The sequence below is a fragment of the Gorilla gorilla genome, chromosome 11 (genome assembly GCF_029281585.2).
Source record: "Gorilla gorilla gorilla isolate KB3781 chromosome 11, NHGRI_mGorGor1-v2.1_pri, whole genome shotgun sequence".
Taxonomy (NCBI): domain Eukaryota; kingdom Metazoa; phylum Chordata; class Mammalia; order Primates; family Hominidae; genus Gorilla; species Gorilla gorilla.
Window position 1 is genome coordinate 6,361,513 of NC_073235.2, and position 144,179 is coordinate 6,505,691.

Sequence of the window (144,179 nt, forward strand, 5' to 3'; positions counted from 1 at the left end):
CTACACCGATATCTGTATGAACATGCAAATATCTACACAGCTATCTGTATATCAATGGAAATATCTACACAGCTGTCTCTATAAACATGGAAATAACTACACTGCTATCTGTATAAACATGGAAAAATCTACACCGCCACCTGTATGAACATGGAAATATCTACACAGCCATCCGTACAAACATGGAAATATCTACACCGCCATCTGTATGAACATGGAAATATCTTCACCGCCATCTGTATGAACATGGAAATATCTACACCGCTAAATGTATGAACATGGAAATATCTTCACTGCCATCGGTATTAACATGGATATATGTACACCGGCATCTGGATGAACATGGAAATATCTACACCGCTATCTGCATGAACATGGAAATATCTACACAGCTATCTGAATATACATGGAAATATCTACACCGATTTCTCTATAAATATGGAAATAACTACAGCGCTATCTCTATAAACTTCGAAATATCTACACCGCCATCTGTATGAACATGGAAATTCTACACCGCCATCTGTACGAACATGGACATGTCTACACCGCCATCTCTATAAACGTGGAAATAACTACACCGCTATCTGTATGAACTTGGAAATATCTACACTGCTCTCTGTATAAAATTGAAAGTATCTACACCACTATCTCTATAAACATGGAAATATCTACACTGCTATCTGTATAAACATGGAAATATCTACAATGCTCTCTGTATAAACAAGGAAATATCTTCACAGCTATCTGTATAAACATGGAAATATTTACAACGCTGTCTCTATAAACTTGGAAATAACTACACCACTATCTCTGTAAACATGAAAATATCTAGACCTCCATCTCTATAAACATGGAAATATCTACACCGCCATCTGTGTAAACATGAAAATATCTACACCGCCATCCCTATAAACATGGAAATATCTACACCGTCGTCTGTATGAACATGGAAATATCTACACCACCATCTCTATAAACGTGGAAATATCTACACCGCTATCTGTATGAACTTGGAAATATCTACACTGCTCTCTGTATAAAATTGAAATTATCTACACCACTATCTCTATAAACATGGAAATATCTTCACTGCTATCTGTATAAACATGGAAATATCTACACCGCTATCTGTATAAACATGGAAATATCTTCACTGCTATCTGTATAAACATGGAAATATCTACAACGCTGTCTCTATAAACTTGGAAATAACTACACCACTATCTCTGTAAACATGGAAATATCTAGAACGCCATCTCTATATACATGGAAATATCTACACCACCATCTGTATAAACATGGAAATATCTACACCGCTGTTTGTATGAACATGGAAATATCTACACCGTTATCTGTATGAACATGGAAATATCTACACCGCTATCTGTATGAACATGGAAATATCTACACCGCTATCTGTACGAACATGGAAATATCTACACCGCTATCTGTATGAACATGCAAATATCTACACAGCTATATGTATATCAATGGAAATATCCACACAGCTATCTCTATTAACATGGAAATAACTACACTGCTATCTGTATAAACATGGAAATAACTACACCGCCACCTGTATGAACATGGAAATATCTACACAGCCATCCGTACAAACATGGAAATATCTACACCGCCATCTGTATGAACATGGGAATATCTTCACCGCCATCTGTATGAACATGGAAATATCTACACCGCTAAATGTATGAACATGGAAATATCTACACCGCCTTCTGTATGAACATGGAAATATCTACACCGCTAACTGTATGAACATGGAAATAACTACACCGCTATTGGTATGAACATGGAAATATCCACACCGACATCTGTACGAACATGGAAATAACTATACCGCCATTTGTATGAACATGTAAATATCTACACCGCCATTTGTATGAACCTGGAAATATCTACACCACTATCTGTATGAACTTGGAAATATCTACACTGCACTTTGTATAAAATTGAAATTATCTACACCACTATCTATATAAACATGGATATATCTACACCGCTATATGTATGAACATGGAAAAATCTACACCGCTATCTGTATGAACATGGAAATATCTACACCGCCATCTGTATGAACATACAAATACCTACACCGCCATCTGTATGAACATGGAAATATCTACAGAGCTAACTGTATGAACATGGAATTATCTGCACCGCTATATGTATGAACATGGAAATAACTACACCGCCATCTGTATGAACATGGAAATATCTACACCGCCATCTGTATGAACATGTAAATATCTACACCGCCATCTGTATGAACATGGAAATATCTACACTGCTATCTGTATAAACATGGATATATCTACGCCGCTATCTGTATAAACATGGAAATATCTTCACCGCTATCTGTACGAACATGGAAATATCTACACCGCTATCTGTATGAACATGGAAATATATACACCGCTATCTGTATGAACATGGAAATATCTACACCGCTATCTGTATGAACATGGAAATATCTACACCGCCATCTGTATGAACATGTAAATATCTACACCGCCATCTGTATGAACATGGAAATATCTACACAGCTAACTGTATGAACATGGAATTATCTACACCGCTATCTGTATGAACATGGAAATACCTACACCGCTATCTGTATGAACATGGAAATATCTACACCGCCACCTGTATGAACATGGAAATATCTACACTGCCATCCGTACGAACATGGAAATATCTACACCGCCATCTGTATGAACATGTAAATATCTACACCGCCTTCTGTATGAACATGGAAATATCTACACCGCTAACTGTATGAACATGGAAATAACTACACCGCTATTGGTATGAACATGGAAATATCCACACTGACATCTGTACGAACATGGAAATAACTATACCGCCATTTGTATGAACATGTAAATATCTACACCGCCATTTGTATGAACCTGGAAATATCTACACCACTATCTGTATGAACTTGGAAATATCTACACTGCACTTTGTATAAAATTGAAATTATCTACACCACTATCTATATAAACATGGATATATCTACACCGCTATCTGTATGAACATGGAAAAATCTACACCGCTATCTGTATGAACATGGAAATATCTACACCGCCATCTGTATGAACATACAAATACCTACACCGCCATCTGTATGAACATGGAAATATCTACAGAGCTAACTGTATGAACATGGAATTATCTGCACCGCTATCTGTATGAACATGGAAATATCTACACCGCTATCTGTGAACATGGAAATATCTACACCGCTATCTGTATGAACATAGAAATAACTACACCGCTATCTGTACGAACATGGAAATATCTACACCGCCATCTGTGTGAACATGTAAATATCTACACCGCCATCTGTATGAACATGGAAATATCTACACCGCTATCTGAATGAACATGGAAATAACTAAACCGCTATCTGGAAGAACATGGAAATATCTACACCGCCATTTGTATGAACCTTGAAATATCGACACCACTATCTGTATGAACTTGGAAATATCTACACTGCTCTCTGTATAAAATTGAAATTATCTACACCACTATCTCTATAAACATGGAAATATCTACACTGCTATCTGTATAAACATGGATATATCTACGCCGCTATCTGTATAAACATGGAAATATCTTCACCGCTATCTGTACGAACATGGAAATATCTACACCGCCATCTGTGTGAACATGTAAATATCTACACCGCCATCTGTATGAACATGGAAATATCTACACCGCTATCTGAATGAACATGGAAATAACTAAACCGCTATCTGGAAGAACATGGAAATATCTACACCGCCATTTGTATGAACCTGGAAATATCGACACCACTATCTGTATGAACTTGGAAATATCTACACTGCTCTCTGTATAAAATTGAAATTATCTACACCACTATCTCTATAAACATGGAAATATCTACACTGCTATCTGTATAAACATGGATATATCTACGCCGCTATGTGTATAAACATGGAAATATCTTCACCGCTATCTGTACGAACATGGAAATATCTACACCGCTATCTGTATGAACATGGAAATATATACACCGCTATCTGTATGAACATGGAAATATCTACACCGCTATCTGTATGAACATGGAAATATCTACACCGCCATCTGTATGAACATGTAAATATCTACACCGCCATCTGTATGAACATGGAAATATCTACACAGCTAACTGTATGAACATGGAATTATCTACACCGCTATCTGTATGAACATGGAAATACCTACACCGCTATCTGTATGAACATGGAAATATCTACACCGCCACCTGTATGAACATGGAAATATCTACACTGCCATCCGTACGAACATGGAAATATCTACACCGCCATCTGTATGAACATGTAAATATCTACACCGCCTTCTGTATGAACATGGAAATATCTACACCGCTAACTGTATGAACATGGAAATATCTACACCGCTATTGGTATGAACATGGAAATATCCACACCGACATCTGTACGAACATGGAAATAACTATACCGCCATTTGTATGAACATGTAAATATCTACACCGCCATTTGTATGAACCTGGAAATATCTACACCACTATCTGTATGAACTTGGAAATATCTACACTGCACTTTGTATAAAATTGAAATTATCTACACCACTATCTATATAAACATGGATATATCTACACCGCTATCTGTATGAACATGGAAAAATCTACACCGCTATCTGTATGAACATGGAAATATCTACACCGCCATCTGTATGAACATACAAATACCTACACCGCCATCTGTATGAACATGGAAATATCTACAGAGCTAACTGTATGAACATGGAATTATCTGCACCGCTATCTGTATGAACATGGAAATATCTACAACACTATCTGTATGAACATGGAAATATCTACACCGCCATCTGTATGAACATGTAAATATCTACACCGCCATCTGTATGAACATGGAAATATCTACACCGCCATCTGTGTAAACATGAAAATATCTACACCGCCATCCCTATAAACATGGAAATATCTACACCGTCGTCTGTATGAACATGGAAATATCTACACCACCATCTCTATAAACGTGGAAATATCTACACCGCTATCTGTATGAACTTGGAAATATCTACACTGCTCTCTGTATAAAATTGAAATTATCTACACCACTATCTCTATAAACATGGAAATATCTTCACTGCTATCTGTATAAAAATGGAAATATCTACACCGCTATCTGTATAAACATGGAAATATCTTCACTGCTATCTGTATAAACATGGAAATATCTACAACGCTGTCTCTATAAACTTGGAAATAACTACACCACTATCTCTGTAAACATGGAAATATCTAGAACGCCATCTCTATATACATGGAAATATCTACACCACCATCTGTATAAACATGGAAATATCTACACCGCTGTTTGTATGAACATGGAAATATCTACACCGTTATCTGTATGAACATGGAAATATCTACACCGCTATCTGTATGAACATGGAAATATCTACACCGCTATCTGTACGAACATGGAAATATCTACACCGCTATCTGTATGAACATGCAAATATCTACACAGCTATATGTATATCAATGGAAATATCCACACAGCTATCTCTATTAACATGGAAATAACTACACTGCTATCTGTATAAACATGGAAATAACTACACCGCCACCTGTATGAACATGGAAATATCTACACAGCCATCCGTACAAACATGGAAATACCTACACCGCCATCTGTATGAACATGGAAATATCTTCACCGCCATTTGTATGAACATGGAAATATCTATACCGCCATCTGTATGAACATGGAAATATCTACACCGCCATCTGTGTAAACATGAAAATATCTACACCGCCATCCCTATAAACATGGAAATATCTACACCGTCGTCTGTATGAACATGGAAATATCTACACCACCATCTCTATAAACGTGGAAATATCTACACCGCTATCTGTATGAACTTGGAAATATCTACACTGCTCTCTGTATAAAATTGAAATTATCTACACCACTATCTCTATAAACATGGAAATACCTTCACTGCTATCTGTATAAACACGGAAATATCTACACCGCTATCTGTATAAACATGGAAATATCTTCACTGCTATCTGTATAAACATGGAAATATCTACAACGCTGTCTCTATAAACTTGGAAATAACTACACCACTATCTCTGTAAACATGGAAATATCTAGAACGCCATCTCTATATACATGGAAATATCTACACCACCATCTGTATAAATATGGAAATATCTACACCGCTGTTTGTATGAACATGGAAATATCTACACCGTTATCTGTATGAACATGGAAATATCTACACCGCTATCTGTATGAACATGGAAATATCTACACCGCTATCTGTATGAACATGCAAATATCTCCACAGCTATATGTATATCAATGGAAATATCCACACAGCTATCTCTATTAACATGGAAATAACTACACTGCTATCTGTATAAACATGGAAATAACTACACCGCCACCTGTATGAACATGGAAATATCTACACAGCCATCCGTACAAACATGGAAATATCTACACCGCCATCTGTATGAACATGGAAATATCTTCACCGCCATCTGTATGAACATGGAAATATCTACACCGCTAAATGTATGAACATGGAAATATCTACACCGCCATCTGTATGAACATGTAAATATCTACACCGCCATCTGTATGAACATGGAAATATCTACTCAGCTAACTGTATGAACATGGAATTATCTACACCACTATCTGTATGAACATGGAAATATCTACACCGCTATCTGTATGAACATGGAAATACCTGCACCGCGATCTGTATGAACATGGAAATATCTACACCGCCATCTGTATGAACATGGAAATATCTACACCGCTAACTGTATGAACATGGAATTATCTACACCGCTATCTGTATGAACATGGAAATATCTACACCGCTATCTGTATGAACATGGAAATATGTACACCGCTATCTGTATGAACATGGAAATATCGACACCGCTATCTGTATGAACATGGAAATATCTACACCGCTAACTGTATGAACATGGAAATGTATACAACGCTATTGGTATGAACATGGAAATATCTACTCCGCTATCTGTATCAACATGGAAATATCTACACCGCTATCTGTATGGACATGGAAATCTCTACACCGCTATCTGTATGAACATGGAAAGAACTACACCGCCATCTGTATGAACATGTAAATATCTACACCGCCATCTGTATGAACATGGAAATATCTACACCGCTAAGTGTATGAACATGGAAATATCTACACCGCTATCTGTGAACATGGAAATATCTACACCGCTATCTGTATGAACATGGAAATAACTACACCGCTATCTGTACGAACATGGAAATATCTACACCGCCATCTGTGTGAACATGTAAATATCTACACCGCCATCTGTATGAACATGGAAATATCTACACCGCTATCTGAATGAACATGGAAATAACTAAACCGCTATCTGGAAGAACATGGAAATATCTACACCGCCATTTGTATGAACCTGGAAATATCGACACCACTATCTGTATGAACTTGGAAATATCTACACTGCTCTCTGTATAAAATTGAAATTATCTACACCACTATCTCTATAAACATGGAAATATCTACACTGCTATCTGTATAAACATGGATATATCTACGCCGCTATCTGTATAAACATGGAAATATCTTCACCGCTATCTGTACGAACATGGAAATATCTACACCGCTATCTGTATGAACATGGAAATATATACACCGCTATCTGTATGAACATGGAAATATCTACACCGCTATCTGTATGAACATGGAAATATCTACACCGCCATCTGTATGATCATGTAAATATCTACACCGCCATCTGTATGAACATGGAAATATCTACACAGCTAACTGTATGAACATGGAATTATCTACACCGCTATCTGTATGAACATGGAAATACCTACACCGCTATCTGTATGAACATGGAAATATCTACACCGCCACCTGTATGAACATGGAAATATCTACACTGCCATCCGTACGAACATGGAAATATCTACACCGCCATCTGTATGAACATGTAAATATCTACACCGCCTTCTGTATGAACATGGAAATATCTACACCGCTAACTGTATGAACATGGAAATAACTACACCGCTATTGGTATGAACATGGAAATATCCACACCGACATCTGTACGAACATGGAAATAACTATACCGCCATTTGTATGAACATGTAAATATCTACACCGCCATTTGTATGAACCTGGAAATATCTACACCACTATCTGTATGAACTTGGAAATATCTACACTGCACTTTGTATAAAATTGAAATTATCTACACCACTATCTATATAAACATGGATATATCTACACCGCTATCTGTATGAACATGGAAAAATCTACACCGCTATCTGTATGAACATGGAAATATCTACACCGCCATCTGTATGAACATACAAATACCTACACCGCCATCTGTATGAACATGGAAATATCTACAGAGCTAACTGTATGAACATGGAATTATCTGCACCGCTATCTGTATGAACATGGAAATATCTACACCGCTATCTGTATGAACATGGAAATATCTACACCGCCATCTGTATGAACATGTAAATATCTACACCGCCATCTGTATGAGCATGGAAATATCTACACCGCCATCTGTGTAAACATGAAAATATCTACACCGCCATCCCTATAAACATGGAAATATCTACACCGTCGTCTGTATGAACATGGAAATATCTACACCACCATCTCTATAAACGTGGAAATATCTACACCGCTATCTGTATGAACTTGGAAATATCTACACTGCTCTCTGTATAAAATTGAAATTATCTACACCACTATCTCTATAAACATGGAAATATCTTCACTGCTATCTGTATAAACATGGAAATATCTACACCGCTATCTGTATAAACATGGAAATATCTTCACTGCTATCTGTATAAACATGGAAATATCTACAACGCTGTCTCTATAAACTTGGAAATAACTACACCACTATCTCTGTAAACATGGAAATATCTAGAACGCCATCTCTATATACATGGAAATATCTACACCACCATCTGTATAAACATGGAAATATCTACACCGCTGTTTGTATGAACATGGAAATATCTACACCGTTATCTGTATGAACATGGAAATATCTACACCGCTATCTGTATGAACATGGAAATATCTACACCGCTATCTGTACGAACATGGAAATATCTACACCGCTATCTGTATGAACATGCAAATATCTACACAGCTATATGTATATCAATGGAAATATCCACACAGCTATCTCTATTAACATGGAAATAACTACACTGCTATCTGTATAAACATGGAAATAACTACACCGCCACCTGTATGAACATGGAAATATCTACACAGCCATCCGTACAAACATGGAAATATCTACACCGCCATCTGTATGAACATGGAAATATCTTCACCGCCATCTGTATGAACATGGAAATATCTACACCGCTAAATGTATGAACATGGAAATATCTACACCGCCATCTGTATGAACATGTAAATATCTACACCGCCATCTGTATGAACATGGAAATATCTACTCAGCTAACTGTATGAACATGGAATTATCTACACCACTATCTGTATGAACATGGAAATATCTACACCGCTATCTGTATGAACATGGAAATACCTGCACCGCGATCTGTATGAACATGGAAATATCTACACCGCCATCTGTATGAACATGGAAATATCTACACCGCTAACTGTATGAACATGGAATTATCTACACCGCTATCTGTATGAACATGGAAATATGTACACCGCTATCTGTATGAACATGGAAATATCGACACCGCTTTCTGTATGAACATGGAAATATCTACACCGCTAACTGTATGAACATGGAAATGTATACAACGCTATTGGTATGAACATGGAAATATCTACACCGCTATCTGTATCAACATGGAAATATCTACACCGCTATCTGTATGAACATGGAAATCTCTACACCGCTATCTGTATGAACATGGAAATAACTACACCGCCATCTGTATGAACATGTAAATATCTACACCGCCATCTGTATGAACATGGAAATATCTACACCGCTAAGTGTATGAACATGGAAATATCTACACCGCTATCTGTGAACATGGAAATATCTACACCGCTATCTGTATGAACATGGAAATAACTACACCGCTATCTGTACGAACATGGAAATATCTACACCGCCATCTGTGTGAACATGTAAATATCTACACCGCCATCTGTATGAACATGGAAATATCTACACCGCTATCTGAATGAACATGGAAATAACTAAACCGCTATCTGGAAGAACATGGAAATATCTACACCGCCATTTGTATGAACCTGGAAATATCGACACCACTATCTGTATGAACTTGGAAATATCTACACTGCTCTCTGTATAAAATTGAAATTATCTACACCACTATCTCTATAAACATGGAAATATCTACACTGCTATCTGTATAAACATGGATATATCTACGCCGCTATCTGTATAAACATGGAAATATCTTCACCGCTATCTGTACGAACATGGAAATATCTACACCGCTATCTGTATGAACATGGAAATATATACACCGCTATCTGTATGAACATGGAAATATCTACACCGCTATCTGTATGAACATGGAAATATCTACACCGCCATCTGTATGAACATGTAAATATCTACACCGCCATCTGTATGAACATGGAAATATCTACACAGCTAACTGTATGAACATGGAATTATCTACACCGCTATCTGTATGAACATGGAAATACCTACACCGCTATCTGTATGAACATGGAAATATCTACACCGCCACCTGTATGAACATGGAAATATCTACACTGCCATCCGTACGAACATGGAAATATCTACACCGCCATCTGTATGAACATGTAAATATCTACACCGCCTTCTGTATGAACATGGAAATATCTACACCGCTAACTGTATGAACATGGAAATAACTACACCGCTATTGGTATGAACATGGAAATATCCACACCGACATCTGTACGAACATGGAAATAACTATACCGCCATTTGTATGAACATGTAAATATCTACACCGCCATTTGTATGAACCTGGAAATATCTACACCACTATCTGTATGAACTTGGAAATATCTACACTGCACTTTGTATAAAATTGAAATTATCTACACCACTATCTATATAAACATGGATATATCTACACCGCTATCTGTATGAACATGGAAAAATCTACACCGCTATCTGTATGAACATGGAAATATCTACACCGCCATCTGTATGAACATACAAATACCTACACCGCCATCTGTATGAACATGGAAATATCTACAGAGCTAACTGTATGAACATGGAATTATCTGCACCGCTATCTGTATGAACATGGAAATATCTACACCGCTATCTGTATGAACATGGAAATATCTACACCGCCATCTGTATGAACATGTAAATATCTACACCGCCATCTGTATGAGCATGGAAATATCTACACCGCCATCTGTGTAAACATGAAAATATCTACACCGCCATCCCTATAAACATGGAAATATCTACACCGTCGTCTGTATGAACATGGAAATATCTACACCACCATCTCTATAAACGTGGAAATATCTACACCGCTATCTGTATGAACTTGGAAATATCTACACTGCTCTCTGTATAAAATTGAAATTATCTACACCACTATCTCTATAAACATGGAAATATCTTCACTGCTATCTGTATAAACATGGAAATATCTACACCGCTATCTGTATAAACATGGAAATATCTTCACTGCTATCTGTATAAACATGGAAATATCTACAACGCTGTCTCTATAAACTTGGAAATAACTACACCACTATCTCTGTAAACATGGAAATATCTAGAACGCCATCTCTATATACATGGAAATATCTACACCACCATCTGTATAAACATGGAAATATCTACACCGCTGTTTGTATGAACATGGAAATATCTACACCGTTATCTGTATGAACATGGAAATATCTACACCGCTATCTGTATGAACATGGAAATATCTACACCGCTATCTGTACGAACATGGAAATATCTACACCGCTATCTGTATGAACATGCAAATATCTACACAGCTATATGTATATCAATGGAAATATCCACACAGCTATCTCTATTAACATGGAAATAACTACACTGCTATCTGTATAAACATGGAAATAACTTCACCGCCACCTGTATGAACATGGAAATATCTACACAGCCATCCGTACAAACATGGAAATATCTACACCGCCATCTGTATGAACATGGAAATATCTTCAACGCCATCTGTATGAACATGGAAATATCTACACCGCTAAATGTATGAACATGGAAATATCTACACCGCCATCTGTATGAACATGTAAATATCTACACCGCCATCTGTATGAACATGGAAATATCTACTCAGCTAACTGTATGAACATGGAATTATCTACACCACTATCTGTATGAACATGGAAATATCTACACCGCTATCTGTATGAACATGGAAATACCTGCACCGCGATCTGTATGAACATGGAAATATCTACACCGCCATCTGTATGAACATGGAAATATCTACACCGCTAACTGTATGAACATGGAATTATCTATACCGCTATCTGTATGAACATGGAAATATCTACACCGCTATCTGTATGAACATGGAAATATGTACACCGCTATCTGTATGAACATGGAATTATCGACACCGCTATCTGTATGAACATGGAAATATCTACACCGCTAACTGTATGAACATGGAAATGTATACAACGCTATTGGTATGAACATGGAAATATCTACACCGCTATCTGTATCAACATGGAAATATCTACACCGCTATCTGTATGAACATGGAAATCTCTACACCGCTATCTGTATGAACATGGAAATAACTACACCGCCATCTGTATGAACATGTAAATATCTACACCGCCATCTGTATGAACATGGAAATATCTACACCGCTAAGTGTATGAACATGGAAATATCTACACCGCTATCTGTGAACATGGAAATATCTACACCGCTATCTGTATGAACATGGAAATAACTACACCGCTATCTGTACGAACATGGAAATATCTACACCGCCATCTGTGTGAACATGTAAATATCTACACCGCCATCTGTATGAACATGGAAATATCTACACCGCTATCTGAATGAACATGGAAATAACTAAACCGCTATCTGGAAGAACATGGAAATATCTACACCGCCATTTGTATGAACCTGGAAATATCGACACCACCATCTGTATGAACTTGGAAATATCTACACTGCTCTCTGTATAAAATTGAAATTATCTACACCACTATCTCTATAAACATGGAAATATCTACACTGCTATCTGTATAAACATGGATATATCTACGCCGCTATCTGTATAAACATGGAAATATCTTCACCGCTATCTGTACGAACATGGAAATATCTACACCGCTATCTGTATGAACATGGAAATATATACACCGCTATCTGTATGAACATGGAAATATCTACACTGCTATCTGTATGAACATGGAAATATCTACACCGCCATCTGTATTAAGATGGAAATATCTACACCGCTATCTGTTTAAACATGGAAATATCTGCCCAAATATCTGTATAAACATGGAAATATCCGCACCGCTATCTGTATAAACATGGAAATATCTACACCGCTATCTGCATAAACATGGAAATATACACAGCGCTATCTTTGTAAACATGGAAATATCTCCACCGCCATCTCTGTAAACGTGAAAATATCTACACCGCCATATCTAAAAACATGGAAATATCTACACCGCCATCTGTATGAACACGGAAATATCTACACCGCCATCTCTATAAACGTGGAAATATCTACACCGCTATCTGTATGAACTTGGAAATATCTACGCTGCTATCTGTATAAAATTGAAATTATCTACACCACTATCTCTATAAACATGGAAATATCTGCACTGCCATCTCTATAAACGTGGAAATATCTACACCGCTATCTGTACGAACATGGAAATATCTACACCGCTATCTGTATGAACATGCAAACATCTACACAGCTATCTGTATGTCAACGGAAATATCTACACTGCTATCTGTATAAACATGGAAATAACTACACTGCTATCTGTATAAACATGGAAATATCTACACCGCCACCTGTATGAACATGGAAATATCTACACTGCCATCCGTGCGAACATTTAAATATCTACACCGCTATCTGTATGAACATGGAAATATCTACACCGCTATCTGTATGAACATGAAAATATCTACACTGCTATCTGTATGAGGATGGAAATATCTACACCGCTATCTGTATGCACATGCAAATATCTACACAGCTATCTGTATATCAATGGAAATATCTACACTGCTATCTCTATAAACATGGAAATAACTACACTGCTATCTGTACAAACAATGAAATATCTACACCGCCATCTCTATGAACATGGAAATATCTACAACGCCATCTCTATGAATATGGAAATATCTACACCGCCATCTGTATGAACACGGAAATATCTTCACCGCCATCTGTATGAACATGGATATATCTACACCGGCATCTGGATGAAGATGGAAATATCTGCACCGCTATCTGTATGAACATGGAAATATCTACACAGCTATCTGCATATACATGGAAATATCTACAGAGATTTCTCTATAAATATGGAAATAACTACCGCGCTATCTCCATAAACTTCGAAATATCTACACCACCATCTGTATGAACAAGGAAATATCTACACGGCCATCTGGATGAAGATGGAAATATCTGCACCGCTATCTGTATGAACATGGAAATATCTACACAGCTATCTGCATATACATGGAAATATCTAAAGAGATTTCTCTATAAATATGGAAATAACTACCGCGCTATCTACATAAACTTCGAAATATCTACACCACCATCTGTATGAACATGGATATATCTACACCGGCATCTGGATGAAGATGGAAATATCTGCACCGCTATCTGTATGAACATGGAAATATCTACACAGCTATCTGCATATACATGGAAATATCTACAGAGATTTCTCTATAAATATGGAAATAACTACCGCGCTATCTCCATAAACTTCGAAATATCTACACCACCATCTGTATGAACAAGGAAATATCTACACGGCCATCTGTACGAACATGGACATATCTACACCGCCATCTGTATTAAAATGGAAATATCTACACCGCTATCTGTATAAACATGGAAATATCTACACTGCTATCTGCATAAACATGGAAATATCCACACAGCTATCTGTGTAAACATGGAAATGTCTGCACCGCTATCTGTGTAAACATGGAAATATCTCCACCGCCATCTGTGTAAACGTGAAAATATCTACACCGCCATCTCTAAAAACATGGAAATATCTACACCGCCACCTGTATGAACATGGAAATATCTACACTGCCATCCATACGAACATGGAAATATCTACACTGCCATCTGTATGAACATGTAAATATCTACACCGCCATCTGTATCAACATGGAAATATCTACACCGCCATCTGTATGAACATGGAAATATCTACACCGCTATCTGTATGAACATGGAAATATCTACACAGATATCTGAATATCAATGGAAATATCTACACTGCTATCTCTATAAACATGGAAATAACTACACTGCTATGTGTATACACATGGAAATATCTACACTGCCATCTCTATGAACACGGAAATATCTACACCGCCATTTGTATGAACATGGAAATATCTACACCGCCATCTCTATGAACATGGAAATATCTACACCGCCATTTGTATGAACATGGAAATATCTACACCGCCATCTGTATGAACATGGAAATATCTTCACCGCAATCTGTATGAACATGGATATATCTACACCGGCATCTGGATGAAGATGGAAATATCTACACCGCTATCTGCATGAACATGGAAATATCTACACACCTATCTGCATATACATGGAAATATCTACACAGATTTCTCTATAAATATGGAAATAACTACAGCGCTATCTCTATAACCTTCGAAATATCTACACCGCCATCTGTATGAACATGCAAATATCTACACAGCTATCTGTATATCAATGGAAATAGCTACACTGCTAAATCTATAAACATGGAAATAACTACACTGCTATCTGTATAAACCTGGAAATATCTACACCGCCACCTGTATGAACATGGAAATATGTACACTGCCATCTGTGCGAACATGAAATATCTACACCGCCATCTGTAAGAACATGTAAATATCTACACCGCCATTTGTATGAACATGGAAATATCTACACCGCTAACTGTATGAACATGAATATATCTACACCGCTATCTGTATGAGTATGGAAATATCTACACTGCTATCTGTATGAGCATGGAAATATCTACACCGCTATCTGTATGAACATGCAAATATCTACAGAGCTATCTGTATATCAATGGAAATAGCTACACTGCTAAATCTATAAACATGGAAATAACTACACTGCTATCTGTATAAACATGGAAATATCTACACCACCACCTGTATGAACATGGAAATATCTACACTGCCATCTGTGCGAATATGAAATATCAACACAGCCATCTGAATGAACATGTAAATATCTACACCGCCAATTGTATGAACATGGAAATATCTACACCGCTCTCTGCATGAACATGGAAATATCTACACAGCTATCTGAATATACATGGAAATATCTACACAGATTTCTCCATAAATATGGAAATAACTACAGCGCTATCTCTATAAACTTCGAAATATCTACACCACCATCTGTATGAACATGGAAATATCTACAACGCCATCTGTACAAACATGGACATATCTACACCGCCATCTGTATTAAGATGGAAATATCTACACCGCTATCTGTATAAACATGGAAATATCCGCACCACTATCTGAATAAACATGGAAATATCCACACCGCTATATGTATAAACATGGAAATATCTAAACTGCTATCTGAATAAACATGGAAATATCCACACCGCTATCTGTGTAAACATGGAAATGTCTACACCGCTATCTGTGTAAACATGGAAATATCTACACCGCCATCGGTGTAAACATGAAAATATCTACACCGCCATCCCTATAAACATGGAAATATCTACACCGTCCTCTGTATGAACATGGAAATATCTACACCGCCATCTCTATAAACGTGGAAATATCTACACCGCTATCTGTATGAACTTGGAAATATCTACACTGCTCTCTGTATAAAATTGAAATTATCTAAACCACTATCTCCATAAACATCGAAATATCTACACTGCTATCTGTATAAACATGGAAATATCTACACCGCTATCTGTATAAACATGGAAATATCTTCACCGCTATCTGTATAAACAAGGAAATATCTACAACGCTGTCTCTATAAACTTGGAAATAACTACACCACTATCTATGTAAACATGGAAATATCTGGACTGCCATCTCTATAAACATGGAAATATCTACACCACCATCTGTATAAACATGGAAATATCTAAACCGCCATCTGCATAAACATGGAAATATCTACACCGCCATCTCTATGAACATGGAAATACCTACACCGCCATCTGTACGAACATGGAAATATCTATACCGCCATCTGTATGAACATGTAAATATCTACACCGCCATCTGTATGAACATGGAAATATCTACACCGCTAACTGTATGAACATGGAAATATCTACACCGCTATCTGTACGAACATGGAAATATCTATACCGCCGTCTGTATGTACATGGAAATATCTAAACCGTTATCTGTAAGAACATGGAAATATCTACACCGCTATCTGTATGAACATGGAAATATCTACACCGCTATCTGTACGAAGATGGAAATATCTACACCGCTATCTGTGTGACCATGCAAATATCTACACAGCTATCTGTATATCAATGGAAATGTATACACTGCTATCTCTATAAACATGGAAATAAATACACTGCTATCTGTATAAACATGGAAATATCTACACCGCCACCTGTATGAACATGGAAATATTTACACTGCCATCCATACGAACATGGAAATATCTACACCGCCATCTGTATGAACATGTAAATATCTACACCACCATCTGTATGAACATGGAAATATCTACACCGCTAACTGTAGGAACATGGAAATGACTACACCGCTATTGGTATGAACATGGAAATATCTACACCTCTATCTGTTTGAACATGGAAATATCTACACTGCTATCTGTATGAACATGGAAATCTCTACACCGCCATCTGTATGAACATGGAAATATCTACACCGCCATCTGTATGAACATGTAAATATGTACACCGCCATCTGTATGAACATGGAAATATCTACACCGCTATCTGTATGCACATGGAAATATCTACACCGCTATCTGTATGAACATGGAAATATCAACACCGCTATCTGTATGAACATGGAAATATCTACACCGCTATCTGTACGAACATTCAAATATCTACACAGCTATCTGTATATCAATGGAAATATCCACACTGGTATCTCTATAAACTTGGAAATAACTACACTGCTATCTGTATAAAAATGGAAATATCTACACCGCCATCTCTATGAACATGGAAATATCTACACCGCCATTTGTATGAACCTGGAAATATCTACACTGCCATCTCTATGAACATGGAAATATCTACACCGCCATTTGTATGAACATGGAAATACCTAAACCGCCATCTGTATGAACATGGAAATATCTTCACCGCCATCTGTATGAACATGGATATATGTACACCGGCATCTGGATGAACATGGAAATATCTACACCGCTATCTGCATGAACATGGAAATATCTACACAGCTATCTGAATATACATGGAAATATCTACACCGATTTCTCAATAAATATGGAAATAACTACAGCGCTACCTCTATGAACTTGGAAATATCTACACCGCCATCTGTATGAACTTGGAAATATCTACACCACCATCTGTACGAACATGGACATATCTACACCGCCATCTGTATTAAGATGGAAATATCTACACCGCTATCTGTAGAAACATGGAAATATCTGCCCAACTATCTGTATAAACATGGAAATATCCGCACCGCTATCTGAATAAACATGGAAATATCCACACCGCTATATGTATAAACATGGAAATATCTACACTGCTATCTGCATAAACCTGGAAATATCCACACCGCTATCTGTGTAAACATGGAAATGTTTACACCGCTATCCGTGTAAACATGGAAATATCTACACCGCCATCTGCGTAAACATGAAAATATCTACACCGCCATCCCTATAAACATGGAAATATCTACATCGTCCTCTGTATGAACATGGAAATATCTGCACCGCCATCTCTATAAACGTGGAAATATCTACACCGCTATCTGTATGAACTTGGAAATATCTACACTGCTCTCTGTATAAAATTGAAATTATCTACACCACTATCTCTATAAACATGGAAATATCTACACTGCTATCTGTATAAACATGGAAATATCTACACCGCTATCTGTATAAACATGGAAATATTTTCAACGCTATCTGTATAAACATGGAAATATCTACAACGCTGTCTCTGTAAACTTGGAAATAACTACACCACTATCTCTGTAAACATGGAAATATCAAGACCGCCATCTCTATAAACATGGAAATATCTACACAACCATCTGTATAAACATGGAAATAGCTATACCGCTATCTGCATAAACATGGAAATATCTACACCGCCATCTCTATGAACATGGAAATATCTACACCGCCATCTGTACGAACATGGAAATATCTATACCGCCATTTGTATGAACATGTAAATATCTACACCGCCATCTGTATGAACATGGAAATATCTACACCGCTAACTGTATGAACATGGAAATATCTACACCGCTATCTGTATGAACACGGAAATATCTACACCGTTATCTGTATGAACATGGAAATATCTACACCGCTATCTGTACGAACATGGAAATATCTACACCGCTATCTGTACGAACATGGAAATATCTAAACCGATATCTGTATGAACATGCAAATATCTACACAGCTATCTGTATATCAATGGAAATATCTTCACAGCTATCTCTATAAACATGGAAATAACTACACTGCTATATGTATAAACATGGAAATATCTACACCGCCACCTGTATGAACATGGAAATATCTACACTGCCATCCGTACGAACATGGAAATATCTACACCGCCATCTGTATGAACATGTAAATATCTACACCGCCTTCTGTATGAACATGGAAATATCTACACCGCTAACTGTATGAACATGGAAATATCTACACCGCTATTGGTATGAACATGGAAATATCCACACCGCCATCTGTAAGAACATGGAAATAACTATACCGCCATTTGTATGAACATGTAAATATCTACACCGCTATTTGTATGAACCTGGAAATATCTACACCACTATCTGTACGAACTTGGAAATATCTACACTGCACTTTGTATAAAATTGAAATTATCTACACCACTATCTCTATAAACATGGAAATATCTTCACTGCTACCTGCATAAACATGGAAATGTCTACACCGCTATCTGTAAAAACATGGAAATATCTTCACTGCTATCTGTATAAACATGGAAATATCTACAACACTGTCTCTATAAACTTGAAAATAACTACACCACTATCTCTGTAAACATGGAAATATCTAGACCGCCATCTCTATATACATGGAAATATCCACACCACCATCTGTATAAACATGGAAATATCTATACCGCTATCTGTATGAACATGGAAATATCTACACCGCTATCTGTACGAACATGGAAATATCTATACCGCCATCTGTATGGACATGGAAATATCTACACCGCCATCTGTATGAACATGGAAATATCTACACCGCTAACTGTATGAACATGGAAATATCTACACCGCTATCTGTACGAACATGGAAATATCTATACCGCCATCTGTATGGACATGGAAATATCTACAGCGCCATCTGTATGAACATGGAAATATCTACACCGCGAACTGTATGAACATGGAAATATCTACACCGCTATCTGTACGAACATGGACATATCTACACTGCTATCTGTATGAACATGCAAATATCTACACAGCTATCTGTATATCAATGGAAATATCCACACAGCTATCTCTATTAACATGGAAATAAATACACTGCTACCAGTATAAACATGGAAATATCTACACCGCCTCCTGTATGAACATGGAAATATCTACACTGCCATCCGTACAAACATGGAAATATCTACACTGCCATCTGTATAAACATGGAAATAACTTCACCGCCATCTGTATGAACATGGAAATATCTACACCGCTAAATGAATGAACATGGAAATGTCTACACCGCTATTGGTATGAACATGGAAATATCTACACCGCTATCTGTATGAACATGGATATATCTACACCGCTATCTGTATGAACATGGAAATATCTACACCGCTATCTGTATGAAGATGGAAATATCTACACCGCCATCTGTATGAACATACAAATACCTACACCGCCATCTGTATGAACATGGAAATATCTACAGAGCTAACTGTATGAACATGGAATTATCTACACCGCTATCTGTATGACCATGGAAATATCTACACCGCCATCTGTATGAACATGGAAATATGTACACCGCCATCTGTATGAACATGTAAATATCTACACCGCTATCTCTATGAACATGCAAATATCTACACAGCTATCTGTATATCAATGGAAATATCAACACTGCTATCTCTATAAACATGGAAATAACTACACTGCTATCTCTATAAAAATGGAAATATCTACACCGCCATCTCTATGAACATGGAAATATCTACACCACCATTTGTATGAACATGGAAATATCTACACCACCATCTCTATGAACATGGAAATATCTACACTGCCATTTGTATGAACATGGAAATATCTACACCACCATCTGTATGAACATGGAAATATCTTCACCGCCATCTGTATGAACATGGATATATGTACACCGGCATCTGGATGAACATGGAAATATCTACACCGCTATCTGCATGAACATGGAAATATCTACACAGCTATCTGAATATACATGGAAATATCTACACAGATTTCTCTATAATTATGGAAATAACTACAACGCTATCTCTATAAACTTCGAAATATCTACACCGCCATCTGTATGAACATGGAAATATCTACACAGCCATCTGTACAAACATGGACATATCTACACCGCCATCTGTATTAAGATGGAAATATCTACACCACTATCTGTATAAACATGGAAATATCTGCCCAACTATCTGTATAAACATGGAAATATCCGCACCGCTATCTGAATAAACATGGAAATATCCGCACCGCTATCTGTATAAACATGGAAATATCTACACTGCTATCTGCATAAACATGGAAATATCCACACCGCTATCTGTGTAAACATGGAAATGTCTACACCGCTATCCGTGTAAACATGGAAATATCTACACCGCCATCTGTGTAAACATGAAAATATCTACACCGCCATCCCTATAAACATGGAAATATCTACACCGTCTTCTGTATGAACATGGAAATATCTACACCACCATCTCTATGAACGTGGAAATATCTACACCACCATCTGTATGAACATGGAAATATCTTCACCGCCATCTGTATGAACATGGATATATGTACACCGGCATCTGGATGAACATGGAAATATCTGCACCGCTCTCTGCATGAACATGGAAATATCTACACAGCTATCTGAAAATACCTGGAAATATCTACACAGATTTCTCAATAAATATGGAAATAACTAAGGCGCTATCTCTATAAACTTCGAAATATCTACACCACCATCTGCATGAACATGGAAATATCTACACCGCCATCTGTACAAACATGGACATATCTACACCGCCATCTGTATTAAGATGGAAATATCTACACCGCTATCTGTATAAACATGGAAATATCCGCACCGCTATCTGAATAAACATGGAAATATCCACACCGCTATATGTATAAACATGGAAATATCTACACTGCTATCTGCATAAACATGGAAATATCCACACCGCTATCTGTGTAAACATGGAAATGTCTACACCGCTATCTGTGTAAACATGGAAATATCTACACCGCCATCGGTGAAAACATGAAAATATCTACACCGCCATCCCTATAAACATGGAAATATCTACACCGTCCTCTGTATGAACATGGAAATATCTACACCGCCATCTCTATAAACGTGGAAATATCTACACCGCTATCTGTATGAACTTGGAAATATCTACACTGCTCTCTGTATAAAATTGAAATTATCTACACCACTATCTCCATAAACATCGAAATATCTACACTGCTATCTGTATAAACATGGAAATATCTACACCGCTATCTGTATAAACATGGAAATATCTTCACGGCTATCTGTATAAACAAGGAAATATCTACAACGCTGTCTCTATAAACTTGGAAATAACTACACCACGATCTCTGTAAACATGGAAATATCTGGACTGCCATCTCTATAAACATGGAAATATCTACACCACCATCTGTATAAACATGGAAATATCTAAACCGCCATCTGCATAAACATGGAAATATCTACACCGCCATCTCTATGATCAGGGAAATACCTACACCGCCATCTGTACGAACATGGAAATATCTATACCGCCATCTGTATGAACATGTAAATATCTACACCGCCATCTGTATGAACATGGAAATATCTACACCGCTAACTGTATGAACATGGAAATATCTACACCGCTATCTGTACGAACATGGAAATATCTATACCGCCGTCTGTATGGACATGGAAATATCTACACCGTTATCTGTAAGAACATGGAAATATCTACACCGCTATCTGTATGAACATGGAAATATCTACACCGCTATCTGTACGAACATGGAAATATCTACACCGCTATCTGTGTGACCATGCAAATATCTACACAGCTATCTGTATATCAATGGAAATGTATACACTGCTATCTCTATAAACATGGAAATAACTACACTGCTATCTGTATAAACATGGAAATATCTACACCGCCACCTGTATGAACATGGAAATATTTACACTGCCATCCGTACGAACATGGAAATATCTACACCGCTATCTGTATGAACATGGAAATATCTACACCGCCATCTGTATGAACATGGAAATATCTACACCGCTAACTGTAGGAACATGGAAATGACTACACCGCTATTGGTATGAACATGGAAATATCTACACCGCTATCTGTATGAACATGGAAATATCTACACCGTTATCTGTATGAACATGGAAATCTCTACACCGCCATCTGTATGAAGATGGAAATATCTACACCGCTATCTGTATGAACATGGAAATATCTACACCGCTATGAGTATGAACATGGAAATATCTACACCGCTATCTGTATGAACATGGAAATATCAACACCGCTATCTGTATTAACATGGAAATATCTACACCGCTATCTGTACGAACATTCAAATATCTACACAGCTATCTGTATATCAATGGAAATATCCACACTGGTATCTCAATAAACATGGAAATAACTACACTGCTATCTGTATAAACATGGAAATATCTACACCGCCATCTCTATGAACATGGAAATATCTACACCGCCATTTGTATGATCCTGGAAATATCTACACCGCCATCTCTATGAACATGGAAATATCTACACCGCCATTTGTATGAACATGGAAATACCTAAACCGCCATCTGTATGAACATGGAAATATCTTCACCGCCATCTGTATGAACATGGATATATGTACACTGGCATCTGGATGAACATGGAAATATCTACACCACTATCTGCATGAACATGGAAATATCTACACAGCTATCTGAATATACATGGAAATATCTACACCGATTTCTCAATAAATATGGAAATAACTACAGCGCTACCTTTATAAACTTCGAAATATCTACACCGCCATCTGTATGAACTTGGAAATATCTACACCGCCATCTGTACGAACATGGACATATCTACACCGCCATCTGTATTAAGATGGAAATATCTACACCGCTATCTGTATAAACATGGAAATATCTGCCCAACTATCTGTATAAACATGGAAATATCCGCACCGCTATCTGAAAAAACATGGAAATGTCTACACTGCTATCCGTGTAAACATGGAAATATCTACACCGCCATCTGCGTAAACATGAAAATATCTAAACCGCCATCCCTATAAACATGGAAATATCTACACCGTCCTCTGTATGAACATGGAAATATCTACACCGCCATCTCTATAAACATGGAAATATCTACACCGCTATCTGTATGAACTTGGAAATATCCACACTGCTCTCTGTATAAAATTGAAATTATCTACACCACTATCTCCATAAACATCGAAATATCTACACTGCTATCTGTATAAACATGGAAATATCTACACCGCTATCTGTATAAACATGGAAATATCTTCACCGCTATCTGTATAAACAAGGAAATATCTACAACGCTGTCTCTATAAACTTGGAAATAACTACACCACTATCTCTGTAAACATGGAAATATCTGGACTGCCATCTCTATAAACATGGAAATATCTACACCACCATCTGTATAAACATGGAAATATCTAAACCGCCATCTGCATAAACATGGAAATATCTACACCGCCATCTCTATGATCATGGAAATACCTACGCCGCCATCTGTACGAACATGGAAATATCTATACCGCCATCTGTATGAACGTGTAAATATCTACACCGCCATCTGTATGAACATGGAAATATCTACACCGCTAACTGTATGAACATGGAAATAACTACACCGCTATCTGTACGAACATGGAAATATCTATACCGCCGTCTGTATGGACATGGAAATATCTACACCGCTATCTGTAAGAACATGGAAATAACTACACCGCTATCTGTATGAACATGGAAATATCTACACCGCTATCTGTACGAACATGGAAATATCTACACCGCTATCGGTGTGACCATGCAAATATCTACACAGCTATATGTATATCAATGGAAATGTATACACTGCTATCTCTATAAACATGGAAATAACTACACTGCCTTCTGTATAAACATGGAAATATCTACACCGCCACCTGTATGAACATGGAAATATTTACACTGCCATCCGTACGAACATGGAAATATCTACACCGCCATCTGTATGAACATGTAAATATCTACACCGCCATCTGTATGAACATGGAAATATCTACACCGCTAACTGTAGGAACATGGAAATGACTACACCGCTATTGGTATGAACATGGAAATATCTACACCGCTATCTGTATGAACATGGAAATATCTACACCGCCATCTGTATGAACATGGAAATCTCTACACCGCTATCTGTATGAACATGGAAATGTCTACACCGCTATTGGTATGAACATGGAAATATCTACACCGCTATCTGTATGAACATGGAAATATCTACACCGCTATCTGTATGAACATGGAAATATCTACACCGCTATCTGTATGAACATGGAAATCTCTACACCGCCATCTGTATGAACATGGAAATATCTACACCGCTATCTGTATGAACATGGAAATATCTACACCACTATCTGTATGAACATGGAAATATCTACACCGCTATCTGTATGAACATGGAAATATCAACACCGCTATCTGTATTAACATGGAAATATCTACACCGCTATCTGTACGAACATTCAAATATCTACACAGCTGTCTGTATATCAATGGAAATATCCACACTGTTATCTCTATAAACATGGAAATAACTACACTGCTATCTGTATAAACATGGAAATATCTACACCGCCATCTCTATGAACATGGAAATATCTACACCGCCATTTGTATGATCCTGGAAATACCTACACCGCCATCTCTATGAACATGGAAATATCTACACCGCCATTTGTATGAACATGGAAATACCTAAACCGCCATCTGTATGAACATGGAAATATCTTCACCGCCATCTGTATGAACATGGATATATGTACACTGGCATCTGGATGAACATGGAAATATCTACACCACTATCTGCATGAACATGGAAATATCTACACAGCTATCTGAATATACATGGAAATATCTACACCGATTTCTCAATAAATATGGAAATAACTACAGGGCTACCTCTATAAACTTCGAAATATCTACACCACCATCTGTATGAACTTGAAAATATCTACACCGCCATCTGTACGAACATGGACATATCTACACCGCCATCTGTATTAAGATGGAAATATCTACACCGCTATCTGTATAAACATGGAAATATCTGCCCAACTATCTGTATAAACATGGAAATATCCGCACCGCTATCTGAAAAAACATGGAAATGTCTACACTGCTATCCGTGTAAACATGGAAATATCTACACCGCCATCTGCGTAAACATGAAAATATCTAAACCGCCATCCCTATAAACATGGAAATATCTACACCGTCCTCTGTATGAACATGGAAATATCTACACCGCCATCTCTATAAATGTGGAAATATCTACACCGCTATCTGTATGAACTTGGAAATATCCACACTGCTCTCTGTATAAAATTGAAATTATCTACACCACTATCTCCATAAACATCGAAATATCTACACAGCTATCTGTATAAACATGGAAATATCTACACCGCTATCTGTATAAACATGGAAATATCTTCACCGCTATCTGTATAAACAAGGAAATATCTACAACGCTGTCTCTATAAACTTGGAAATAACTACACCACTATCTCTGTAAACATGGAAATATCTGGACTGCCATCTCTATAAACATGGAAATATCTACACCACCATCTGTATAAAAATGGAAATATCTAAACCGCCATCTGCATAAACATGGAAATATCTACACCGCCATCTCTATGATCATGGAAATACCTACACCGCCATCTGTACGAACATGGAAATATCTATACAACCATCTGTATGAACATGTAAATATCTACACCGCCATCTGTATGAACATGGAAATATCTACACCGCCATCTGTATGAACATGGAAATATCTACACCGCCATCTGTACGAACATGGAAATATCTACACTGCCATCTGTATGAACATACAAATACCTATAACCCATCTGTATGAACATGGAAATATCTACAGAGCTAACTGTATGAACATGGAATTATCTACACCGCTATCTGTATGAACATGGAAATATCTACACCGCTATCTGTATTAACATGGAAATATCTACACCGCCATCTGTATGAACATGTAAATATCTACACCGCCATCTGTATGAACATGGAAATATCTTCACCGCCATCTGTATGAACATGGATATATGTACACCGGCATCTGGATGAACATGGAAATATCTACACCGCTATCTGCATAAACATGGAAATATCTACAACGCTGTCTCTATAAACTTGGAAATAACTACACCACTATCTCTGTAAACATGGAAATATCTAGACCGCCATCTCTATATACATGGAAATATCTACACCACCATCTGTATAAACATGGAAATATCTATACCGCTATCTGTATGAACATGGAAATATCTACACCGCCATCTGTACGAACATGGAAATATCTATACCGCCATCTGTATGAATATGTAAATATCTACACCGCCATCTGTATGAACATGGAAGTATCTACACCGCTGTCTGTATGATCATGGAAATATCTACAGCGTTATCTGTATGAACATGGAAATATCTACACCGCTATCTGTAGGAACATGGAAATATCTACACCGCTATCTGTACGAACATGGAAATATCTACACCGCTATCTGTATGAACATGCAAATATCTACACAGCTATCTGTATATCAATGGAAATATCTACACAGCTATCTCTATTAACATGGAAATAACTACACTGCTATCTGTATAAACATGGAAATAACTACACCGCCACCTGTATGAACATGGAAATATCTACACTGCCATCCGTACAAACATGGAAATATCTACACCGCCATCTGTATGAACATGGAAATATCTTCACTGCCATCTGTATGAACATGGAAATATCTACACCGCTAAATGTATGAACATGGAAATGTCTACACCGCTATTGGTATGAACATGGAAATATCTACGCCTCTATCTGTATGAACTTGGAAATATCTACACCGCTATCTGTATGAACATGGAAATATCTACACCGCTATCTGTATGAACATGGAAATATCTACACCGCCATCTGTATGAACATGTAAATATCTACACCGCCATCTGTATGAACATGGAAATATCTACACAGCTAACTGTATGAACATGGAAATATCTACACCGCTATCTGTATGAACATGGAAATATCTACACCGCTATCTGTATGAACATGGAAATATCTACAACGCTAACTGTATGAACATGGAAATATCTACACCGCTATCTGTATGAACATGAAAATATCTACACCGCTATCTCTATGAACATGCAAATATCTACACAGCTATCCGTATATCAATGGAAATATCTACACTGCTATCTCTATAAACACGGTAATAACTACACTGCTATCTCTATAAATATGGAAATATCTACACCGCCATCTCTATGAACATGGAAATATCTACACCGCCATTTGTATGAACATGGAAATATCTACACCGCCATCTCTATGAACATGGAAATATCTACACCGCCATTTGTATGGACATGGAAATATCTACACCACCATCTGTATGAACATGGAAATATCTTCACCGCAAGCTGTATGAACATGGATATATGTACACCGGCATCTGGATGAACATGGAAATATCTACTCAGCTATCTGAATATACATGGAAATATCTACACAGATTTCTCAATAAATATGGAAATAACTACAGCGCTATCTATATAAACTTCAAAATATCTACACCACCATCTGTATGAACACGGAAATATCTACAAAGCCATCTTTACAAACATGGACATATCTACACCGCCATCTGTATTAAGATGGAAATATCTACACTGCTATCTGTAGAAACATGGAAATATCTGCCCAACTATCTGTATAAACATGGAAATATCCGCACCGCTATCTGAATAAACATGGAAATATCCACACCGCTATATGTATAAACATGGAAATATCTACACTGCTATCTGCATAAACATGGAAATATCCACACCGCTATCTGTGTAAACATGGAAATGTCTACACCGCTATCTGTGTAAACATGGAAATATCTACACCGCCATCGGTGTAAACATGAAAATATCTACACCGCCATCCCTATAGACATGGAAATATCTACACCGTCCTCTGTATGAACATGGAAATATCTACTCCGCCATCTCTATAAACGTGGAAATATCTACACCGCTATCTGTATGAACTTGGAAATATCTACACTGCTCTCTGTATAAAATTGAAATTATCTACACCACTATCTCTATAAACATCGAAATATCTACACTGTTATCTGTATAAACATGGAAATATCTACACCGCTATCTGTATAAACATGGAAATATCTTCACCGCTATCTGTATAAACAAGGAAATATCTAAAACACTGTCTATATAAACTTGGAAATAACTACACCACTATCTCTGTAAACATGAAAATTTCTGGACTGCCATCTCTATAAACATGGAAATATCTACACCACCATCTGTATAAACATGGAAATATCTAAACCGCTATCTGCATAAACATGGAAATATCTACACCGCCATCTCTATGAACATGGAAATACCTACACCGCCATCTGTACGAACATGGAAATATCTATACCTCCATCTGTATGAACATGTAAATATCTACACCGCCATCTGTATGAACATGGAAATATCTACACCGCTAACTGTATGAACATGGAAATATCTACACCGCTATCTGTACGAACATGGAAATATCTATACCGCCGTCTGTATGGACATGGAAATATCTACACCGTTATCTGTAAGAACATGGAAATATCTACACCGCTATCTGTATGAACATGGAAATATCTACACCGCTATCTGTACGAACATGGAAATATCTACACCGCTATCTGTGTGACCATGCAAATATCTACACAGCTATCTGTATATCAATGGAAATATCCACACTGGTATCTCTATAAACATGGAAATAACTACACTGCTATCTGTATAAACATGGAAATATCTACACCGCCATCTCTATGAACATGGAAATATCTACACCGCCATTTGTATGAACCTGGAAGTATCTACACCGCCATCTCTATTAACATGGAAATATCTACACCGCCATTTGTATGAACATGGAAATACCTAAACCGCCATCTGTATGAACATGGAAATATCTTCACCGCCATCTGTATGAACATGGATATATGTACACCGGCATCTGGATGAACATGGAAATATCTACACCGCTATCTGCATGAACATGGAAATATCTACACAGCTATCTGAATATACATGGAAATATCTACACCAATTTCTCAATAAATATGGAAATAACTACAGCGCTATCTCTATAAACTTCGAAATATCTACACCGCCATCTGTATGAACTTGGAAATATCTACACCGCCGTCTGTACGAACATGGACATATCTACACCGCCATCTGTATTAAGATGGAAATATCTACACCGCTATCTGTATAAACATGGAAATATCTGCCCAACTATCTGTATAAACCTGGAAATATGCGCACCGCTATCTGAATAAACATGGAAATATCCGCACCGCTATCTGTATAAACATGGAAATATCTACACTCCTATCTGCATAAACATGGAAATATCCACACCGTAATCTCTGTAAACATGGAAATGTCTACACCGCTATCCATGTAAACATGGATATATCTACAGCGCCATCTGTGTAAACATGAAAATATCTACACCGCCATCTGTATGTACATGGAAATATCTGCACCGTCCTCTGTATGAACATGGAAATATCTACACCGCCATCGCTATAAACATGGAAATATCTACACCGCTATCTGTATGAACTTGGAAATATCTACACTGCTCTCTGTATAAAATTGAAATTATCTACACCACTATCTCTATAAACATGGAAATATCTACACTGCTATCTGTATAAACATGGAAATATCTACACCGCTATCTGTATAAACATGGAAATATCTTCACCGCTATCTGTATAAACATGGAAATATCTACAACGCTGTCTCTATAAACTTGGAAATAACTACACCACTATCTCTGTAAACATGGAAATATCTAGACCGCCATCTCTATAAACATGGAAATATCTACACCACCATCTGTATAAACATGGAAATAACTATACCGCTCTCTGCATAAACATGGAAATATCTACACCGCCATCTCTATGAACATGGAAATATCTGCACCGCCATCTGTACGAACATGGAAATACCTATACCGCCATTTGTATGAACATGTAAACATCTACAACGCCATCTGTATGAACATGGAAATATCTACACCGCTAACTGTATGAACATGGAAATATCTATACCACTATCTGTATGAACACGGAAATATCTACACCGTTATCTGTATGAACACGGAAATATCTACACCGCTATCTGTACGAACATGGAAATATCTACACCGCTATCTGTACGAACATGGAAATATCTACACCGATATCTGTATGAACATGCAAATATCTACACAGCTATCTGTATATCAATGGAAATATCTACACAGCTGTCTCTATAAACATGGAAATAACTACACTGCTATCTGTATAAACATGGAAAAATCTACACCGCCACCTGTATGAACATGGAAATATCTACACAGCCATCCGTACAAACATGGAAATATCTACACCGCCATCTGTATGAACATGGAAATATCTTCACCGCCATCTGTATGAACATGGAAATATCTACACCGCTAAATGTATGAACATGGAAATATCTACACCGCCATCTGTATGAACATGTAAATATCTACGCCGCCATCTGTATGAACATGGAAATATCTACACAGCTAACTGTATGAACATGGAATTATCTACACCACTATCTGTATGAACATGGAAATATCTACACCGCTATCAGTATGAACATGGAAATACCTACACCGCGATCTGTATGAACATGTAAATATCTACACCGCCATATGTATGAACATGGAAATATCTACACCGCTAACTGTATGAACATGGAATTATCTACACCGCTATCTGTATGAACATGGAAATATCTACACCGCTATCTGTATGAACATGGAAATATCTACACCGCTATCTGTATGAACATGGAAATATCGACACCGCTATCTGTATGAACATGGAAATATCTACACCGCTAACTGTATGAACATGGAAATGTCTACAACGCTATTGGTATGAACATGGAAATATCTACACCGCTATCTGTATCAACATGGAAATATCTACACCGCTATCTGTATTAACATGGAAATCTCTACACCGCTATCTGTATGAACATGGAAATAACTACACCGCCATCTGTATGAACATGTAAATATCTACACCGCCATCTGTATGAACATGGAAATATCTACACCGCTAAGTGTATGAACATGGAAATATCTACACCGCTATCTGTGAACATGGAAATATCTACATCCCTATCTGTATGAACATGGAAATATCTACACCGCTATCTGTATGAATATGGAAATATCTACACCGCTATCTGTATAAACATGGAAATATCTACACCGCTATCTGTATGAACATGCAAATATCTACACAGCTATCTTTATATCAATGGAAATATCTACACTGCTATCTCTATAAACATGGAAATAACTACACTACTATCTGTATAAACTTGGAAATATCTACACCGCCATCTCTATGAACATGGAAATATCTACACCGCCATTTGTATGAACATGGAAATACCTAAACCGCCATCTGTATGAACATGGAAATATCTTCACTGCCATCGGTATTAACATGGATATATGTACACCGGCATCTGGATGAACATGGAAATATCTACACCGCTATCTGCATGAACATGGAAATATCTACACAGCTATCTGAATATACATGGAAATATCTACACCGATTTCTCTATAAATATGGAAATAACTACAGCGCTATCTCTATAAACTTCGAAATATCTACACCGCCATCTGTATGAACATGGAAATTCTACACCGCCATCTGTACGAACATGGACATGTCTACACCGCCATCTCTATAAACGTGGAAATAACTACACCGCTATCTGTATGAACTTGGAAATATCTACACTGCTCTCTGTATAAAATTGAAAGTATCTACACCACTATCTCTATAAACATGGAAATATCTACACTGCTATCTGTATAAACATGGAAATATCTACAATGCTCTCTGTATAAACAAGGAAATATCTTCACAGCTATCTGTATAAACATGGAAATATTTACAACGCTGTCTCTATAAACTTGGAAATAACTACACCACTATCTCTGTAAACATGAAAATATCTAGACCTCCATCTCTATAAACATGGAAATATCTACACCACCATCTGAATAAACATGGAAATATCTACACCGCTATCTGCATAAACATGGAAATATCTACACCGCCATCTCTATGAACATGGAAATATCTACACCGCCATCTGTACGAACATGGAAATATCTATACCGCTATCTGTATGAACATGGAATTATCTACACCGTTATCTGTATGAACATGGAAATATCAACACCGCTATCTGAATGAACATGGAAATAACTAAACCGCTGTCTGGAAGAACATGGAAATATCTACACCGCCATTTGTATGAACCTGGAAATATCGACACCACTATCTGTATGAACTTGGAAATATCTACACTGCTCTCTGTATAAAATTGAAATTATCTACACCACTATCTCTATAAACATGGAAATATCTACACTGCTATCTGTATAAACATGGATATATCTACGCCGCTATCTGTATAAACATGGAAATATCTTCACCGCTATCTGTACGAACATGGAAATATCTACACCGCTATCTGTATGAACATGGAAATATATACACCGCTATCTGTATGAACATGGAAATATCTACACCGCCATCTGTATGAACATGGAAATATCTACACCGCCATCTGTATGAACATGTAAATATCTACACCGCCATCTGTATGAACATGGAAATATCTACACAGCTAACTGTATGAACATGGAATTATCTACACCGCCATCTGTATGAACATGGAAATACCTACACCGCTATCTGTATGAACATGGAAATATCTACACCGCCACCTGTATGAACATGGAAATATCTACACTGCCATCCGTACGAACATGGAAATATCTACACCGCCATCTGTATGAACATGTAAATATCTACACCGCTTTCTGTATGAACATGGAAATATCTACACCGCTAACTGTATGAACATGGAAATAACTACACCGCTATTGGTATGAACATGGAAATATCCACACCGACATCTGTACGAACATGGAAATAACTATACCGCCATTTGTATGAACATGTAAATATCTACACCGCCATTTGTATGAACCTGGAAATATCTACACCACTATCTGTATGAACTTGGAAATATCTACACTGCACTTTGTATAAAATTGAAATTATCTACACCACTATCTATATAAACATGGATATATCTACACCGCTATCTGTATGAACATGGAAAAATCTACACCGCTATCTGTATGAACATGGAAATATCTACACCGCCATCTGTATGAACATACAAATACCTACACCGCCATCTGTATGAACATGGAAATATCTACAGAGCTAACTGTATGAACATGGAATTATCTGCACCGCTATCTGTATGAACATGGAAATATCTACACCGCTATCTGTATGAACATGGAAATATCTACACCGCCATCTGTATGAACATGTAAATATCTACACCGCCATCTGTATGAACATGGAAATATCTACACCGCCATCTGTGTAAACATGAAAATATCTACACCGCCATCCCTATAAACATGGAAATATCTACACCGTCGTCTGTATGAACATGGAAATATCTACACCACCATCTCTATAAACGTGGAAATATCTACACCGCTATCTGTATGAACTTGGAAATATCTACACTGCTCTCTGTATAAAATTGAAATTATCTACACCACTATCTCTATAAACATGGAAATATCTTCACTGCTATCTGTATAAACATTGAAATATCTACACCGCTATCTGTATAAACATGGAAATATCTTCACTGCTATCTGTATAAACATGGAAATATCTACAACGCTGTCTCTATAAACTTGGAAATAACTACACCACTATCTCTGTAAACATGGAAATATCTAGAACGCCATCTCTATATACATGGAAATATCTACACCACCATCTGTATAAACATGGAAATATCTACACCGCTGTTTGTATGAACATGGAAATATCTACACCGTTATCTGTATGAACATGGAAATATCTACACCGCTATCTGTATGAACATGGAAATATCTACACCGCTATCTGTACGAACATGGAAATATCTACACCGCCATCTGTATGAACATGGAAATATCTACACCGCTAACTGTATGAACATGGAATTATCTACACCGCTATCTGTATGAACATGGAAATATCTACACCGCTATCTGTATGAACATGGAAATATGTACACCGCTATCTGTATGAACATGGAAATATCGACACGGCTATCTGTATGAACATGGAAATATCTACACCGCTAACTGTATGAACATGGAAATGTATACAACGCTATTGGTATGAACATGGAAATATCTACACCGCTATCTGTATCAACATGGAAATATCTACACCGCTATCTGTATGAACATGGAAATCTCTACACCGCTATCTGTATGAACATGGAAATAACTACACCGCCATCTGTATGAACATGTAAATATCTACACCGCCATCTGTATGAACATGGAAATATCTACACCGCTAAGTGTATGAACATGGAAATATCTACACCGCTATCTGTGAACATGGAAATATCTACACCGCTATCTGTATGAACATGGAAATATCTACACCGCTATCTGTATGAATATGGAAATATCTACACCGCTATCTGTATAAACATGGAAATATCCACACCGCTATCTGTATGAACATGCAAATATCTACACAGCTATCTTTATATCAATGGAAATATCTACACTGCTATCTCTATAAACATGGAAATAACTACACTGCTATCTGTATAAACTTGGAAATATCTACACCGCCATCTCTATGAACATGGAAATATCTACACCGCCATTTGTATGAACCTGGAAATATCTACACAGCTATCTCTATGAACATGGAAATATCTACACCGCCATTTGTATGAACATGGAAATACCTAAACCGCCATCTGTATGAACATGGAAATATCTTCACTGCCATCGGTATGAACATGGATATATGTACAGCGGCATCTGGATGAACATGGAAATATCTACACCTCTATCTGCATGAACATGGAAATATCTACACTGCTATCTGTATGAACATGGAAATATCGACACCGCTATCTGTATGAACATGGAAATATCTACACCGCTATCTGTATGAACATGGAAATATCTACACCGCTATCTGTATGAACATGGAAATGTCTACCACGCTATTGGTATGAACATGGAAATATCTAGACCGCCATCTGTATCAACATGGAAATATCTACACCACTATCTGTATGAACATGGAAATATCTGTTCAACTATCTGTATAAACATGGAAATATCCGCACCGCTATCTGTATAAACATGGAAATATATACACTGCTATCTGCATAAACTTGGAAATATCCACACCGCTATCTGTGTAAACATGGAAATATCTACACTGCCATCTGTGTAAACATGAAAATATCTACACGGCCATCCCTATAAACATGGAAATATCTACACCGCTATCTGTGTGAACTTGGAAATATCTACACTGCTCTCTGTATAAAATTGAAATTATCTACACCACTATCTCTATAAACATGGAAATATCTACTCTGCTATCTGTATAAACATGGAAATATCTACACCGCTATCTGCATGAACATGGAAATATCTACACAGCTATCTGAATATACATGGAAATATCTACACCGATTTCTCTATAAATATGGAAATAACTACAGCGCTATCTCTATAAACTTCGAAATATCTACACCGCCATCTGTATGAACATGGAAATTCTACACCGCCATCTGTACGAACATGGACATATCTACACCGCCATCTGTATTAAGATGGAAATATCTACACCGCTATCTGTATAAACATGGAAATATCCGCACTGCTATCTGTATAAACATGGAAATATCTACACTGTTATCTGCATAAACATGGAAATATCCACACCACTATATGTGTAAACATGGAAATGTCTACACTGCTATCTGTGTAAACATGGAAATATCTACACCGCCATCTGTATAAACATGAAAATATCTACACCGCCATCCCTATAAACATGGAAATATCTACACCGCCATCTGTATGAACATGGAAATATCTACACCGCCATCTGTATGAACATGGAAATATCTTCACCGCCATCTGTATGAACATGGAAATATCTACACCGCTAAATGTATGAACATGGAAATGTCTTCACCGCTATTGCTATGAACATGGAAATATCTGCACCGCTATCTGTATGAACATGGAAATATCTACACCGCTATCTGTATGAACATGGAAATATCTACACCGCTATCTGTATGAACATGGAAATATCTACACCGCCATCTGTATGAACATGTAAATATCTACACCGCCATCTGTATGAACATGGAAATATCTACACAGCTAACTGTATGAACATGAAATTATCTACACCGCTCTCTGTATGAACATGGAAATATCTACACCGCTATCTGTATGAACATGGAAATATCTACTCCGCCATCTGTATGAACATGTAAATATCTACACCGCCATCTGAATGAACATGGAAATATCTACACCGCTAACTGTATGAACATGGAATTATCTACACCGCTATCTGTATGAACATGGAAATATCTACACCGCTATCTGTATGAACATGGAAATATCTACACCGCTACCTGTATGAACATGGAAATATCTACACCGCTATCTCTATAAACATGGAAATAACTACAGCGCTACCTCTATAAACATCGAAACATATACACCGCCATCTTTATGTACATGGAAATATCTACACCGCCATCTGTTTGAACATGGACATATCTACACCGACATCTGTATTAAGATGGAAATATCTACACCGCTATCTGTATAAACATGGAAATATCTGCCCAACTATCTGTATAAACATGGAAATATCCGCACCGCTATCTGTGTAAACATGGAAATATCTACACTGCTATTTGCATAAACATGGAAATATCCACACCGCCATCTGTGTAAACATGGAAATGTGTACAAAGCTATCTGTGTAAACATGGAAATATCTACACCGCCTTCTGTGTAAACATGAAAATATCTACACCGCCATCCCTATAAACATGGCAATATCTACACCGCCATCTGTATGAACATGGAAATATCTACACCGCCATCTCTATAAACGTGGAAATATCTACACCGCTATCTGTATGAACATGGAAATATCTACACGGCTATCTGTACGAACATGGAAACATCTACCCCGCTTTCTGTATGAACATGCAAATATCTACACAGCTATCTGTATATCAATGCGAATATCTACACAGCTATCTCTATAAACATGGAAATAACTACTCTGCTATCTATATAAACATGGAAATATCTACACCGCCACCTGTATGAACTTGGAAATATCTACACTGCCATCCGTACGAACATGGAAATATCTACACCGCCATCTCTATGAACATGTAAATATCTACACCGCCATCTGTATGAACATGGAAATATCTACACCGCTAACTGTATGAACATGGAAATATCTACACAACTCTCGGTAAGAACATTCAAATATCTACACCGCTATCTGCATGAAGATGGAAATATCTACACCGCTATCTGTATGAACATGGAAATAGCTACACCGCTATCTGTATGAACATGGATATATCTACACCGCCATCTGTATGAACATGTAAATATCTACACCGCCATCTGTATGAACATGGAAATATCTACACCGCTAAATGTATGAACATGGAAATATCTACACCGCTATCTGCTTGAACATGGAAATATCTACACCGCTATCTGTATGAACATGGAAATATCTACACCGCTATCTGTATGAACATGGAAATATCTACACCGCTATCTGTATGAACATGGAAATATCTACACCGCTATCTGTATGAACATGCAAATATCTACACAGCTATCTGTATATCAATGGAAATATCTACACTGCTATCTCTATAAACATGGAAATAACTACACTGCTATCTGTATAAATATGGAAATATCTACACCGCAATCTCTATGAATATGGAAATATCTACACCGCCATTTGTATGAACATGGAAATATCTACACCACCATCTGTATTAACATGGAAATATCTTCACCGCCATCTGTATGAACATGGATATATGTACACCGGCATCTGGATGAACATGGAAATATCTACACCGTTATCTGCATGAACATGGAAATATCTACACAGCTATCTGAATATACTTGGAAATATCTACAGAGATTTCTCTATAAATATGGAAATAACTACAGCGCTATCTCTATAAACTTCGAAATATCTACACCGCCATCTGTATGAACAGGGAAATATCTACACCGCCATCTGTACAAACATGGACATATCTACACCCCCATCTGTATTAAGATGGAAATATCTACACCGTTATCTGTATAAACATGGAAATATCTGTTCAACTATCTGTATAAACATGGAAATATCCGCACCGCTATCTGTATAAACATGGAAATATATACACTGCTATCTGCATAAACTTGGAAATATCCACACCGCTATCTGTGTAAACATGGAAATATCTACACTGCCATCTGTGTAAACATGAAAATATCTACACGGCCATCCCTATAAACATGGAAATATCTACACCGCTATCTGTGTGAACTTGGAAATATCTACACTGCTCTCTGTATAAAATTGAAATTATCTACACCACTATCTCTATAAACATGGAAATATCTACACTGCTATCTGTATAAACATGGAAATATCTACACCGCTATCTGCATGAACATGGAAATATCTACACAGCTATCTGAATATACATGGAAATATCTACACCGATTTCTCTATAAATATGGAAATAACTACAGCGCTATCTCTATAAACTTCGAAATATCTACACCGCCATCTGTATGAACATGGAAATTCTACACCGCCATCTGTACGAACATGGACATATCTACACCGCCATCTGTATTAAGATGGAAATATCTACACCGCTATCTGTATAAACATGGAAATATCCGCACTGCTATCTGTATAAACATGGAAATATCTACACTGTTATCTGCATAAACATGGAAATATCCACACCGCTATCTGTGTAAACATGAAAATGTCTACACTGCTATCTGTGTAAACATGGAAATATCTACACCGCCATCTGTATAAACATGAAAATATCTACACCGCCATCCCTATAAACATGGAAATATCTACACCGCCATCTGTATGAACATGGAAATATCTACACCGCCATCTGTATGAACATGGAAATATCTACACCGCTATCTGTACGAACATGGAAATATCTACACCGCTATCTGTATGAACATGCAAATATCTACACAGCTATATGTATATCAATGGAAATATCCACACAGCTATCTCTATTAACATGGAAATAACTACACTGCTATCTGTATAAACATGGAAATAACTACACCGCCACCTGTATGAACATGGAAATATCTACACAGCCATCCGTACAAACATGGAAATATCTACACCGCCATCTGTATGAACATGGAAATATCTTCACCGCCATCTGTATGAACATGGAAATATCTACACCGCTAAATGTATGAACATGGAAATATCTACACCGCCATCTGTATGAACATGTAAATATCTACACCGCCATCTGTATGAACATGGAAATATCTACTCAGCTAACTGTATGAACATGGAATTATCTACACCACTATCTGTATGAACATGGAAATATCTACACCGCTATCTGTATGAACATGGAAATACCTGCACCGCGATCTGTATGAACATGGAAATATCTACACCGCCATCTGTATGAACATGGAAATATCTACACCGCTAACTGTATGAACATGGAATTATCTACACCGCTATCTGTATGAACATGGAAATATCTACACCGCTATCTGTATGAACATGGAAATATGTACACCGCTATCTGTATGAACATGGAAATATCGACACCGCTATCTGTATGAACATGGAAATATCTACACCGCTAACTGTATGAACATGGAAATGTATACAACGCTATTGGTATGAACATGGAAATATCTACTCCGCTATCTGTATCAACATGGAAATATCTACACCGCTATCTGTATGAACATGGAAATCTCTACACCGCTATCTGTATGAACATGGAAATAACTACACCGCCATCTGTATGAACATGTAAATATCTACACCGCCATCTGTATGAACATGGAAATATCTACACCGCTAAGTGTATGAACATGGAAATATCTACACCGCTATCTGTGAACATGGAAATATCTACACCGCTATCTGTATGAACATGGAAATAACTACACCGCTATCTGTACGAACATGGAAATATCTACACCGCCATCTGTGTGAACATGTAAATATCTACACCGCCATCTGTATGAACATGGAAATATCTACACCGCTATCTGAATGAACATGGAAATAACTAAACCGCTATCTGGAAGAACATGGAAATATCTACACCGCCATTTGTATGAACCTGGAAATATCGACACCACTATCTGTATGAACTTGGAAATATCTACACTGCTCTCTGTATAAAATTGAAATTATCTACACCACTATCTCTATAAACATGGAAATATCTACACTGCTATCTGTATAAACATGGATATATCTACGCCGCTATCTGTATAAACATGGAAATATCTTCACCGCTATCTGTACGAACATGGAAATATCTACACCGCTATCTGTATGAACATGGAAATATATATACCGCTATCTGTATGAACATGGAAATATCTACACCGCTATCTGTATGAACATGGAAATATCTACACCGCCATCTGTATGAACATGTAAATATCTACACCGCCATCTGTATGAACATGGAAATATCTACACAGCTAACTGTATGAACATGGAATTATCTACACCGCTATCTTTATGAACATGGAAATACCTACACCGCTATCTGTATGAACATGGAAATATCTACACCGCCACCTGTATGAACATGGAAATATCTACACTGCCATCCGTACGAACATGGAAATATCTACACCGCCATCTGTATGAACATGTAAATATCTACACCGCCTTCTGTATGAACATGGAAATATCTACACCGCTAACTGTATGAACATGGAAATAACTACACCGCTATTGGTATGAACATGGAAATATCCACACCGACATCTGTACGAACATGGAAATAACTATACCGCCATTTGTATGAACATGTAAATATCTACACCGCCATTTGTATGAACCTGGAAATATCTACACCACTATCTGTATGAACTTGGAAATATCTACACTGCACTTTGTATAAAATTGAAATTATCTACACCACTATCTATATAAACATGGATATATCTACACCGCTATCTGTATGAACATGGAAAAATCTACACCGCTATCTGTATGAACATGGAAATATCTACACCGCCATCTGTATGAACATACAAATACCTACACCGCCATCTGTATGAACATGGAAATATCTACAGAGCTAACTGTATGAACATGGAATTATCTGCACCGCTATCTGTATGAACATGGAAATATCTACATCGCTATCTGTATGAACATGGAAATATCTACACCGCCATCTGTATGAACACGTAAATATCTACACCGCCATCTGTATGAGCATGGAAATATCTACACCGCCATCTGTGTAAACATGAAAATATCTACACCGCCATCCCTATAAACATGGAAATATCTACACCGTCGTCTGTATGAACATGGAAATATCTACACCACCATCTCTATAAACGTGGAAATATCTACACCGCTATCTGTATGAACTTGGAAATATCTACACTGCTCTCTGTATAAAATTGAAATTATCTACACCACTATCTCTATAAACATGGAAATATCTTCACTGCTATCTGTATAAACATGGAAATATCTACACCGCTATCTGTATAAACAAGGAAATATCTTCACTGCTATCTGTATAAACATGGAAATATCTACAACGCTGTCTCTATAAACTTGGAAATAACTACACCACTATCTCTGTAAACATGGAAATATCTAGAACGCCATCTCTATATACATGGAAATATCTACACCACCATCTGTATAAACATGGAAATATCTACACCGCTGTTTGTATGAACATGGAAATATCTACACCGTTATCTGTATGAACATGGAAATATCTACACCGCTATCTGTATGAACATGGAAATATCTACACCGCTATCTGTACGAACATGGAAATATCTACACCGCTATCTGTATGAACATGCAAATATCTACACAGCTATATGTATATCAATGGAAATATCCACACAGCTATCTCTATTAACATGGAAATAACTACACTGCTATCTGTATAAACATGGAAATAACTACACCGCCACCTGTATGAACATGGAAATATCTACACAGCCATCCGTACAAACATGGAAATATCTACACCGCCATCTGTATGAACATGGAAATATCTTCACCGCCATCTGTATGAACATGGAAATATCTACACCGCTAAATGTATGAACATGGAAATATCTACACCGCCATCTGTATGAACATGTAAATATCTACACCGCCATCTGTATGAACATGGAAATATCTACTCAGCTAACTGTATGAACATGGAATTATCTACACCACTATCTGTATGAACATGGAAATATCTACACCGCTATCTGTATGAACATGGAAATACCTGCACCGCGATCTGTATGAACATGGAAATATCTACACCGCCATCTGTATGAACATGGAAATATCTACACCGCTAACTGTATGAACATGGAATTATCTATACCGCTATCTGTATGAACATGGAAATATCTACACCGCTATCTGTATGAACATGGAAATATGTACACCGCTATCTGTATGAACATGGAAATCTCTACACCGCCATCTGTATGAACATGGAAATATCTACACCGCCATCTGTATGAACATGTAAATATGTACACCGCCATCTGTATGAACATGGAAATATCTACACCGCTATCTGTATGCACATGGAAATATCTACACCGCTATCTGTATGACCATGGAAATATCAACACCGCTATCTGTATGAACATGGAAATATCTACACCGCTATCTGTACGAACATTCAAATATCTACACAGCTATCTGTATATCAATGGAAATATCCACACTGGTATCTCTATAAACATGGAAATAACTACACTGCTATCTGTATAAAAATGGAAATATCTACACCGCCATCTCTATGAACATGGAAATATCTACACCGCCATTTGTATGAACCTGGAAATATCTACACTGCCATCTCTATGAACATGGAAATATCTACACCGCCATTTGTATGAACATGGAAATACCTAAACCGCCATCTGTATGAACATGGAAATATCTTCACCGCCATCTGTATGAACATGGATATATGTACACCGGCATCTGGATGAACATGGAAATATCTACACCGCTATCTGCATGAACATGGAAATATCTACACAGCTATCTGAATATACATGGAAATATCTACACCGATTTCTCAATAAATATGGAAATAACTACAGCGCTACCTCTATGAACTTGGAAATATCTACACCGCCATCTGTATGAACTTGGAAATATCTACACCGCCATCTGTACGAACATGGACATATCTACACCGCCATCTGTATTAAGATGGAAATATCTACACCGCTATCTGTAGAAACATGGAAATATCTGCCCAACTATCTGTATAAACATGGAAATATCCGCACCGCTATCTGAATAAACATGGAAATATCCACACCGCTATATGTATAAACATGGAAATATCTACACTGCTATCTGCATAAACCTGGAAATATCCACACCGCAATCTGTGTAAACATGGAAATGTTTACACCGCTATCCGTGTAAACATGGAAATATCTACACCGCCATCTGCGTAAACATGAAAATATCTACACCGCCATCCCTATAAACATGGAAATATCTACATCGTCCTCTGTATGAACATGGAAATATCTGCACCGCCATCTCTATAAACGTGGAAATATCTACACCGCTATCTGTATGAACTTGGAAATATCTACACTGCTCTCTGTATATAATTGAAATTATCTACACCACTATCTCTATAAACATGGAAATATCTACACTGCTATCTGTATAAACATGGAAATATCTACACCGCTATCTGTATAAACATGGAAATATTTTCACCGCTATCTGTATAAACATGGAAATATCTACAACGCTGTCTCTGTAAACTTGGAAATAACTACACCACTATCTCTGTAAACATGGAAATATCAAGACCGCCATCTCTATAAACATGGAAATATCTACACAACCATCTGTATAAACATGGAAATAGCTATACCGCTATCTGCATAAACATGGAAATATCTACTCCGCCATCTCTATGAACATGGAAATATCTACACCGCCATCTGTACGAACATGGAAATATCTATACCGCCATTTGTATGAACATGTAAATATCTACACCGCCATCTGTATGAACATGGAAATATCTACACCGCTAACTGTATGAACATGGAAATATCTACACCGCTATCTGTATGAACACGGAAATATCTACACCGTTATCTGTATGAACATGGAAATATCTACACCGCTATCTGTACGAACATGGAAATATCTACACCGCTATCTGTACGAACATGGAAATATCTAAACCGATATCTGTATGAACATGCAAATATCTACACAGCTATCTGTATATCAATGGAAATATCTTCACAGCTGTCTCTATAAACATGGAAATAACTACACTGCTATCTGTATAAACATGGAAATATCTACACCGCCACCTGTATGAACATGGAAATATCTACACTGCCATCCGTACGAACATGGAAATATCTACACCGCCATCTGTATGAACATGTAAATATCTACACCGCCTTCTGTATGAACATGGAAATATCTACACCGCTAACTGTATGAACATGGAAATATCTACACCGCTATTGGTATGAACATGGAAATATCCACACCGCCATCTGTAAGAACATGGAAATAACTATACCGCCATTTGTATGAACATGTAAATATCTACACCGCTATTAGTATGAACCTGGAAATATCTACACCACTATCTGTACGAACTTGGAAATATCTACACTGCACTTTGTATAAAATTGAAATTATCTACACCACTATCTCTATAAACATGGAAATATCTTCACTGCTACCTGCATAAACATGGAAATGTCTACACCGCTATCTGTAAAAACATGGAAATATCTTCACTGCTATCTGTATAAACATGGAAATATCTACAACACTGTCTCTATAAACTTGAAAATAACTACACCACTATCTCTGTAAACATGGAAATATCTAGACCGCCATCTCTATATACATGGAAATATCCACACCACCATCTGTATAAACATGGAAATATCTATACCGCTATCTGTATGAACATGGAAATATCTACACCGCTATCTGTACGAACATGGAAATATCTATACCGCCATCTGTATGGACATGGAAATATCTACACCGCCATCTGTATGAACATGGAAATATCTACACCGCTAACTGTATGAACATGGAAATATCTACACCGCTATCTGTACGAACATGGAAATATCTATACCGCCATCTGTATGGACATGGAAATATCTACAGCGCCATCTGTATGAACATGGAAATATCTACACCGCGAACTGTATGAACATGGAAATATCTACACCGCTATCTGTACGAACATGGAAATATCTACACCGCTATCTGTATGAACATGCAAATATCTACACAGCTATCTGTATATCAATGGAAATATCCACACAGCTATCTCTATTAACATGGAAATAAATACACTGCTACCAGTATAAACATGGAAATATCTACACCGCCTCCTGTATGAACATGGAAATATCTACACTGCCATCCGTACAAACATGGAAATATCTACACTGCCATCTGTATAAACATGGAAATAACTTCACCGCCATCTGTATGAACATGGAAATATCTACACCGCTAAATGAATGAACATGGAAATGTCTACACCGCTATTGGTATGAACATGGAAATATCTACACCGCTATCTGTATGAACATGGATATATCTACACCGCTATCTGTATGAACATGGAAATATCTACACCGCTATCTGTATGAAGATGGAAATATCTACACCGCCATCTGTATGAACATACAAATACCTACACCGCCATCTGTATGAACATGGAAATATCTACAGAGCTAACTGTATGAACATGGAATTATCTACACCGCTATCTGTATGACCATGGAAATATCTACACCGCCATCTGTATGAACATGGAAATATGTACACCGCCATCTGTATGAACATGTAAATATCTACACCGCTATCTCTATGAACATGCAAATATCTACACAGCTATCTGTATATCAATGGAAATATCAACACTGCTATCTCTATAAACATGGAAATAACTACACTGCTATCTCTATAAAAATGGAAATATCTACACCGCCATCTCTATGAACATGGAAATATCTACACCACCATTTGTATGAACATGGAAATATCTACACCACCATCTCTATGAACATGGAAATATCTACACTGCCATTTGTATGAACATGGAAATATCTACACCACCATCTGTATGAACATGGAAATATCTTCACCGCCATCTGTATGAACATGGATATATGTACACCGGCATCTGGATGAACATGGAAATATCTACACCGCTATCTGCATGAACATGGAAATATCTACACAGCTATATGAATATACATGGAAATATCTACACAGATTTCTCTATAATTATGGAAATAACTACAATGCTATCTCTATAAACTTCAAAATATCTACACCGCCATCTGTATGAACATGGAAATATCTACACAGCCATCTGTACAAACATGGACATATCTACACCTCCATCTGTATTAAGATGGAAATATCTACACCGCTATCTGTATAAACATGGAAATATCTGCCCAACTATCTGTATAAACATGGAAATATCCGCACCGCTATCTGAATAAACATGGAAATATCCGCACCGCTATCTGTATAAACATGGAAATATCTACACTGCTATCTGCATAAACATGGAAATATCCACACCGCTATCTGTGTAAACATGGAAATGTCTACACCGCTATCCGTGTAAACATGGAAATATCTACACCGCCATCTGTGTAAATATGAAAATATCTACACCGCCATCCCTATAAACATGGAAATATCTACACCGTCTTCTGTATGAACATGGAAATATCTACACCACCATCTCTATGAACGTGGAAATATCTACACCGCTATCTGTATGAACTTCGAAATATCTACACTGCTTTCTGTATAAAATTGAAATTATCTACACCACTATCTCTATAAACATGGAAATATCTACACTGCTATCTGTATAAACATGGAAATATCTACACCGCTATCTGTATAAACATGGAAATATCTTCACCGCTATCTGTATAAACATGGAAATATCTACAACGCTGTCTCTATAAACTTGGAAATAACTACACCACTATCTCTGTAAACATGGAAATATCTAGACCGCCATCTCTATATACATGGAAATATCTACACAAACATCTGTATAAACATGGAAATATCTATACCGCTATCTGTATGAACATGGAAATATCTACACCGCCATCTGTACGAACATGGAAATATCTATACCGCCATCTGTATGAACATGTAAATATCTACACCGCCATCTGTATGAACATGGAAGTATCTACACCGTTATCTGTATGAACATGGAAATATCTACACCGCTATCTGTATGAACATGGAAATATCTACACCGCCATCTGTACGAACATGGAAATATCTACACCGCTATCTGTATGAACATGCAAATATCTACACAGCTATCTGTATATCAATGGAAATATCTACACAGCTATCTCTATTAATATGGAAATAACTACACTGCTATCTGTATAAACATGGAAATAAATACACCGCCACCTGAATGATCATGGATATATCTACACTGCCATCCGTACAAACATGGAAATATCTACACCGCCATCTGTATGAACATGGAAATATCTTCACCGCCATCTGTATGAACATGGAAATATCTACACCGCTAAATGTATGAACATGGAAATGTCTACACCGCTATTGGTATGAACATGGAAATATCTACGCCTCTATCTGTATGAACATGGAAATATCTACACCGCTATCTGTATGAACATGGAAATATCTACACCGCTATCTGTATGAACATGGAAATAACTACACCGCCATCTGAATGAACATGTAAATATCTACACCACCATCTGTATGAACATGGAAATATCTACACAGCTAACTGTATGAACATGGAAATATCTACACCGCTATCTGTATGAACATGGAAATACCTACACCATTATCTGTATGAACATGGAAATATCTACCACGCTAACTGTATGAACATGGAAATATCTACACCGCTATCTGAATGAACATGAAAATATCTACACCGCTATCTCTATGAACATGCAAATATCTACACAGCTCTCTGTATATCAATGGAAATATCTACACTGCTATCTCTATAAACATGGTAATAACTACACTGCTATCTCTATAAATATGGAAATATCTACACCGCCATCTCTATGAACATGGAAATATCTACACCGCCAATTGTATGAACATGGAAATATCTACACCGCCATCTCTATGAACATGGCAATATCTACACCGCCATTTGTATGGACTTGGATATATCTACACAACCATCTGTATGAACATGGAAATATCTTCACCGCCATCTGTATGAACATGGATATATGTACACCGGCATCTGGATGAACATGGAAATATCTGCACCGCTCTCTGCATGAACATGGAAATATCTACACAGCTATCTGAAAATACCTGGAAATATCTACACAGATTTCTCAATAAATATGGAAATAACTACAGCGCTATCTCTATAAACTTCGAAATATCTACACCACCATCTGCATGAACATGGAAATATCTACACCGCCATCTGTACAAACATGGACATATCTACACCGCCATCTGTATTAAGATGGAAATATCTACACCGCTATCTGTATAAACATGGAAATATCCGCACCGCTATCTGAATAAACATGGAAATATCCACACCGCTATATGTATAAACATGGAAATATCTACACTGCTATCTGCATAAACATGGAAATATCCACACCGCTATCTGTGTAAACATGGAAATGTCTACACCGCTATCTGTGTAAACATGGAAATATCTACACCACCATCGGTGAAAACATGAAAATATCTACACCGCCATCCCTATAAACATGGAAATATCTACACCGTCCTCTGTATGAACATGGAAATATCTACACCGCCATCTCTATAAACGTGGAAATATCTACACCGCTATCTGTATGAACTTGGAAATATCTACACTGCTCTCTGTATAAAATTGAAATTATCTACACCACTATCTCCATAAACATCGAAATATCTACACTGCTATCTGTATAAACATGGAAATATCTACACCGCTATCTGTATAAACATGGAAATATCTTCACGGCTATCTGTATAAACAAGGAAATATCTACAACGCTGTCTCTATAAACTTGGAAATAACTACACCACGATCTCTGTAAACATGGAAATATCTGGACTGCCATCTCTATAAACATGGAAATATCTACACCACCATCTGTATAAACATGGAAATATCTAAACCGCCATCTGCATAAACATGGAAATATCTACACCGCCATCTCTATGATCATGGAAATACCTACACCGCCATCTGTACGAACATGGAAATATCTATACCGCCATCTGTATGAACATGTAAATATCTACACCGCCATCTGTATGAACATGGAAATATCTACACCGCTAACTGTATGAACATGGAAATATCTACACCGCTATCTGTACGAACATGGAAATATCTATACCGCCGTCTGTATGGACATGGAAATATCTACACCGTTATCTGTAAGAACATGGAAATATCTACACCGCTATCTGTATGAACATGGAAATATCTACACCGCTATCTGTACGAACATGGAAATATCTACACCGCTATCTGTGTGACCATGCAAATATCTACACAGCTATCTGTATATCAATGGAAATGTATACACTGCTATCTCTATAAACATGGAAATAACTACACTGCTATCTGTATAAACATGGAAATATCTACTCCGCCACCTGTATGAACATGGAAATATTTACACTGCCATCCGTACGAACATGGAAATATCTACACCGCTATCTGTATGAACATGGAAATATCTACACCGCCATCTGTATGAACATGGAAATATCTACACCGCTAACTGTAGGAACATGGAAATGACTACACCGCTATTGGTATGAACATGGAAATATCTACACCGCTATCTGTATGAACATGGAAATATCTACACCGTTATCTGTATGAACATGGAAATCTCTACACCGCCATCTGTATGAAGATGGAAATATCTACACCGCTATCTGTATGAACATGGAAATATCTACACCGCTATCTGTATGAACATGGAAATATCTACACCGCTATCTGTATGAACATGGAAATATCAACACCGCTATCTGTATTAACATGGAAATATCTACACCGCTATCTGTACGAACATTCAAATATCTACACAGCTATCTGTATATCAATGGAAATATCCACACTGGTATCTCAATAAACATGGAAATATCTACACTGCTATCTGTATAAACATGGAAATATCTACACCGCCATCTCTATGAACATGGAAATATCTACACCGCCATTTGTATGATCCTGGAAATATCTACACCGCCATCTCTATGAACATGGAAATATCTACACCGCCATTTGTATGAACATGGAAATACCTAAACCGCCATCTGTATGAACATGGAAATATCTTCACCGCCATCTGTATGAACATGGATATATGTACACTGGCATCTGGATGAACATGGAAATATCTACACCACTATCTGCATGAACATGGAAATATCTACACAGCTATCTGAATATACATGGAAATATCTACACCGATTTCTCAATAAATATGGAAATAACTACAGCGCTACCTTTATAAACTTCGAAATATCTACACCGCCATCTGTATGAACTTGGAAATATCTACACCGCCATCTGTACGAACATGGACATATCTACACCGCCATCTGTATTAAGATGGAAATATCTACACCGCTATCTGTATAAACATGGAAATATCTGCCCAACTATCTGTATAAACATGGAAATATCCGCACCGCTATCTGAAAAAACATGGAAATGTCTACACTGCTATCCGTGTAAACATGGAAATATCTACACCGCCATCTGCGTAAACATGAAAATATCTAAACCGCCATCCCTATAAACATGGAAATATCGACACCGTCCTCTGTATGAACATGGAAATATCTACACCGCCATCTCTATAAACATGGAAATATCTACACCGCTATCTGTATGAACTTGGAAATATCCACACTGCTCTCTGTATAAAATTGAAATTATCTACACCACTATCTCCATAAACATCGAAATATCTACACTGCTATCTGTATAAACATGGAAATATCTACACCGCTATCTGTATAAACATGGAAATATCTTCACCGCTATCTGTATAAACAAGGAAATATCTACAACGCTGTCTCTATAAACTTGGAAATAACTACACCACTATCTCTGTAAACATGGAAATATCTGGACTGCCATCTCTATAAACATGGAAATATCTACACCACCATCTGTATAAACATGGAAATATCTAAACCGCCATCTGCATAAACATGGAAATATCTACACCGCCATCTCTATGATCATGGAAATACCTACGCCGCCATCTGTACGAACATGGAAATATCTATACAGCCATCTGTATGAACGTGTAAATATCTACACCGCCATCTGTATGAACATGGAAATATCTACACCGCTAACTGTATGAACATGGAAATAACTACACCGCTATCTGTACGAACATGGAAATATCTATACCGCCGTCTGTATGGACATGGAAATATCTACACCGCTATCTGTAAGAACATGGAAATAACTACACCGCTATCTGTATGAACATGGAAATATCTACACCGCTATCTGTACGAACATGGAAATATCTACACCGCTATCTGTGTGACCATGCAAATATCTACACAGCTATATGTATATCAATGGAAATGTATACACTGCTATCTCTATAAACATGGAAATAACTACACTGCCTTCTGTATAAACATGGAAATATCTACACCGCCACCTGTATGAACATGGAAATATTTACACTGCCATCCGTACGAACATGGAAATATCTACACCGCCATCTGTATGAACATGTAAATATCTACACCGCCATCTGTATGAACATGGAAATATCTACACCGCTAACTGTAGGAACATGGAAATGACTACACCGCTATTGGTATGAACATGGAAATATCTACACCGCTATCTGTATGAACATGGAAATATCTACACCGCCATCTGTATGAACATGGAAATCTCTACACCGCTATCTGTATGAACATGGAAATGTCTACACCGCTATTGGTATGAACATGGAAATATCTACACCGCTATCTGTATGAACATGGAAATATCTACACCGCTATCTGTATGAACATGGAAATCTCTACACCGCCATCTGTATGAACATGGAAATATCTACACCGCTATCTGTATGAACATGGAAATATCTACACCACTATCTGTATGAACATGGAAATATCTACACCGCTATCTGTATGAACATGGAAATATCAACACCGCTATCTGTATTAACATGGAAATATCTACACCGCTATCTGTACGAACATTCAAATATCTACACAGCTGTCTGTATATCAATGGAAATATCCACACTGTTATCTCTATAAACATGGAAATAACTACACTGCTATCTGTATAAACATGGAAATATCTACACCGCCATCTCTATGAACATGGAAATATCTACACCGCCATTTGTATGATCCTGGAAATATCTACACCGCCATCTCTATGAACATGGAAATATCTACACCTCCATTTGTATGAACATGGAAATACCTAAACCGCCATCTGTATGAACATGGAAATATCTTCACCGCCATCTGTATGAACATGGATATATGTACACTGGCATCTGGATGAACATGGAAATATCTACACCACTATCTGCATGAACATGGAAATATCTACACAGCTATCTGAATATACATGGAAATATCTACACCGATTTCTCAATAAATATGGAAATAACTACAGGGCTACCTCTATAAACTTCGAAATATCTACACCACCATCTGTATGAACTTGAAAATATCTACACCGCCATCTGTACGAACATGGACATATCTACACCGCCATCTGTATTAAGATGGAAATATCTACACCGCTATCTGTATAAACATGGAAATATCTGCCCAACTATCTGTATAAACATGGAAATATCCGCACCGCTATCTGAAAAAACATGGAAATGTCTACACTGCTATCCTTGTAAACATGGAAATATCTACACCGCCATCTGCGTAAACATGAAAATATCTAAACCGCCATCCCTATAAACATGGAAATATCTACACCGTCCTCTGTATGAACATGGAAATATCTACACCGCCATCTCTATAAATGTGGAAATATCTACACCGCTATCTGTATGAACTTGGAAATATCCACACTGCTCTCTGTATAAAATTGAAATTATCTACACCACTATCTCCATAAACATCGAAATATCTACACAGCTATCTGTATAAACATGGAAATATCTACACCGCTATCTGTATAAACATGGAAATATCTTCACCGCTATCTGTATAAACAAGGAAATATCTACAACGCTGTCTCTATAAACTTGGAAATAACTACACCACTATCTCTGTAAACATGGAAATATCTGGACTGCCATCTCTATAAACATGGAAATATCTACACCACCATCTGTATAAAAATGGAAATATCTAAACCGCCATCTGCATAAACATGGAAATATCTACACCGCCATCTCTATGATCATGGAAATACCTACACCGCCATCTGTACGAACATGGAAATATCTATACAACCATCTGTATGAACATGTAAATATCTACACCGCCATCTGTATGAACATGGAAATATCTACACCGCCATCTGTATGAACATGGAAATATCTACACCGCCATCTGTACGAACATGGAAATATCTACACTGCCATCTGTATGAACATACAAATACCTATAACCCATCTGTATGAACATGGAAATATCTACAGAGCTAACTGTATGAACATGGAATTATCTACACCGCTATCTGTATGAACATGGAAATATCTACACCGCTATCTGTATTAACATGGAAATATCTACACCGCCATCTGTATGAACATGTAAATATCTACACCGCCATCTGTATGAACATGGAAATATCTTCACCGCCATCTGTATGAACATGGATATATGTACACCGGCATCTGGATGAACATGGAAATATCTACACCGCTATCTGCATAAACATGGAAATATCTACAACGCTGTCTCTATAAACTTGGAAATAACTACACCACTATCTCTGTAAACATGGAAATATCTAGACCGCCATCTCTATATACATGGAAATATCTACACCACCATCTGTATAAACATGGAAATATCTATACCGCTATCTGTATGAACATGGAAATATCTACACCGCCATCTGTACGAACATGGAAATATCTATACCGCCATCTGTATGAATATGTAAATATCTACACCGCCATCTGTATGAACATGGAAGTATCTACACCGCTGTCTGTATGATCATGGAAATATCTACAGCGTTATCTGTATGAACATGGAAATATCTACACCGCTATCTGTAGGAACATGGAAATATCTACACCGCTATCTGTACAAACATGGAAATATCTACACCGCTATCTGTATGAACATGCAAATATCTACACAGCTATCTGTATATCAATGGAAATATCTACACAGCTATCTCTATTAACATGGAAATAACTACACTGCTATCTGTATAAACATGGAAATAACTACACCGCCACCTGTATGAACATGGAAATATCTACACTGCCATCCGTACAAACATGGAAATATCTACACCGCCATCTGTATGAACATGGAAATATCTTCACTGCCATCTGTATGAACATGGAAATATCTACACCGCTAAATGTATGAACATGGAAATGTCTACACCGCTATTGGTATGAACATGGAAATATCTACGCCTCTATCTGTATGAACTTGGAAATATCTACACCGCTATCTGTATGAACATGGAAATATCTACACCGCTATCTGTATGAACATGGAAATATCTACACCGCCATCTGTATGAACATGTAAATATCTACACCGCCATCTGTATGAACATGGAAATATCTACACAGCTAACTGTATGAACATGGAAATATCTACACCGCTATCTGTATGAACATGGAAATATCTACACCGCTATCTGTATGAACATGGAAATATCTACAACGCTAACTGTATGAACATGGAAATATCTACACCGCTATCTGTATGAACATGAAAATATCTACACCGCTATCTCTATGAACATGCAAATATCTACACAGCTATCCGTATATCAATGGAAATATCTACACTGCTATCTCTATAAACACGGTAATAACTACACTGCTATCTCTATAAATATGGAAATATCTACACCGCCATCTCTATGAACATGGAAATATCTACACCGCCATTTGTATGAACATGGAAATATCTACACCGCCATCTCTATGAACATGGAAATATCTACACCGCCATTTGTATGGACATGGAAATATCTACACCACCATCTGTATGAACATGGAAATATCTTCACCGCCAGCTGTATGAACATGGATATATGTACACCGGCATCTGGATGAACATGGAAATATCTACTCAGCTATCTGAATATACATGGAAATATCTACACACATTTCTCAATAAATATGGAAATAACTACAGCGCTATCTATATAAACTTCAAAATATCTACACCACCATCTGTATGAACATGGAAATATCTACAAAGCCATCTTTACAAACATGGACATATCTACACCGCCATCTGTATTAAGATGGAAATATCTACACTGCTATCTGTAGAAACATGGAAATATCTGCCCAACTATCTGTATAAACATGGAAATATCCGCACCGCTATCTGAATAAACATGGAAATATCCACACCGCTATATGTATAAACATGGAAATATCTACACTGCTATCTGCATAAACATGGAAATATCCACACCGCTATCTGTGTAAACATGGAAATGTCTACACCGCTATCTGTGTAAACATGGAAATATCTACACCGCCATCGGTGTAAACATGAAAATATCTACACCGCCATCCCTATACACATGGAAATATCTACACCGTCCTCTGTATGAACATGGAAATATCTACTCCGCCATCTCTATAAACGTGGAAATATCTACACCGCTATCTGTATGAACTTGGAAATATCTACACTGCTCTCTGTATAAAATTGAAATTATCTACACCACTATCTCTATAAACATCGAAATATCTACACTGTTATCTGTATAAACATGGAAATATCTACACCGCTATCTGTATAAACATGGAAATATCTTCACCGCTATCTGTATAAACAAGGAAATATCTAAAACACTGTCTATATAAACTTGGAAATAACTACACCACTATCTCTGTAAACATGAAAATTTCTGGACTGCCATCTCTATAAACATGGAAATATCTACACCACCATCTGTATAAACATGGAAATATCTAAACCGCTATCTGCATAAACATGGAAATATCTACACCGCCATCTCTATGAACATGGAAATACCTACACCGCCATCTGTACGAACATGGAAATATCTATACCTCCATCTGTATGAACATGTAAATATCTACACCGCCATCTGTATGAACATGGAAATATCTACACCGCTAACTGTATGAACATGGAAATATCTACACCGCTATCTGTACGAACATGGAAATATCTATACCGCCGTCTGTATGAACATGGAAATATCTACACCGCTATCTGTACGAACATGGAAATATCTACACCGCTATCTGTGTGACCATGCAAATATCTACACAGCTATCTGTATATCAATAGAAATGTATACACTGCTATCTCTATAAACATGGAAATAACTACACTGCTATCTGTATAAACATGGAAATATCTACACCGCCACCTGTATGAACATGGAAATATTTACACTGCCATCTGTACGAACATGGAAATATCTACACCGCCATCTGTATGAACATGTAAATATCTACACCGCCATCTGTATGAACATGGAAATATCTACACCGCTAACTGTAGGAACATGGAAATGACTACACCGCTATTGGTATGAACATGGAAATATCTACACCGCTATCTGTATGAACTTGGAAATATCTACACCGCCATCTGCATGAACATGGAAATCTCTACACCGCCATCTGTATGAACATGGAAATATCTACACCGCCATCTGTATGAACATGTAAATATCTACACCGCCATCTGTATGAACATGGAAATATCTACACCGCTATCTGTATGAACATGGAAATATCTACACCGCTATCTGTATGAACATGGAAATATCTACACCGCTGTCTGTATGAACATGGAAATATCAACACCGCTGTCTGTATGAACATGGAAATATCTACACCGCTATCTGTACAAACATGCAAATATCTACAAAGCTATCTGTATATCAATGGAAATATCCACACTGGTATCTCTATAAACATGGAAATAACTACACTGCTATCTGTATAAACATGGAAATATCTACACCGCCATCTCTATGAACATGGAAATATCTACACCGCCATTTGTATGAACCTGGAAGTATCTACACCGCCATCTCTATTAACATGGAAATATCTACACCGCCATTTGTATGAACATGGAAATACCTAAACCGCCATCTGTATGAACATGGAAATATCTTCACCGCCATCTGTATGAACATGGATATATGTACACCGGCATCTGGATGAACATGGAAATATCTACACCGCTATCTGCATGAACATGGAAATATCTACACAGCTATCTGAATATACATGGAAATATCTACACCAATTTCTCAATAAATATGGAAATAACTACAGCGCTATCTCCATAAACTTCGAAATATCTACACCGCCATCTGTATGAACTTGGAAATATCTACACCGCCGTCTGTACGAACATGGACATATCTACACCGCCATCTGTATTAAGATGGAAATATCTACACCGCTATCTGTATAAACATGGAAATATCTGCCCAACTATCTGTATAAACCTGGAAATATGCGCACCGCTATCTGAATAAACATGGAAATATCCGCACCGCTATCTGTATAAACATGGAAATATCTACACTGCTATCTGCATAAACATGGAAATATCCACACCGTAATCTCTGTAAACATGGAAATGTCTACACCGCTATCCATGTAAACATGGATATATCTACACCGCCATCTGTGTAAACATGAAAATATCTACACCGCCATCTGTATGTACATGGAAATATCTGCACCGTCCTCTGTATGAACATGGAAATATCTACACCGCCATCGCTATAAACATGGAAATATCTACACCGCTATCTGTATGAACTTGGAAATATCTACACTGCTCTCTGTATAAAATTGAAATTATCTACACCACTATCTCTATAAACATGGAAATATCTACACTGCTATCTGTATAAACATGGAAATATCTACACCGCTATCTGTATAAACATGGAAATATCTTCACCGCTATCTGTATAAACATGGAAATATCTACAACGCTGTCTCTATAAACTTGGAAATAACTACACCACTATCTCTGTAAACATGGAAATATCTAGACCGCCATCTCTATAAACATGGAAATATCTACACCACCATCTGTATAAACATGGAAATAACTATAGCGCTCTCTGCATAAACATGGAAATATCTACACCGCCATCTCTATGAACATGGAAATATCTACACCGCCATCTGTACGAACATGGAAATACCTATACCGCCATTTGTATGAACATGTAAACATCTACACCGCCATCTGTATGAACATGGAAATATCTACACCGCTAACTGTATGAACATGGAAATATCTATACCACTATCTGTATGAACACGGAAATATCTACACCGTTATCTGTATGAACACGGAAATATCTACACCGCTATCTGTACGAACATGGAAATATCTACACCGCTATCTGTACGAACATGGAAATATCTACACCGATATCTGTATGAACATGCAAATATCTACACAGCTATCTGTATATCAATGGAAATATCTACACAGCTGTCTCTATAAACATGGAAATAACTACACTGCTATCTGTATAAACATGGAAAAATCTACACCGCCACCTGTATGAACATGGAAATATCAACACAGCCATCCGTACAAACATGGAAATATCTACACCGCCATCTGTATGAACATGGAAATATCTTCACCGCCATCTGTATGAACATGGAAATATCTACACCGCTAAATGTATGAACATGGAAATATCTACACCGCCATCTGTATGAACATGTAAATATCTACGCCGCCATCTGTATGAACATGGAAATATCTACACAGCTAACTGTATGAACATGGAATTATCTACACCACTATCTGTATGAACATGGAAATATCTACACCGCTATCAGTATGAACATGGAAATACCTACACCGCGATCTGTATGAACATGTAAATATCTACACCGCCATATGTATGAACATGGAAATATCTACACCGCTAACTGTATGAACATGGAATTATCTACACCGCTATCTGTATGAACATGGAAATATCTACACCGCTATCTGTATGAACATGGAAATATCTACACCGCTATCTGTATGAACATGGAAATATCGACACCGCTATCTGTATGAACATGGAAATATCTACACCGCTAACTGTAAGAACATGGAAATGTCTACAACGCAATTGGTATGAACATGGAAATATCTACACCGCTATCTGTATCAACATGGAAATATCTACACCGCTATCTGTATTAACATGGAAATCTCTACACCGCTATCTGTATGAACATGGAAATAACTACACCGCCATCTGTATGAACATGTAAATATCTACACCGCCATCTGTATGAACATGGAAATATCTACACCGCTAAGTGTATGAACATGGAAATATCTACACCGCTATCTGTGAACATGGAAATATCTACACCCCTATCTGTATGAACATGGAAATATCTACACCGCTATCTGTATGAATATGGAAATATCTACACCGCTATCTGTATAAACATGGAAATATCTACACCGCTATCTGTATGAACATGCAAATATCTACACAGCTATCTTTATATCAATGGAAATATCTACACTGCTATCTCTATAAACATGGAAATAACTACACTACTATCTGTATAAACTTGGAAATATCTACACCGCCATCTCTATGAACATGGAAATATCTACACCGCCATTTGTATGAACATGGAAATACCTAAACCGCCATCTGTATGAACATGGAAATATCTTCACTGCCATCGGTATTAACATGGATATATGTACACCGGCATCTGGATGAACATGGAAATATCTACACCGCTATCTGCATGAACATGGAAATATCTACACAGCTATCTGAATATACATGGAAATATCTACACCGATTTCTCTATAAATATGGAAATAACTACAGCGCTATCTCTATAAACTTCGAAATATCTACACCGCCATCTGTATGAACATGGAAATTCTACACCGCCATCTGTACGAACATGGACATGTCTACACCGCCATCTCTATAAACGTGGAAATAACTACACCGCTATCTGTATGAACTTGGAAATATCTACACTGCTCTCTGTATAAAATTGAAATTATCTACACCACTATCTCTATAAACATGGAAATATCTACACTGCTATCTGTATAAACATGGAAATATCTACAATGCTCTCTGTATAAACAAGGAAATATCTTCACAGCTATCTGTATAAACATGGAAATATTTACAACGCTGTCTCTATAAACTTGGAAATAACTACACCACTATCTCTGTAAACATGAAAATATCTAGACCTCCATCTCTATAAACATGGAAATATCTACACCACCATCTGAATAAACATGGAAATATCTACACCGCTATCTGCATAAACATGGAAATATCTACACCGCCATCTCTATGAACATGGAAATATCTACACCGCCATCTGTACGAACATGGAAATATCTATACCGCTATCTGTATGAACATGGAATTATCTACACCGTTATCTGTATGAACATGGAAATATCAACACCGCCATCTGAATGAACATGGAAATAACTAAACCGCTATCTGGAAGAACATGGAAATATCTACACCGCCATTTGTATGAACCTGGAAATATCGACACCACTATCTGTATGAACTTGGAAATATCTACACTGCTCTCTGTATAAAATTGAAATTATCTACACCACTATCTCCATAAACATGGAAATATCTACACTGCTATCTGTATAAACATGGATATATCTACGCCGCTATCTGTATAAACATGGAAATATCTTCACCGCTATCTGTACGAACATGGAAATATCTACACCGCTATCTGTATGAACATGGAAATATATACACCGCTATCTGTATGAACATGGAAATATCTACACCGCTATCTGTATGAACATGGAAATATCTACACCGCCATCTGTATGAACATGTAAATATCTACACCGCCATGTGTATGAACATGGAAATATCTACACAGCTAACTGTATGAACATGGAATTATCTACACCGCTATCTGTATGAACATGGAAATACCTACACCGCTATCTGTATGAACATGGAAATATCTACACCGCCACCTGTATGAACATGGAAATATCTACACTGCCATCCGTACGAACATGGAAATATCTACACCGCCATCTGTATGAACATGTAAATATCTACACCGCCTTCTGTATGAACATGGAAATATCTACACCGCTAACTGTATGAACATGGAAATAACTACACCGCTATTGGTATGAACATGGAAATATCCACACCGACATCTGTACGAACATGGAAATAACTATACCGCCATTTGTATGAACATGTAAATATCTACACCGCCATTTGTATGAACCTGGAAATATCTACACCACTATCTGTATGAACTTGGAAATATCTACACTGCACTTTGTATAAAATTGAAATTATCTACACCACTATCTATATAAACATGGATATATCTACACCGCTATCTGTATGAACATGGAAAAATCTACACCGCTATCTGTATGAACATGGAAATATCTACACCGCCATCTGTATGAACATACAAATACCTACACCGCCATCTGTATGAACATGGAAATATCTACAGAGCTAACTGTATGAACATGGAATTATCTGCACCGCTATCTGTATGAACATGGAAATATCTACACCGCTATCTGTATGAACATGGAAATATCTACACCGCCATCTGTATGAACATGTAAATATCTACACCGCCATCTGTATGAACATGGAAATATCTACACCGCCATCTGTGTAAACATGAAAATATCTACACCGCCATCCCTATAAACATGGAAATATCTACACCGTCGTCTGTATGAACATGGAAATATCTACACCACCATCTCTATAAACGTGGAAATATCTACACCGCTATCTGTATGAACTTGGAAATATCTACACTGCTCTCTGTATAAAATTGAAATTATCTACACCACTATCTCTATAAACATGGAAATATCTTCACTGCTATCTGTATAAACATGGAAATATCTACACCGCTATCTGTATAAACATGGAAATATCTTCACTGCTATCTGTATAAACATGGAAATATCTACAACGCTGTCTCTATAAACTTGGAAATAACTACACCACTATCTCTGTAAACATGGAAATATCTAGAACGCCATCTCTATATACATGGAAATATCTACACCACCATCTGTATAAACATGGAAATATCTACACCGCTGTTTGTATGAACATGGAAATATCTACACCGTTATCTGTATGAACATGGAAATATCTACACCGCTATCTGTATGAACATGGAAATATCTACACCGCTATCTGTACGAACATGGAAATATCTACACCGCTATCTGTATGAACATGCAAATATCTACACAGCTATATGTATATCAATGGAAATATCCACACAGCTATCTCTATTAACATGGAAATAACTACACTGCTATCTGTATAAACATGGAAATAACTACACCGCCACCTGTATGAACATGGAAATATCTACACAGCCATCCGTACAAACATGGAAATATCTACACCGCCATCTGTATGAACATGGAAATATCTTCACCGCCATCTGTATGAACATGGAAATATCTACACCGCTAAATGTATGAACATGGAAATATCTACACCGCCTTCTGTATGAACATGGAAATATCTACACCGCTAACTGTATGAACATGGAAATAACTACACCGCTATTGGTATGAACATGGAAATATCCACACCGACATCTGTACGAACATGGAAATAACTATACCGCCATTTGTATGAACATGTAAATATCTACACCGCCATTTGTATGAACCTGGAAATATCTACACCACTATATGTATGAACTTGGAAATATCTACACTGCACTTTGTATAAAATTGAAATTATCTACACCACTATCTATATAAACATGGATATATCTACACCGCTATCTGTATGAACATGGAAAAATCTACACCGCTATCTGTATGAACATGGAAATATCTACACCGCCATCTGTATGAACATACAAATACCTACACCGCCATCTGTATGAACATGGAAATATCTACAGAGCTAACTGTATGAACATGGAATTATCTGCACCGCTATATGTATGAACATGGAAATAACTACACCGCCATCTGTATGAACATGGAAATATCTACACCGCCATCTGTATGAACATGTAAATATCTACACCGCCATCTGTATGAACATGGAAATATCTACACTGCTATCTGTATAAACATGGATATATCTACGCCGCTATCTGTATAAACATGGAAATATCTTCACCGCTATCTGTACGAACATGGAAATATCTACACCGCTATCTGTATGAACATGGAAATATATACACCGCTATCTGTATGAACATGGAAATATCTACACCGCTATCTGTATGAACATGGAAATATCTACACCGCCATCTGTATGAACATGTAAATATCTACACCGCCATCTGTATGAACATGGAAATATCTACACAGCTAACTGTATGAACATGGAATTATCTACACCGCTATCTGTATGAACATGGAAATACCTACACCGCTATCTGTATGAACATGGAAATATCTACACCGCCACCTGTATGAACATGGAAATATCTACACTGCCATCCGTACGAACATGGAAATATCTACACCGCCATCTGTATGAACATGTAAATATCTACACCGCCTTCTGTATGAACATGGAAATACCTACACCGCTAACTGTATGAACATGGAAATAACTACACCGCTATTGGTATGAACATGGAAATATCCACACCGACATCTGTACGAACATGGAAATAACTATACCGCCATTTGTATGAACATGTAAATATCTACACCGCCATTTGTATGAACCTGGAAATATCTACACCACTATCTGTATGAACTTGGAAATATCTACACTGCACTTTGTATAAAATTGAAATTATCTACACCACTATCTATATAAACATGGATATATCTACACCGCTATCTGTATGAACATGGAAAAATCTACACCGCTATCTGTATGAACATGGAAATATCTACACCGCCATCTGTATGAACATACAAATACCTACACCGCCATCTGTATGAACATGGAAATATCTACAGAGCTAACTGTATGAACATGGAATTATCTGCACCGCTATCTGTATGAACATGGAAATATCTAAACCGCTATCTGTGAACATGGAAATATCTACACCGCTATCTGTATGAACATAGAAATAACTACACCGCTATCTGTACGAACATGGAAATATCTACACCGCCATCTGTGTGAACATGTAAATATCTACACCGCCATCTGTATGAACATGGAAATATCTACACCGCTATCTGAATGAACATGGAAATAACTAAACCGCTATCTGGAAGAACATGGAAATATCTACACCGCCATTTGTATGAACCTGGAAATATCGACACCACTATCTGTATGAACTTGGAAATATCTACACTGCTCTCTGTATAAAATTGAAATTATCTACACCACTATCTCTATAAACATGGAAATATCTACACTGCTATCTGTATAAACATGGATATATCTACGCCGCTATCTGTATAAACATGGAAATATCTTCACCGCTATCTGTACGAACATGGAAATATCTACACCGCCATCTGTGTGAACATGTAAATATCTACACCGCCATCTGTATGAACATGGAAATATCTACACCGCTATCTGAATGAACATGGAAATAACTAAACCGCTATCTGGAAGAACATGGAAATATCTACACCGCCATTTGTATGAACCTGGAAATATCGACACCACTATCTGTATGAACTTGGAAATATCTACACTGCTCTCTGTATAAAATTGAAATTATCTACACCACTATCTCTATAAACATGGAAATATCTACACTGCTATCTGTATAAACATGGATATATCTATGCCGCTATCTGTATAAACATGGAAATATCTTCACCGCTATCTGTACGAACATGGAAATATCTACACCGCTATCTGTATGAACATGGAAATATATACACCGCTATCTGTATGAACATGGAAATATCTACACCGCTATCTGTATGAACATGGAAATATCTACACCGCCATCTGTATGAACATGTAAATATCTACACCGCCATCTGTATGAACATGGAAATATCTACACAGCTAACTGTATGAACATGGAATTATCTACACCGCTATCTGTATGAACATGGAAATACCTACACCGCTATCTGTATGAACATGGAAATATCTACACCGCCACCTGTATGAACATGGAAATATCTACACTGCCATCCGTACGAACATGGAAATATCTACACCGCCATCTGTATGAACATGTAAATATCTACACCGCCTTCTGTATGAACATGGAAATATCTACACCGCTAACTGTATGAACATGGAAATATCTACACCGCTATTGGTATGAACATGGAAATATCCACACCGACATCTGTACGAACATGGAAATAACTATACCGCCATTTGTATGAACATGTAAATATCTACACCGCCATTTGTATGAACCTGGAAATATCTACACCACTATCTGTATGAACTTGGAAATATCTACACTGCACTTTGTATAAAATTGAAATTATCTACACCACTATCTATATAAACATGGATATATCTACACCGCTATCTGTATGAACATGGAAAAATCTACACCGCTATCTGTATGAACATGGAAATATCTACACCGCCATCTGTATGAACATACAAATACCTACACCGCCATCTGTATGAACATGGAAATATCTACAGAGCTAACTGTATGAACATGGAATTATCTGCACCGCTATCTGTATGAACATGGAAATATCTACACCACTATCTGTATGAACATGGAAATATCTACACCGCCATCTGTATGAACATGGAAATATCTACACCGCCATCTGTGTAAACATGAAAATATCTACACCGCCATCCCTATAAACATGGAAATATCTACACCGTCGTCTGTATGAACATGGAAATATCTACACCACCATCTCTATAAACGTGGAAATATCTACACCGCTATCTGTATGAACTTGGAAATATCTACACTGCTCTCTGTATAAAATTGAAATTATCTACACCACTATCTCTATAAACATGGAAATATCTTCACTGCTATCTGTATAAACATGGAAATATCTACACCGCTATCTGTATAAACATGGAAATATCTTCACTGCTATCTGTATAAACATGGAAATATCTACAACGCTGTCTCTATAAACTTGGAAATAACTACACCACTATCTCTGTAAACATGGAAATATCTAGAACGCCATCTCTATATACATGGAAATATCTACACCACCATCTGTATAAACATGGAAATATCTACACCGCTGTTTGTATGAACATGGAAATATCTACACCGTTATCTGTATGAACATGGAAATATCTACACCGCTATCTGTATGAACATGGAAATATCTACACCGCTATCTGTACGAACATGGAAATATCTACACCGCTATCTGTATGAACATGCAAATATCTACACAGCTATATGTATATCAATGGAAATATCCACACAGCTATCTCTATTAACATGGAAATAACTACACTGCTATCTGTATAAACATGGAAATAACTACACCGCCACCTGTATGAACATGGAAATATCTACACAGCCATCCGTACAAACATGGAAATACCTACACCGCCATCTGTATGAACATGGAAATATCTTCACCGCCATTTGTATGAACATGGAAATATCTATACCGCCATCTGTATGAACATGGAAATATCTACACCGCCATCTGTGTAAACATGAAAATATCTACACCGCCATCCCTATAAACATGGAAATATCTACACCGTCGTCTGTATGAACATGGAAATATCTACACCACCATCTCTATAAACGTGGAAATATCTACACCGCTATCTGTATGAACTTGGAAATATCTACACTGCTCTCTGTATAAAATTGAAATTATCTACACCACTATCTCTATAAACATGGAAATACCTTCACTGCTATCTGTATAAACATGGAAATATCTACACCGCTATCTGTATAAACATGGAAATATCTTCACTGCTATCTGTATAAACATGGAAATATCTACAACGCTGTCTCTATAAACTTGGAAATAACTACACCACTATCTCTGTAAACATGGAAATATCTAGAACGCCATCTCTATATACATGGAAATATCTACACCACCATCTGTATAAATATGGAAATATCTACACCGCTGTTTGTATGAACATGGAAATATCTACACCGTTATCTGTATGAACATGGAAATATCTACACCGCTATCTGTATGAACATGGAAATATCTACACCGCTATCTGTATGAACATGCAAATATCTACACAGCTATATGTATATCAATGGAAATATCCACACAGCTATCTCTATTAACATGGAAATAACTACACTGCTATCTGTATAAACATGGAAATAACTACACCGCCACCTGTATGAACATGGAAATATCTACACAGCCATCCGTACAAACATGGAAATATCTACACCGCCATCTGTATGAACATGGAAATATCTTCACCGCCATCTGTATGAACATGGAAATATCTACACCGCTAAATGTATGAACATGGAAATATCTACACCGCCATCTGTATGAACATGTAAATATCTACACCGCCATCTGTATGAACATGGAAATATCTACTCAGCTAACTGTATGAACATGGAATTATCTACACCACTATCTGTATGAACATGGAAATATCTACACCGCTATCTGTATGAACATGGAAATACCTGCACCGCGATCTGTATGAACATGGAAATATCTACACCGCCATCTGTATGAACATGGAAATATCTACACCGCTAACTGTATGAACATGGAATTATCTACACCGCTATCTGTATGAACATGGAAATATCTACACCGCTATCTGTATGAACATGGAAATATGTACACCGCCATCTGTATGAACATGTAAATATCTACACCGCCATCTGTATGAACATGGAAATATCTACACCGCTAAGTGTATGAACATGGAAATATCTACACCGCTATCTGTGAACATGGAAATATCTACACCGCTATCTGTATGAACATGGAAATAACTACACCGCTATCTGTACGAACATGGAAATATCTACACCGCCATCTGTGTGTACATGTAAATATCTACACCGCCATCTGTATGAACATGGAAATATCTACACCGCTATCTGAATGAACATGGAAATAACTAAACCGCTATCTGGAAGAACATGGAAATATCTACACCGCCATTTGTATGAACCTGGAAATATCGACACCACTATCTGTATGAACTTGGAAATATCTACACTGCTCTCTGTATAAAATTGAAATTATCTACACCACTATCTCTATAAACATGGAAATATCTACACTGCTATCTGTATAAACATGGATATATCTACGCCGCTATCTGTATAAACATGGAAATATCTTCACCGCTATCTGTACGAACATGGAAATATCTACACCGCTATCTGTATGAACATGGAAATATATACACCGCTATCTGTATGAACATGTAAATATCTACACCGCCATCTGTATGAACATGGAAATATCTACACAGCTAACTGTATGAACATGGAATTATCTACACCGCTATCTGTATGAACATGGAAATATCTACACCGCCATCTGTATGAACATGTAAATATCTACACCGCCATCTGTATGAACATGGAAATATCTACACAGCTAACTGTATGAACATGGAATTATCTACACCGCTATCTGTATGAACATGGAAATACCTACACCGCTATCTGTATGAACATGGAAATATCTACACCGCCACCTGTATGAACATGGAAATATCTACACTGCCATCTGTATGAACATGTAAATATCTACACCGCCTTCTGTATGAACATGGAAATATCTACACCGCTAACTGTATGAACATGGAAATAACTACACCGCTATTGGTATGAACATGGAAATATCCACACCGACATCTGTACGAACATGGAAATAACTATACCGCCATTTGTATGAACATGTAAATATCTACACCGCCATTTGTATGAACCTGGAAATATCTACACCACTATCTGTATGAACTTGGAAATATCTACACTGCACTTTGTATAAAATTGAAATTATCTACACCACTATCTATATAAACATGGATATATCTACACCGCTATCTGTATGAACATGGAAAAATCTACACCGCTATCTGTATGAACATGGAAATATCTACACCGCCATCTGTATGAACATACAAATACCTACACCGCCATCTGTATGAACATGGAAATATCTACAGAGCTAACTGTATGAACATGGAATTATCTGCACCGCTATCTGTATGAACATGGAAATATCTACACCGCTATCTGTATGAACATGGAAATATCTACACCGCCATCTGTATGAACATGTAAATATCTACACCGCCATCTGTATGAACATGGAAATATCTACACCGCCATCTGTGTAAACATGAAAATATCTACACCGCCATCCCTATAAACATGGAAATATCTACACCGTCGTCTGTATGAACATGGAAATATCTACACCACCATCTCTATAAACGTGGAAATATCTACACCGCTATCTGTATGAACTTGGAAATATCTACACTGCTCTCTGTATAAAATTGAAATTATCTACACCACTATCTCTATAAACATGGAAATATCTTCACTGCTATCTGTATAAACATGGAAATATCTACACCGCTATCTGTATAAACATGGAAATATCTTCACTGCTATCTGTATAAACATGGAAATATCTACAACGCTGTCTCTATAAACTTGGAAATAACTACACCACTATCTCTGTAAACATGGAAATATCTAGAACGCCATCTCTATATACATGGAAATATCTACACCACCATCTGTATAAACATGGAAATATCTACACCGCTGTTTGTATGAACATGGAAATATCTACACTGTTATCTGTATGAACATGGAAATATCTACACCGCTATCTGTATGAACATGGAAATATCTACACCGCTATCTGTACGAACATGGAAATATCTACACCGCTATCTGTATGAACATGCAAATATCTACACAGCTATATGTATATCAATGGAAATATCCACACAGCTATCTCTATTAACATGGAAATAACTACACTGCTATCTGTATAAACATGGAAATAACTACACCGCCACCTGTATGAACATGGAAATATCTACACAGCCATCCGTACAAACATGGAAATATCTACACCGCCATCTGTATGAACATGGAAATATCTTCACCGCCATCTGTATGAACATGGAAATATCTACACCGCTAAATGTATGAACATGGAAATATCTACACCGCCTTCTGTATGAACATGGAAATATCTACACCGCTAACTGTATGAACATGGAAATAACTACACCGCTATTGGTATGAACATGGAAATATCCACACCGACATCTGTACGAACATGGAAATAACTATACCGCCATTTGTATGAACATGTAAATATCTACACCGCCATTTGTTTGAACCTGGAAATATCTACACCACTATATGTATGAACTTGGAAATATCTACACTGCACTTTGTATAAAATTGAAATTATCTACACCACTATCTATATAAACATGGATATATCTACACCGCTATCTGTATGAACATGGAAAAATCTACACCGCTATCTGTATGAACATGGAAATATCTACACCGCCATCTGTATGAACATACAAATACCTACACCGCCATCTGTATGAACATGGAAATATCTACAGAGCTAACTGTATGAACATGGAATTATCTGCACCGCTATATGTATGAACATGGAAATAACTACACCGCCATCTGTATGAACATGGAAATATCTACACCGCCATCTGTATGAACATGTAAATATCTACACCGCCTTCTGTATGAACATGGAAATATCTACACCGCTAACTGTATGAACATGGAAATAACTACACCGCTATTGGTATGAACATGGAAATATCCACACCGACATCTGTACGAACATGGAAATAACTATACCGCCATTTGTATGAACATGTAAATATCTACACCGCCATTTGTATGAACCTGGAAATATCTACACCACTATCTGTATGAACTTGGAAATATCTACACTGCACTTTGTATAAAATTGAAATTATCTACACCACTATCTATATAAACATGGATATATCTACACCGCTATCTGTATGAACATGGAAAAATCTACACCGCTATCTGTATGAACATGGAAATATCTACACCGCCATCTGTATGAACATACAAATACCTACACCGCCATCTGTATGAACATGGAAATATCTACAGAGCTAACTGTATGAATATGGAATTATCTGCACCGCTATCTGTATGAACATGGAAATATCTAAACCGCTATCTGTGAACATGGAAATATCTACACCGCTATCTGTATGAACATAGAAATAACTACACCGCTATCTGTACGAACATGGAAATATCTACACCGCCATCTGTGTGAACATGTAAATATCTACACCGCCATCTGTATGAACATGGAAATATCTACACCGCTATCTGAATGAACATGGAAATAACTAAACCGCTATCTGGAAGAACATGGAAATACCTACACCGCCATTTGTATGAACCTGGAAATATCGACACCACTATCTGTATGAACTTGGAAATATCTACACTGCTCTCTGTATAAAATTGAAATTATCTACACCACTATCTCTATAAACATGGAAATATCTACACTGCTATCTGTATAAACATGGATATATCTACGCCGCTATCTGTATAAACATGGAAATATCTTCACCGCTATCTGTACGAACATGGAAATATCTACACCGCCATCTGTGTGAACATGTAAATATCTACACCGCCATCTGTATGAACATGGAAATATCTACACCGCTATCTGAATGAACATGGAAATAACTAAACCGCTATCTGGAAGAACATGGAAATATCTACACCGCCATTTGTATGAACCTGGAAATATCGACACCACTATCTGTATGAACTTGGAAATATCTACACTGCTCTCTGTATAAAATTGAAATTATCTACACCACTATCTCTATAAACATGGAAATATCTACACTGCTATCTGTATAAACATGGATATATCTACGCCGCTATCTGTATAAACATGGAAATATCTTCACCGCTATCTGTACGAACATGGAAATATCTACACCGCTATCTGTATGAACATGGAAATATATACACCGCTATCTGTATGAACATGGAAATATCTACACCGCTATCTGTATGAACATGGAAATATCTACACCGCCATCTGTATGAACATGTAAATATCTACACCGCCATCTGTATGAACATGGAAATATCTACACAGCTAACTGTATGAACATGGAATTATCTACACCGCTATCTGTATGAACATGGAAATACCTACACCGCTATCTGTATGAACATGGAAATATCTACACCGCCACCTGTATGAACATGGAAATATCTACACTGCCATCCGTACGAACATGGAAATATCTACACCGCCTTCTGTATGAACATGTAAATATCTACACCGCCTTCTGTATGAACATGGAAATATCTACACCGCTAACTGTATGAACATGGAAATATCTACACCGCTATTGGTATGAACATGGAAATATCCACACCGACATCTGTACGAACATGGAAATAACTATACCGCCATTTGTATGAACATGTAAATATCTACACCGCCATTTGTAAGAACCTGGAAATATCTACACCACTATCTGTATGAACTTGGAAATATCTACACTGCACTTTGTATAAAATTGAAATTATCTACACCACTATCTATATAAACATGGATATATCTACACCGCTATCTGTATGAACATGGAAAAATCTACACCGCTATCTGTATGAACATGGAAATATCTACACCGCCATCTGTATGAACATACAAATACCTACACCGCCATCTGTATGAACATGGAAATATCTACAGAGCTAACTGTATGAACATGGAATTATCTGCACCGCTATCTGTATGAACATGGAAATATCTACACCACTATCTGTATGAACATGGAAATATCTACACCGCCATCTGTATGAACATGGAAATATCTACACCGCCATCTGTGTAAACATGAAAATATCTACACCGCCATCCCTATAAACATGGAAATATCTACACCGTCGTCTGTATGAACATGGAAATATCTACACCACCATCTCTATAAACGTGGAAATATCTACACCGCTATCTGTATGAACTTGGAAATATCTACACTGCTCTCTGTATAAAATTGAAATTATCTACACCACTATCTCTATAAACATGGAAATATCTTCACTGCTATCTGTATAAACATGGAAATATCTACACCGCTATCTGTATAAACATGGAAATATCTTCACTGCTATCTGTATAAACATGGAAATATCTACAACGCTGTCTCTATAAACTTGGAAATAACTACACCACTATCTCTGTAAACATGGAAATATCTAGAACGCCATCTCTATATACATGGAAATATCTACACCACCATCTGTATAAACATGGAAATATCTACACCGCTGTTTGTATGAACATGGAAATATCTACACCGTTATCTGTATGAACATGGAAATATCTACACCGCTATCTGTATGAACATGGAAATATCTACACCGCTATCTGTACGAACATGGAAATATCTACACCGCTATCTGTATGAACATGCAAATATCTACACAGCTATATGTATATCAATGGAAATATCCACACAGCTATCTCTATTAACATGGAAATAACTACACTGCTATCTGTATAAACATGGAAATAACTACACCGCCACCTGTATGAACATGGAAATATCTACACAGCCATCCGTACAAACATGGAAATACCTACACCGCCATCTGTATGAACATGGAAATATCTTCACCGCCATTTGTATGAACATGGAAATATCTATACCGCCATCTGTATGAACATGGAAATATCTACACCGCCATCTGTGTAAACATGAAAATATCTACACCGCCATCCCTATAAACATGGAAATATCTACACCGTCGTCTGTATGAACATGGAAATATCTACACCACCATCTCTATAAACGTGGAAATATCTACACCGCTATCTGTATGAACTTGGAAATATCTACACTGCTCTCTGTATAAAATTGAAATTATCTACACCACTATCTCTATAAACATGGAAATACATTCACTGCTATCTGTATATACATGGAAATATCTACACCGATATCTGTATAAACATGGAAATATCTTCACTGCTATCTGTATAAACATGGAAATATCTACAACGCTGTCTCTATAAACTTGGAAATAACTACACCACTATCTCTGTAAACATGGAAATATCTAGAACGCCATCTCTATATACATGGAAATATCTACACCACCATCTGTATAAATATGGAAATATCTACACCGCTGTTTGTATGAACATGGAAATATCTACACCGTTATCTGTATGAACATGGAAATATCTACACCGCTATCTGTATGAACATGGAAATATCTACACCGCTATCTGTATGAACATGCAAATATCTACACAGCTATATGTATATCAATGGAAATATCCACACAGCTATCTCTATTAACATGGAAATAACTACACTGCTATCTGTATAAACATGGAAATAACTACACCGCCACCTGTATGAACATGGAAATATCTACACAGCCATCCGTACAAACATGGAAATATCTACACCGCCATCTGTATGAACATGGAAATATCTTCACCGCCATCTGTATGAACATGGAAATATCTACACCGCTAAATGTATGAACATGGAAATATCTACACCGCCATCTGTATGAACATGTAAATATCTACACCGCCATCTGTATGAACATGGAAATATCTACTCAGCTAACTGTATGAACATGGAATTATCTACACCACTATCTGTATGAACAGGGAAATATCTACACCGCTATCTGTATGAACATGGAAATACCTGCACCGCGATCTGTATGAACATGGAAATATCTACACCGCCATCTGTATGAACATGGAAATATCTACACCGCTAACTGTATGAACATGGAATTATCTACACCGCTATCTGTATGAACATGGAAATATCTACACCGCTATCTGTATGAACATGGAAATATGTACACCGCCATCTGTATGAACATGTAAATATCTACACCGCCATCTGTATGAACATGGAAATATCTACACCGCTAAGTGTATGAACATGGAAATATCTACACCGCTATCTGTGAACATGGAAATATCTACACCGCTATCTGTATGAACATGGAAATAACTACACCGCTATCTGTACGAACATGGAAATATCTACACCGCCATCTGTGTGTACATGTAAATATCTACACCGCCATCTGTATGAACATGGAAATATCTACACCGCTATCTGAATGAACATGGAAATAACTAAACCGCTATCTGGAAGAACATGGAAATATCTACACCGCCATTTGTATGAACCTGGAAATATCGACACCACTATCTGTATGAACTTGGAAATATCTACACTGCTCTCTGTATAAAATTGAAATTATCTACACCACTATCTCTATAAACATGGAAATATCTACACTGCTATCTGTATAAACATGGATATATCTACGCCGCTATCTGTATAAACATGGAAATATCTTCACCGCTATCTGTACGAACATGGAAATATCTACACCGCTATCTGTATGAACATGGAAATATATACACCGCTATCTGTATGAACATGGAAATATCTACACTGCTATCTGTATGAACATGGAAATATCTACACCGCCATCTGTATGAACATGTAAATATCTACACCGCCATCTGTATGAACATGGAAATATCTACACAGCTAACTGTATGAACATGGAATTATCTACACCGCTATCTGTATGAACATGGAAATACCTACACCGCTATCTGTATGAACATGGAAATATCTACACCGCCACCTGTATGAACATGGAAATATCTACACTGCCATCCGTACGAACATGGAAATATCTACACCGCCATCTGTATGAACATGTAAATATCTACACCGCCTTCTGTATGAACATGGAAATATCTACACCGCTAACTGTATGAACATGGAAATAACTACACCGCTATTGGTATGAACATGGAAATATCCACACCGACATCTGTACGAACATGGAAATAACTATACCGCCATTTGTATGAACATGTAAATATCTACACCGCCATTTGTATGAACCTGGAAATATCTACACCACTATCTGTATGAACTTGGAAATATCTACACTGCACTTTGTATAAAATTGAAATTATCTACACCACTATCTATATAAACATGGATATATCTACACCGCTATCTGTATGAACATGGAAAAATCTACACCGCTATCTGTATGAACATGGAAATATCTACACCGCCATCTCTATGAACATACAAATACCTACACCGCCATCTGTATGAACATGGAAATATCTACAGAGCTAACTGTATGAACATGGAATTATCTGCACCGCTATCTGTATGAACATGGAAATATCTACACCGCTATCTGTATGAACATGGAAATATCTACACCGCCATCTGTATGAACATGTAAATATCTACACCGCCATCTGTATGAGCATGGAAATATCTACACCACCATCTGTGTAAACATGAAAATATCTACACCGCCATCCCTATAAACATGGAAATATCTACACCGTCGTCTGTATGAACATGGAAATATCTACACCACCATCTCTATAAACGTGGAAATATCTACACCGCTATCTGTATGAACTTGGAAATATCTACACTGCTCTCTGTATAAAATTGAAATTATCTACACCACTATCTCTATAAACATGGAAATATCTTCACTGCTATCTGTATAAACATGGAAATATCTACACCGCTATCTGTATAAACATGGAAATATCTTCACTGCTATCTGTATAAACATGGAAATATCTACAACGCTGTCTCTATAAACTTGGAAATAACTACACCACTATCTCTGTAAACATGGAAATATCTAGAACGCCATCTCTATATACATGGAAATATCTACACCACCATCTGTATAAACATGGAAATATCTACACCGCTGTTTGTATGAACATGGAAATATCTACACCGTTATCTGTATGAACATGGAAATATCTACACCGCTATCTGTATGAACATGGAAATATCTACACCGCTATCTGTACGAACATGGAAATATCTACACCGCTATCTGTATGAACATGCAAATATCTACACAGCTATATGTATATCAATGGAAATATCCACACAGCTATCTCTATTAACATGGAAATAACTACACTGCTATCTGTATAAACATGGAAATAACTACACCGCCACCTGTATGAACATGGAAATATCTACACAGCCATCCATACAAACATGGAAATATCTACACCGCCATCTGTATGAACATGGAAATATCTTCACCGCCATCTGTATGAACATGGAAATATCTACACCGCTAAATGTATGAACATGGAAATATCTACACCGCCATCTGTATGAACATGTAAATATCTACACCGCCATCTGTATGAACATGGAAATATCTACTCAGCTAACTGTATGAACATGGAATTATCTACACCACTATCTGTATGAACATGGAAATATCTACACCGCTATCTGTATGAACATGGAAATACCTGCACCGCGATCTGTATGAACATGGAAATATCTACACCGCCATCTGTATGAACATGGAAATATCTACACCACTAACTGTATGAACATGGAATTATCTATACCGCTATCTGTATGAACATGGAAATATCTACACCGCTATCTGTATGAACATGGAAATATGTACACCGCTATCTGTATGAACATGGAAATATCGACACCGCTATCTGTATGAACATGGAAATATCTACACCGCTAACTGTATGAACATGGAAATGTATACAACGCTATTGGTATGAACATGGAAATATCTACACCGCTATCTGTATCAACATGGAAATATCTACACCGCTATCTGTATGAACATGGAAATCTCTACACCGCTATCTGTATGAACATGGAAATAACTACACCGCCATCTGTATGAACATGTAAATATCTACACCGCCATCTGTATGAACATGGAAATATCTACACCGCTAAGTGTATGAACATGGAAATATCTACACCGCTATCTGTGAACATGGAAATATCTACACCGCTATCTGTATGAACATGGAAATAACTACACCGCTATCTGTACGAACATGGAAATATCTACACCGCCATCTGTGTGAACATGTAAATATCTACACCGCCATCTGTATGAACATGGAAATATCTACACCGCTATCTGAATGAACATGGAAATAACTAAACCGCTATCTGGAAGAACATGGAAATATCTACACCGCCATTTGTATGAACCTGGAAATATCGACACCACTATCTGTATGAACTTGGAAATATCTACACTGCTCTCTGTATAAAATTGAAATTATCTACACCACTATCTCTATAAACATGGAAATATCTACACTGCTATCTGTATAAACATGGATATATCTACGCCGCTATCTGTATAAACATGGAAATATCTTCACCGCTATCTGTACGAACATGGAAATATCTACACCGCTATCTGTATGAACATGGAAATATATACACCGCTATCTGTATGAACATGGAAATATCTACACCGCTATCTGTATGAACATGGAAATATCTACACCGCCATCTGTATGAACATGTAAATATCTACACCGCCATCTGTATGAACATGGAAATATCTACACAGCTAACTGTATGAACATGGAATTATCTACACCGCTATCTGTATGAACATGGAAATACCTACACCGCTATCTGTATGAACATGGAAATATCTACACCGCCACCTGTATGAACATGGAAATATCTACACTGCCATCCGTACGAACATGGAAATATCTACACCGCCATCTGTATGAACATGTAAATATCTACACCGCCTTCTGTATGAACATGGAAATATCTACACCGCTAACTGTATGAACATGGAAATAACTACACCGCTATTGGTATGAACATGGAAATATCCACACCGACATCTGTACGAACATGGAAATAACTATACCGCCATTTGTATGAACATGTAAATATCTACACCGCCATTTGTATGAACCTGGAAATATCTACACCACTATCTGTATGAACTTGGAAATATCTACACTGCACTTTGTATAAAATTGAAATTATCTACACCACTATCTATATAAACATGGATATATCTACACCGCTATCTGTATGAACATGGAAAAATCTACACCGCTATCTGTATGAACATGGAAATATCTACACCGCCATCTGTATGAACATACAAATACCTACACCGCCATCTGTATGAACATGGAAATATCTACAGAGCTAACTGTATGAACATGGAATTATCTGCACCGCTATCTGTATTAACATGGAAATATCTACACCGCTATCTGTATGAACATGGAAATATCTACACCGCCATCTGTATGAACATGTAAATATCTACACCGCCATCTGTATGAGCATGGAAATATCTACACCGCCATCTGTGTAAACATGAAAATATCTACACCGCCATCCCTATAAACATGGAAATATCTACACCGTCGTCTGTATGAACATGGAAATATCTACACCACCATCTCTATAAACGTGGAAATATCTACACCGCTATCTGTATGAACTTGGAAATATCTACACTGCTCTCTGTATAAAATTGAAATTATCTACACCACTATCTCTATAAACATGGAAATATCTTCACTGCTATCTGTATAAACATGGAAATATCTACACCGCTATCTGTATAAACATGGAAATATCTTCACTGCTATCTGTATAAACATGGAAATATCTACAACGCTGTCTCTATAAACTTGGAAATAACTACACCACTATCTCTGTAAACATGGAAATATCTAGAACGCCATCTCTATATACATGGAAATATCTACACCACTATCTGTATAAACATGGAAATATCTACACCGCTGTTTGTATGAACATGGAAATATCTACACCGTTATCTGTATGAACATGGAAATATCTACACCGCTATCTGTATGAACATGGAAATATCTACACCGCTATCTGTACGAACATGGAAATATCTACACCGCTATCGGTATGAACATGCAAATATCTACACAGCTATATGTATATCAATGGAAATATCCACACAGCTATCTCTATTAACATGGAAATAACTACACTGCTATCTGTATAAACATGGAAATAACTACACCACCACCTGTATGAACATGGAAATATCTACACAGCCATCCGTACAAACATGGAAATATCTACACCGCCATCTGTATGAACATGGAAATATCTTCAACGCCATCTGTATGAACATGGAAATATCAACACCGCTAAATGTATGAACATGGAAATATCTACACCGCCATCTGTATGAACATGTAAATATCTACACCGCCATCTGTATGAACATGGAAATATCTACTCAGCTAACTGTATGAACATGGAATTATCTACACCACTATCTGTATGAACATGGAAATATCTACACCGCTATCTGTATGAACATGGAAATACCTGCACCGCGATCTGTATGAACATGGAAATATCTACACCGCCATCTGTATGAACATGGAAATATCTACACCGCTAACTGTATGAACATGGAATTATCTACACCGCTATCTGTATGAACATGGAAATATCTACACCGCTATCTGTATGAACATGGAAATATGTACACCGCTATCTGTATGAACATGGAAATATCGACACCGCTATCTGTATGAACATGGAAATATCTACACCGCTAACTGTATGAACATGGAAATGTATACAACGCTATTGGTATGAACATGGAAATATCTACACCGCTATCTGTATCAACATGGAAATATCTACACCGCTATCTGTATGAACATGGAAATCTCTACACCGCTATCTGTATGAACATGGAAATAACTACACCGCCATCTGTATGAACATGTAAATATCTACACCGCCATCTGTATGAACATGGAAATATCTACACCGCTAAGTGTATGAACATGGAAATATCTACACCGCTATCTGTGAACATGGAAATATCTACACCGCTATCTGTATGAACATGGAAATATCTACACCGCTATCTGTATGAATATGGAAATATCTACACCGCTATCTGTATAAACATGGAAATATCTACACCGCTATCTGTATGAACATGCAAATATCTACACAGCTATCTTTATATCAATGGAAATATCTACACTGCTATCTCTATAAACATGGAAATAACTACACTGCTATCTGTATAAACTTGGAAATATCTACACCGCCATCTCTATGAACATGGAAATATCTACACCGCCATTTGTATGAACCTGGAAATATCTACACAGCTATCTCTATGAACATGGAAATATCTACACCGCCATTTGTATGAACATGGAAATACCTAAACCGCCATCTGTATGAACATGGAAATATCTTCACTGCCATCGGTATGAACATGGATATATGTACACCGGCATCTGGATGAACATGGAAATATCTACACCTCTATCTGCATGAACATGGAAATATCTACACTGCTATCTGTATGAACATGGAAATATCGACACCGCTATCTGTATGAACATGGAAATATCTACACCGCTATCTGTATGAACATGGAAATATCTACACCGCTATCTGTATGAACATGGAAATGTCTACCACGCTATTGGTATGAACATGGAAATATCTAGACCGCCATCTGTATCAACATGGAAATATCTACACCACTATCTGTATGAACATGGAAATATCTGTTCAACTATCTGTATAAACATGGAAATATCCGCACCGCTATCTGTATAAACATGGAAATATATACACTGCTATCTGCATAAACTTGGAAATATCCACACCGCTATCTGTGTAAACATGGAAATATCTACACTGCCATCCGTGTAAACATGAAAATATCTACACGGCCATCCCTATAAACATGGAAATATCTACACCGCTATCTGTGTGAACTTGGAAATATCTACACTGCTCTCTGTATAAAATTGAAATTATCTACACCACTATCTCTATAAACATGGAAATATCTACACTGCTATCTGTATAAACATGGAAATATCTACACCGCTATCTGCATGAACATGGAAATATCTACACAGCTATCTGAATATACATGGAAATATCTACACCGATTTCTCTATAAATATGGAAATAACTACAGCGCTATCTCTATAAACTTCGAAATATCTACACCGCCATCTGTATGAACATGGAAATTCTACACCGCCATCTGTACGAACATGGACATATCTACACCGCCATCTGTATTAAGATGGAAATATCTACACCGCTATCTGTATAAACATGGAAATATCCGCACTGCTATCTGTATAAACATGGAAATATCTACACTGTTATCTGCATAAACATGGAAATATCCACACCGCTATATGTGTAAACATGGAAATGTCTACACTGCTATCTGTGTAAACATGGAAATATCTACACCGCCATCTGTATAAACATGAAAATATCTACACCGCCATCCCTATAAACATGGAAATATCTACACCGCCATCTGTATGAACATGGAAATATCTACACCGCCATCTGTATGAACATGGAAATATCTTCACCGCCATCTGTATGAACATGGAAATATCTACACCGCTAAATGTATGAACATGGAAATGTCTACACCGCTATTGCTATGAACATGGAAATATCTGCACCGCTATCTGTATGAACATGGAAATATCTACACCGCTATCTGTATGAACATGGAAATATCTACACCGCTATCTGTATGAACATGGAAATATCTACACCGCCATCTGTATGAACATGTAAATATCTACACCGCCATCTGTATGAACATGGAAATATCTACACAGCTAACTGTATGAACATGAAATTATCTACACCGCTCTCTGTATGAACATGGAAATATCTACACCGCTATCTGTATGAACATGGAAATATCTACTCCGCCATCTGTATGAACATGTAAATATCTACACCGCCATCTGAATGAACATGGAAATATCTACACCGCTACCTGTATGAACATGGAAATATCTACACCGCTATCTCTATAAACATGGAAATAAGTACAGCGCTACCTCTATAAACATCGAAACATATACACCGCCATCTTTATGTACATGGAAATATCTACACCGCCATCTGAACATGGACATATCTACACCGACATCTGTATTAAGATGGAAATATCTACACCGCTATCTGTATAAACATGGAAATATCTGCCCAACTATCTGTATAAACATGGAAATATCCGCACCGCTATCTGTGTAAACATGGAAATATCTACACTGCTATTTGCATAAACATGGAAATATCCACACCGCCATCTGTGTAAACATGGAAATGTGTACAAAGCTATCTGTGTAAACATGGAAATATCTACACCGCCTTCTGTGTAAACATGAAAATATCTACACCGCCATCCCTATAAACATGGCAATATCTACACCGCCATCTGTATGAACATGGAAATATCTACACCGCCATCTCTATAAACGTGGAAATATCTACACCGCTATCTGTATGAACATGGAAATATCTACACGGCTATCTGTACGAACATGGAAACATCTACCCCGCTTTCTGTATGAACATGCAAATATATACACAGCTATCTGTATATCAATGCGAATATCTACACAGCTATCTCTATAAACATGGAAATAACTACTCTGCTATCTGTATAAACATGGAAATATCTACACCGCAACCTGTATGAACTTGGAAATATCTACACTGCCATCCGTACGAACATGGAAATATCTACACCGCCATCTCTATGAACATGTAAATATCTACACCGCCATCTGTATGAACATGGAAATATCTACACCGCTAACTGTATGAACATGGAAATATCTACACAACTCTCGGTAAGAACATTCAAATATCTACACCGCTATCTGTATGAAGATGGAAATATCTACACCGCTATCTGTATGAACATGGAAATAGCTACACCGCTATCTGTATGAACATGGATATATCTACACCGCCATCTGTATGAACATGTAAATATCTACACCGCCATCTGTATGAACATGGAAATATCTACACCGCTAAATGTATGAACATGGAAATATCTACACCGCTATCTGCTTGAACATGGAAATATCTACACCGCTATCTGTATGAACATGGAAATATCTACACCGCTATCAGTATGAACATGGAAATATCTACACCGCTATCTGTATGAACATGGAAATATCTACACCGCTATCTGTATGAACATGCAAATATCTACACAGCTATCTGTATATCAATGGAAATATCTACACTGCTATCTCTATAAACATGGAAATAACTACACTGCTATCTGTATAAATATGGAAATATCTACACTGCCATCTCTATGAATATGGAAATATCTACACCGCCATTTGTATGAACATGGAAATATCTACACCACCATCTGTATTAACATGGAAATATCTTCACCGCCATCTGTATGAACATGGATATATGTACACCGGCATCTGGATGAACATGGAAATATCTACACCGTTATCTGCATGAACATGGAAATATCTACACAGCTATCTGAATATACTTGGAAATATCTACAGAGATTTCTCTATAAATATGGAAATAACTACAGCGCTATCTCTATAAACTTCGAAATATCTACACCGCCATCTGTATGAACAGGGAAATATCTACACCGCCATCTGTACAAACATGGACATATCTACACCCCCATCTGTATTAAGATGGAAATATCTACACCGCTATCTGTATAAACATGGAAATATCTGTTCAACTATCTGTATAAACATGGAAATATCCGCACCGCTATCTGTATAAACATGGAAATATATACACTGCTATCTGCATAAACTTGGAAATATCCACACCGCTATCTGTGTAAACATGGAAATATCTACACTGCCATCTGTGTAAACATGAAAATATCTACACGGCCATCCCTATAAACATGGAAATATCTACACCGCTATCTGTGTGAACTTGGAAATATCTACACTGCTCTCTGTATAAAATTGAAATTATCTACACCACTATCTCTATAAACATGGAAATATCTACACTGCTATCTGTATAAACATGGAAATATCTACACCGCTATCTGCATGAACATGGAAATATCTACACAGCTATCTGAATATACATGGAAATATCTACACCGATTTCTCTATAAATATGGAAATAACTACAGCGCTATCTCTATAAACTTCGAAATATCTACACCGCCATCTGTATGAACATGGAAATTCTACACCGCCATCTGTACGAACATGGACATATCTACACCGCCATCTGTATTAAGATGGAAATATCTACACCGCTATCTGTATAAACATGGAAATATCTGCACTGCTATCTGTATAAACATGGAAATATCTACACTGTTATCTGCATAAACATGGAAATATCCACACCGCTATCTGTGTAAACATGGAAATGTCTACACTGCTATCTGTGTAAACATGGAAATATCTACACCGCCATCTGTATAAACATGAAAATATCTACACCGCCATCCCTATAAACATGGAAATATCTACACCGCCATCTGTATGAACATGGAAATATCTACACCGCCATCTGTATGAACATGGAAATATCTACACCGCTATCTGTACGAACATGGAAATATCTACACCGCTATCTGTATGAACATGCAAATATCTACACAGCTATATGTATATCAATGGAAATATCCACACAGCTATCTCTATTAACATGGAAATAACTACACTGCTATCTGTATAAACATGGAAATAACTACACCGCCACCTGTATGAACATGGAAATATCTACACAGCCATCCGTACAAACATGGAAATATCTACACCGCCATCTGTATGAACATGGAAATATCTTCACCGCCATCTGTATGAACATGGAAATATCTACACCGCTTAATGTATGAACATGGAAATATCTACACCGCCATCTGTATGAACATGTAAATATCTACACCGCCATCTGTATGAACATGGAAATATCTACTCAGCTAACTGTATGAACATGGAATTATCTACACCACTATCTGTATGAACATGGAAATATCTACACCGCTATCTGTATGAACATGGAAATACCTGCACCGCGATCTGTATGAACATGGAAATATCTACACCGCCATCTGTATGAACATGGAAATATCTACACCGCTAACTGTATGAACATGGAATTATCTACACCGCTATCTGTATGAACATGGAAATATCTACACCGCTATCTGTATGAACATGGAAATATGTACACCGCTATCTGTATGAACATGGAAATATCGACACCGCTATCTGTATGAACATGGAAATATCTACACCGCTAACTGTATGAACATGGAAATGTATACAACGCTATTGGTATGAACATGGAAATATCTACACCGCTATCTGTATCAACATGGAAATATCTACACCGCTATCTGTATGAACATGGAAATCTCTACACCGCTATCTGTATGAACATGGAAATAACTACACCGCAATCTGTATGAACATGTAAATATCTACACCGCCATCTGTATGAACATGGAAATATCTACACCACTAAGTGTATGAACATGGAAATATCTACACCGCTATCTGTGAACATGGAAATATCTACACCGCTATCTGTATGAACATGGAAATAACTACACCGCTATCTGTACGAACATGGAAAAATCTACACCGCCATCTGTGTGAACATGTAAATATCTACACCGCCATCTGTATGAACATGGAAATATCTACACCGCTATCTGAATGAACATGGAAATAACTAAACCGCTATCTGGAAGAACATGGAAATATCTACACCGCCATTTGTATGAACCTGGAAATATCGACACCACTATCTGTATGAACTTGGAAATATCTACACTGCTCTCTGTATAAAATTGAAATTATCTACACCACTATCTCTATAAACATGGAAATATCTACACTGCTATCTGTATAAACATGGATATATCTACGCCGCTATCTGTATAAACATGGAAATATCTTCACCGCTATCTGTACGAACATGGAAATATCTACACCGCTATCTGTATGAACATGGAAATATATACACCGCTATCTGTATGAACATGGAAATATCTACACCGCTATCTGTATGAACATGGAAATATCTACACCGCCATCTGTACGAACATGTAAATATCTACACCGCCATCTGTATGAACATGGAAATATCTACACCGCTATCTGTATGAACATGGAAATATCTACACCGCTATCTGTATGAACATGGAAATATCTACACCGCCATCTGTATGAACATGTAAATATCTACACCAACATCTCTATAAACGTGGAAATATCTACACCGCTATCTGTATGAACATGGAAATATCTACACCGTCGTCTGTATGAACATGGAAATATCTACACCACCATCTCTATAAACGTGGAAATATCTACACCGCTATCTGTATGAACTTGGAAATATCTACACTGCTCTCTGTATAAAATTGAAATTATCTACACCACTATCTCTATAAACATGGAAATATCTACACTGCTATCTGTATAAACATGGATATATCTACGCCGCTATCTGTATAAACATGGAAATATCTTCACCGCTATCTGTACGAACATGGAAATATCTACACCGCTATCTGTATGAACATGGAAATATATACACCGCTATCTGTATGAACATGGAAATATCTACACCGCCATCTGTATGAACATGTAAATATCTACACCACCATCTCTATAAACGTGGAAATATCTACACAGCTAACTGTATGAACATGGAATTATCTACACCGCTATCTGTATGAACATGGAAATACCTACACCGCTATCTGTATGAACATGGAAATATCTACACCGCCACCTGTATGAACATGGAAATATCTACACTGCCATCCGTACGAACATGGAAATATCTACACCGCCATCTGTATGAACATTTAAATATCTACACCGCCTTCTGTATGAACATGGAAATATCTACACCGCTAACTGTATGAACATGGAAATATCTACACCGCTATTGGTATGAACATGGAAATATCCACACCGACATCTGTACGAACATGGAAATAACTATACCGCCATTTGTATGAACATGTAAATATCTACACCGCCATTTGTATGAACCTGGAAATATCTACACCACTATCTGTATGAACTTGGAAATATCTACACTGCACTTTGTATAAAATTGAAATTATCTACACCACTATCTATATAAACATGGATATATCTACACCGCTATCTGTATGAACATGGAAAAATCTACACCGCTATCTGTATGAACATGGAAATATCTACACCGCCATCTGTATGAACATACAAATACCTACACCGCCATCTGCATGAACATGGAAATATCTACAGAGCTAACTGTATGAACATGGAATTATCTGCACCGCTATCTGTATGAACATGGAAATATCTACACCGCTATCTGTATGAACATGGAAATATCTACACCGCCATCTGTATGAACATGTAAATATCTACACCGCCATCTGTATGAACATGGAAATATCTACACCGCCATCTGTGTAAACATGAAAATATCTACACCGCCATCCCTATAAACATGGAAATATCTACACCGTCGTCTGTATGAACATGGAAATATCTACACCACCATCTCTATAAACGTGGAAATATCTACACCGCTATCTGTATGAACTTGGAAATATCTACACTGCTCTCTGTATAAAATTGAAATTATCTAGACCACTATCTCTATAAACATGGAAATATCTTCACTGCTATCTGTATAAACATGGAAATATCTACACCGCTATCTGTATAAACATGGAAATATCTTCACTGCTATCTGTATAAACATGGAAATATCTACAACACTGTCTCTATAAACTTGGAAATAACTACACCACTATCTCTGTAAACATGGAAATATCTAGAACGCCATCTCTATATACATGGAAATATCTACACCACCATCTGTATAAACATGGAAATATCTACACCGCTGTTTGTATGAACATGGAAATATCTACACCGTTATCTGTATGAACATGGAAATATCTACACCGCTATCTGTATGAACATGGAAATATCTACACCGCTATCTGTACGAACATGGAAATATCTACACCGCTATCTGTATGAACATGCAAATATCTACACAGCTATATGTATATCAATGGAAATATCCACACAGGTATCTCTATTAACATGGAAATAACTACACTGCTATCTGTATAAACATGGAAATAACTACACCGCCACCTGTATGAACATGGAAATATCTACACAGCCATCCGTACAAACATGGAAATACCTACACCGCCATCTGTATGAACATGGAAATATCTTCACCGCCATTTGTATGAACATGGAAACATCTATACCGCCATCTGTATGAACATGGAAATATCTACACCGCCATCTGTGTAAACATGAAAATATCTACACCGCCATCCCTATAAACATGGAAATATCTACACCGTCGTCTGTATGAACATGGAAATATCTACACCACCATCTCTATAAACGTGGAAATATCTACACCGCTATCTGTATGAACTTGGAAATATCTACACTGCTCTCTGTATAAAATTGAAATTATCTACACCACTATCTCTATAAACATGGAAATATCTTCACTGCTATCTGTATAAACATGGAAATATCTACACCGCTATCTGTATAAACATGGAAATATCTTCACTGCTATCTGTATAAACATGGAAATATCTACAACGCTGTCTCTATAAACTTGGAAATAACTACACCACTATCTCTGTAAACATGGAAATATCTAGAACGCCATCTCTATATACATGGAAATATCTACACCACCATCTGTATAAATATGGAAATATCTACACCGCTGTTTGTATGAACATGGAAATATCTACACCGTTATCTGTATGAACATGGAAATATCTACACCGCTATCTGTATGAACATGGAAATATCTACACCGCTATCTGTACGAACATGGAAATATCTACACCGCTATCTGTATGAACATGCAAATATCTACACAGCTATATGTATATCAATGGAAATATCCACACAGCTATCTCTATTAACATGGAAATAACTACACTGCTATCTGTATAAACATGGAAATAACTACACCGCCACCTGTATGAACATGGAAATATCTACACAGCCATCCGTACAAACATGGAAATATCTACACCGCCATCTGTATGAACATGGAAATATCTTCACCGCCATCTGTATGCACATGGAAATATCTACACCGCTAAATATATGAACATGGAAATATCTACACCGCCATCTGTATGAACATGTAAATATCTACACCGCCATCTGTATGAACATGGAAATATCTACTCAGCTAACTGTATGAACATGGAATTATCTACACCACTATCTGTATGAACATGGAAATATCTACACCGCTATCTGTATGAACATGGAAATACCTGCACCGCGATCTGTATGAACATGGAAATATCTACACCGCCATCTGTATGAACATGGAAATATCTACACCGCTAACTGTATGAACATGGAATTATCTACACCGCTATCTGTATGAACATGGAAATATCTACACCGCTATCTGTATGAACATGGAAATATGTACACCGCTATCTGTATGAACATGGAAATATCGACACCGCTATCTGTATGAACATGGAAATATCTACACCGCTAACTGTATGAACATGGAAATGTATACAACGCTATTGGTATGAACATGGAAATATCTACACCGCTATCTGTATCAACATGGAAATATCTACACCGCTATCTGTATGAACATGGAAATCTCTACACCGCTATCTGTATGAACATGGAAATAACTACACCGCCATCTGTATGAACATGTAAATATCTACACCGCCATCTGTATGAACATGGAAATATCTACACCGCTAAGTGTATGAACATGGAAATATCTACACCGCTATCTGTGAACATGGAAATATCTACACCGCTATCTGTATGAACATGGAAATAACTACACCGCTATCTGTACGAACATGGAAATATCTACACCGCCATCTGTGTGAACATGTAAATATCTACACCGCCATCTGTATGAAAATGGAAATATCTACACCGCTATCTGAATGAACATGGAAATAACTAAACCGCTATCTGGAAGAACATGGAAATATCTACACCGCCATTTGTATGAACCTGGAAATATCGACACCACTATCTGTATGAACTTGGAAATATCTACACTGCTCTCTGTATAAAATTGAAATTATCTACACCACTATCTCTATAAACATGGAAATATCTACACTGCTATCTGTATAAACATGGATATATCTACGCCGCTATCTGTATAAACATGGAAATATCTTCACCGCTATCTGTACGAACATGGAAATATCTACACCGCTATCTGTGTGAACATGGAAATATATACACCGCTATCTGTATGAACATGGAAATATCTACACCGCTATCTGTATGAACATGGAAATATCTACACCGCCATCTGTATGAACATGTAAATATCTACACCGCCATCTGTATGAACATGGAAATATCTACACAGCTAACTGTATGAACATGGAATTATCTACACCGCTATCTGTATGAACATGGAAATACCTACACCGCTATCTGTATGAACATGGAAATATCTACACCGCCACCTGTATGAACATGGAAATATCTACACTGCCATCCGTACGAACATGGAAATATCTACACCGCCATCTGTATGAACATGTAAATATCTACACCGCCTTCTGTATGAACATGGAAATATCTACACCGCTAACTGTATGAACATGGAAATAACTACACCGCTATTGGTATGAACATGGAAATATCCACACCGACATCTGTACGAACATGGAAATAACTATACCGCCATTTGTATGAACATGTAAATATCTACACCGCCATTTGTATGAACCTGGAAATATCTACACCACTATCTGTATGAACTTGGAAATATCTACACTGCACTTTGTATAAAATTGAAATTATCTACACCACTATCTATATAAACATGGATATATCTACACCGCTATCTGTATGAACATGGAAAAATCTACACCGCTATCTGTATGAACATGGAAATATCTACACCGCCATCTGTATGAACATACAAATACCTACACCGCCATCTGTATGAACATGGAAATATCTACAGAGCTAACTGTATGAACATGGAATTATCTGCACCGCTATCTGTATGAACATGGAAATATCTACACCGCTATCTGTATGAACATGGAAATATCTACACCGCCATCTGTATGAACATGTAAATATCTACACCGCCATCTGTATGAACATGGAAATATCTACACCGCCATCTGTGTAAACATGAAAATATCTACACCGCCATCCCTATAAACATGGAAATATCTACACCGTCGTCTGTATGAACATGGAAATATCTACACCACCATCTCTATAAACGTGGAAATATCTACACCGCTATCTGTATGAACTTGGAAATATCTACACTGCTCTCTGTATAAAATTGAAATTATCTACACCACTATCTCTATAAACATGGAAATATCTTCACTGCTATCTGTATAAACATGGAAATATCTACACCGCTATCTGTATAAACATGGAAATATCTTCACTGCTATCTGTATAAACATGGAAATATCTACAACGCTGTCTCTATAAACTTGGAAATAACTACACCACTATCTCTGTAAACATGGAAATATCTAGAACGCCATCTCTATATACATGGAAATATCTACACCACCATCTGTATGAACATGGAAATATCTACACCGCTGTTTGTATGAACATGGAAATATCTACACCATTATCTGTATGAACATGGAAATATCTACACCGCTATCTGTATGAACATGGAAATATCTACACCGCTATCTGTACGAACATTTAAATATCTACACCGCTATCTGTATGAACATGCAAATATCTACACAGCTATATGTATATCAATGGAAATATCCACACAGCTATCTCTATTAACATGGAAATAACTACACTGCTATCTGTATAAACATGGAAATAACTACACCGCCACCTGAATGAACATGGAAATATCTACACAGCCATCCATACAAACATGGAAATATCTACACCGCCATCTGTATGAACATGGAAATATCTTCACCGCCATCTGTATGAACATGGAAATATCTACACCGCTAAATGTATGAACATGGAAATATCTACACCGCCATCTGTATGAACATGTAAATATCTACACCGCCATCTGTATGAACATGGAAATATCTACTCAGCTAACTGTATGAACATGGAATTATCTACACCACTATTTGTATGAACATGGAAATATCTACACCGCTATCTGTATGAACATGGAAATACCTGCACCGCGATCTGTATGAACATGGAAATATCTACACCGCCATCTGTATGAACATGGAAATATCTACACCGCTAACTGTATGAACATGGAATTATCTATACCGCTATCTGTATGAACATGGAAATATCTACACCGCTATCTGTATGAACATGGAAATATGTACACCGCTATCTGTATGAACATGGAAATATCGACACCGCTATCTGTATGAACATGGAAATATCTACACCGCTAACTGTATGAACATGGAAATGTATACAACGCTATTGGTATGAACATGGAAATATCTACACCGCTATCTGTATCAACATGGAAATATCTACACCGCTATCTGTATGAACATGGAAATCTCTACACCGCTATCTGTATGAACATGGAAATAACTACACCGCCATCTGTATGAACATGTAAATATCTACACCGCCATCTGTATGAACATGGAAATATCTACACCGCTAAGTGTATGAACATGGAAATATCTACACCGCTATCTGTGAACATGGAAATATCTACACCGCTATCTGTATGAACATGGAAATAACTACACCGCTATCTGTACGAACATGGAAATATCTACACCGCCATCTGTGTGAACATGTAAATATCTACACCGCCATCTGTATGAACATGGAAATATCTACACCGCTATCTGAATGAACATGGAAATAACTAAACCGCTATCTGGAAGAACATGGAAATATCTACACCGCCATTTGTATGAACCTGGAAATATCGACACCACTATCTGTATGAACTTGGAAATATCTACACTGCTCTCTGTATAAAATTGAAATTATCTACACCACTATCTCTATAAACATGGAAATATCTACACTGCTATCTGTATAAACATGGATATATCTACGCCGCTATCTGTATAAACATGGAAATATCTTCACCGCTATCTGTACGAACATGGAAATATCTACACCGTTATCTGTATGAACATGGAAATATATACACCGCTATCTGTATGAACATGGAAATATCTACACCGCTATCTGTATGAACATGGAAATATCTACACCGCCATCTGTATGAACATGTAAATATCTACACCGCCATCTGTATGAACATGGAAATATCTACACAGCTAACTGTATGAACATGGAATTATCTACACCGCTATCTGTATGAACATGGAAATACCTACACCGCTATCTGTATGAACATGGAAATATCTACACCGCCACCTGTATGAACATGGAAATATCTACACTGCCATCCGTACGAACATGGAAATATCTACACCGCCATCTGTATGAACATGTAAATATCTACACCGCCTTCTGTATGAACATGGAAATATCTACACCGCTAACTGTATGAACATGGAAATAACTACACCGCTATTGGTATGAACATGGAAATATCCACACCGACATCTGTACGAACATGGAAATAACTATACCGCCATTTGTATGAACATGTAAATATCTACACCGCCATTTGTATGAACCTGGAAATATCTACACCACTATCTGTATGAACTTGGAAATATCTACACTGCACTTTGTATAAAATTGAAATTATCTACACCACTATCTATATAAACATGGATATATCTACACCGCTATCTGTATGAACATGGAAAAATCTACACCGCTATCTGTATGAACATGGAAATATCTACACCGCCATCTGTATGAACATACAAATACCTACACCGCCATCTGTATGAACATGGAAATATCTACAGAGCTAACTGTATGAACATGGAATTATCTGCACCGCTATCTGTATGAACATGGAAATATCTACACCGCTATCTGTATGAACATGGAAATATCTACACCGCCATCTGTATGAACATGTAAATATCTACACCGCCATCTGTATGAGCATGGAAATATCTACACCGCCATCTGTGTAAACATGAAAATATCTACACCGCCATCCCTATAAACATGGAAATATCTACACCGTCGTCTGTATGAACATGGAAATATCTACACCACCATCTCTATAAACGTGGAAATATCTACACCGCTATCTGTATGAACTTGGAAATATCTACACTGCTCTCTGTATAAAATTGAAATTATCTACACCACTATCTCTATAAACATGGAAATATCTTCACTGCTATCTGTATAAACATGGAAATATCTACACCGCTATCTGTATAAACATGGAAATATCTTCACTGCTATCTGTATAAACATGGAAATATCTACAACGCTGTCTCTATAAACTTGGAAATAACTACACCACTATCTCTGTAAACATGGAAATATCTAGAACGCCATCTCTATATACATGGAAATATCTACACCACCATCTGTATAAACATGGAAATATCTACACCGCTGTTTGTATGAACATGGAAATATCTACACCGTTATCTGTATGAACATGGAAATATCTACACCGCTATCTGTATGAACATGGAAATATCTACACCGCTATCTGTACGAACATGGAAATATCTACACCGCTATCTGTATGAACATGCAAATATCTACACAGCTATATGTATATCAATGGAAATATCCACACAGGTATCTCTATTAACATGGAAATAACTACACTGCTATCTGTATAAACATGGAAATAACTACACCGCCACCTGTATGAACATGGAAATATCTACACAGCCATCCGTACAAACATGGAAATACCTACACCGCCATCTGTATGAACATGGAAATATCTTCACCGCCATTTGTATGAACATGGAAACATCTATACCGCCATCTGTATGAACATGGAAATATCTACACCGCCAACTGTGTAAACATGAAAATATCTACACCGCCATCCCTATAAACATGGAAATATCTACACCGTCGTCTGTATGAACATGGAAATATCTACACCACCATCTCTATAAACGTGGAAATATCTACACCGCTATCTGTATGAACTTGGAAATATCTACACTGCTCTCTGTATAAAATTGAAATTATCTACACCACTATCTCTATAAACATGGAAATATCTTCACTGCTATCTGTATAAACATGGAAATATCTACACCGCTATCTGTATAAACATGGAAATATCTTCACTGCTATCTGTATAAACATGGAAATATCTACAACGCTGTCTCTATAAACTTGGAAATAACTACACCACTATCTCTGTAAACATGGAAATATCTAGAACGCCATCTCTATATACATGGAAATATCTACACCACCATCTGTATAAATATGGAAATATCTACACCGCTGTTTGTATGAACATGGAAATATCTACACCGTTATCTGTATGAACATGGAAATATCTACACCGCTATCTGTATGAACATGGAAATATCTACACCGCTATCTGTACGAACATGGAAATATCTACACCGCTATCTGTATGAACATGCAAATATCTACACAGCTATATGTATATCAATGGAAATATCCACACAGCTATCTCTATTAACATGGAAATAACTACACTGCTATCTGTATAAACATGGAAATAACTACACCGCCACCTGTATGAACATGGAAATATCTACACAGCCATCCGTACAAACATGGAAATATCTACACCGCCATCTGTATGAACATGGAAATATCTTCACCGCCATCTGTATGCACATGGAAATATCTACACCGCTAAATATATGAACATGGAAATATCTACACCGCCATCTGTATGAACATGTAAATATCTACACCGCCATCTGTATGAACATGGAAATATCTACTCAGCTAACTGTATGAACATGGAATTATCTACACCACTATCTGTATGAACATGGAAATATCTACACCGCTATCTGTATGAACATGGAAATACCTGCACCGCGATCTGTATGAACATGGAAATATCTACACCGCCATCTGTATGAACATGGAAATATCTACACCGCTAACTGTATGAACATGGAATTATCTACACCGCTATCTGTATGAACATGGAAATATCTACACCGCTATCTGTATGAACATGGAAATATGTACACCGCTATCTGTATGAACATGGAAATATCGACACCGCTATCTGTATGAACATGGAAATATCTACACCGCTAACTGTATGAACATGGAAATGTATACAACGCTATTGGTATGAACATGGAAATATCTACACCGCTATCTGTATCAACATGGAAATATCTACACCGCTATCTGTATGAACATGGAAATCTCTACACCGCTATCTGTATGAACATGGAAATAACTACACCGCCATCTGTATGAACATGTAAATATCTACACCGCCATCTGTATGAACATGGAAATATCTACACCGCTAAGTGTATGAACATGGAAATATCTACACCGCTATCTGTGAACATGGAAATATCTACACCGCTATCTGTATGAACATGGAAATAACTACACCGCTATCTGTACGAACATGGAAATATCTACACCGCCATCTGTGTGAACATGTAAATATCTACACCGCCATCTGTATGAAAATGGAAATATCTACACCGCTATCTGAATGAACATGGAAATAACTAAACCGCTATCTGGAAGAACATGGAAATATCTACACCGCCATTTGTATGAACCTGGAAATATCGACACCACTATCTGTATGAACTTGGAAATATCTACACTGCTCTCTGTATAAAATTGAAATTATCTACACCACTATCTCTATAAACATGGAAATATCTACACTGCTATCTGTATAAACATGGATATATCTACGCCGCTATCTGTATAAACATGGAAATATCTTCACCGCTATCTGTACGAACATGGAAATATCTACACCGCTATCTGTATGAACATGGAAATATATACACCGCTATCTGTATGAACATGGAAATATCTACACTGCTATCTGTATGAACATGGAAATATCTACACCGCCATCTGTATGAACATGTAAATATCTACACCGCCATCTGTATGAACATGGAAATATCTACACAGCTAACTGTATGAACATGGAATTATCTACACCGCTATCTGTATGAACATGGAAATACCTACACCGCTATCTGTATGAACATGGAAATATCTACACCGCCACCTGTATGAACATGGAAATATCTACACTGCCATCCGTACGAACATGGAAATATCTACACCGCCATCTGTATGAACATGGAAATATCTTCACCGCCATCTGTATGAACATGGAAATATCTACACCGCTAAATGTATGAACATGGAAATATCTACACCGCCATCTGTATGAACATGTAAATATCTACACCGCCATCTGTATGAACATGGAAATATCTTCACCGCTATCTGTATGAACATGGAAATCTCTACACCGCTATCTGTATGAACATGGAAATAACTACACCGCCATCTGTATGAACATGTAAATATCTACACCGCCATCTGTATGAACATGGAAATATCTACACCGCTAAGTGTATGAACATGGAAATATCTACACCGCTATCTGTGAACATGGAAATATCTACACCGCTATCTGTATGAACATGGAAATAACTACACCGCTATCTGTACGAACATGGAAATATCTACACCGCCATCTGTGTGAACATGTAAATATCTACACCGCCATCTGTATGAACATGGAAATATCTACACCGCTATCTGAATGAACATGGAAATAACTAAACCGCTATCTGGAAGAACATGGAAATATCTACACCGCCATTTGTATGAACCTGGAAATATCGACACCACTATCTGTATGAACTTGGAAATATCTACACTGCTCTCTGTATAAAATTGAAATTATCTACACCACTATCTCTATAAACATGGAAATATCTACACTGCTATCTGTATAAACATGGATATATCTACGCCGCTATCTGTATAAACATGGAAATATCTTCACCGCTATCTGTACGAACATGGAAATATCTACACCGTTATCTGTATGAACATGGAAATATATACACCGCTATCTGTATGAACATGGAAATATCTACACCGCTATCTGTATGAACATGGAAATATCTACACCGCCATCTGTATGAACATGTAAATATCTACACCGCCATCTGTATGAACATGGAAATATCTACACAGCTAACTGTATGAACATGGAATTATCTACACCGCTATCTGTATGAACATGGAAATACCTACACCGCTATCTGTATGAACATGGAAATATCTACACCGCCACCTGTATGAACATGGAAATATCTACACTGCCATCCGTACGAACATGGAAATATCTACACCGCCATCTGTATGAACATGTAAATATCTACACCGCCTTCTGTATGAACATGGAAATATCTACACCGCTAACTGTATGAACATGGAAATAACTACACCGCTATTGGTATGAACATGGAAATATCCACACCGACATCTGTACGAACATGGAAATAACTATACCGCCATTTGTATGAACATGTAAATATCTACACCGCCATTTGTATGAACCTGGAAATATCTACACCACTATCTGTATGAACTTGGAAATATCTACACTGCACTTTGTATAAAATTGAAATTATCTACACCACTATCTATATAAACATGGATATATCTACACCGCTATCTGTATGAACATGGAAAAATCTACACCGCTATCTGTATGAACATGGAAATATCTACACCGCCATCTGTATGAACATACAAATACCTACACCGCCATCTGTATGAACATGGAAATATCTACAGAGCTAACTGTATGAACATGGAATTATCTGCACCGCTATCTGTATGAACATGGAAATATCTACACCGCTATCTGTATGAACATGGAAATATCTACACCGCCATCTGTATGAACATGTAAATATCTACACCGCCATCTGTATGAGCATGGAAATATCTACACCGCCATCTGTGTAAACATGAAAATATCTACACCGCCATCCCTATAAACATGGAAATATCTACACCGTCGTCTGTATGAACATGGAAATATCTACACCACCATCTCTATAAACGTGGAAATATCTACACCGCTATCTGTATGAACTTGGAAATATCTACACTGCTCTCTGTATAAAATTGAAATTATCTACACCACTATCTCTATAAACATGGAAATATCTTCACTGCTATCTGTATAAACATGGAAATATCTACACCGCTATCTGTATAAACATGGAAATATCTTCACTGCTATCTGTATAAACATGGAAATATCTACAACGCTGTCTCTATAAACTTGGAAATAACTACACCACTATCTCTGTAAACATGGAAATATCTAGAACGCCATCTCTATATACATGGAAATATCTACACCACCATCTGTATAAACATGGAAATATCTACACCGCTGTTTGTATGAACATGGAAATATCTACACCGTTATCTGTATGAACATGGAAATATCTACACCGCTATCTGTATGAACATGGAAATATCTACACCGCTATCTGTACGAACATGGAAATATCTACACCGCTATCTGTATGAACATGCAAATATCTACACAGCTATATGTATATCAATGGAAATATCCACACAGCTATCTCTATTAACATGGAAATAACTACACTGCTATCTGTATAAACATGGAAATAACTACACTGCCACCTGTATGAACATGGAAATATCTACACAGCCATCCGTACAAACATGGAAATATCTACACCGCCATCTGTATGAACATGGAAATATCTTCACCGCCATCTGTATGAACATGGAAATATCTACACCGCTAAATGTATGAACATGGAAATATCTACACCGCCATCTGTATGAACATGTAAATATCTACACCGCCATCTGTATGAACATGGAAATATCTACTCAGCTAACTGTATGAACATGGAATTATCTACACCACTATCTGTATGAACATGGAAATATCTACACCGCTATCTGTATGAACATGGAAATACCTGCACCGCGATCTGTATGAACATGGAAATGTCTACACCGCCATCTGTATGAACATGGAAATATCTACACCGCTAACTGTATGAACATGGAAATATCTACACCGCTATCTGTATGAACATGGAAATATCTACACCGCCATCTGTATGAACATGTAAATATCCACTCCGCCATCTGTATGAACATGGAAATATCTATACCGCTAACTGTATGAACATGGAAATATCTACACCGCTATCTGTATGAACATGGAAATATCTACACCGCTAACAGTATGAAAATGGAAATATCTACACCGCTATCTGTATGAACATGAAAATATCTACACAGCTATCTCTATGAACACGCAAATATCTACACAGCTATCTGTATATCAATGGAAATATCTACAGTGCTATCTCTATAAACATGGTAATAACTACACTGCTATCTGTATAAACATGGAAATATCTACACCGCCACCTGTATGAACATGGAAATATCTACACCGCTATCTGTGTAAACATGGAAATATCTTCACCGCTATCTGTATAAACATGGAAATATCTACAACGCTGTCTCTATAAACTTGGAAATAACTACACCACTATCTCTGTAAACATGGAAATATCTAGATCGCCATCTCTATAAACATGGAAATATCTACACCACCATCTGTATAAACATGGAAATAACCATACCGCTATCTGCATAAACATGGAAATATCTACTCAGCCATCTCTATGAACATGGAAATATCTACACCGCCATCTGTATGAACATGGAAATATCTACACCGCCATCTGTATGAACATGGAAATATCTACACCGCTAACTGTATGAACATGGAAATATCTACACCGCTATCTGTATGAACACGGAAATATCTACACCGTTATCTGTATGAACATGGAAATATCTACATCGCTACCTGTACGAACATGGAAATATCTACACCGATGTCTGTATGAACATGCAAATATCTACACAGCTATCTGTATATCAATGGAAATATCTACACAGCTCTCTCTATAAACATGGAAATAACTACACTGCTATCTGTATAAACATGGAAATATCTACACCGCCACCTGTATGAACATGGAAATATCTACACTGCCATCCGTACGAACATGGAAATATCTACACCGCCATCTGTATGAACATGTAAATATCTACACCGCCTTCTGTATGAACATGGAAATATCTACACCGCTATCTGTATGAACATGGAAATATCTACACCGCTATTGGTATGAACATGGAAATATCCACACCGCCATCTGTACGAACATGGAAATAACTATACCGCCATTTGTATGAACATGTAAATATCTACACCGCCATTTGTATGAACCTGGAAATACCTACACTATCTGTATGAACTTGGAAATATCTACACTGCACTTTGTATAAAATTGAAATTATCTACACCACTATCTCTATAAACATGGAAATATCTTCACTGCTATCTGCATAAACATGGAAATGTCTACACCGCTATCTGTATAAACATGGAAATATCTTCACTGCTATCTGTATAAACATGGAAATATCTACAACGCTGTCTCTATAAACTTGGAAATAACTACACCACTATCTCTGTAAACATGGAAATATCTAGACCGCCATCTCTATATACATGGAAATATCCACACCACCATCTGTATAAACATGGAAATATCTATACCGCTATCTGTATAAACATGGAAATAACTACAACGCTGTCTCTATAAACTTGGAAATAACTACACCACTATCTCTGTAAACATGGAAATATCTAGACCGCCATCTCTATAAACATGGAAATATCTACACCACCATCTGTATAAACATGGAAATAACTATACCGCTATCTGCATAAACATGGAAATATCTACACCGCCATCTCTATGAACATGGAAATATCTACACCGCCATCTGTACGAACATGGAAATATCTATATCGCCATTTGTATGAACATGTAAATATCTACACCGCTATCTGTATGAACATGGAAATCTCTACACCGCTATCTGTATAAACATGGAAATATCTACACCGCTATCTGTATGAACATGGAAATCTCTACACCGCTATCTCTATGAACGTGGAAATATCTACACCTCCATCTGTATGAACATGTAAATATCTACACCGCCATCTGTATGAACATTTAAATATCTACACGGCTAACTGTATGAACATGGAAATATCTACACCGCTATCTGTATGAACATGGAAATATCTACACCGCTATCTGTATGGACATGGAAATATCTACACCGCTATCTGTATGAATATGGAAATATCTACACCGCTATCTGTATGAACATGGAAATATCTACACCGCTATCTGTATGAACATGCAAATATCTACACAGCTATCTGCATAAACATGGAAATATCCACACCGCTATCTGTGTAAACATGGAAATGTCTACACCGTTATCTGTGTAAACATGGAAATATCTACACCGCCATCCGTGTAAACATGAAAATATCTACACCGCCATCCCTATAAACATGGAAATATCTACACCGCCATCTGTATGAACATGGAAATATCTACACCGCCATCTCTATAAACGTGGAAATATCTACACCGCTATCTGTATGAACTTGGAAATATCTACACTGCTCTCTGTATAAAATTGAAATTATCTACACCACTATCACTATAAACATGGAAATATCTACACCGCTCTCTGTATAAACAAGGAAATATCATCACAGCTATCTGTATAAACATGGAAATATTTACAACGCTGTCTCTATAAACTTGGAAATAACTACACCACTATCTCTGTAAACATGGAAATATCTAGACCTCCATCTCTATAAACATGGAAATATCTACACCGCCATCTGAATAAACATGGAAATATCTATACCGCTATCTGCATAAACATGGAAATATCTACACCGCCATCTCTATGAACATGGAAATATCTACACCGCCATCTATATGAACATGGACATATCTACACCGCCATCTGTATTTAGATGGAAATATCTACACCGCTATCTGCATAAACATGGAAATATCTGCCAAACTATCTGTAAAAACATGGAAATATCCGCTCCGCTATCTGAATAAACATGGAAATATCCTCACCGCTATCTGTATAAACATGGAAATATCTACACTGCTATCTGCATAAACATGGAAATATCCACACCGCTATCTGTGTAAACATGGAAATATCTACACCGCCATCTGTGAAAACATGAAAATATCTACACCGCCATCCCTATAAACATGGAAATATCTACACCACCATCTGTATGAACATGGAAATATCTTCACCGCCATCTGTATGAACATGGATATATGTACACTAGCATCTGGATGAACATGGAAATATCTACACTGCTATCTGTATGAACATGGAAATATCTACACAGCTATCTGAATATACATGGAAATATCTACACAGATTTCTCCATAAATATGGAAATAACTACAGCGCTATCTCTATAAACTTCGAAATATCTACACCGACATCTGTATGAACATGGAAATATCTACACCGCCATCTGTATGAACATGGACATATCTACACCGCCATCTGAATTAAGATGGAAATATCTACACCGCTATCTGCATAAACATGGAAATATCTGCCCAACTATTTGTATAAACATGGAAATATCCGCTCCGCTATCTGAATAAACATGGAAATATCTGCACCGCTATCTGTATAAACATGGAAATATCTACACTGCTATCTGCATAAGCATGGAAATATCCACACCGCTATCTGTGTAAACATGGAAATGTCTACACCGCTATCTGCGTAAACATGGAAATATCTACGCCGCCATCTGTGTAAACATGAAAATATCTACACCGCCATCCCTATAAACATGGAAATATCTACACCGTCCTCTGTATGAACATGGAAATATCTACACCGGCATCTCTGTAAACGTGGAAATATCTACACCGCTATCTGTATAAACATGGAAATATCTTTACCGCTATCTGTATAAACATGGAAATATCTACAACGCTGTCTCTATAAACTTGGAAATAACTACACCACTATCTCTGTAAACATGGAAATATCTAGACCGCCATCTCTATAAACATGGAAATATCTACACCACCATCTGTATAAACATGGAAATATCTATACCGTTATCGGCATAAACATGGAAGTATCTACACCGCCATCTCTATGAACATGGAAATATCTACACCGCCATCTGTACGAACGTGGAAATATCTATACCGCCATCTGTATGAACATGTAAATATCTACACCGCCATCTGTATGAACATGGAAATATCTACACCGCTAACTGTATGAACATGGAAATATCTACACCGCTATCTGTATGAACATGGAAATATCTACACCGTTATCTGTATGAACATGGAAATATCTACACCGCTATCTGTATGAACATGGAAATATCTACACTGCTATCAGTACGAACATGGAAATATCTACACTGCTATCTGTATGAACACGCAAATATCTACACAGCTATCTGTATATCAATGGAAATATCTACACAGCTGTCTTTATAAACATGGAAATAACTATACCGCTATCTGCATAAACATGGAAATATCTACACCGCCATCTCTATGAACATGGAAATATCTACACCGCCATCTGTACGAACATGGAAATATCTATATCGCCATTTGTATGAACATGTAAATATCTACACCGCTATCTGTATGAACATGGAAATCTCTACACCGCTATCTGTATAAACATGGAAATATCTACACCGCTATCTGTATGAACATGGAAATCTCTACACCGCTATCTCTATGAACATGGAAATATCTACACCTCCATCTGTATGAACATGTAAATATCTACACCGCCATCTGTATGAACATTTAAATATCTACACGGCTAACTGTATGAACATGGAAATATCTACACCGCTATCTGTATGAACATGGAAATATCTACACCGCTATCTGTATGGACATGGAAATATCTACACCGCTATCTGTATGAATATGGAAATATCTACACCGCTATCTGTATGAACATGGAAATATCTACACCGCTATCTGTATGAACATGCAAATATCTACACAGCTATCTGCATAAACATGGAAATATCCACACCGCTATCTGTGTAAACATGGAAATGTCTACACCGTTATCTGTGTAAACATGGAAATATCTACACCGCCATCCGTGTAAACATGAAAATATCTACACCGCCATCCCTATAAACATGGAAATATCTACACCGCCATCTGTATGAACATGGAAATATCTACACCGCCATCTCTATAAACGTGGAAATATCTACACCGCTATCTGTATGAACTTGGAAATATCTACACTGCTCTCTGTATAAAATTGAAATTATCTACACCACTATCACTATAAACATGGAAATATCTACACCGCTCTCTGTATAAACAAGGAAATATCATCACAGCTATCTGTATAAACATGGAAATATTTACAACGCTGTCTCTATAAACTTGGAAATAACTACACCACTATCTCTGTAAACATGGAAATATCTAGACCTCCATCTCTATAAACATGGAAATATCTACACCGCCATCTGAATAAACATGGAAATATCTATACCGCTATCTGCATAAACATGGAAATATCTACACCGCCATCTCTATGAACATGGAAATATCTACACCGCCATCTATATGAACATGGACATATCTACACCGCCATCTGTATTTAGATGGAAATATCTACACCGCTATCTGCATAAACATGGAAATATCTGCCAAACTATCTGTAAAAACATGGAAATATCCGCTCCGCTATCTGAATAAACATGGAAATATCCTCACCGCTATCTGTATAAACATGGAAATATCTACACTGCTATCTGCATAAACATGGAAATATCCACACCGCTATCTGTGTAAACATGGAAATATCTACACCGCCATCTGTGAAAACATGAAAATATCTACACCGCCATCCCTATAAACATGGAAATATCTACACCACCATCTGTATGAACATGGAAATATCTTCACCGCCATCTGTATGAACATGGATAGATGTACACTAGCATCTGGATGAACATGGAAATATCTACACTGCTATCTGTATGAACATGGAAATATCTACACAGCTATCTGAATATACATGGAAATATCTACACAGATTTCTCCATAAATATGGAAATAACTACAGCGCTATCTCTATAAACTTCGAAATATCTACACCGACATCTGTATGAACATGGAAATATCTACACCGCCATCTGTATGAACATGGACATATCTACACCGCCATCTGAATTAAGATGGAAATATCTACACCGCTATCTGCATAAACATGGAAATATCTGCCCAACTATTTGTATAAACATGGAAATATCCGCTCCGCTATCTGAATAAACATGGAAATATCTGCACCGCTATCTGTATAAACATGGAAATATCTACACTGCTATCTGCATAAGCATGGAAATATCCACACCGCTATCTGTGTAAACATGGAAATGTCTACACCGCTATCTGCGTAAACATGGAAATATCTACGCCGCCATCTGTGTAAACATGAAAATATCTACACCGCCATCCCTATAAACATGGAAATATCTACACCGTCCTCTGTATGAACATGGAAATATCTACACCGGCATCTCTGTAAACGTGGAAATATCTACACCGCTATCTGTATAAACATGGAAATATCTTTACCGCTATCTGTATAAACATGGAAATATCTACAACGCTGTCTCTATAAACTTGGAAATAACTACACCACTATCTCTGTAAACATGGAAATATCTAGACCGCCATCTCTATAAACATGGAAATATCTACACCACCATCTGTATAAACATGGAAATATCTATACCGTTATCGGCATAAACATGGAAGTATCTACACCGCCATCTCTATGAACATGGAAATATCTACACCGCCATCTGTACGAACGTGGAAATATCTATACCGCCATCTGTATGAACATGTAAATATCTACACCGCCATCTGTATGAACATGGAAATATCTACACCGCTAACTGTATGAACATGGAAATATCTACACCGCTATCTGTATGAACATGGAAATATCTACACCGTTATCTGTATGAACATGGAAATATCTACACCGCTATCTGTATGAACATGGAAATATCTACACTGCTATCAGTACGAACATGGAAATATCTACACTGCTATCTGTATGAACACGCAAATATCTACACAGCTATCTGTATATCAATGGAAATATCTACACAGCTGTCTTTATAAACATGGAAATAACTACACTGCTATCTGTATAAACATGGAAATAGCTACACCGCCAACTGTATGAACATGGAAATATCTACACCGCTATCTGTATGAACATGGAAATATCTACACTGCTATCTGTAAAAACATGGAAATATCTACACCGCTATCTATATGAACATGGAAATATCTACACCGATATCTGTATGACCATGCAAATATCTACCCAGCTATCTGTATATCAATGGAAATATCTACACTGCTATCTCTATAAACATGGAAATAACTACCCTGCTATCTCTATAAATACGGAAATATCTACACCGCCATCTCTATGAAGATGGAAATATCTGCACCACGATTTGTATGAACATGGAAATATCTGCACCGCCATCTCTATGAACATGGAAATATCTACACCGCCATTTGTATGAACATGGAAATATCTACACCACCATCTGTATGAACATGGAAATATCTTCACCACCATCTGTATGAACATGGATATATGTACACCGGCATCTGGATGAACATGGAAATATCTACACCGCTATCTGCCTGAACATGGAAATATCTACACAGCTATCTGAATATACGTGGAAATATCTACATAGATTTCTCTATAAATATGGAAATAACTACAGCGCTATCTCTATAAACTTCGAAATATCTACACCGCCATCTGTATGAACATGGAAATATCTACACTGCCATCTGTACAAACATGGACATATCTACACCGCCATCTGTATTAAGATGGAAATATCTACACCGCTATCTGTATAAACATGGAAATGTCTGCCCAACTATCTGTATAAACATGGAAATATCCGCACCGCTATCTGTATAAACATGGAAATATCTACACTGCTATCTGCATAAACATGGAAATATCCACATCGCTATCTGTGTAAACATGGAAATATCTACACCGCCATCTGTGTAAACATGAAAATATCTACACCGCCATCCGTATAAACATAGAAATATCTACACCGCCATCAGTATGAACATGGAAATATCTACACCGCCATCTCTATAAACGTGGAAATATCTACAACGCTATCTGTATGAACTTGGAAATATCTACACTGCTCTCTGTATAGAATTGAAATTATCTACACCACTATCTCTATAAAAATGGACCTATCTACACTGCTATCTCTATAAACATGGAAATATCTTCACCGCTATCTGTATAAACATGGAAATATCTTCACCGCTATCTGTATGAACATGCAAATATCTACACAGCTATCTGTATATCAATGGAAATATCTACACAGATATCTCTATTAACATGGAAATAACTACACTGCTATCTGTACAAACATGGAAATATCTACACCGCCACCTGAATGAACATGGAAATATCTACACTGCCATCCGTACAAACATGGAAATATCTACACCGCCATCTGTATGAACATGGAAATATCTTGACCGCCATCTGTATGAACATTGAAATATCTACACCGATAAATGTATGAACATGGAAATGTCTACAACGCTATTGGTATGAACATGGAAATATCTACGCCTCTATCTGTATGAACATGGAAATATCTACACCTCTATCTGTATGAACATGGAAATATCTACACCGCTCGCTGTATGAACATGGAAATGTCTACACCGCCATCTGTATGAACATGTAAATATCTACACCGCCATCTGTATGAACATGGAAATATCTATACCGCTAACTGTATGAACATGGAAATATCTACACCGCTATCTGTATGAACATGGAAATATCTACACTGCTATCAGTACGAACATGGAAATATCTACACCGCTATCTATATGAACATGGAAATATCTACACCGCAATCTGTATGACCATGCAAATATCTACACAGCTATCTGTATATCAATGGAAATATCTACACTGCTATCTCTATAAACATGGAAATAACTACACTGCTATCTGCATAAACATGGAAATATCCACACCGCTATCTGTGTAAACATGGAAATGTCTACACCGCTATCTGGGTAAACATGGAAATATCTACACCGCCATCTGTGTAAACATGAAAATATCTACACCGCCATCCCTATAAACATGGAAATATCTACACCGCCATCAGTATGAACATGGAAATATCTACACCGCCATCTCTATAAACGTGGAAATAACTACACCGCTATCTGTATGAACTTGGAAATATCTACACTGCTCTCTGTATAGAATTGAAATTATCTACAACACTATCTCTATAAAAATGGACCTATCAACACTGCTATCTCTATTAACATGGAAATATCTCCACCGCTATCTGTATAAACATGGAAATATCTTCACCGCTATCTGTATAAACATGGAAATATCTACAACGCTGTCACTATAAACTTGGAAATAACTACACCACTATCTCTGTAAACATGGAAATATCTAGACCGCCATCTCTATATACATGGAAATATCTACACCACCATCTGTATAAACATGGAAATGTCTACACCGCTATCTGTATAAACATGGAAATATCTTCACTGCTATCTGTATAAACATGGAAATATCTACAACGCTGTCTCTATAAACTTGGAAATAACTACACCACTATCTCTGTAAACATGGAAATATCTAGACCGCCATCTCTATATACATGGAAATATCCACACCACCATCTGTATAAACATGGATATACCTATACCGCTATCTGTATGAACATGGAAATATCTACACCGCTATCTGTATGAACATGGAAATCTCTACACCGCTATCTGTATCAACATGGAAATATCTACACCGCTATCTGTAGGAACATGGAAATCTCTACACCGCTATCTCTATGAACATGGAAATATCTACACCGCTATCTGTATAAACATGGAAATATCCGCACCGCTATCTGTATAAACATGGAAATATCTACACTGCTATCTGCATAAACATGGAAATATCCACACCGCTATCTGTGTAAACATGGAAATGTCTACACCGCTATCTGCGTAAACATGGAAATATCTACGCCGCCATCTGTGTAAACATGAAAATATCTACACCGCTATCCCTATAAACATGGAAATATATACACCGTCCTCTGTATGAACATGGAAATATCTACACCGCCATCTCTGTAAACGTGGAAATAACTACACCGCTATCTGTATGAACTTGGAAATATCTACACTGCTCTCTGTATGAAATTGAAATTATCTACACCACTATCTCTATAAACATGGAAATATCTACACTGCTATCTGTATAAACTTGGAAATATCTACACTGCTATCTGTATAAACATGGAAATATCTTTACCGCTATCTGTATAAACATGGAAATATCTACAACGCTGTCTCTATAAACTTGGAAATAACTACACCACTATCTCTGTAAACATGGAAATATCTAGACCGCAATCTCTATAAACATGGAAATATCTACACCACCATCTGTATAAACATGGAAATATCTATACCGTTATCGGCATAAACATGGAAGTATCTACACCGCCATCTCTATGAACATGGAAATATCTACACCGCCATCTGTACGAACGTGGAAATATCTATACCGCCATCTGTATGAACATGTAAATATCTACACTGCCATCTGTATGAACATGGAAATATCTACACCGCTAACTGTATGAACATGGAAATATCTACACCGCTATCTGTATGAACATGGAAATATCTACACCGTTATCTGTATGAACATGGAAATATCTACACCGCTATCTGTATGAACATGGAAATATCTACACTGCTATCAGTACGAACATGGAAATATCTACACTGCTATCTGTATGAACACGCAAATATCTACACAGCTATCTGTATATCAATGGAAATATCTACACAGCTGTCTTTATAAACATGGAAATAACTACACTGCTATCTGTATAAACATGGAAATAGCTACACCGCCACCTGTATGAACATGGAAATATCTACACCGCTATCTGTATGAACATGGAAATATCTACACTGCTATCTGTAAAAACATGGAAATATCTACACCGCTATCTATATGAACATGGAAATATCTACACCGCTATCTGTATGAACATGGAAATATCTACACTGCTATCAGTACGAACATGGAAATATCTACACCGCTATCTATATGAACATGGAAATATCTACACCGCAATCTGTATGACCATGCAAATATCTACACAGCTATCTGTATATCAATGGAAATATCTACACTGCTATCTCTATAAACATGGAAATAACTACACTGCTATCTGCATAAACATGGAAATATCCACACCGCTATCTGTGTAAACATGGAAATGTCTACACCGCTATCTGGGTAAACATGGAAATATCTACACCGCCATCTGTGTAAACATGAAAATATCTACACCGCCATCCCTATAAACATGGAAATATCTACACCGCCATCAGTATGAACATGGAAATATCTACACCGCCATCTCTATAAACGTGGAAATAACTACACCGCTATCTGTATGAACTTGGAAATATCTACACTGCTCTCTGTATAGAATTGAAATTATCTACAACACTATCTCTATAAAAATGGACCTATCAACACTGCTATCTCTATTAACATGGAAATATCTCCACCGCTATCTGTATAAACATGGAAATATCTTCACCGCTATCTGTATAAACATGGAAATATCTACAACGCTGTCACTATAAACTTGGAAATAACTACACCACTATCTCTGTAAACATGGAAATATCTAGACCGCCATCTCTATATACATGGAAATATCTACACCACCATCTGTATAAACATGGAAATGTCTACACCGCTATCTGTATAAACATGGAAATATCTTCACTGCTATCTGTATAAACATGGAAATATCTACAACGCTGTCTCTATAAACTTGGAAATAACTACACCACTATCTCTGTAAACATGGAAATATCTAGACCGCCATCTCTATATACATGGAAATATCCACACCACCATCTGTATAAACATGGATATACCTATACCGCTATCTGTATGAACATGGAAATATCTACACCGCTATCTGTATGAACATGGAAATCTCTACACCGCTATCTGTATCAACATGGAAATATCTACACCGCTATCTGTAGGAACATGGAAATCTCTACACCGCTATCTCTATGAACATGGAAATATCTACACCGCTATCTGTATAAACATGGAAATATCCGCACCGCTATCTGTATAAACATGGAAATATCTACACTGCTATCTGCATAAACATGGAAATATCCACACCGCTATCTGTGTAAACATGGAAATGTCTACACCGCTATCTGCGTAAACATGGAAATATCTACGCCGCCATCTGTGTAAACATGAAAATATCTACACCGCTATCCCTATAAACATGGAAATATATACACCGTCCTCTGTATGAACATGGAAATATCTACACCGCCATCTCTGTAAACGTGGAAATAACTACACCGCTATCTGTATGAACTTGGAAATATCTACACTGCTCTCTGTATGAAATTGAAATTATCTACACCACTATCTCTATAAACATGGAAATATCTACACTGCTATCTGTATAAACTTGGAAATATCTACACTGCTATCTGTATAAACATGGAAATATCTTTACCGCTATCTGTATAAACATGGAAATATCTACAACGCTGTCTCTATAAACTTGGAAATAACTACACCACTATCTCTGTAAACATGGAAATATCTAGACCGCAATCTCTATAAACATGGAAATATCTACACCACCATCTGTATAAACATGGAAATATCTATACCGTTATCGGCATAAACATGGAAGTATCTACACCGCCATCTCTATGAACATGGAAATATCTACACCGCCATCTGTACGAACGTGGAAATATCTATACCGCCATCTGTATGAACATGTAAATATCTACACTGCCATCTGTATGAACATGGAAATATCTACACCGCTAACTGTATGAACATGGAAATATCTACACCGCTATCTGTATGAACATGGAAATATCTACACCGTTATCTGTATGAACATGGAAATATCTACACCGCTATCTGTATGAACATGGAAATATCTACACTGCTATCAGTACGAACATGGAAATATCTACACTGCTATCTGTATGAACACGCAAATATCTACACAGCTATCTGTATATCAATGGAAATATCTACACAGCTGTCTTTATAAACATGGAAATAACTACACTGCTATCTGTATAAACATGGAAATAGCTACACCGCCACCTGTATGAACATGGAAATATCTACACCGCTATCTGTATGAACATGGAAATATCTACACTGCTATCTGTAAAAACATGGAAATATCTACACCGCTATCTATATGAACATGGAAATATCTACACCGCTATCTGTATAACCATGCAAATATCTACACAGCTATCTGTATATCAATGGAAATATCTACACTGCTATCTCTATAAACGTGGAAATAACTACACTGCTATCTGTATAAATACGGAAATATCTACACCGCCATCTCTATGAAGATGGAAATATCTGCACGCGATTTGTATGAACATGGAAATATCTGCACCGCCATCTCTATGAACATGGAAATATCTACACCGCCATTTGTATGAACATGGAAATATCTACACCACCGTCTGTATGAACATGGAAATATCTTCACCACCATCTGTATGAACATGGATATATGTACACCGGCATCTGGATGAACATGGAAATATCTACACCGCTATCTGCCTGAACATGGAAATATCTACACAGCTATCTGAATATACGTGGAAATATCTACATAGATTTCTCTATAAATATGGAAATAACTACAGCGCTATCTCTATAAACTTCGAAATATCTACACCGCCATCTGTATGAACATGGAAATATCTACATTGCCATCTGAACAAACATGGACATATCTACACCGCCATCTGTATTAAAATGGAAATATCTACACCGCTATCTGTATAAACATGGAAATATCTGCCCAACTATCTGTATAAACATGGAAATATCGGCACTGCTATCTGTATAAACATGGAAATATCTACACTGCTATCTGCATAAACATGGAAATATCCACACCGCTATCTGTGTAAACATGGAAATGTCTACACCGCTATCTGTGTAAACATGGAAATATCTACACCGCCATCTGTGTAAACATGAAAATATCTACACCGCCATCCCTATAAACATGGAAATATCTACACCGCCATCAGTATGAACATGGAAATATCTACACCGCCATCTCTATAAACGTGGAAATATCTACACCGCTATCTGTATGAACTTGGAAATATCTACACTGCTCTCTGTATAGAATTGAAATTATCTACACCACTATCTCTATAAAAATGGACCTATCTACACTGCTATCTCTATAAACATGGAAATATCTTCACCGCTATCTGTATAAACATGGAAATATCTTCACCGCTATCTGTATAAACACGGAAATATCTACAACGCTGTCACTATAAACTTGGAAATAACTACACCACTATCTCTGTAAACATGGAAATATCTAGACCGCCATCTCTATATACATGGAAATATCTACACCACCATCTATATAAACATGGAAATATCTATACCGCTATCTGCATAAACATGGAAATATCTACACCGCCATCTGTATGAACATGTAAATATCTACACCGCCATCTGTATGAACATGGAAATACCTACACCGCTAACTGTATGAACATGTAAATATCTACACCGCTGTCTGTATGAACATGGAAATGTCTACACCGTTATCTGTATGAACATGGAAATATCTACACCGCTATCTGTATGAACATGGAAATATCTACACCGCTATCTGTACGAACATGGAAATATCTACACCGCTATCTGTATGAACATGCAAATATCTACACAGCTATCTGTATATCAATGGAAATATCTACACAGATATCTCTATTAACATGGAAATAACTACACTGCTATCTGTATAAACATGGAAATATCTACACCGCCACCTGTATGAACATGGAAATATCTACACTGCCATCCGTACAAACATGGAAATATCTACACCGCCATCTGTATGAACATGGAAATATCTTCACCGCCATCTGTATGAACATGGAAATATCTACACCGCTAAATGTATGAACATGGAAATGTCTACACCGCTATTGGTATGAACATGGAAATATCTACGCCTCTATCTGTATGAACATGGAAATATCTACACCGCTATCTGTATGAACATGGAAATATCTACACCGCTATCTGTATGAACATGGAAATATCTACACCGCCATCTGTATGAACATGTAAATATCTACACCGCCATCTGTATGAACATGGAAATATCTATACCGCTAACTGTATGAACATGGAAATATCTACACCGCTATCTGAATGAACATGGAAATATCTACACCGCTAACAGTATGAACATGGAAATATCTACACCGCAATCTGTATGAATATGAAAATATCTACACCGCTATCTCTATGAACACGCAAATATCTACACAGCTATCTGTATATCAATGGAAATATCTACACCACCATCTGTATAAACATGGAAATAACCATACCGCTATCTGCATAAACATGGAAATATCTACACCGCCATCTCTATGAACATGGAAATATCTACACCGCCATATGTACGAACATGGAAATATCTATATCGCCATTTGTATGAACATGTAAATATCTACACCGCCATCTGTATGAACATGTAAATATCTACACCGCCTTCTGTATGAACATGGAAATATCTACACCGCTATCTGTATGAACATGGAAATATCTACACCGCTATTGGTATGAACATGGAAATATCCACACCGCCATCTGTACGAACATGGAAATAACTATACCGCCATTTGTATGAACATGTAAATATCTACACCGCAATTTGTATGAACCTGGAAATATCTACACCACTATCTGTATGAAGTTGGAAATATCTACACTGCACTTTGTATAAAACTGAAATTATCTACACCACTATCTCTATAAACATGGAAATATCTTCACTGCTATCTGCATAAACATGGAAATGTCTACACCGCTATCTGTATAAACATGGAAATATCTTCACTGCTATCTGTATAAACATGGAAATATCTACAACGCTGTCTCTATAAACTTGGAAATATCTACACCACTATCTCTGTAAACATGGAAATATCTAGACCGCCATCTCTATATACATGGAAATATCCTCACCACCATCTGTATAAACATGGAAATATCTATACCGCTATCTGTATAAACATGGAAATATCTACAACGCTGTCTCTATACACTTGGAAATAACTACACCACTATCACTGTAAACATGGAAATATCTAGACCGCCATCTCTATAAACATGGAAATATCTACACCACCATCTGTATAAACATGGAAATAACTATACCGCTATCTGTATAAACATGGAAATATCTACACCGCCATCTCTATGAACATGGAAATATCTACACCGCCATCTGTACGAACATGGAAATATCTATATCGCCATTTGTATGAACATGTAAATATCTACACCGCCATCTGTATGAACATGGAAATATCTACACCGCTAACTGTATGAACATGGAAATATCTACACCGCTATCTGTATGAACACGGAAATATCTACACCGTTATCTGTATGAACATTGAAATATCTACTACACCGCTATCTGTACGAACATGGAAATATCTACACCGCTATCTGTACGAACATGGAAATATCTACACCGATATCTGTATGAACATGCAAATATCTACACAGCTATCTGTATTTCAATGGAAATATCCACACAGCTATCTCTATTAACATGGAAATAACTACTCTGCTATCTGTATAAGCATGGAAATATCTACACCGCCACCTGTATGAACATGGAAATATCTACACTGCCATCCGTACAAACATGGAAATATCTACACCGCCATCTGTATGAACATGGAAATATCTTCACCGTTATCTATATGAACATGGAAATATCTACACCGCTATCTGTATGAACATGGAAATATCTACACCGCTATCTGTATGAACATGGAAATATCTACACCGCTATCTGTATGAACATGGAAATATCTACACCGCCATCTGTATGAACATGTAAATATCTACACCGTCATCTGTATGAACATGGCAATATCTACACAGCTAACTGTATGAACATGGAATTATCTACACCGCTATCTGTATGAACATGGAAATATCTACACCGCTATCTGTATGAACATGGAAATATCTACACCGCCACCTGTATGAACATGGAAATATCTACACTGCCATCCATACGAACATGGAAATATCTACACCACCATCTGTATGAACATGTAAATATCTACACCACCTTCTGTATGAACATGGAAATATCTACTCCGCTAACTGTATGAACATGGAAATATCTACACCGCTATTGGTATGAACATGGAAATATCCACACCGACATCCGTATGAACATGGAAATAACTATACCGCCATTTGTATGAACATGGGAATATCTTCACCGTTATCTATATGAACATGGAAATATCTACACCACTATCTCTATAAACACGGAAATATCTTGAGCGCCATCTCTATAGACATGGAAATACCTACACCACCATCTGTATAAACATGGAAATATCTGTACCGCTATCTGCATAAACATGGGAATATCTACAAAGCCATCTCTATGAACATGGAAATATCTTCACCGCCATCTGTGCGAACATGGAAATATCTACACCGCCATCTGTGCGAACATGGAAATATCTACACCGCCATCTGTATGAACATAGAAATATCTACACCACCTTCTGTATGAACATGGAAATATCTACACCGCTAACTGTATGATCATGGAAATATCTACACCGCTATCTGTATGAACATGGAAATATCTGCCCAACTATCTGTATAAACATGGAAATATCTGCACTGCTATCTGCATAAACATGGAAATATCCACTCCACTATCTGTGTAAACATGGAAATGTCTACACCGCTATCTGTGTAAACATGGAAATATCTACACCGCCCTCTGTGTAAACATGAAAATATCTACACCGCCATCCCCATAAACATGGGAATATCTACACCGCCATCTGTATGAACATGGAAATATCTACACCGCCATCTCTATAAACGTGGAAATATCTACACCGCTATCTGTATGAACTAGGAAATATCTACACTGCTCTCTGTATAAAATTGAAATTATCTACACCAGTATCTCTATAAACATGGAAATATCTACACTGCTATCTGTATAAACATGGAAATACCTACACCGCTATCTGTATAAACATGGAAATATCTTCACCGCTATCTGTATAAACATGGAAATATCTACAACGTTGTCTCTATAAACTTGGAAATAACTACACCACTATCTCTGTAAACATGGAAATATCTACACCGCCATCTCTATGAACATGGAAATATCTACACCGCCATTTGTATGAACATGGAAATATCTACACCGCCATCTCTATGAACATGGAAATATCTACACCGCCATTTGTATGAACATGGAAATATCTACACCGCCATATGTATGAACATGGAAATATCTTCACCGCCATCTGTATGAGCATGGAAATATCTACACCGGCATCTGGATGAACATGGAAATATCTACACCGCTATCTGCATGAATATGGAAATATCTACACTGCTATCTGCATATACATGGAAATAACTACACAGATTTCTCTATAAATATGGAAATAACTATAGCGCTATCTATATAAACTTCGAAATATCTACACCGCCATCTGTATGAACATGGAAATTTCTACACCGCCATCTGTATGAACATGGAAATATCTGCCCAACTGTCTGTATAAACATGGAAATATCCGCACTGCTATCTGTATAAACATGGAAATATCTACACCGCTATCTGCTTAAACATGGAAATATCCACACCGCTATCTGTGTCAACATGGAAATGTCTACAACGCCATCTGTGTAAACATGGAAATATCTACACCGCCATCTCTATAAACATGGAAATATCTACAAAGCTAACTGTATGAACATGGAAATATCTACACCGCTATCTGTATGAACATGGAAATATCTACACCGCTATCTGTATGAACATGGAAATATCTACAACGCTATCTGTATGAACATGGAAATACCTACACCGCTATCTGTATGAACATGGAAATATCTACACCGCTATCTGTATGAACATGGAAATATCTACACCGCTATCTGTATGAACATGCAAATATCTACACAGCTATCTGTATATCAATGGAACTATCTACACTGCTATCTCTATAAACATGGAAATAACTACACTGCTATCTGTATAAACATGGAAATATCTAAATCGCCATCTATATGAGCATGGAAATATCTGCACTGCCATTGGTATGAACATGGAAATATCTACACCGCCATCTCTATGAACATGGAAATATCTACACCGCCATTTGTGTGAACATGGAAATATCTACACCACCATCTGTATGAAAATGGAAATATCTTCACCGCCACCTGTATGAACATGGAAATATCTACACCGCCATGTGGATGAACATGGATATATCTACACCGCCATCTCTATAAACGTGGAAATATCTACACCACTATCTATATGAATTTGCAAATATCTACACTGCTATCTGAATAAAATTGAAATTATCTACACCACTATCTCTATAAACATGGAAATATCTACACGGTTATCTGTATAAACATGGAAATATCTACACCGCAATCTGTATGAACATGGAAATATCTAAACGGCTATCTGTATGAACATGGAAATATCTACACCGCTATCTGTATGAACATGGAAATATATACACCGCTATCTCTATGAACATGCAAATATCTACACCGCTACCTCTATGAACATGCAAATATCTACACAGCTATCTGTATATCAATGGAAATATCTACACTGCTATCTCTATAAACATGGAAATAACTACACTGCTATCTGTATAAACATGGAAATATCTAAATCGCCATCTATATGAGCATGGAAATATCTGCACTGCCATTGGTATGAACATGGAAATATCTACACCGCCATCTCTATGAACATGGAAATATCTACACCGCCATTTGTGTGAACATGGAAATATCTACACCACCATCTGTATGAAAATGGAAATATCTTCACCGCCACCTGTATGAACATGGAAATATCTACACCGCCATGTGGATGAACATGGATATATCTACACCGCCATCTCTATAAACGTGGAAATATCTACACCGCTATCTAAATGAATTTGCAAATATCTACACTGCTATCTGAATAAAATTGAAATTATCTACACCACTATCTCTATAAACATGGAAATATCTACACGGTTATCTGTATAAACATGGAAATATCTACACCGCAATCTGTATGAACATGGAAATATCTAAACGGCTATCTGTATGAACATGGAAATATCTACACCGCTATCTGTGTGAACATGGAAATATCTACACCGCCATCTGTATGAACAGGGGAATATCTACACCGCTAACTGTATGAACATGGAAATATCTACACCGCTATCTGTATGAACATGGAAATATCTACACCGCTATCTGTATGAACATGTAAATATCTACACCGCTATCTGTATGAACATGGAAATATATACACCGCTATCTCTATGAACATGCAAATATCTACACCGCTACCTCTATGAACATGCAAATATCTACACAGCTATCTGTATATCAATGGAAATATCTACACTGCTATCTCTATAAACATGGAAATAACTACACTGCTATCTCTATAAATATGGAAATATCTACACCGCCATCTCTATGAACATGGAAATATCTACTCCGCCATTTGTATGAACATGGAAATATCTACACCGCCATCTCTATGAACATGGAAATATCTACACCGCCATTTGTATGAACATGGAAATATCTACACCACCATCTGTATGAACATGGAGATATCTTCACCGCCATCTGTATGAACATGGATATATGTACACAGGCATCTGGATGAACATGGACATATCTACACCGCCATCTGTATTAAGATGGAAATATCTACACCGCTATCTGTATAAACATGGAAATATCTGCCCAAGTATCTGTATAAACATGGAAATATCCGCACCGCTATCTGTATAAACATGGAAATATCTACACTGCTATCTGCATAAACATGGAAATATCCACACCGCTATCTGTGTAAACATGGAAATGTCTACACCGCTATCTGTGTAAACAGGGAAATATCTACACCGCCATCTGTGTAAACATGAAAATATCAACACCGCCATCCCTATAAACATGGAAATATCTTCACCGCCATCTGTATGAACTTGGAAATATCTACACCGCTATATGTATGAACATGGAAATGTCTACACCGCTATTGGTATGAACATGGAAATATCTACACCGCTATCTGTATGAACATGGAAATATCTACACCGCTATCTGTATGAACATGGAAATATCTACACGGCCATCTGTATCAACATGTAAATATCTACACCGCCATCTATATGAACATGGAAATATCTACACCGCTAACTCTATGAACATTTAAATATCTACACCGCTATCTGTATGAACTTGGAAATATCTACACCGCTATCTGTATCAACATGGAAATATCTACACCGATATCTGTATGAACATGGAAATATCTACACCACTATCTGTATGAACATGGAAATATCTTCACCGCTATCTGTATGAACATGCAAATATCTACACAGCTATCTGTATATCAATGGAAATATCTACACTGGTATCTCTATAAACATGGAAATAACTACACTGCTATCGGTATAAACATGGAAATATCTACACCGCCATCTCTATGAACATGGAAATATCTACACCGCAATTTGTATGAACCTGGAAATATCTACACCGCCATCTCTATGAATATGGAAATATCTACACCGCCATTTGTATGAACATGGAAATACCTACACCGCCATCTGTATGAACATGGAAATATCTTCACCGCCATTTGTATTAACATGGATATATGTACAACGGCATCTGGATGAACATGGAAATATCTACACAGCTATCTGAAATTACATGGAAATATCTACACAGATTTCTCTATAAATATGGAAATAACTACATCGCTATCTCTATAAACTTCGACATATCTACACCGCCTTCTGTATGAACATGGAAATATCTACACCGCCATCTGTACGATCATGGACATATCTACACAGCCATCTGTATTAAGATGGAAATATCTACACCGCTGTCTGTATAAACATGGAAATATCTGCCCAACTATCTGTATAAACATGGAAATATCCGCACCGGTATCTGAATAAACATGGAAATATCCACACCGCTATCTGTGTAAACATGGAAATGTCTACACCGTTATCTGTGTAAACATGGAAATATCTACACCGACATCTGTGTAAACATGAAAATATCTACTCCGCCATCCCTATAAACATGGAAATATTTACACCGCCATCTCCATGAACATAGAAATATCTACACCGCCATCTCCATAAACATGGAAATATCTACACCACCATCTGTATAAACATGGAAATATCTATACCGCTATCTGCATAAACATGGAAATATTTATACCACCATCTCCATGAACATGGAAATATCTACAACGCCATCTGTATGAACATGGAAATATCTATACCGCCATCTGTATGAACATGAAAATATCTACACCGCCATCTGTATGAACATGGAAATATCTACACCGCTAACTGTATGAACATGGAAACATCTACACCGCTATCTGTATGAACATGGAAATATCTACACCGTTATCTGTATGAACATGGAAATATCTACAATGCTATCTGTATGAACATGGAAATATCTACACAGCTATCTGTACGAACATGGAAATATCTACAGCGCTATCTGTATGACCATGCAAATATCTACACAGCTATCTGTATATCAATGGAAATATCTACACTGCTATCTCTATAAACATGGAAATAACTACACTGCTATCTGTATAAATATGGAAATATCTACACCGCCATCTCTATGAACATGGAAATATCTACACCGCCATCTGTATGAACATGGAAATATCTAAACCGCTAACTGCATGAACATGGAAATATCTACACCGCTATCTGTATGAACATGGAAATATCTTCGCCATCTGTATGAACATGGAAATATCTACACCGCTAAATACATGAACATGGAAATGTCTACACCGCTGCTGTTATGAACTTGGAAATATCTACACCGCTATCTGTATGAACATGGAAATATCTACACCGCTAACTGTATGAACATGGAAATATCTACACCGCTATCTGTATGAACATGGAAATAACTACACCGCCATCTGTATGAACATGTAAATATCTACACCGCCATCTGTATGAACATGGAAATATCTAAACCGCTAACTGTATGAACATGGAAATATCTACACCGCTATCTGTATGAACATGGAAATATCTACACCGCTATCTGTATGAACATGGAAATATCTACACCGCTATCTGTATGAACATGGAAATATCTACTCAACTATCTGTATGAACATGGAAATATCTTCACTGGTATCTTTATGAACATGCAAATATCTACACAGCTATCTGTATATCAATGGAAATATCTACACTACTATCTCTATAAACATGGAAATAACTACACTGCTATCACTATAAATATGGAAACATCAACACCACCATCTCTATGAACATGGAAATATCTGTACCGATATTTTTATGAACATGGAAATATCTACACCGCCATCTCTGTAAACATGGAAATAACTACACCGCCATTTGTATGAACATGGAAATAACTACACGACCATCTGTATGAACATAGAAATATCTTCACCGCCATCTGTATGAACATGGATATATGTACACCGGCATCTGGATGAACATGGAAATATCTACACCGCTGTCTGCATGAACCTGGATCTATCTACACAGCTATCTGAATATACATGGAAATATATCCACAGATTTCTCTATAAATATGGAAATAACTACAGCGCTATCTCTATAAACTTCGAAATATCTACACCGCCATCTGTATGAACATGGAAATATCTACACCGCCATCTGTACAAACATGGACATATCTACACCGCCATCTGTATTAAGATGGAAATATCTACACCGCTTTCTGTATAAACATGGAAATATCTGCCCAATTATCTGCATAAACATGGAAATATCCGCACCGCTATCTGAATAAACATGGAAATATCCGCACCGCTATCTGTATAAACATGGAAATATCTACACTGCTATCTGCATAAACATGGAAATATCCACACCGCTATCTGTGTAAACATGGAAATGTCTACACCGCCATCTGGGCAAACTTGGAAATATCTACACCGCCATCTGTGTAAACATGAAAACATCTACACCGCCATCCCAATAAACATGGAAATATCTACACCGTCCTCTGTATGAACATGGAAATATCTGCACCGCCATCTCTATAAACGTGGAAATATCTACACCGCTATCTGTATGAACGTGGAAATATCTACACTGATCTCTGTATAAAATTGAAATTATCTACACCACTATCTCTATAAACATGGATATATCTACACGGCTATCTGTATAAACATGGAAATATCTACACCGCTATCTGTATAAACATGGAAATATCTTCACCGCTATCTGTTTAAACATGGAAATATCTACAACGCTGTCTCTATAAACTTGGAAATAACTACGCCACTATCTCTGTAAACATGGAAATATCTAGACCGTCTTCTCTATAAACATGGAAATATCTACACCACCATCTGTATGAACATGTAAATATCTACACCGCCATCTGTATGAACATGGAAATATCTACACCGCTAACTGTATGAACATGGAAATATCTACACCGATATCTGTATGAACATGGAAATATCTACACCGTTATCTGTATGAACACGGAAATATCTACACCGCTATCTGTATCAACATGGAAATATCTACACCGCTATCTGTACGAACATGGAAATATCTACACCGCTATCTGTATGACCATGCAAATATCTACACAGCTATCTGTATATCAATGGAAATATCTACACTGCTATCTCTATAAACATGGAAATAACTACACTGCTATCGGTATAAACATGGAAATATCTACACCGCCGTCTGTACGAACATGGAAATATCTATACCGCCATCTGTATGAACATGTAAATATCTACACCGCCATCTATATGAACATGGAAATATCTACACCGCCATCTGTATGAACATGGAAATATCAACGCCGCTAACTGTATGAACATGGAAATGTCTACACCGCTATTGGAATGAACCTGGAAATATCTAGACCGCTATCTGTATGAACATGGAAATATCTACACCGCTATCTGTATGAACATGGAAATCTCTACACCGCTATCTGTACGAACATGGAAATATCTACACCCCCATCTGTATGAACATGGAAATATCTACACCGCTAACTGTACGAACATGGAAATATCTACACCGCTATCTGTATGAACATGGAAATACCAACACCGCTATCTGTATGAACATGGAAATATCTACACCGCTATCTGTTTGAACATGGAAATATCTACACCGGTATCTCTATGAACATGGAAATATCTACAACGCCATCTGTACGAATATGGAAATATCTACACCGACATCTGAATGAACATGTAAATATCTACACTGCCATCTGTATGAACATGGTAATATCTACACCGCTTACTGTATGAACATGGAAATATCTGTACCGCTCTCTGTAGGAACATGGAAATATCTACACCGCTATCTGTATGAACATTGAAATATCTACACCGCTATGTGTAGGAACATGCAAATATCTACACAGCTATCTGTATATCAATGGAAATATCTACACTGTTATCTCTATAAACATGGAAATATCTACACTGCTATCTGTATAAACAGGAAATATCTACACCGCCATTTGTATGAACATGGAAATATCTACACCCCTAACTGTATGAACATGGAAATATCTACACCGCTATCTGTATGAACATGGAAATATCTACACCGTTATCAGTATGAACATGGAAATATCTACACCGCTATCTGTATGAACATGGAAATATCAACACAGCTATCTGTATAAACATGGAAATATATACACCGCCACCTGTATGAACATGGAAATATCTACACTGCCATCCGTACGAACATGGAAATATTTACACCGCCATCTTTATGAACATGGAAATATCTACGCCGCCATCTCTATAAACATGGAAATATCTACACCACCGTCTGTATAAACATGGAAATATCTATACCGCTATCTGCATAAACATGGAAATATCTACACCGCCATCTCTATGAACATGGAAATATCTACACCGCTAACTGTATGAACATGGAAATATCTACACCGCTATCTGTATGAACATGGAAATATCTACACCGTTATCTGTATGTACATGGAAATATCTACACCGCTATGTGTATGACCATGCAAATATCTACACAGCTATCTGTATATCAATGGCAATATCTACACTGCTATCTCTATTAACATGGAAATAAATACACTGCTATCTGTATAAATATGGAAATATCTACACCACCATCTCTATGAACATGGAAATATCTACACCGCAATCTGTATGAACATGGAAATATCTACACCGCTAAATATATGAGCATGGAAATGTCTACACCGCTATTGGTATGAACATGGAAATATCTACACCGCTATCTGTATGAACATGGAAATATCTACACCGCTATCTGTATGAACATGGAAATATCTACACCGCTATCTGTATGAACAGGGAAATACCTACACCGCCATCTGTATGAACATGTAAATATCTACACCGCCATCTGTATGAACATGGAAATATCTAAACCGCTAACTGTATGAACATGGAAATATGTACACCGCTATCTGTATGAACATGGAAATATCTACACTGCTATCTGTATGAACATGGAAATATCTACACCGCTATCTGTATGAACATGGAAATATCTACACCGCTATCTGAATGAACATGGAAATATCTACACCGCTATCTCTATGAACATGCAAATATCTACACAGCTATCTGTAAATAAATGGAAATATCTACACTACTGTCTCTATACACATGGAAATAACTACACTGCTATCTCTATAAATATGGAAATATCAACACCGCCATCTCTATGAACTTGGAAATATCTACACCGCCATTTGTATGAACATGGTAATATCTACAGCGCCATCTCTATGAACATGGAAATATCTACACCGCCATTAGTATGAACATGGAAATATCTACACCACCATCTCTATGAACATGGAAATAACTTCACCGCCATCTATATGAACATGGATATATGTACACCGGCATCTGGATGAACATGGAAATATCTACACCGCTATCTGCATGAACATGGATGTATCTACACAGCTATCTGAATGTACATGGAAATATCTACACAGATTTCTCTATAAATATGGAAATAACTACAGTGCTATCTCTATAAACTTCGAAATATCCACACCGCCATCTGTATGAACATGGAAATATCCACACCGCCATCTGTACAAACATGGACATATCTTCACCGCCATCTGTATTAAGATGGAAATATCTACACCGCTATCTGTATAAACATGGAAATATCTGCCCAAATATCTGTATAAACATGAAAATATCCGCACCGCTATCTGAATAAACATGGAAATATTCGCACCGCTATCTGTATAAACATGGAAATATCTACACTGATATCTGCATAAACATGGAAATATCCATACCGCTATCTGTGTAAACATGGAAATGTCTACACCGCTATCTGTGTAAACATGGAAATGTCTACACCGCTATCTGTGTAAACATGGAAATATCTACACCGCCATGTGTGTAAACATGAAAATATCTACACCGCCATCCCAATAAACATGGAAATATCTACTCCGTCCTCTGTATGAACATGGAAGTATCTGCACCGCCATCTCTATAAACGTGGAAATATCTACACCGCTATCTCTATGAACTTGGAAATACCTACACTGCTCTCTGTATTAAATTGAAATTATCTACACCACTATCTCTATAAACATGGAAATATCTACACTACTATCTGTATAAACATGGAAATATCTACACCGCAATCTGTATAAACATGGAAATATCTTCACTGCTATCTGTATAAACATGGAAATATCTACAACGCTGTCTCTATAAACTTGGAAATAACTACGCCACTATCTCTGTAAACATGGAAATATCTAGACCGTCATCTCTATAAACATGGAAATATCTACACCACCATCTGTACAAACATGGAAATATCTATACCGCTATCTGCATAAACATGGAAATATCTACACCGCCATCTCTATGAACATGGAAATATCTACACCGCCATCTGTACGAACATGGAAATATCTATACCGCCATCTGTATGAACATGTAAATATCTACACCGCCATCTGTATGAACATGTAAATATCTACACCGCTAACTGTATGAACATGGAAATATCTACACCGCTATCTGTATGAACACGGAAATATCTACACCGTTATCTGTATGAACATGGATATATCTACACCGCTATCTGTATCAACATGGAAATATCTACACAGCTATCTGTACGAACATGGAAATATCTACACCGCTATCTGTATGACCATGCAAATATCTACACAGCTATCTGTATATCAATGGAAATATCTACACTGCTATCTCTATAAACATGGAAATAACTACACTGCTATCTGTATAAACATGGAAATATCTACACCGCCATCTGTACGAAAATGGAAATATCTACACAGCTAAATATATGAACATGGAAATGTCTACACCGCTATTGGTATGAACATGGAAATATCTACACCGCTATCTGTATGAACATGGAAATATCTACACCGCTATCTGTATGAACATGGAAATATCTACACCGCTATCTGTATGAACAGGGAAATACCTACACCGCCATCTGTATGAACATGTAAATATCTACACCGCCATCTGTATGAACATGGAAATATCTAAACCGCTAACTGTATGAACATGGAAATATGTACACCGCTATCTGTATGAACATGGAAATATCTACACTGCTATCTGTATGAACATGGAAATATCTACACCGCTATCTGTATGAACATGGAAATATCTACACCGCTATCTGAATGAACATGGAAATATCTACACCGCTATCTCTATGAACATGCAAATATCTACACAGCTATCTGTAAATAAATGGAAATATCTACACTACTATCTCTATACACATGGAAATAACTACACTGCTATCTCTATAAATATGGAAATATCAACACCGCCATCTCTATGAACTTGGAAATATCTACACCGCCATTTGTATGAACATGGTAATATCTACAGCGCCATCTCTATGAACATGGAAATATCTACACCGCCATTAGTATGAACATGGAAATATCTACACCACCATCTCTATGAACATGGAAATAACTTCACCGCCATCTATATGAACATGGATATATGTACACCGGCATCTGGATGAACATGGAAATATCTACACCGCTATCTGCATGAACATGGATGTATCTACACAGCTATCTGAATGTACATGGAAATATCTACACAGATTTCTCTATAAATATGGAAATAACTACAGCGCTATCTCTATAAACTTCGAAATATCTACACCGCCATCTGTATGAACATGGAAATATCTACACCGCCATCTGTACAAACATGGACATATCTTCACCGCCATCTGTATTAAGATGGAAATATCTACACCGCTATCTGTATAAACATGGAAATATCTGCCTAAATATCTGTATAAACATGAAAATATCCGCACCGCTATCTGAATAAACATGGAAATATTCGCACCGCTATCTGTATAAACATGGAAATATCTACACTGATATCTGCATAAACATGGAAATATCCATACCGCTATCTGTGTAAACATGGAAATGTCTACACCGCTATCTGTGTAAACATGGAAATGTCTACACCGCTATCTGTGTAAACATGGAAATATCTACACCGCCATGTGTGTAAACATGAAAATATCTACACCGCCATCCCAATAAACATGGAAATATCTACTCCGTCCTCTGTATGAACATGGAAGTATCTGCACCGCCATCTCTATAAACGTGGAAATATCTACACCGCTATCTGTATGAACTTGGAAATACCTACACTGCTCTCTGTATTAAATTGAAATTATCTACACCACTATCTCTATAAACATGGAAATATCTACACTACTATCTGTATAAACATGGAAATATCTACACCTCAATCTGTATAAACATGGAAATACCTTCACTGCTATCTGTATAAACATGGAAATATCTACAACGCTGTCTCTATAAACTTGGAAATAACTACGCCACTATCTCTGTAAACATGGAAATATCTAGACCGTCATCTCTATAAACATGGAAATATCTACACCACCATCTGTACAAACATGGAAATATCTATACCGCTATCTGCATAAACATGGAAATATCTACACCGCCATCTCTATGAACATGGAAATATCTACACCGCCATCTGTACGAACATGGAAATATCTATACCGCCATCTGTATGAACATGTAAATATCTACACCGCCATCTGTATGAACATGTAAATATCTACACCGCTAACTGTATGAACATGGAAATATCTACACCGCTATCTGTATGAACACGGAAATATCTACACCGTTATCTGTATGAACATGGATATATCTACACCGCTATCTGTATCAACATGGAAATATCTACACAGCTATCTGTACGAACATGGAAATATCTACACCGCTGTCTGTATGACCATGCAAATATCTACACAGCTATCTGTATATCAATGGAAATATCTACACTGCTATCTCTATAAACATGGAAATAACTACACTGCTATCTGTATAAACATGGAAATATATACACCGCCATCTGTACGAAAATGGAAATATCTACACCGCTAAATATATGAACATGGAAATGTCTACACCGCTATTGGTATGAACATGGAAATATCTACACCGCTATCTGTATGAACATGGAAATATCTACACCGCTATCTGTATGAACATGGAAATATCTACACCGCTATCTGTATGAACAGGGAAATACCTACACCGCCATCTGTATGAACATGTAAATATCTACACCGCCATCTGTATGAACATGGAAATATCTAAACCGCTAACTGTATGAACATGGAAATATGTACACCGCTATCTGTATGAACATGGAAATATCTACACTGCTATCTGTATGAACATGGAAATATCTACACCGCTATCTGTATGAACATGGAAATATCTACACCGCTATCAGAATGAACATGGAAATATCTACACCGCTATCTCTATGAACATGCAAATATCTACACAGCTATCTGTAAATAAATGGAAATATCTACACTACTATCTCTATACACATGGAAATAACTACACTGCTATCTCTATAAATATGGAAATATCAACACCGCCATCTCTATGAACTTGGAAATATCTACACCGCCATTTGTATGAACATGGTAATATCTACAGCGCCATCTCTATGAACATGGAAATATCTACACCGCCATTAGTATGAACATGGAAATATCTACACCACCATCTCTATGAACATGGAGATAACTTCACCGCCATCTATATGAACATGGATATATGTACACCGGCATCTGAATGAACATGGAAATATCTACACCGCTATCTGCATGAACATGGATGTATCTACACAGCTATCTGAATGTACATGGAAATATCTACACAGATTTCTCTATAAATATGGAAATAACTACAGCGCTATCTCTATAAACTTCGAAATATCTACACCGCCATCTGTATGAACATGGAAATATCTACACCGCCATCTGTACAAACATGGACATATCTTCACCGCCATCTGTATTAAGATGGAAATATCTACACCGCTATCTGTATAAACATGGAAATATCTGCCCAAATATCTGTATAAACATGAAAATATCCGCACCGCTATCTGAATAAACATGGAAATATTCGCACCGCTATCTGTATAAACATGGAAATATCTACACTGATATCTGCATAAACATGGAAATATCCATACCGCTATCTGTGTAAACATGGAAATGTCTACACCGCTATCTGTGTAAATTTGGAAATGTCTACACCGCTATCTGTGTAAACATGGAAATATCTACACCGCCATGTGTGTAAACATGAAAATATCTACACCGCCATCCCAATAAACATGGAAATATCTACTCCGTCCTCTGTATGAACATGGAAGTATCTGCACCGCCATCTCTATAAACGTGGAAATATCTACACCGCTATCTGTATGAACTTGGAAATACCTACACTGCTCTCTGTATTAAATTGAAATTATCTACACCACTATCTCTATAAACATGGAAATATCTACACTACTATCTGTATAAACATGGAAATATCTACACCGCAATCTGTATAAACACGGAAATACCTTCACTGCTATCTGTATAAACATGGAAATATCTACAACGCTGTCTCTATAAACTTGGAAATAACTACGCCACTATCTCTGTAAACATGGAAATATCTAGACCGTCATCTCTATAAACATGGAAATATCTACACCACCATCTGTACAAACATGGAAATATCTATACCGCTATCTGCATAAACATGGAAATATCTACACCGCCATCTCTATGAACATGGAAATATCTACACCGCCATCTGTACGAACATGGAAATATCTATACCGCCATCTGTATGAACATGTAAATATCTACACCGCCATCTGTATGAACATGTAAATATCTACACCGCTAACTGTATGAACATGGAAATATCTACACCGCTATCTGTATGAACACGGAAATATCTACACCGTTATCTGTATGAACATGGATATATCTACACCGCTATCTGTATCAACATGGAAATATCTACACAGCTATCTGTACGAACATGGAAATATCTACACCGCTATCTGTATGACCATGCAAATATCTACACAGCTATCTGTATATCAATGGAAATATCTACACTGCTATCTCTATAAACATGGAAATAACTACACTGCTATCTGTATAAACATGGAAATATCTACACCGCCATCTGTACGAACATGGAAATATCTACACCGCTACGTGTATAAACATGGAAATATCTACACCGCTATGTGTATGAACATGCAAATATCTACACAGCTATCTGTATATCAATGGAAATATCTGCACTGCTATCTCTATAAACATGGAAATATCTACACTGCTATCTGCATAAACATGGAAATATCCACACCGCTATCTGTGTAAACATGGAAATGTCTACACTGCTATCTGTGTAAACATGGAAATATCTACACCGCCGTCTGTGTAAACATGAAAATATCTACACCGCCATCCCTATAAACATGGAAATATTTACACCGCCATCTGTATGAAAATGAACATATTTACAATGACATCTCAATAAACATGGAAATATCTATACCACCATCTGTATAAACATGGAAATATCTATACCGCTATCTGCATAAACATGGAAATATCTACACCACCATCTCTATGAACATGGAAATATCTACAACGCCATCTGTACGAACATGGAAATATCTATACCGCCACCTGTATGAACATGAAAATATCCACACCGCAATCTGTATGAACATGGAAATATCTACACCGCTAACTGTATGAACATGGAAATATCTACACCGCTATCTGTATGACCATGCAAATATCTACACAGCTATGTGTATATCAATGGAAATATCTACACTGCTATCTCTATAAACATGGAAATAACTACACTGCTATCTGTATAAATATGGAAATATCTACACCGCCATCTCTATGAACATGGAAATATCTACACCGCTAACTGTATGAACATGGAAATATCTACACCGCTATGTGTATGAACAAGGAAATATCTTCGCCATCTGTATGAACATGGAAATATCTACACCGCTAAATACATGAACATGGAAATGTCTACAACGCTATTGGTATGAACATGGAAATATCTACACCGCTATCTGTATGAACATGGAAATATCTACACCGCTATCTGTATGAACATGGAAATATCTACAACGCTGTCTCTATAAACTTGGAAATAGCTACACCACTATCTCTGTAAACATGGAAATATCTAGACCACCATCTCTATAAACATGGAAATATCTACACCACCATCTGTATAAACATGGAAATATCTATACCGCTATGTGCATAAACATGGAAATACCTACACCGCCATCTCTATGAACATGCAAATATCTACACCGCCATCTCTGCGAACATGCAAATATCTATACTGCCATCTGTATGAACATGTAAATATCTACACCGCCATCTGTATGAACATGGGAATATCTACACCGCTAACTGTATGAACATGGAAATATCTTCACTGCTATCTGTATGAACATGGAAATATGTACACCGTTATCTGTATGAACATGGAAATATCTACACCGCTATCTGTATGAACATGGAAATATCTACACCGCTATCTGTATGAACATGGAAATATCTACACCGCTATCTGTATGAACATGCAAATATCTACACAGCTATCTGTATATCAATGGAAATATCTACACAGCTCTCTCTATAAACATGGAAATAACTACAATGCTATTTGTATAAACGTGGAAATATCTACACCGCCACCTGTATGAACATGGGAATATCTACACTGCCATCCGTACGAACATGGAAATATCTACACCGCCATCTGTATGAACATGTAAATATCTACACCGCCATCTGTATGAACATGGAAATATCTACACCGCTAACTGTATGAACATGGAAATATCTACACCGCTATCGGTATGAACATGGAAATATCTACACCGCTATCTGTATGAACATGGAAATATCTACACCGCTATCTGTATGAACATGGAAATATCTACACTGCTATCTGTATGACCATGGAAATATCTACACCGCCATCTGTATGAACATGTAAATATCTACACCGCCATTTGTATGAACATGGAAATATCTACACCGCCATCTCTATGAACACGCAAATATCTACACCGCCATCTCTGCGAACATGCTAATATCTATACTGCCATCTGTATGAACATGTAAATATCTACACCGCCATCTGTATGAACATGGAAATATCTACACCGCTAACTGTATGAACATGGAAATATCTACACTTCTATCTGTATGAACATGGAAATATCTACACCGTTATCTGTATGAACATGGAAATATCTACACCGCTATCTGTATGAACATGGAAATGTCTACACCGCTATCTGTATGAACATGAAAATATCTACACCGCTATCTGTATTAACATGCAAATATCTACACAGCTATCTGTATATCAATGGAAATATCTACACAGCTCTCTCTATAAACATGGAAATAACTACACTGCTATTTGTATAAACATGGAAATATCTACACCGCCACCTGTATGAACATGGAAATATCTACACCGCCATCTGTATGAACATGTAAATATCTACACCGCCATCTGTATGAACATGGAAATATCTACACTGCTATCTGTATGAACATGGAAATATCTACACCGCCATCTGTATGAACATGTAAATATCTACACCGCCATTTGTATGAACATGGAATTATCTACACCGCCATCTCTATGAACATGGAAATATCTACACCGCCATTTGTATGAACATGGAAATATCTACACCACCATCTGTATGAACATGGAAATATCTACACCGCCATCTGTACAAACATGGACATATCTTCACCGCCATCTGTATTAAGATGGAAATATCTACACCGCTATCTGTATAAACATGGAAATATCTGCCCAAATATCTGTATAAACATGAAAATATCCGCACCGCTATCTGAATAAACATGGAAATATTCGCACCGCTATCTGTATAAACATGGAAATATCTACACTGATATCTGCATAAACATGGAAATATCCATACCGCTATCTGTGTAAACATGGAAATGTCTACACCGCTATCTGTGTAAATTTGGAAATGTCTACACCGCTATCTGTGTAAACATGGAAATATCTACACCGCCATGTGTGTAAACATGAAAATATCTACACCGCCATCCCAATAAACATGGAAATATCTACTCCGTCCTCTGTATGAACATGGAAGTATCTGCACCGCCATCTCTATAAACGTGGAAATATCTACACCGCTATCTGTATGAACTTGGAAATACCTACACTGCTCTCTGTATTAAATTGAAATTATCTACACCACTATCTCTATAAACATGGAAATATCTACACTACTATCTGTATAAACATGGAAATATCTACACCGCAATCTGTATAAACATGGAAATACCTTCACTGCTATCTGTATAAACATGGAAATATCTACAACGCTGTCTCTATAAACTTGGAAATAACTACGCCACTATCTCTGTAAACATGGAAATATCTAGACCGTCATCTCTATAAACATGGAAATATCTACACCACCATCTGTACAAACATGGAAATATCTATACCGCTATCTGCATAAACATGGAAATATCTACACCGCCATCTCTATGAACATGGAAATATCTACACCGCCATCTGTACGAACATGGAAATATCTATACCGCCATCTGTATGAACATGTAAATATCTACACCGCCATCTGTATGAACATGTAAATATCTACACCGCTAACTGTATGAACATGGAAATATCTACACCGCTATCTGTATGAACACGGAAATATCTACACCGTTATCTGTATGAACATGGATATATCTACACCGCTATCTGTATCAACATGGAAATATCTACACAGCTATCTGTACGAACATGGAAATATCTACACCGCTATCTGTATGACCATGCAAATATCTACACAGCTATCTGTATATCAATGGAAATATCTACACTGCTATCTCTATAAACATGGAAATAACTACACTGCTATCTGTATAAACATGGAAATATCTACACCGCCATCTGTACGAACATGGAAATATCTACACCGCTACGTGTATAAACATGGAAATATCTACACCGCTATGTGTATGAACATGCAAATATCTACACAGCTATCTGTATATCAATGGAAATATCTGCACTGCTATCTCTATAAACATGGAAATATCTACACTGCTATCTGCATAAACATGGAAATATCCACACCGCTATCTGTGTAAACATGGAAATGTCTACACTGCTATCTGTGTAAACATGGAAATATCTACACCGCCGTCTGTGTAAACATGAAAATATCTACACCGCCATCCCTATAAACATGGAAATATTTACACCGCCATCTGTATGAAAATGAACATATTTACAATGACATCTCAATAAACATGGAAATATCTATACCACCATCTGTATAAACATGGAAATATCTATACCGCTATCTGCATAAACATGGAAATATCTACACCACCATCTCTATGAACATGGAAATATCTACAACGCCATCTGTACGAACATGGAAATATCTATACCGCCACCTGTATGAACATGAAAATATCCACACCGCAATCTGTATGAACATGGAAATATCTACACCGCTAACTGTATGAACATGGAAATATCTACACCGCTATCTGTATGACCATGCAAATATCTACACAGCTATGTGTATATCAATGGAAATATCTACACTGCTATCTCTATAAACATGGAAATAACTACACTGCTATCTGTATAAATATGGAAATATCTACACCGCCATCTCTATGATCATGGAAATATCTACACCGCTAACTGTATGAACATGGAAATATCTACACCGCTATGTGTATGAACAAGGAAATATCTTCGCCATCTGTATGAACATGGAAATATCTACACCGCTAAATACATGAACATGGAAATGTCTACAACGCTATTGGTATGAACATGGAAATATCTACACCGCTATCTGTATGAACATGGAAATATCTACACCGCTATCTGTATGAACATGGAAATATCTACAACGCTGTCTCTATAAACTTGGAAATAGCTACACCACTATCTCTGTAAACATGGAAATATCTAGACCACCATCTCTATAAACATGGAAATATCTACACCACCATCTGTATAAACATGGAAATATCTATACCGCTATGTGCATAAACATGGAAATACCTACACCGCCATCTCTATGAACATGCAAATATCTACACCGCCATCTCTGCGAACATGCAAATATCTATACTGCCATCTGTATGAACATGTAAATATCTACACCGCCATCTGTATGAACATGGGAATATCTACACCGCTAACTGTATGAACATGGAAATATCTTCACTGCTATCTGTATGAACATGGAAATATGTACACCGTTATCTGTATGAACATGGAAATATCTACACCGCTATCTGTATGAACATGGAAATATCTACACCGCTATCTGTATGAACATGGAAATATCTACACCACTATCTGTATGAACATGCAAATATCTACACAGCTATCTGTATATCAATGGAAATATCTACACAGCTCTCTCTATAAACATGGAAATAACTACAATGCTATTTGTATAAACATGGAAATATCTACACCGCCACCTGTATGAACATGGGAATATCTACACTGCCATCCGTACGAACATGGAAATATCTACACCGCCATCTGTATGAACATGTAAATATCTACACCGCCATCTGTATGAACATGGAAATATCTACACCGCTAACTGTATGAACATGGAAATATCTACACCGCTATCGGTATGAACATGGAAATATCTACACCGCTATCTGTATGAACATGGAAATATCTACACCGCTATCTGTATGAACATGGAAATATCTACACTGCTATCTGTATGACCATGGAAATATCTACACCGCCATCTGTATGAACATGTAAATATCTACACCGCCATTTGTATGAACATGGAAATATCTACACCGCCATCTCTATGAACACGCAAATATCTACACCGCCATCTCTGCGAACATGCTAATATCTATACTGCCATCTGTATGAACATGTAAATATCTACACCGCCATCTGTATGAACATGGAAATATCTACACCGCTAACTGTATGAACATGGAAATATCTACACTTCTATCTGTATGAACATGGAAATATCTACACCGTTATCTGTATGAACATGGAAATATCTACACCGCTATCTGTATGAACATGGAAATGTCTACACCGCTATCTGTATGAACATGAAAATATCTACACCGCTATCTGTATTAACATGCAAATATCTACACAGCTATCTGTATATCAATGGAAATATCTACACAGCTCTCTCTATAAACATGGAAATAACTACACTGCTATTTGTATAAACATGGAAATATCTACACCGCCACCTGTATGAACATGGAAATATCTACACCGCCATCTGTATGAACATGTAAATATCTACACCGCCATCTGTATGAACATGGAAATATCTACACTGCTATCTGTATGAACATGGAAATATCTACACCGCCATCTGTATGAACATGTAAATATCTACACCGCCATTTGTATGAACATGGAATTATCTACACCGCCATCTCTATGAACATGGAAATATCTACACCGCCATTTGTATGAACATGGAAATATCTACACCACCATCTGTATGAACATGGAAATATCTTCACCACCATCTGTATGAACATGGATATATGTACACCGGCATCTGGATGAACATGGAAATATCTACACCGCTATCTGCATGAACATGGAAATATCTACACAGCTATCTGAATATACACGGAAATATCTACACAGATTTCTCTATAAATATGGAAATAACTACTGCGCTATCTCTATAAACTTCGAAATATCTACACCGCCACCTGTATGAACATGGAAATATCTACACCGCCATCTGTACAAACATGGACATATCTACACCGCCATCTGTATTAAGATGGAAATATCTACACCGCTATCTGTATAAACATGGAAATATCTGCCCAACTATCTGTATAAACATGGAAATATCCGCACCGCTATCTGAATAAACATGGAAATATCCGCACCGCTATCTGTATAAACATGGAAATAACTACACTGCTATCTGCATAAACATGGAAATATCCACACCGCTATCTGTGTAAACATGGAAATGTCTACACCGCCATCTGTGTAAACATGGAAATATCTACACCGCTATCTGTATGAACATGGAAATATCTACACCGCTATCTGTATGAACATGGAAATATCTACACCGCTATCTCTATGAACATGCAAATATCTACACAGCTATCTGTAAATAAATGGAAATATCTACAGTACTATCTGTATAAACATGGAAATAACTACACTGCTATCTCTATAAATATGGAAATATCAACACCGCCATCTCTATGAACTTGGAAATATCTACACCGCCATTTGTATGAACATGGTAATATCTACAGCGCCATCTCTATGAACATGGAAATATCTACACCGCCATTAGTATGAACATGGAAATATCTACACCACCATCTGTATGAACATGGAAATATCTTCACCGCCATCTATATGAACATGGATATATGTACACCGGCATCTGGATGAACATGGAAATATCTACACCGCTATCTGCATGAACATGGATCTATCTACACAGCTATCTGAATATACATGGAAATATCTACACAGATTTCTCTATAAATATGGAAATAACTACAGCGCTATCTCTATAAACTTCGAAATATCTACACCGCCATCTGTATGAACATGCAAATATCTACACCGCCATCTGTACGAACATGGAAATATCTACACCGCTATGTGTATAAACATGGAAATATCTACACCGCTATGTGTATGAACATGCAGATATCTACACAGCTATCTGTATATCAATGGAAATATCTGCACTGCTATCTCTATA